This window comes from Rhinolophus ferrumequinum, chromosome 12 (assembly GCF_004115265.2).
Source record: "Rhinolophus ferrumequinum isolate MPI-CBG mRhiFer1 chromosome 12, mRhiFer1_v1.p, whole genome shotgun sequence".
NCBI lineage: Eukaryota > Metazoa > Chordata > Mammalia > Chiroptera > Rhinolophidae > Rhinolophus > Rhinolophus ferrumequinum.
In genome coordinates, this window is record NC_046295.1 from 20,229,074 (window position 1) to 20,373,252 (window position 144,179).

Below are 144,179 nucleotides of genomic sequence, written 5' to 3' on the forward strand. Positions count from 1 at the left end.
AAAACTAATCTTTCATCTTTTCAAAATAACTGTCCTTCCTGAGTATTTCTTGAATCCGCCATCCGTCTCTCTCTGATCCATCCTCCACACTGCTGCCAGAGACCACATAATCCCAGTGGAAACTCTCCAACATCACTTTCAGAATAAAGTTTAAATCCCTAAATTCATCACGCCAAGCCTTAACGATCTGGTCTCTGCCTTTTTGTCTACCACTCCCTCACACATGCCCTTCATTTTACTCCCTTCCACAACTGCAGTGGTTCACCTTTGTCCTAGCTCAGCCCCATATCATGCTTTTCAAGAACACCTCACAGCTACCTTGCTATCGCCGTCTCCTACCACCTTTCAATGTACCATACCTTCTGTCCCAGTCTCCCTAGACCAGCTTTCCTCAAGTATATCATGTATTTCGTTGATATGGTTCCCTTTTCTATTCTTGTTCTTGAAAACCTTGCTCCAAAGCCACCTCCTTTATGAGAGCATCCTTGCAATACTGCTCTAATTTCCCCCGCCGCACACCCATTTGAATGAGCTGCTCCTTCAGCTTTGTCCTCAGGGCATAATTCTCTGTTTAGATCTTATTGCATCTTCACTATATAGTGCCTTTAGTTGTTTGTAATCTTTTCTCGTTGAGATGCATGACCCATACTGTATCTACAAGTATGAGTATTTCATTTCTGTATCCCTTTGCAGGTTCTGCTAAAGTACCTGCCACATAGTATTCATTAAAAATGCCCTGAATAGTGGGGCAGCCAGTTAGCTCAGTTGGTTAGACCATGATCTTTGTAACACCAGGGTTTGCCGGTTCAATACCGAAATGGGCCACTGTGAGCTGCGTCCCCCACAACCAGATTGAAACAACTACTTGACTTGGAGCTGATGGGTCCTGGAAAAGCACACTTAAAATAAATAAAAGTTGAGTGCTCTCGGCGTTTCCCCAGATCTGTCTCTTGCTTCAACAGTGTTTGGACGGAACAGACCCTGGGACGCCCCTTCTTCCAGCCTCCAACCACCTTCCAACCTCTTTTCCAGTCTCAGCCTTCGGAACCAACTCAGCCATCCTCGGCCTCCGAGACCAGCTAACACTTTTTTTTTAGCTTAATTCCTATTGCGGAGCAACCATGAGCTCCCAATCCCAAATTCGTCAGAATTATTCCACCGAGGTGGAGGCCGCCATCAACCGCCTGGTCAACTTGCATCTGCGGGCCTCCTACACCTACCTCTCTCTGGGCTTCTATTTCGACCGTGACGATGTGGCTCTAGAGGGCGTGAGCCACTTCTTCCGCGAGTTGGCCGAGGAGAAGCGCGAGGGCGCGGAACGTCTCTTGAAGATGCAAAACCAGCGTGGTGGTCGCGCCCTCTTCCAGGACCTGCAGAAGCCTTCCCACGATGAGTGGAGTAAAACTCAGGATGCCATGGAAGCTGCCCTGGTCTTGGAGAAGAACCTGAACCAGGCCCTTTTGGATCTGCATGCCATGGGTTCTGCCGGCACAGCAGACCCCCATCTCTGTGACTTCCTGGAGACCCACTTCCTAGACGAGGAGGTGAAACTCATCAAGAAGATGGGCGACCACCTGACTAACCTGCGCAGGCTGGCTAGCTCCCAGGCCGGGCTTGGCGAGTATCTTTTCGAAAGGCTCACCCTCAAGCACGACTAGGAGCATTTGGAGCCCAGAGGCCTTTGAGAGGCCCCTCTGCATCCCCCTGACATTAGGCTTTTGCCTGAGCCTCCCCCTAAAACCAGTAGGCAGCCTTCTAACCACCCCAGAGCCCTCTCCCCTGCTGTGGACCAAATTGAAACAATAAAGCTTTTTGCAGCAAAAAAAATAAAAAAATAAAAAAAAATAAAAATAAATAAATAAAAGTTAAAAAAAAAATGCCCCGAATAGTCTACCTTTTACGAATAAAAGAAATGCCAGGTGATGTTTGTTAAATAATTTGTTTATAGGGTAAGTCAAAGCAACAGGTGATATAACTCTCTTCATTTTAATAAATGAAGTTACATATTTCAGATATGGCTGAAAGAATCTACAATATAGCACCATCCAATATGGTAACCATAGCCACCTGTGGCTATTTAAATTTATATTAATTTTAAAGCTTATTTAAAATTCCATTCCTTAGTCACATTATCCAACTTTCAAGTGCTCAGTACCACATGTGGCTAGGGGCTAGTGCCTAGTGGATGGGTAGCACAGATATAGAACATTTCTATCACTGTAGAAAATTCTATTGGACAGCATTGATCTAGAAAGATTACTGGCACAGATGAGTGAAGTTAAAAAAAAGTTTATTTACCATTAAGAAACCATTCTTGTGAGCACATGAGGATAACACTGATAATACCATCATATAGGAGAATATCTGTGAATGTTTTCCCTTTGGAATATTCAACACTTGGTCAGGAACTCAGGCTTACAGTAGTGAAAGAAGGAAAAAAAGTCATTGCTAAAACAAGCAATTTTAGAAAATTGCTTTGAGGAAAAACCCGGCAATCACAATGTTGTATCTTAAAAGTAACTAATGATTGTCCAAAACAGATCTCTGTAGGCCTTTTGCAAGACACAGTAAAAAATAGGCATATAGAAAGCCTGGGATTGTAAAAAAGTGTTCATTCATTTGTGAGCTTGTATTGTAATTTTCCTGACATGTATGTCAACTTAAAAAGTAAGATATGCCTTTAAATGAGAGAAGGAATTTACCACATGTTTCCAAACATTTGATAAACACATCATTATGCACATTTCTTCTTAGAGTTTACTTTTTAAGAATAAATATTAATGGCCTCAAAAACACTGCTTTAAAGAAGGTAAAGAAAATTGTCTATAAGGACATTATATACAGTGAAAAACAAAAGGATATATATCCTGTATTATTTGTCCTGGATTCCTAAAATGAAAACTTTTCAAGGTATTTGGAGGAGAGAAAACTTTTCAAGGCAAATATTTTGGAGTGTTTAATCAAAAAACTATAGAAAGTCTTTCAATGTGTCATCATTTACCAGTACCAATGAGAATTGGTACTTTTCCCAGTGATAACTCCTGACTCTTTCAGCCTACTCTCTAAATCTAGGTATTCCTCATTGTTTTCTCAGACCCTTCTCTCTTTTCTTTTTAAACTATCTCCCTTGACCCCTAGCCATATCACACAACTCCTAACTCCAATTACCCCTCCAAGGTAATGACTCCCAAATCAACTTTCTTCACCCTGAGCTCTCTGTGTACACAGGGACGATGTGTACAGGCCAGTACAGCTGGTCTAGGGGATCATCTTTGAATAGCCAGGCTCTAGATGAGGGGTTGGCTAACCTTTCTGTAAGGGCAGACGGTAAATATTGTCGGTTATGTGGGCCATTCAGTCTTTGTTCCAATTACTCAACTCTGTCATTGTAGCACGAGAGCAGCCACAGACAATACATCATCGAATGGGCATGGATGTGTTCCAGTAGGATTTTATTTGCAAAAAGAGGTAGCAGGTAACATTTATAGTTTGCCAATCCCTGTTGATCACTGATTTTCAAGCCAGAAGCCCCTTCAGAATCCATTTGGAGAGAAAGAAGGGAATGAGAGGGAGGGAAGAACTGAATATTTTTCTTCCACTCTCTCCAATCAGAGCAATTTAACTTTAATCCATATTGTTTACATAGCTGAGTAAGATTTCATTTGCACAAAGGGCCCAGATGTTTGAAAACCTTTCATCTCTATGTTCTCTAGGGTTCATTCTAGGTATGAATCTGTCACCTCCCTCAATCTAGTCACTGTCTGCTTTGATCCATCTTCTCTGCCAAGGTAGTAACGTAATTGTCCACTTCTGACCATGTCACTTGTCAAACGTCAGTGATTCCCACATGCCATTTTCCAATCTACCGCGTTAATCTCCCACTACTGGCGTCTAACATACTTTATGGATCAGCCACACAGGACTCTATGTATGTATGACAGTCCCCAGAGATGCTTTTACTTCTGTCTTTCTTCATGTTCTCCCCTTGCCCAGGATGCCCTCTCCCTCCAACTCCACCCTTCCACTTGGCTATATCTTCAAATGCTACTTGCTCTGTGGAATCAACTATGATTTCAACACCCAAAAGTAGTTTCCTCTCTGTTCCTGTGTATCTTTTTTTCCATGGGGCTCTTATTTGTCTGGGTCCCAGCTTACCTGCTGGATTAATGTTCCTTATGGGCAGGAAACACATTTTATAGATCCTTCTACTGAGCATAGGCATAGCTAAGTACCATATCCATAACAGCTATCTGAGCTCTTTATTTGGATGGAAACAGAGCATGCATCCTCATCCTACCTGCCCAAATACATCTTCACCTGCCTGCCATCTTTCTTCTTCCCTCACTGTCTGCAGAAGGCCAAAGTTAGAATGCACAGGGGTTTCTCATTGTTCTTAGAAGATAAGAGTACCTGGTTGATGCTTAGGAGCTGAGAGAATGAGATCCAGGTAAACAAGCAGTGAAATGGACATGAGAAAGGAATTGAGAGGGAGAGACAAGTCTAGAAGCCTTGGTGACAGGCAATCAGAAGGCCTTTGGCCCAGGTGGGCAAGGTCTAGGCTGGGGCATTTGCCAGGGTTTTGAGAGACAGTGTCATGCAGGCCTTAGGAAAAGACACACCTATGCTTCACATTTATAGTTCTTTGACTTTGGTAGATTTCTAACCCTCTGAACCTCATCTGCACGTTAAGACTAGATATAGCTTTTGAAATGCTCTGCGGGGTAGAAATGTCTCTGATACAGAGGAGGGGCTCAACAAGTGGTATAATAGGTGGTGAAGGCGGGGAGTGAAGAGGCAAAGGAGATCTGCAAACTAAAGAGAGGAAAAGGTAGTCCTTAAGAGAAATGCCATTAATTGCTTTTTTTTCCCACCTGGGATTTATCCAGCAAATCTCGTTGGCCTCTTTTTTTTTTTTTTTACCATGGCTGAAGTGAGAGTGTAGTGATCTGGCGTGTGCATAGGAGTCACCTGGGGATCTGTCAAAATGCAGATTCTTGTTCAGTGGGTCTGGGCGGGCCTGACATTGGACATTTACGACGTCATGCTGCTGGTCTGTGAGGGGGATGCAGATGCTGCTGGTCCAGGAATCACGCTGTGAGTTGCAAGGCGGTTGTCCATGTAAGCTACTGAGGTAAAGAAAGATGGATGGGTCTGCTGGGCCGTCTGGTCTGCTTCTCTCGCAAGTCCAAAAACACCCGAGCTTTTGAGAAGGATGAGGTCAACTAAGGGAGGTTAAAGTGTGTCGGGGAGAGCAGTACCACGTGGGGCGTTAGGGCCAAAGGGCAGGGAATTTGTAAGTGAAAAAGAGCACTTGAGTTCTTTGGGCCTTATCTGCAGACCATATTTGGACACCAGAAACTGGATTTAAATTCTTCTCAGGGAACTTTAATCTCTTTGGACCTTGCTTGAACTGCTGGAATAGAAAAAGAGTAGTGAAAGGAAGATAACATGTGAGGCTTTTGCAATAAACCATAAATATTTTTATCCCCTCGCCAAGTAGTGTAATGGGTTGGAAAAAGCACCATCACAGTGTCTGTCAACTGAGTGAATTTAGTTAAAACTACCTAGACCATCTGACACAGTTTCTCCAGCAACAAAATGGGAGTAATCACTAAAGCAAATATAGCAAATTATTAATTGTAGAATTTAAGTGGTGATTGTATGCGTGTTCACTGAACAATTCTTTCAACTTTCCCATATGTTTGAAAATCTTCATAATGTTGAAAAAATTATGCTTCCTACCACTCAGAGTTTCCATAAAGTAGAAATGAGAAAAATTAGAACACAGTCGATGTATCTAAATAACAGTAGGTTAGTCTGAACAGTAAAGTATAAATATATATAAAATATCTCAGGAAGGATACTTAAGAAAGTAATCACATTGGTTCCCTCCAGGGAGGGGGAACTTTGTGGCTAGAGGACACAAATGGTAGGGAGACCTTCACTGAGTTCCCTCTTGTAAGTTTTGAAAATCAGATGAAAAGGATGTAATACCTATTCAAAAATAAATATTAAAAAAAACAAACCAAGCATAGAGCCCTCAGAGTCTAACAGCCTGCCTCTTTTCCCAGTAGTATGATAAGTGTTAAGTTCCGGAACTGGCTGTGCACGGCCCTGGGTGAGCCGAGTCAACGTCCAGCTTCATGAAGTGGGACATCGTGGGGCTGGACTGACCTATCAGCAGCCAGCTGGCTCTGTCCCCCTGAGGATGTTTTTAGTTATGAGCCAAGGGACTGCATTTTCCATTCCTGCTTTCCAGACAGGGTTGGGCTCAGGAAAGAACTCAGATGGGAAGCCTAGAAGAATGAGGAGTTCAGAGGTAGACTGGAGGTCTGGCCCATGGCTGCAGGCTTGCATTAAAGGAAGCAGGCAGAGACAGGGAGTGAAGAACTGCGCCTCGTAACTGTGGCATAGTCCTGTGTAAATAATAGTTTACATATACCTTACTTTACAATTTACAAAGTGTTCCTAAACATTGCCTTCTCTGAGCCACACAACTGCCCTAGGAGGTAAATGGGTGTGGATTTTGTCCTATTTGACTGAAGAGGAAACTAAGTGTGATGGGCATGAGATATGCCTTTCAGATATCCTTCCAAATGCACGAAGCAATTGACTGAGGGCCACTGCTGCATTCTGAAGTCCATCGATATAGTCTAGCTAAGGCCATGCTACCCATGGGTTGCTCTCGGCTGGTGGTGGAGTGCAGCCAGGAATATTAAGGTAGGCTAATTCTTTGGAGATGTGGGATGCCTCTGGTATCTTGACTGCTTCCCAACAGCCTTGCTGAACTTGCCTTAGCATATACTGCAGTTGAACCTGCTTCCGCCCAGTTTTTCTTCTTTCCTTCTCTTCTTCACTCCCAGTCACATCACGGTCTGATGGCTCTTCCAACCTCTCCTGGCTCCCTCCGATTTCCTCTTAGAGGCATTTCCTGCAAGTTCAATGCTGTTTTGGCATAAAACATAGGTCTGGGTGATTCCAGGCTGTGCTTCTAATCAATGAACTATGTTGTCTTTCTTTTCACGAACTTCGTTTCAATTTGAGTCACCAGATGGGCACATCCTTTTTCCTATCAGCTTGGTATCATTTTCAGTACTTTATTATTAAAGATATTTATGTGTATGTAATTGTGTCTGGCATTCATAGGCATATAAATGGAAGTTATTTTATCTTGTCAAAAATGTAATTGTGCTTTATTAAATTACATACATTTATAAGATTGCGTTCACAAAGCTTGCCATTTAGTTTATATGCAGGCTTTGAGTTTTCTTTTGTTGTTACTGTTCTTTGTGTAATAATTTGTCCTCTACCATTCTCCAGCTTCACTTTCCCCATTGTCCTTACTAATGCTCTGGGGTTTATAATTAAGCTGGCCAACCTGTTACTGGAGAACGTGTTCTTGGTATCGTCACAGGAAAGAATTCAAGGATGTACCAAGTAAGTCACGCGAACAAAACCAAGCCAGCAGTGGATTTATTAAAGGAAAGGAAAAGAGTACACTCCCAAAATAGCAGGAATGGGCAGGCCAGGAGGAGGGCAACTGCACCGAAGAACAGAGAGGCTTAGAATTTTATTAGAATGAGGACACGAAATGTTCAAGTTTTAGGGGTAGTGTTATAGGCGTTCCCAGGTGGGTCCTTGCTGACCACTCCTTCCCCTCGGGAAGAGAGATTTTTGTCCTTATTTGGCCCTTGTCAGAACTGTCATGGCTACACAGGGGGTGGAGGTTTTTTTGGGCTGCCATGCTAATGATATTATAATTCATTCTAATTAGCTGTAGCTGTACTTTTTAAGAATAATCTCATCTCTTTTCCTTTGTTTCTCGCACTTCCTCCTTCCCTTCCTCCTTCCTCTCTCCTTGTGGCCCTATTCCTTTTGTCTAGGGTAACAAACCTAGAGATTCTAGGAATTTACTTAGGCCAGAAGAAGTAACATTTGCAGGTAACCCTTATAGTCTGGCAGGGAATATCAAAAACCCACAAACGCTAGTCTAAGGAGGACGCAGTTTAAATCTGTTGAATTAGGAGAATGGGGACATCGTAAGCTGTGGACAAGTTACCATTGAACATAGGGTGGGGAGGAGGCAAAGGGATCAGCAGGCTCTTACTTCTAGGTTCTTCCTGGAATTGTCTTGCAGCAACATGGCTGACTGTTAGCCTCAGTTTCCAGGACTCCATCGGGAGTTCATTCTGAATAAGCAGAATTATTTTGTCAGAACAATTAAGTCTTCATTCCTAAAGTATGCTTGCTTGGCTGGGAAAGAAAGCAGAAACCTCTTAGGGGCCAGTATTCTAGGAGTGGTTGACCCTAAAATGATGCATGGAAGAAGAGCTACAGAGTGAGAACAGTGAAGAGGGTTTTGAAGCAACTTGAATAAGCTGTGAAAGCAACCCTCATGGGCAGCAGGCTGAATCATTATAATGCTTACCTCCTGCTCATCTGTCCCTGTGGAAATAGGAAGTGTGGCTGGAGATTGGGAGGAGAGTGCCAAAGCCAGAAAGTACAAAGGAAAGTGGACTTGGTGAAGAAATGAAGAAAATCTCTAAGGAACCGTGTATGTAAGCAGACTGGTGATTTGCAGGAATCGGTCTCCAAGCACGTTTGAATCAGTATCTAGCATAGACTATCGTATCATCTGTGAACATAGACAGTTTTATTCCTTCCTTCCCAATCTGTATGCTTTTTCTTTTCTTTTCTTGTCTTGTCTTATTGCATTAGCTAAAACTTTCAGAACAATGTTGAAAAGGAACGGTGAAAAGGGACATCCTTACCTTACACGTGATCTTAGTGGGAAAGCTTCAAGTTTCCCACATTATGATGCTTTTTGTTTTAAATTTTCTCTGTATGCTTTATGCTTACAGAAATAGGAATACAGGCTCATTAAATATTTTCAAATGTTTTAAGAAACATATAATATGATGTCTACCCCAAATCCCCATTGCCAATTATTTGGTATGTCTCTCAAGATGGTATACTTTGTGAGTTTAAAGCAGACTGTGTTTTAACATGCAATATCTCTAACTCCCTAAAAATTGCATCACGAAGAGATTCCTTGAGTATGTGTACCAAGTTGTGTGTATATTTATGTGTGTGTGTGTGAGAGAGAGAGAGAAAGAGAGAGAGAGAGAGAGAGAGAGAGAGAGAGAGAGAGAGAATGTGATGTAAATATGATGAAATTGCTTCCTTTTCTGGGAAATGCTCTTCAGTTTTTGATTCTTATCTTTCAAAAGAAATTGTGTTATGAATTAGGTAGTCAGGTCATTTCTTTAACATGAATCTGTTAAAGTTTAGTTGAATCCCAGAATGCCCTAATCAAAATTATCCAAAAAGTAGTAAATAAATAAATAAAAATGAAGAACTGGTTATGAGCCATGAACTACATGCGCACTCATCTGTTGGAGAGCTGTTGAGAGAACCTGGTGACTTACGTGTTATTTCTGCCCAAGGATCTCTGAAGTTCTTATGAACACACGAAGGGAAGGAGGCATGTCTTAGATGGCCAGCAAGGATATCCTGGAATGGTGGCTTGAGAATGCCATTGTGAATGAATGTTTGGGAACCTGTAATTTAACCTTGGACCCCCTCTTGGAAGTGAAACCGTGTGCCTTTGGGAATGTACCACCTACCACGCAGTTTCCGAGATTGTAGCTGGAGATGTGTGTTGCTCTGAGAAGGCAGGTGCAGTGGCTCAGCAGGTGGTTAGGAATGGGTCCTGTGATATTACAGCCACCTCTGCTCAGTGGTGTTCCCACACCCACGCCCACACCCACACTTTTACAGAACGTTTGAGAAATAATGTCTCGGTTCATGAATCAGACGTGCAATTTTGAGATTCCCTAACTGGCCTTCTGCAAGCAGCTGTGGGAGGTATTGACTCAGGTACATATGTAAAAGTGCGCAGTTGGATTTTCTAGAACAGGTGAGTTGCACCCATTTACTGGTTGTCTGTAATCAAGCTGCTAGGTAGAAGTTTGTAATGATTGGTGACAACTCTGACTAGTTGTTTAGTTTTTTGAGCATTAAGTACGTGTAATCTAATAAAAATCTTCATTAAAAAATCTTTTTATTCTGTTACAAGCAATGTGTGTTCATTTTAGAGAACAGAGATAAATAATAAGAAAAATGAGCTGTAATCCTTCTACCAAATGATAGTTAGAATTAACATATTGGTATAGTTCCTTTTAAAATCCCTCTACTTTAATAAGCTTTCAATAAATAGATATTTTATAGTTCCATGAGAAAGTTTTTCTTTTATTTCAACTTAGGGATACCTATGGTGTTTGTTTCTTTCTCTTTTTTTTTCTTTGCAGAAATACTTTTTTACTTGTATTTTTCAAAAACATTTGACCATGAATTATTTTTATTCAATCCTAACGGCAACCTTGACAGTTTTAGAGATCTAGATCCTTATCTTCTGGATAAAGACACTGAGAACTATAAGATTTCTTTGTAAAAGTATGAAAATGCATTCTATTAACTACAGATTGAGAAGCAGATATATTAATTTGCTTTGGTTGTTTAAATATACATTTTGTCAAGTGGCATTCTTTTTTACTTACATTTTTGGAAGAAGGTTATGTTTAAAAAAGAGCTTTATACTGATGCACATAGCAAAGTCCTTGGATCTTGATTAGTGATGCTTTAGTTTGATCCTTTGTGGCGTCCAGCGCAACACGGGCAGTGAGGGAGCGAGAAGGGGTGGCTTTGGGTTAAGTTTTTAAGAAAGAAAGAAACAGAGACTTAATGCAGTTAAATCTCAGAAGGCCAGGGTCTCACAGTCCTGAAAGACTGGAGCCCAGATTTGAGCTGACTGGAGGTTTTTATTGGTAAGTATACAAGGGAGTAGTAGTGTTTTTCTGGCACAGTCTGTGGGACTCATTTATCACGTTATAGAAATAACCCAAACCAATTATGTTGATCTTCAAACGGCCGAAGCAGAAAGTCCTTGAGGTGAGGTATGCAACTCCTTTAAGGGACATATGTCACATGTTGAAATTGTTTCACAGAGCTGAGCAGAGAGAGCTTAATCTTATCACTCTAAAGACTTTTCTCCGAATTAGGTGAGAGGGGAAAGCCACAGTCAGCAGCGGCTTTTCCCAGGCAGAGGGAAGGGGAGACAAGGCCCCTTCCCAAATCTTTCTAAGGCAGCTCATCGGGGGTCTCCACAGTTCCACCTGGCTTGAGTTGTCCCCTCCCCGCCCCCCGTGCGGATTCTTACTCGTCATTGGCTGCAAACCCTCTTTTGGAGACTAGATAGAGAGACACAAGGTGTAAAACATTGAGATAAGCAAAGTTCCAAAATGGCACAGTCTCACAGACTTTTCTTTCCTCAAGGAAAGACTCCCGGGGACAGTCTGCTTGGCTGCTGTGTGACAACAATCCTTAAGTGGGCTATAACATTTCTATCCCCTAAATTTCAAACCAGGTTGTTTCTGTATTCCCTCTTTGAGTATTTCTAAGTCTTTTGTCTTCAGAGATATATTCCAATAAAGACTCAGGTTGCTTAGCCTGGAGTCATTTGGGTGACCGGGTAAACAGCCAACCTGGACACATAATTGCAGAATATTTAATATTTATGATATATTGAGTGAAAAAAGTAAGCTATAGAATAGTATTGATAAAATAAATGCACTTTTATAAAAATGTAAGATTAGATACACTGTCTTAGAAAAAATAAAAAATATGGGAATGCTATAATCCAAAGTACCAACAATATACAGTTATGGGTGATGATTACCAGTATTATTTCATTCATGTTGATTTTTTTCTTCAATATGCATATATTACATTTTTCATATATTATTTTTATAATCAAACAAAATGTTATTTTATAGTAAGGTAATAGTCTTTATTGATCAAAAACAAAATGATACTTCAGTAAAGAAAATCCCATTTATTTCCAACCTCCTCTCCCTTCCAATGTCTTTCATTTTCAAAACATTCAGCAAACTAAGTGCTCTATGTGGTTTCCTCTCAACTCTAAGAGGATGGTTTGAGAAGCAAAAATAATGTAAGAGGAGTAGAGTGGGAGGAGGAATAAAAAACCAGAATATACTATATGTATGACATTCGTAATGCAGTTCCATATTACATAGCTACATATGGATTTAGTTATTTGTCTGCATTTCCAACATTATATCTTGTGACCTGTACGGCCAGCCTAAAGCTCCTTAATATAGGGTTAAGGGGAGTGTTTTTGAGTATGTATTCCAACACCTTCTTATTAGTAGTATCTAATCAGAATCTAAGTGATCAATGTAAATGGGGGAAGAGTAGGTAGCTCATTTGTATTTCAATTTCGACAAAATGGTCTTTCCTTTCTTCTTCTCGATAGCAGAAGCCAAACATGAAAATTCCTGGAGTTTGGAAAAGTGACGTTGTTACCTTAGGTGCCATTCTCATCAGCATAACTCTGTGTCACATACCGATTTTTTATTTTTTCATGTCAGTGCTCTAACATTTGAACATCATCAAAGACAGGTTGATTCGTTGTTGTTTTTTTTTTTACACAAATATGTTAAAATGATAACAGGATTACTTAATACCAGTACAGTCTTCTTAAATTTTAGAACATAAACTCTGAAATCTTGATGAATTTCATAACATTTGTATTAGTGTGGCTCTGAATAGCTGCTGAACTTTGGATCACGACATAGCCCTCTGTCTTTACTTAGTGAAGCTTTTTGAATTTTTCTTTAATGAAATATTAAATCAAATGTGGAACTTCTATTAATTGGCTTAGATAAAAACAATGTCTCACAGTGGGAAGAATTGATCCTGACCTTGAGGGTTTTATTCTGCAGCTCAGAGATGGGATAAATCTGGAAATGGCACTGGTCCTGGTCAGTAAAGTCATGTTTCCCCAACTTCCTCAGTTGCTTGTTGAGTCATTAAGGACTGCTAATATTGCCTTTGTCAGAAGGCAGCCTAAGAAAAGAATCTTTGTCAAATCCAATTCCAGAGCTGGAATGTGGATGTTGACAGTGAATATAATAATTAATTCACTCCTGAAACTTTTGGTTTAGTCATCTTCCTAAAATTAACATACTTAAAAACAAAAACTAAATCACTCCTCTCCCACCCCTACTTCCCACCTTGCTCTTGACCAATAGGAGGACTCAGAAAAAAGGAAGGATTAGGTATGTTCACAAAACGAAGCCAGGCCAAAAGGACAGCTTCCAAAGGTCGCTGCCCATAGCTCCTGCCTCCAACAAAACTGCTGAAGCCGCCACCTGAGAAGGCACTTGGCTGAGGACCTGGGCCCCTGGCCACTTTCATGCACACACAAGCATGTAGTGACCTACGTACTGGGTTAAATAATCAGTAGGGTCTCTTTTTGCTCTAAAATTCTAGCGTTCTCATTTGGGCTTTTTGGTGCCAAATTAAAACGACCTGACTAGGATTCTTTTTTTTTCTTTCCCTTTCCTCCGCCTCCATCCCCCACTCCGGTTCAAGCTGTTGTTTCTCAGTCTAGTTGTGTAGGACACAGGTCCCTGGCCCCTGCTGGTGTTATGAGCCTTGCGCTCCCACCGGCTGAGGCAGCTGGTTGCCAGTTGTCGGTGGGCTGCTCACAGCAGCTCGTGATGGCTGCCGGCCATTCACTCTGGCCACCGACCACTCATGGCAGCACTGGGTAGCCCATGGCAGCCCACAGCAGCTTACGCCAACCTCCGGCTGCTTATGGCAGCCCAGCTCCAGGGAGAACTGTTGTTCACAATCTTAGCTGTAGAGGGCGCAGCTCACTGGCACGTGTGGGAATCAAACCAGTGACCTCGGTGTTAGGAGCACGGCGCTCCAACCACCTGAGCCACCGGGCCAGTCCTAGGATTCTTAATTCTTGAGAAAGAGAGCAGAAAAGAAATAAACATGTTATCCACAGGCCTTTGGGAACTGATCAAGCCTTGAGACTGACACATATGTAGCATATGGAAAACCAGGTGTGTGCATGTTTGTCTGTTTGGGCAGACTTGTTTAACTTCACATAGCCTTCTTTTTCATCTACCAAGCACAATCCCTTTCTAGTACCCTAAGGAAATGCCCCTCCCCTTAGGTTTCTTCTGTTTCTTTCTTACTGTTTTATTCCCCCTTGCCCTTTATTTGAACATTCATTTAACAAACACTTACTGGGGACCTTTAGACATTTCTCCCTCAGAGAAAGCATGATACAGCTAAAAGAACTTTGCTTCAAAGGTTGTATGGAGTGGCTGGGTGGCTCAGTTGATTAGAGCGTGAGCTCTGAACAACTGGCCCGGTTCAATTCCCACATGGGCCATTGAGCTGTGCCCTCCACAACTAGATTGAAGACAACAAGTTGCTGCTGAGTTTACAGAGGGGCGGCCGGGATGGCTGAGTTGGTTACAGTGTGAGCTCTCAACAACAAGGTTGCCGGTTCAATTCCCGCATGGGATGGTGGGCTGCGCCCCCTGCAACTAAAGATTGAAAATGGTGGGGCCGGCCCGGTGGCTCAGGCGGTTGGAGCTCCGTGCTCCTAACTCTGAAGGCTGCCGGTTCGATTTCCACATGGGCCAGTGGGCTCTCAATCACAAGGTTGCCAGTTCAATTCCTTGAGTCCTGCAAGGGATGGTGGGCTGTGCCCCCTGCAACTAAGATTGAACACGGCACCTTGAGCTGAGCTGCCGCTGAGCTCCCGAATGGCTCAGGTGGTTGGAGCACATCCTCTCAACCACAAGGTTGCCGGTTTGACTCCCGCAAGGGATGGTGGGCTGCGTCCCCTGCAACTAGTAACGGCAACTGGACATGGAGCTGAGCTGCGCCCTGCACAACTAAGACTGAAAGGACAACAACTTGAAGCTGAATGGCACCCTCTACAACTAAGACTGAAAGGACAACAACTTGACTTGGAAAAAATTCCTGGAAGTACACACCGTTCCCCAATAAAGTCCTGTTCCCCTTCCCCAATAAAATCTTTAAAAAAACACACACACAAACAAACAAACAAAAGAAAATGGCGACTAGACTTGGAGCTAAGCTGTGCCCTCCACAACTAGATTGAAGTACACTGACTTGGAGCTGATGGGCCCTGGAGAAACACACTGTTCCCCAATGTTCCTCAATAAAAATTTATTTAAAAAAAAAAGGTTATAGACCCAACTCTATCATTACAAGCTCGGAAGCCTTGGACAAGAGATTTTTGAGTCAGACACAGAATAGGAATAGCATGTCTTTCCTAGTTTGAATATTTGTAAATTGTTTAAAACATTTTTTCATTAACTTCTAAATGTCCCTAGGAGAGGGGATTTAATAAACTAGTCTTTAGCATTTTGGTTTGAATTCATTTATAAATTGCGTTTGACTTTTCAATTGAGAGCACATGTTTGTTAGGATTGGATTGTGTTGGGAGGATTTTGCAGCAGAGAGACACAAAGTAGACAAAGAACATTAATGCACCTGGGAAAGGAGGGTTCTCTAAGGAGGAGAAAAGGGGCTGAAAGAGTAGGTGAGGGTCCCTCAGGTAATATTTTTGCCCGCTTTGATTTTCCCATGGTCAGGCCCTGATTGTCAGTGACCTGGATACACAGTGGACTATGGCCTCCAGGCAGAGCTGCTTAGGTTACCCAGGACAAAGGCCATTCATCTTGCAAAACAAACTGCCTGCTCTAGCAACCCCCACATCTTATGTTCTTGGGGTTCTTAGGCCTTGAGGTTGGGAATTGACCAGTAAGCTTGAGTTAGAATGTAAATTAATAAGTATAGGTTATAAAGAGCAATTCTTTAAAATTATTATTTTTTTAATTGGGGAATGGTGTTTTTCCACAGCCCGTCAAGTCGTTGTCCTTCAATCTAGTTGTGGAGGGCACAGCTCAACTCTAAGTCCAGTTGCAACCACCATCCCATGTGGGAATTGAACCGGCAACCTTGTTAAGAGCTCATGCTCTAACCTATTGAGCCATCTGGCTGCCCTTAAAGAGCAATTCTTTATGAAACCGATTTCTTGTTGAGTTGTATTTTCTTATACACTGTGGAAAGGCCATGGAGACAGACATCTCAGATTCTGGTTTCAGCTCTGCCAGCTGTGGTGCCTTGGGCAAATCACTCAGCTGCTTTTTCCCTCAGAAGAGTCTGGTGAATGCAGTGTTTGTTAAAATGTAGTTCTTGGTTTACCTGCATCAGAATGACCTGGGCTACTTTTTAAACATTTCTGGACCATTTCCTAAACCAAGTGAATTAGAATCTCTGGAGATGAGGCCCCAGAATCTATTTTTAACAAGTGCCCCAGGCTATTGTCATGTACACAGAGACCCACTGGATGGAGCCATCAATAGGATTCCTTCCTGCTCTAAAATTCCATTAACTCTGATGATCTGAATTTAGTTAGCTTTATTTTTCTACAAACAAAGCAAAATTAAAAGGAGAAAGAGAATGACATTTGCTAATCTACTATTTTGTGTGCTATGTTTGAGGCCTTATATACAATATCTTATTTTTCTGCACAATAATCCTTTGAGGTAGGTATTATCATGGTATGCATAGATTCAAACTTGGGACTCTGTCCAAACTTCTAGTTATAGGATGAATAAGTTTGGGGGTGTAATGTAACTATAGTTAACAAGACTATATTTTATATTTGAAAGTTGTTAAGAGAGTAGATTTAAAAAGTTCTCATCACAAATACACACAAAAATTGTAACTACGTAAGGTGATAGATGCCGTTAACTAACCTCATTGTGGTAATCCTTTTTCAATATATACATATGTAAAATCACTATGTTGTACACCTTGAATTTACACAGCGCTATACAAGTATGTCTATTGTATCTCAATAATGCTGGAAACAAAAAAGTTAGGACTCTGATTTCAAAGTCAATGTTTTTCCCCATAGTATTATATTACAGTAAGAAAGTACGAAATACCTTGTAGTAATTGATAAGCTCTAGTGCAGCACCTTGTCTGTATTCAATAGGTTACTATTTTAGGAACTGTTTCTTCATCCTTGTTGAATCACTGAGTTTCTCCTATTGTGAACATTAATTCCCTGATATGATGATGGCAACGTAGAAACAGTAAACTTCATATTAATTTCTCTTGGCCTTATTTTTCTTATTTAAAATTTATTCTTACTGTAGTTTATGAATTTTAAGGCAATTTAAGTCCTTTGTGTGTGGTGGAGAATAAATTAGATATAAATAACTAACAAAAAGTAAGCTATATTATGAATTCATTTACTAATTGCATTCACTTAAAGAGAATGAAAATACACGAAATTGTGACAGCCCAAGATAATTTCAATTTTTAAAATTTCAAACCTATAACTAGCTCCAAGATGAATGGGAAAACAGATTAGATGAGAAATAGATCTGAAATTTTGTCTGATGTATCTTTTGATTGCTTCTACTTCAGTTACCTACTTCAGATAGAAGATAGAGAAGGGAAGGGTTGATGGCAGGCTACAAGATATGAAGTTCAGTTGGACAGAAGAAGGTTGGTCTGTTTGGAAACTGAGTCAAGATTAAGTCCATGTGAAAGAGGAATTGCCTTTTCCTCTCCTTGGTATTTAGAGGGGAATAAAGGAAGAATGGCAGAGAGTCAAATTTGGGAGAGTGATTTGGAAGGTAGATCAATTGGGTCATCCAAGAGATTCTTCCTGCTGGTGACAAGTTTGCATTGAGTTTGACCTGGTCAAAACAGAATCATCTGGCCTCATGACTCATTACTTTGTGATCCATTATCTCTGTCTTTGGTTCATGAGAAAAGTAGCTTTATCTAATTTCAAGCTCAGGTGAAAAGAAGAAATGAACATAGTAGTATTTCCCCTGTGTTTGGACGGGACTGTCTTAAGACCAGGAAGTAGGAAAAGGCACCTATCTGGTTTGAGATAATGTTTATAGGAAGCTATAAACAATGTCAAGTATTATTGTTTTTTGGATTAAGATAATACAGATGGAAGGAACCCTAGATAACATAACTCCTTCATCTTACAGACACTAGGCCTACGGAAGTCAAGTGTATTTATTACCTAAGAGCACATGCCAAGTAATGATGTAGGGCATAGACTCTAGAGTCAGACGTGCCTGATTTGAGGCCCAGTTCTGCCACTTACTGGTTTGTGGCCTTAAGGCTTTGAAAGACCTCATGGAAGTGAAGATCTGAGTCATACAGAGAGAGGAAAATTTGCCAGACAGTGTAGGGGTTCAGAACAGGCCTCGCCAAAATGTGTCACTTTGGCATGTGAACTATTTTGAGCAAATGTCATAGACTCACAAGAAACTTTTACCTCTCCCTTAAAGAATTTAAATTAGGGGCCTTGCCCATAAAAAGAATGTCACCAGAAATAACTTTTTATGACCTATTTGTAGGGCAGGCAAACTTCTAATTTCTAAACACCTGCTCTTCTTATCATTCTGCAATGACACTTTGAAGCCCCCAAAGCACCGTACCTCAGCCTTATCTCAGAATGCCATGTATACCTCATTTTAACTTTCTGTCCCTGAACCTTTCATGTACGTGTGCTCTCTGACTCGCTCATGTGTGTAGGATTCCCATACATATACATGTAATTAAATGTGGTTATTTTCTCTTGCTAATCTGTCTCATGTCTATTTGATTATTAGACCAACTGAAAGAACCTTGAGGGTAGAGGAAAGTTTCTTTCTTCCCTACAATGGGCAGGCATACAGACAGGGGGAATGAAGGTATGTCTAAAGAGGGAGAGAGATGAGGAGAGAGAGCTGTATGGAGAAGTGGAAGTGGGTGAATATAGCTGGAGCCCACACATAGTGTTTATGGGGAAGGGAAGTAAAGATGAGGGTGTGTGCGGGGGGAAGGAGGAGTTTACTCTGCCTCTGGGAGAGGAAGTGTCTGCCAGATTTTTTCTTCCTATTTCACTATTACTTTATATTAATAATATACCCAAAGAAAGTTGAATTGCTACAAATTCTAGGCAATGTGTCTTTATTTATTTTTTTATTAATTATTTATTTTTGGGTCATAGAATAAGCGTTTATTAAGCATTGGTGGTCTGAGAAGGCAGTGAGTTAACACCTCCAAAAACTGCCTTCTGGGAATGTGTCTTTATCCACAGAGTCCTGAAGGGAAGACTAGGCAGGGCCTGGGGTATTTCTTGGTCCCTTAGCACCCGTTTTACTTCCCCTGTGAGCTGAGCTCTCGTTAGTCCAATGCCCAGCAAGGCTCTCTTGGGCAAAAAGGCTCTGGGTATGTCCAGAAAACAATAGCTACTGGTACCATTTCTATGTACCTGGCATTATTCTAACTGTTGAGTGTATTGATTCATTTAATCTTCACAAAAATCTTATGAAGTAAGCACCACTATTTTTTCTTTGCTCAACTTTTCAAAAGCTTTTTTTTATAGAAGCATAGCATACATATAAAAAACTATATGTAAGTGTACAGTTTAATGAATTTTCACAAAAAGAGCCACACATGTAAGTAGCAACCAGGAAAAATTACCAGCAACTGAACGGCTGCTTGGGGCCCCAGCGAGTCACTAGTCCTCCCCACCCCCCAAAGCAACTACCACTTTTACTTCTGACAGTAGAGTTTAGTTTGTTTTATACAGTATTATTTGTATGCAGCTTCTTTCAGTTACATTACATTGCATATAGTTACGTAAAGGTCTGTTCATTCTCTCATTGCTGTATAATATAATATCCTCAACTTTTATTTTGAAATATTTTAAGCCCCCCCCCAAAGTTGAAGAAGTTTTACAATGAACACCCATATACCCTTTAACTAGAACATGAAGGAATATTATTTCCATTTGATAGATGAGGAAACTAAGCCAGAGAGAAATTAGGTAACTAGCCCAGGTCATGCCCCTGGGATCTAGTCTTGCCTAGCTTGTGGCTTAATCAGTCATAACACTGTGGGGAAATCCCATAATTTCTCTGAGGCTGTTTCTTCATTATTAAAATGGGAGTAACAATCCCCATTCCATTGAGTTTCCAGGCTGTTGTGAGGTTAAAACCTGAGGAATATGTGAAAGTGCTTTGTGAAGAGTAAAAAGTGGTGGTACTCAAAAGGGGTATTGTTTAAAATGCAGGTTCCTGGGTCTCACCCTCTGTAGATCCTGATTTATAAAGTCTGGGGGTAGGAAGCAGGATGTTTAAAAAGCATGCTGGGTGAATCTGATGCACTAGTTCCCATACCAAACTATGAAAAAACACTTCTGTAAAACAATGGTTCCCTAGAGACTATCAGAATCACCTGGAGGACTTGGGTATTACTTTTGCCACCAGCTCCACTTTCTCAGACTCACCAAGATGAGAGAGAATTGCAAGTGCAGAATTTGGTGCGCTTTATTCTCTGTGAGCTGGGAGAATTCGCCCCCCCCAGATTAGTGCCTAGAGCCCTCTTCTTCAAAGAGGTAAGTAATAGAAAAACAAAAGGAAGCTTGCTCATTCCTAAAAAGGACAAGTGACTCACAGATTTAAAACAAAAAGGGAAAAGATGGGGACATTTGTAGGTGAAAGGGCAAGAGTTTTCTGTTGTAAACTAAGAGGTCAGATTAAAGAGAAGTAAAAAAACTACCATCATTACTCAAAATTCCGTACATTCCTGTGTCAGTGAATTAAGGAACGATAGGCACACCAAACTTCTCCTTAGAGCACCAACAAAGCCAGAGCACCAAAAAGAAAACAAGAAAGTAATACTTTGATTGCTTAAAGCAATGAATACAAGGGAAAAAAACAGAACTTTTTATGGACTTCCTAACATTTATTTTATGGTTTAGAATTTTATTTTGAGTTACGTGGGGAGCGGGTAGAAATGCCATAATTTTTCCTTACTGAGGGCCTATAGATGTATTCAGTCGTGTATTTGAAATTCATTTTTAATGGGTCAGTTTGGAACTTTAAATATGATAAACAGTGCATATGTCCATGCGACATTAGTTAAGTATTTGAAGTGAAGGTTTTTGAGGGCTTTCCACAATTCAAACTCCCTATCTTGGCAAACGAAACCGGTCTCCCAGCTCCAGCGCCAGCGCCGTCTCCCCTCGCTGTGCTTTTTGGAGGCGAAAGGAAGGAGCTGGCAGCTGCTCCAGGCACTAGCTCCCCTTCCTACCTCCCCACTGTCCAGTCCAGTTTACCTTCCCGGGAGAGAGAGATCCGGGAGGCCCAGGCCGGTGGCTAAGCCACCTGGAGATTCCCCGCCACTTCCTCGCAGAGAAGTCTACTGAACACTTACCCCGCCCGGGGCGTTTGCACAACGTATTTGCTCAAATAATGAAGTTGCAGTTCCGGAATTTTACACAAGAAAAACTGGGACTCAGATGTTGATGATTTAAGTTTATTTTTCAAAATAAAATGCGTAGCCCACAACTTAAAAAAAAAAAAGACCACTTTGCAAAATAAGCACAGGCAGCTGTCAGCCGGGAGTGATCTGGATTTGTTTTTCGGAGAAAAAATTGAGGGGACCAACCAAAGGTATTCAAAGCCCTTTTGGTAAATTCTGATTCAACTTTAAATTAGAAATATGTATGAGGAATTGACTTTAAAGTCAAAAGAGCAGTGAAACAAATCTCTATAGGTCCGTCGGTTAGAATTTTACAAACCTTTAAAAGTTATTTGTTTGCTAAAAATAAATCTACAATCTGTTCTCCATTTTTAAAAACAGTTCCATTTTGAGAACTGATGGTAATCAGGTTAGTGTTAATTGGTCCGCGCGACTCCTCCACTTTTCTTTTGCAAAAGCTCTAGAGGTAACACGGGCGCCAGCCGCATTTTTGCCACGGGCCTTCAAGGACCCCGAAATCAGGCAGAGCACCCCGACCCCTTCATCCAGACAAAGAGCCCCCACTCCTGGGGGCGGGGCCCCGGTGCGCTGGCAGGCGGTGCGGGGGCAGGCGGTGCGCGGGCAGGCGGTGCGGGGGCAGGCGGTGCGGGGGCAGGCGGTGCGGGGGCAGGCGGTGCGGGGGCAGGCGGTGCGGGGGCAGGCGCCTGGAAGCTGCCGAGCGCGATACTCGAGACCGGCAGCTGGGCGTTTCGGGTCCCGAGCTGCCGGGCGTTTCGGGTCCCGAGCTGCCGGTCACATGTTGCGGAGGGGCGGGGGGCGGAGCAGGGCGGGATATATAGCGGGGGAGGTCGTCCGTCCTACTCTTGAAACGCCCTTGGTGTTGCCGGAGCTGGGCTAGCGCATCTCCCCGGATTCTCGCCTCTTGGGTGCTGTCGGTCGGTGGGTGCTCTCCCCCTCTGTTACCAGCGAGCTGGCCCGGGTACCCCGAGGGGGTCTAGGCTGGAAGGCGGGGGTTTTAGCCCGTGGGGCCTTACCGCCCCTGGGCCCTGTCTGGGAAGGGGCGGTTTCCTGGGCCTGCGCTTTCGACCCTTGCTTTTGTTCCTTGAGTCTTTTCCGCTAGCTGCTCTAGTACCTTTGTAGCTTTTTGGCTTGGTTGCCGGTTAACATTTTCCATTTGTCCCGAAAGGACATTATTTAAAAAGAAATGCATTAGAACAGTCTTAAAGCAGAATTTTATGGGGTACGCAGCGACAGTGGGGCAGTCGATGCTGGCGCTTGACTTCCGCCCTCAGTGCGGTTATTTCTTGTAGAATTGGGACCCTTGGTGGCCAGAGGGTGAACTGATTGGCACGGAGGCAGTGGACAGCGGGATGTGCTGGTTCTTGTAATTTCCCAGCTCTGCTGTTTAGCATTAGGCAGTTTTGCCTGTATGTGGGTCTTTGGAGACACTAAATTAACATTTAAAAATGTTCTGAAATGTTTCTCAATTCCTCGGAACACCTCATTCCTCTGAGCTTAGTCACCACTAAACTGGTTTCACTCTTGACAAGGAAGGAATCAGTTCCCCCTAAAGTACTCCAAGTTGATAGTCCTGACTGTTCAAGATGTCTTCTGCTTGAAATCTCTGTGCAGTTTTAACATGGATTTTAACTTGTTTAGCATTTTTGTGAACAGATATTCCCATTCAAAAGGCATTCCTAGTTTCCTAGTGGAGAAACAAGACAAATATATCAACAATTTTGCTTTTTCCTACAAAGCCTCTTTTCTATTGGAAATGTACACAGGAGCTCTGAAACCTTGCCTCCGAAGGTGTTTGCTTAGGGGAAGAGTGCTCAGAACTTGGGAAGTAGCACAGAAGAGGACACCTCATGTTGATTTTTTCTCTCTAGTAATTTGCTTGGGTTGGGCAATGAATCTGGGGAGCGTCTTATCCCAAAGTCCTGAAATAAATTTCTCTTCCGCAGATTTCTTCTTTCTCCAGGAAGAAAAATGGCACCTGTTGCAGTTGATTCACAACCGGTATGAATTTTAAATTGTGATATCTTGATTCCTTTCCCTCCCCCTGTGTTGAGACATTAACCCTCCCCCTTCCTTGGTTGCAGAGCGTGGTGACTAGGGTCGCCAACTTACCCTTGGTGAGCTCCACGTATGACCTGGTCTCTTCGGCTTACTTCAGTACAAAGGACCAGTTTCCCTACTTGAAGTCTGTGTGTGAGATGGCGGAGAAGGGCGTGAAGACCATCACCTCGGTGGCTGTGATGGGCACTCTGCCCATCATCCAGAAGCTAGAGCCACAAAGTGAGTTCTGATTTCCCCCTTAAGGTTTAGTCCAAGGGACCGGTCAGGAGTGAGCCTGAAGCTGCTTTGAAGAGCATGAATGCCAATGGAATGCCCTGAGCACACAGCGGCAACTTCAGGGAATCCTTAGCTTTTCCAATGGCACATACTGCCTTTGTCTAGAAACTGCCAGGTGACCTTCATTGTTACAGGAGGTCTGCTTCATAGCAATGGTGGATGTTCATGATACTTTTAAAAAATTCCCCAAAGATGCTTTTATGTTGGCATCAGAGATCACAAGAGGAAGATAGTGGGTAAACTGAAATAACTGACTTCCTTGGGCTCAGGCAGTGGACACCGGACTGCTTTTCTTACCAAAAAAAAAAAAAAAAGAGCTATAATTAACATACCATACAATTCACCCATTTAACATGTACTATTCAGTGGTATTTTAGTATATTCAGAGAGTCATGCAGGCGTCACCAAAAATCGACTTTTGGAACATTTTTATCACCCCAGAACACAACCTCATACCAGTTTCTGTTAGGATGATGAAAAAGTTCTGAAAATGATAGTGGTGATAGTTGTGCAACATTGTGAATGAACTTAATGTCATTGAATTGCACACTTAAAAATAATTAAAATAGTGACACTTATGTATATTTTACCACAATTTTTAAAAAACTAGAAAGAAACCTTATGCCCATTAGAAGTCATACCCCTTTTCCTTACCCTCCCCCCCAACTACTAATCTACTTCTTGTCTTTATAGGTTTGCCTATTTTAGACATTTAATATAAACTGAATCATAGAGTATGTGTTCTTTTGTGACTGGCTTCTTTAACCTCGCATGTTTTCAAGGTTCCGCCATGTGGTAGCATCATGTCAATACTCTGTTCCTTTTTATTGTGGAATAATACTACATTGGTGGATAGATCATATTTTATTCATTCATCAGTTGATGGACATTTGGATGCTTTTACCTACCCTGCCGATACGAATAATGAATGCTACTGTGAATATTTGTGTACAAGTTTTTGTGTGGATATACTCAGTTCTTTTGGGTATATACCTAGGAGTGGAATTGCTGGGTCATGTAATAACTTTTCAGCTGTTAACTGCCAGACTTTTCAAAAGTGGCTTATCATTTTACATTCCCACTAGCAGTATATGACGTTTCTTCACATTATGAACATTTTTGAATAAAAATTTAAATCCTCCCAATGGTTATATCATGAGCTTTTTGGAGGATAAGAAACCTTTAGAGTTTTCCAGCTCTGCTACTTCCCAAATGAATTTGGGACTAGTGATTGGCTTGATCATCCTGAGGAGGAAGCTTGGACTAAAATGTAGGCCATGTTAGGGAGATCCAGGGTTCTGTTAGCATACTACTTCCTGGTGATAATGCAAAATATATTGCCATTTACTGAATTAAGTGTAGGTAGGGGTTAAACTAGCATGGAAGTGCTAATTCTGAGGGTTTTTAGATGCCTTATTCCCTGAATGAGGGTTCAGGTGAAGCTTGGCTTCTCTTGGCATCAACTTTAGGGGCCAGTTGATGAGGAAGAATCTTCCCAGCCAGCTTCCTACCTGGCTTATCTCTTCTTTTGCCTGCTGCTCCCCTCACCTTATTTCCCTATCAGTAGAAAAAAGTTGCCTGCATCCTGCCAACCCTCTTCCTGTCTGAGCTAGTGACTAGGCAATACATTGTGAAGATCAACGTTCTTGCTGTTTTTTATAACACTAAATGTATCATAATAGGTATTGGTATTCAGTCTATGTCTACACCGTTAACATTTTCCCCATTTGTAATTCTTTTAGTTGCTGTTGCCAATACCTATGCCTGCAAGGGGCTAGACAGGATCGAGGAGAGACTGCCTATTCTGAATCAGCCAACAAACCAGGTGAGCTTGGGTCAAGAGTGCTGAGGCTTTCCGCCTCACATATTTTCATGTCCTATCTGTTTAGCACAGGTGGTGCATGCCATAAACAGGAAATACTTAATTGTTCCTTCAACCTGGATGTATTTTTGAAAGAGTTGTGGCTACTCCTTCTTGAGTTGTTGTCAGGTTATGTTTAAGAAGCAGAGATGAGCTACCCACCTTTGGACTAGAGTACTTTTAGTCTGATCTCTGTCAATTTGTGGCTTTGCTTCCGCAGAAGAAATTGCTCTCTCAAATGACTGATTCCCACCTGGTACTGGATAAATGCAGAGGTGGTATATAGAACCTTTTCTCACTTGGTATCTGAGAGCACATCCAGTAGGATGGAGAATAGGCATTTCTGCCTATGTGTTGGCCTTCTGGGGCTGTGTTTGGAGCCAGGTGTGTATGGTACCTCTGTCTATGCTCGTAGGCATTCATGAGCTGCTTTCGGTATAAGCATGTCAACATGGAAAATACCATTCTTCTCTGGAGTACTCCTTGTACCTTTCTATAGGTTCATTTTGTTTTTTTTAAAAAAATAAAACCTTGACAAATCCTGTATCTGTTTACCTCATCTGCTCCTCCAACAACCCTCGAGTGGTGGCAGGTAGAGCAAATATACCCAATAAGGAAATTGAGGCTCATCAACTCTTAGTAACTCTCCCTCGGACCTAAAGGTACGCAGGGAAAGGGCCAGGTTTCTTCTTTAACTCTTCAACTATGCTGTCTTAGTTAAGGCCTTAAGTAGGTATTTGTGCAGGGGTTACTCACCAGCCAAGTGATCTGCTTTTCTATTTGTAGGTTGTTGCCAATGCCAGAGGTGCTGTGACTGGGGCGAAGGATGCTGTGACGACGACTGTGACCGGGGCCAAGGATTCTGTGGCCAGCACGATCACGGGGGTGATGGACAAGACCAAAGGAGCGGTGACTGGCAGTGTGGAGAAGACCAAGTCCGTGGTCAATGGAAGCATTAACACAGTTTTGGGGAGTCGGATGGTGCAGCTGATGAGCAATGGAGTAGAAAATGCGCTCACCACATCAGAGCTGCTGGTAGACCAGTATCTCCCTCTCACTGACGAAGAACTGGGTAAGTGGATTTTTACCTTGAAGTAATGTTTTACATCTTAAGGCAATCTTTCAAAACAGCCTCACTGAGAGATACACTTTATGTACCCCAAAATTCACCTGTTTCATCCTAAATGTATAGTTATGCAACCATCACCTCAATCTAGTTTGAGCATTACTCACCCTCTTCATGCCTATATGCCGCCTCCGAAAGAAACCACTAGTATTTTGTCTCTATACATTTTCTTTCTTAAAGCATCCTTAAGTTTCACACTGAATTGTACATAGTAAGTTTTGAAATTTTAGGAGAAATTAGCCTGGAGAAATGTTTCCTACAAATGGATTGTCTTTAATGGGCTGCTCTTATAGAATCATTAAATAGTGGCTACTCTATGCTGGGTGCTGTGTTGCCCAAGAAGCTCACTTTAGTGCGAAGAGACGTATAGACGAACATGTCAGATGCAGTGGTATGTGTTAGGTAGTCAAGCTTCGCAGCACACATGAGCTGTCTCGGGAAAATGAGTGTCTCATTACTAGGTTGGTGGGTAGAATTGACAAAATGAAGATCCAGGTTAGATTTCAGGCGTTGTCACTTATATCTGTGATCCCGTACGGTTTTTGTCTTTTCTAACTTCAGAAAAAGAAGCGAAAAAAGTTGAAGGATTTGATACTGTTCAGAAGCCAAGTTATTATATCAGGCTGGGATCTCTGTCTACCAAGCTCCGCTCACGTGCGTACCAACAGGCTCTCAGCAGGGTGCAAGAAGCTAAGCAAAAAAGCCAAGAGACCATTTCTCAGCTCCATTCTACTGTTAAACTGGTGAGGAAAAATTAATTTATCCAGAGGGATAAGAGTAAATGTAATCATGAAATCCAAGAATTTTACCTTATGAGCAACCCACTAGAAAAATGGGTGAACAGTATACAGCCAGCTCACAGAGAAGGAAATACCCGAAATATATGAAGTGATGTTAATCTTACTCTGAGGGGTCAAATTACAGATGCCTCTCTTGTCCTGTCACGTTGGTGAAGTGTGATGCTCTGGCAATGGTGTCGAGAAAGAGGTTACTTGTGGGCTTCTGGAGGATTCAAGGGATGGTTCTAGGAAAGTTATAAAAACACCTGTGCCTTGAGCAGCTTTACTTTTAGAAATTTATCCTACAGACATACATATTTAGAGTTGCAAAAGACTATAAACAATGCACGTTAACCTAATAAGGAACTAAGTAAATCGATAACCTCACAAAAGACTATTGTGTAGCCATTAAAGATTGCCAAGACATAGAACAGTATGTATTGTGCTGCCATTCAGAGCCAGTTTATTCTGGGAAGGGGAAGTTAGTGGCTGGCAACAGAGAAGAGGAAGTTTGAATTCTTTTCTCTTTTGTAATGTTTTTTTCTATCTGACACATATACATTAAATTTCAGTTGCCTTAACTGCGTTAAATGAGGTAAATTTAGAGCAGTGTCTTAAGAGTTAGCGGCAGTGAAGAACTACAACTACTTGATAGTAAATAACAATGATAACAGGAATTGCTCTCTTTAAACTCTCAGTTACATGATTTACATTATAGATCTGAAAATAGGCTAACGTGAATGCTTCGCTGACGTATTCGTTTGTTTTACTTCAACGTGTTATAGATTGAATTTGCCAGGGAGAATGTGCATAGTGCCAACCAGAAAATTCAGGGTGCTCAGGATAAGCTATACGTCTCCTGGGTGGAGTGGAAGAGAAGTATCGGCTATGACGACACTGATGAATCTCACTGTGCTGAGGTAAGACACCGGGGGCGGAGTCACCCACTACGTGTGGGTGAAGAAGTTTCACCAGACTTGCAGTTTTGCCGTTACTCCTCTTAGAATACTCTTCTCTAGCAAAAGTTTGACTAATACTGTGAACAGAGATTGCTTGGTATGTGACAGAAAAGCAAAAAACTGCAGTAACTTTATCTCTCAAGCTGCATGTTACTGCTAACAGGATACAGCTAAATGAGAAACCTGGGCCTTGCCCTCATGGTGGGTACAGACTAACGGGATATAGGCATTTTTACCGTCATAGTGTTTTGACAGTATAAAAACTGGGGCTCTTACATTGTATAGGGCAGGTACCTAACTTGGTCTTGGAGTGAGGAGAGGTGAGTCAGATGACTTCCTAGGAGAGGTGAGTGCTAAGCTGCGACCAAATGGGAGCATAAACTAGGTGAATGCACAGTAAGGGGACTGATGGTCCAGACCGAAGAAATAGCATGTTCTAGACATAGAAAGTGGTTCATTGGGTTCCAAAAGCTATTAATAGTATGCATATCTATGAACTGTGAGTAATACTGCTGCACTCAGGGTGGTTATGAAGATTTTTAAAAAGTCGAAGAAACCACATAGGTGATGGACACATAACCTGTGTGCTGTAATTGAACTAATTACTACATAGTATTGTTGGCTCCACTGCTAAACTTTTTATTTTTAAACTTTATTTTTAGCACATCGAGTCACGTACTCTTGCTATTGCCCGCAACCTGACTCAGCAGCTCCAGACCACATGCTCTACCCTCCTGTCCAATGTTCAAGGGTTGCCACAGAACATCCAAGATCAGGCCAGTCACTTGGCTGTGATGGCTGGAGACATCTACTCAGTGTTCCGCAATGCCGCCTCCTTTAAGGAAGTGTCGGACAGCGTCCTCACTTCCAGCAAGGGGCAGCTGCAGAAAATGAAGGCGTCTTTAGATGATGTGATGGATTATCTTGTTAACAACACACCCCTCAACTGGCTGGTAGGTCCCTTTTATCCTCCGCTGACTGAGCCTCAGAATACTCAGGACCAAGGTGCAGAGAAGGACACTACCAACCAGGAGGCCCCGCAACCTGAGCACAAACATTAAACCTGTCTCTGTCACCAGTGCGTGGTGCAGCCAGCCAGCTAACACCTTCTGTTAATGTTGAAATTAACCTGCTTGACAACTCTGAATTGGAGCAGCAGCTCGCTAGGAAAGATGTCCTTAACTGTAGTAACTTCCAACTGGATTAAGAGCTTTAAAGTTTTTGGCATTAGCAGATGAGTGAGTTCTGTTGTTTACCTGGCTGGTAAGAAAATGATAGACTGGGCAGAGCCTAGCCAGAATTGAAAAAAGTTCTAGTGCATTTATGGTCTCATTCTCTTGCCTCTGTTGCTGTCTGTCTGTATTGAATAAAAACACCTTCGTGTGAGCTATGTTATGAACTGTTGTCGGCGCCGATTGGGTCTGAGCAGGCATTCTCACAGGTTTGTCTCACAGTGCATGCTTGTATAACTTTAGTTTTTTTTTATTTTTCATAAAGGAATGCTGCCTATGAATTCAATAAAATTCACTGCAGAATAGATCAGTTCTACGCTGTGTGTTCCGTGTGCTTTGTGTGTTGCTTTCATAGAGCTGCTTGGCTTGTGTGACAGGGTTATTAATACACATTCATGAATTCCAATTGGCCTGTTAAGAAATTTTGCAGGGAAATTTGGAACATTGGAAAATTAAACAAGTTAAAAAATGTGCATATAAGAGTTTTACTGGGTGACAGTTGTTGCCTTCATTTGCCCATTTACCGGACTTGAGAGGGGACCTCATGGTTGACTGCCTTGCTGAAAACGAATCAAAGCTGAAAGGAAGCAAAAGAGTGACTATTTGCATCAGTCTCAGGTAAAGGCAGTAGGCATTTCTTGCCCATTTAAACTGTGAACCATGGAATGAGATTGCTCAGTGTCCGGTCTCAGGTGGACTTAACTTACTGTGTTGTCACTTTGGGAGAAAGTCACTAATACTTGGTGAGATATCTTCAGAAAATTGTGAGAATAATTAGAAGTAAAAAGACTGGATCCCCTGTAAAAAAGATCCTTCTTACCTCCTGCCTAGGGTGTTCAGATTAATAGTCTCCTCAAGGTTGGTCAGTTACTTAGGAAATACCATGAGTCTCCTTATAACAAAGCTGCAGGATGTCAAACTTTCAAAAAAACAAATCTTAGAATTTATTAAGTAGGACTACATGCTTCTGTCTATCCCTACTAAACGGTTAGCAAGGTTGCCCTTCAGAAACAGTCTAAATCTAATTTGTCTCTTTCTACCCTGGTTCACCTCTTTCTCTCCATGAAAACAAGGAAGCAGTACATAACTTTATATGCACCTTTGATATGAATGAGTTTATCAAAACTAACTTATAGAACTAAATATTTTCCCCTTGAGGTAACTCCAGGAATCAGTAAACAGGTGAGTTGAATTGGAGGGTAGGGACTCACTGAGATGCTTGTAGTTAAGGAGCGTCTGATTTCTGGGAAGATGGACTGTCACAATTTATAGGCTTCCGAAATGGAGACTATTCACTTGCCTGCCTGCCCCCACTGACGCATTTTCTAGAGCCACAGCCTTTAAATAAATTTTTTCTCTGTCCAAACTGGACAAGGTCCTGCCCCTCTGCCTCAAAACTCCAAGGCTGGTATTTTGTGGTTTATTCTCATTGATTGAAAAATTCATATAGTATAGCTGTACACATGCTTTCTTACCCTGAACACAAACTTGCGTTTCCCCTTCATACCGTGTTTCCCCGAAAATAAGACCTAGCTGGATCATCAGCTCTAGTGGGTCTTTTGAAGCAAAAATTAATATAAGACCCAGTGTTACGCTATATATTATACCCAGTCTTATAGTAAAATAAGACCGGGTCTTACATTAATTTTTGCTCCAAAACACGAATTAGAGCTGATGGTCCAGCTAGGTCTATTTTTAGGGAAACATGGTAGGAGTTCCCCTTCATGATGCCAACTGAATTGCTTGTGAAAAGGAGACATGTTTCAAAGCTTTTCTTTATGAGCAAGACAATGTAAAGGAGACCTCTCTCAGCGTCTAGAATACCACCACTACCCCTTGCTTTTTGCCATGAACTATGCACACTGGTGATGGTTTTGTCTTTGTGTCTCTAGTTTGATTGCCTAAACGCATTTCGTTCTATTGTCAATATGTCTTAAAATTCATGGTGTTCTTGCGTCTTAAATTTTGTGTAAACTGGCAGTTTTACTTTAACAGACTTTTTCCCACGGAGGACAATTTTTTTTAGGAATAAAAGCTAAGCCTAGAACGGTATCAAACTATGGCAGGTTTTTAAACATTTGGTTGTATGAAGCCTGGCAGGTGTTCCTGAGTGTTCAAGGATGTTTTTCCCTCGCGTGTAATAAAATGGACTTTCTGGTTCTGAGGGAAAAAAATCAAAGGAACATGGTATACTAGCCATTAATCTCTTAGCCTTAGTTTTCTCATCTGTCACATAAAATTAGTGATGCCTCAACAGATGGATGTGAAATGTTTGAGGATGGGCAATCTTTCTATTTTACACTCAAAGAATGGGGATACCATCTGTGGGACAGTGATATGTGGTATGTTTAACTTGCCAGTTCAGGTGTGAGTAATACTAAGCCGTGAAAATATATCCACTTTGATAAGACATTATAGGTATTGAAGAACGAATAAAAGGGGAAAAAATGTTTTGCTTGAGATATCTCTTAGAATATCATTTAGCTCATGGACGTATCTAATGAGGGAAGGAAGAAGAAGGAGCAGGATAGATATTTGTGCATATATCTATCAGGTATGAGGAGATAGAAAGGAGGGTCTCTTGCCAGCCTGACCTCCCTGGGCTTATGAACTGGGGACCGGGACAGCTGGGTCTCGGTCCTGATCCAGCTCAAGGAACCCAGCACTGAGGCCTGCATGGGTGATGGTGTTTGTGAGATATCCCTGCTCTGTAAACGAAAGTATTTATTGCTTATGTCTCAAAGAGCTACCTTCATGCTATAGATACCGATTTTCCCAACAGATATCCTGTAATGGTACCACAGTAACCATTTGGTAAGCAAAAGATAACTGAATAATCCTACTGTTGAGTAAGTTTCCAGTCTAACCTGTAGCGACTTAACTTCATCTTAATGATGAAGTAATAGCATCAACTGGAGAAGTAATAGTATTGAACTGTTCATAGAGGAGAAGTCTCTTTAAGCTTGAGGCCAGCTTAGGCCAGAGACATGTTTTATGGTGTCTTTCCTATTCCCCTTACTTACCTTTTGAGATTCTGAGGCCATTCCCCCATGTTTTAGAAGTTGGATTCCTGGAAGAAATTGTGTCAACTGACCCTCACTGGGATAGGCCCAGGTCATTTTTCTTTCCCCCTTTCTTCCGCCTCCCCACCACCTACCCTCCACTTCAAGCCGTTGTTTCTCAGTCTAGTTGTGTAGGACCCAGCTCCCTGGCCCATGCTGGTATTACGAGTCTTGCATAGTCGGTCCCTAGTCGTTGGTCGGCCGCTCACGGCAGCTCTCGCCAGCTGCCGGCTACTCACGATGGCTGCCGGCCACTCACTGGCCACCAGCCGCCTGGGACAGCCGGTGGCAGCCTGCTACAGCACTCAGCAGCCCACAGCAGCTCACGCCAACCTCCGGCTGCTTAGGGCAGCCCAACTCCAGGGAGAGCTGTTGTTCACAATCTTAGCTGTAGAGGGCGCAGCTCACTGGCCCATGTGGGAATCTAACCAGTGATCTGGGCGTTTGAAACACTGAGCTCCAACAACCTGAGGTGGGGGCGGTGATGGGTGGGTGGGGCGACAGGTCATGTTTTTAGGGTTGGTGAGGGGTGAAGCCTTCTTGATCACCATCCAGCTGGGGCTGAGCTGGGAGGCAGCAGAGAGGTACTTGGGTGGAAAACACTGAATAGGAAAATCATACCCTCAGTTGGTGTAGTGGTGAAAGGCAGGCAGCCTTTTGAGTTTGACTGAGATTGCTGATTAATACAATAATCTTTAATTGTTAACATCGTCAGTAAGATGACTAAGTGAAATATCAGGAAGGCAAATGTTTGGAGGAGGTGGGACAGAGTTGCCTGGGATTCTTCCTCCTTGCTTAATTTGCTTAAATGGCCTGCAGATTAGAGAGAAATAGGATATAATGTAATGAGAGGCTTTGAATCTCATAGGAGATCCTTATCTTGATGTAGAATGGATCTTCTTGGTTCTTTAGCTTGGTACTAGTTTTATGAAAGTGCTACTTGAGAGAGCCATGTAAAAGATATTGGAGCCATATCGTAATACGTACATTTTGGGATAACTGAAAAAAATATAGTTGGTTAGAGACAATGTGGATATGTAGGTAGCTACATTATACCGTGTTTCCGGGAAAATAAGACCTAGACCTAATCAGCTCTAATGTGTCTTTTGGAGCAAAAATCAATATAAGCCCCGGTATTATATTATATTATATTGTATTATATTATATTATATTATATTATATTATATTATATTATATTATATTATATTATGTTATACCCAGTCTTATAGTAAAATAAGACCGGGTCTTATACTGATTTTTGCTCCAAAAGATGGATTAGAGCTGATTGTCTGGCTAGGTCTTATTTTCAGGGAAACACGGTATATATGTAGCTGCATTAAAAATGGTTCAATTCAATATTTGAGTCCCTAATAAGGCATGAACTCAGCTCTTCTCAGAAGGTAAACAGCAGAAACCGTCCTTAAGAGCCTCTTATAGTCTTAGAAGAAGTGTGTTGATGAATATTCAAGTATTGTCCCAGTGGAGGGCCCTATTTGTCCCTCACTTTTAATAACCCCAGGCTGCTCATTTTTTCTTTTTTACTTTTAATATGTGCAGCGTATTGTATACCAATTATAACATCAATATAGTTATAAAAGAATTACGCTAAGAAAAGAAACAAAAATAAAAGGAAAAAAATACCAGTTACAACCAGTAAAGCATCATAGTGCCGTCTTGGGATGATGTCAGTTCATTACAGGCTGCTCATTTTTAAATTCCCTACCTTTATTACAAAATTCACCTGCAAAATATGACATTTCAGCATAAGTAATGGTAGGAATGGCAGGGCACAATTTGGATTTTAAGTTTTATTGACCAAAGCAAAACCGAATATTTAGATGATAGATATCTCTTGTGAAGGGGGAAAGAAGGTCTAATGTCTTCTAGAACTTAAGAAAGTAGTAGAGAGTATTATTGACATTTTACAAACGTAATGAATAGATTAAATGGTGCTTTTGTGTAAATATCAGTGATGAAGAAATGGTTACCATTTAAAATGTTTTCATTTCTCTTGGGCATATACCTGAGAGTGGAATTTGCTAGTGGCTCATAGGTTTACTCTATGTTCAATTGTTTGAGGAACTGCCAGACTGTTTTCTGAAGTGGCTACACCATTTACATTCCCACCAGCAGAGTGTGAGGGTTCTGATTTCTACATTATCTTCCCCTCCCCAACACTTGTTATCTGACTTTTTGATTCTAGCCAACTACTTAAATTGTAAATTAATAAGACTAGATGGTGAATAGTGTAAATTAAGCACTTTTACTTTTTCATTGTTTGTTCAGGTTTGAGCAAAGGAAAACTCAGCTAAGGAGGTAGTTAATATATCGGATTGACTCCCTTATACAAAGTGGCCCGAGTGAGCTCTCAGCATGGATAAAACCACATCACCTGTCAGGGAGCCTTCACCTGCCCTCTCTATGTCAGGGATTATTAACTGGGGATACTGATAAAATGAAGATTTGTGGGTTCCACCCCCAGAGAATCTGGTTATTAGGTCTAGAGGTAGTACTGGGCATCCACACTTTTTAAAAGCACTCTCCCACCCCCCCACCCCTCACCCTTCAAAAGCATCATCCCTAGTGATTCTACTGCAAGGGATCCACTGACCACACAGTTTGAGAAGCAAAGGGAACAGGAATCAAATTATTTTAACCTGAAACAAACATAGGTTAGGGTTATCCATAGTCTCCTCTCTTCGAACAAGACCCTCGGTGTGAACTCCATAAAATGTCTTATTTTAAGGGGACCTACTCCTGATGTATCTACTGAAATGAATCAAATACACAAAAGTTAGCACTGACTAGTTGAATGATGTGTGATGGATACCAAGAATCACTTGAGTTTTGTTGTGATCAGTGCTACTCTGCTCCCTAGGCTGCGAGTTCTAAACACTTCCATTGACTTCTTAGCCAAGGACAAAGCATTGGGGTAAAAGAGGGTATTTCTACTTTGGGGCAGGGGATGCATACTCCCTCAAGCTGTACCAAATTGTTCAGTAAAAGGCAGAGTACAGCAGAACCAAGTTGCTACTGACCCTCTAACTTTCAAGCACATCGTAAAGCTGCATATGCATATCCTATTATGGATGGTGAGAGATTTCTGCTAAAATCAAACCCTCAAAGGGGTTAATCTTATGTATTTGGTGTTAGAGCCACTCATTATCCCTTGCATGATCCTTTTATAGCCAAATATACATTGGAATTCTTTTTATACAAACAAACTAAATTTTTAGTTTTTCTTTTCACTTCATTATTTCTTTAATACTTACTCCCTATTTTAAAATAAATCATTGTGCTGATTCTGTGTCATGTTTATCAGCCCTGCATGCACACTCACCTTTACTAACAAGTTAAATTCCCACAGATGGTGTTTTTTACTTCTGTCATAGCCTCACCTATTCAGGGCTCTAGGTCACCACTAGCCTACCTTTATGCAAATTAGAAAAGGGTACCTTATCCTCAACATGTGTAGTGCCACCTTCTGGAAAGTTGTCATAATAAATATGTGAATTAATGAAGTCTATGACAGGTGCCCCCTGTGGTTGTATGGTGAACAACCTGCAAAAGATACAGGGAATCTTATTAGGTTGGTACAAAGGTAATTGTGGTGTTTGCAATTATTTTTAACCTTTTAAACCGCAATTACTTTTGCACCAAAACGATAGCTGGTTGCTTCGTTTTCTTGAAAAGAATGTATTGCTGGTTTCCTGTTCTTTTCAGGGAGGGACTATGATTATCATTAGTTTCATATTAAGCAACTGATTCTGAGTTTGGTACTTACTGGTGGGCATTCTCAGCAAGAGATTTCTATACTCCTTCAGTACTTGTTCATGTCAGTGAAAAAGGGATTTATTTTATATATCTGTTAAATAATATCTCTTCTGCCACATTTCTAAAAAAACTTGCGAAGATAGGCACAACCACTACATTTTAAATTAAACTCACCTTGGGAACTTGATAGACTGCGACTACCTCCTAGCTGCCCCACCCTCCCCTATTTTCTTCACAGCCCCCAAGTAGGCTTTGAATTTAATGGAAATTAGACACTGAATCATTCTGAACATATGGAAGATGAATTATTCATATGGCTCTCGTAAATAATCTCATGGACTAGAGGTGCTGTTTTTGGTGGTGGTGCTGATGATGATGGAAACTTTTCTCCTAACACTCTGAGTGTGGGATCTCCATCCTTTGCAACGAACTCTATTTCAGGCCGATGGTTACCTGGCCTGTAGGTGACTTTGAAGGTGTATGTGTGTGTGTGTGTGTGTGTTGTGGTACTTAAGGAACTAATGAGAATAAAAGCTACTGTGTGAGTACCTTTTACAAGCTAGGCTTATACAAGCTTTATTCTTCACCTGCAACTCAATCAGTTAGGTATTTGCTTACGTGAGAGGTGAGGAAAAAGGTTTAAAAGAGATAAGTGGCAGGGCGGGGATTTAATCCAATGTCTTACTGATGTCAAGGTGTGTGTATTTTTTCTGTTCTAGCATTCTAGGCCTTTGATAGATGGAAACTGTAGCTTGCTTTCTTGTTTTGGGCCCAGAAAATCCCTTTGTTCATATCTTCTTGTTTTTTAGCTTCCTGCTCTATTTTACATTTATTAAAAATAGTGATATTGGATGTTAAAATATACATTTACTAGAAATAGTTCAGAAGACAGAGCTAAGCAAGGTATGCTTTTAACCTAAAAAGGATAAAATTACAATCATTGACTTACCTGGCTGATGCTCTGAATCTATTTGTATAAATATTGCTGACTTTTGTGGCTGTTAGGTCGGATATCATCTTTGCAAAGTGAACATTCATGAATACCTAGAATGCAGTTTGATCTCCCCAAAAGGAAAGCCTTAGGAACAAATGGTGGAAGTTTGCCTCAAACCAAGCAGTCCTTTGAGCACCTGGTTCTTAAGGAAAAGTGCAATAAGGACTACAAACAGCCAGATAAGGGGTCCCAGTGACCAAAGCAAGATTCTCTCTTCTTCTCTATTTTCTTTTTTTTAATATTAAAAAATTGTGGTGAAATATACATAGCATCAAGTTTACCATTTTAGCCATTCTTAAGTATGCAATTTAGTGGTGTTAAGTACATTTGCAGTGTTGTACAGCCATCACCACTATCCATTTCCAGAACTTTATCAGTCATCCCAAGCAATAAACTCCACACCCATTAAACAATAACTACTCATTGCCCTTCCCGCTCTGTTTTTGATGGATTTTTTCAGTTGTTTTGCCTCTATTAAGTAATCAGCTAATTTCCCCCCTCTGCTATCAAGACTGCAGCCTTTTGTAATTTATTATACCTTACTAATTTTCTGCTTCTAATCTGATTTTGGCTAAGAAACATTACTTAGCTTATCAAAATTGTGTGTAAAGTAAGAGTTAATTGAAATTCTTATCCCTAAAAGCCTTTCCTAGGCTTTTAGAAGAGCTAGGACTTTGTGATGGCTATTTCAACTATTAAAAGACCTTTTACTTCCTCAGTTCCAGACATTTCCCAAACAGTCTATATTATTGGAAGTCAGTCTTATGGAAAAGTAGAGTATTATTGTTTTTAAGAGAATAATAGACTAATAGAGAGATGAATAACCAGAAATGCTTTGTATCTAGCATTTTATAAAAGCTTTAGTTTAGTAAGTCCACCATTAGTTTCCTTGTAAAGAGAAGCTCCATTAGTGCTTTTATAATATGAGTGAATTTGGGGAATAAGATTTTTAACACCTTGTCAAAAACCACCACTATGGACAAAGTAAGGTTCACCCACATGCAGTAATTAATGTTTCCATGAGCCCACCTGAACTGACAGCTTAGTTTATTATTATCTGTTTTAATATCCAAGATTTTTCTTTTACAGGTATTTGATTTCACTGCCATTGACTTGACATCTGAGACTGATGAAATTCCAGATATTATAGCTTTGGAAGAAGAGTATGGATCAGGTCATTCACATGCTAATAACCCTGAGCCTCCTCAGGGCAAAATGTTGAACAACAAGAAAATACTCCCTTGGCTGAATACACAATTTGTGCTACAATAAACTTCGTATTTGCTCATGTGTTAATTCCTATGGCTTTCAGGATTAATCTATTGGGGGTTAGTCTATTTTTTGGTTACTCATCTTTATTGAAATGAAATTTTGATCTAAACATTTGTAAGAGATCATAGTTCTGTGTCAATATGTCATTTTATATAATTCTTCAAAGTTTAATCACTGAAATGCCTATAATAAAAGTTGGTCTGTATAATCTTGAATCAGTGTGTGTGTGTGTTTTAATACTGATATATTGAACATTTGTGCGTGTGTGTGTGTGTGTGTGTGTTTGTTTTTTGTTTGTTTTTGGACTCTCAGGATTCACTTTTGCTTCTTCTGGTAACAGCACCTTTGTATCTTTGGGGAGGGAGTGGTCTCAGTGGGTCTGTTGGTCAAAGTTTTTTGCTTTCCCCTAGTGTAGGGGTGGGCGTATGACTGAAAACAGGTCGATGGGAGGAAGCATATCATGATGGGTAAAGGCTTAGACTCTGGGTTCTAATATTGGCTCTGCCACCGACTAGCTGTTTGACCTTAAACAAATTACTTAATTTCTTTGTCCCTCAATTCTCTTATCTGTAAAATGAGGATAATAGTAGGTTTGTCGTGAAGAATCAATTAATTCACATTTGTGAAAAGCTTAGAGCAATGCCTGACACAGAGCAGCATTACTTAAGTATTAGTTTAACCCAGTAGCAATAAGCATCCCTAGTGTCCAGATTGTAGTTTTGAAATACCTTTAGCCACTAGAAGAAATCACAGCTTCTTGAAGAAATGGCTAATTCCAGGTCTAAGGCAGGATATGTAAAATATGAGCCTTAAACTTCTTGTTATTCCAGATAGTAAGGAAACCAATTTGAAAAGGTTCCCATTAACCAAAGACGGGCAATTTGAACTTCAATAAGGATAATAATTTCAATAGATTGAACCCCATCAAGTGTGAACCCCATCAATATCCAAATATATCATTACTTGTGTAAACAACATAATTGGTCACCTTCAGGAGGAGATAGCAAACCAATTCATCATCTTGAAAACTGGTAAACAAAGGGAAAGAATCGAGAATTTATCCTTTCTTGTATCTTTACCAGTAAACAAATAGTAAATGAAGAAAACTTCTCTCATACAAGTACTCCCACTACTCAATGAAAATTAAATGATACCTTGGTCAGTTTGAATTGCTCTAACAAATTACCTTAGATTGAGTGGTTTAAACAACAAAAATTTATTTTTCACAGCTCTGGAGGCTAGAAGTTTGAGATCAGGGTGCTATCACGGTTGGATTTAGGTAAAGTCCCCTTCCAGGTTGCAGAAAGTCAACTTCTCTCTTTGTATCCTCACAAGATGAAAAGAGCAGAGAGATAAAGTGAGCTCTCTTGTGCCTCTTATAAGGGCATTAATCCCATTTATGAGGGTTCCACCCTTAGGACCTCATCTAATCCTAATTACCTCCCACAAGTCCCACCTTTTAATACCATCACATTGAAGAGTAGGGTTTTAACATATGAATTTGGGGGATGGGCACAAACAATCAGACCACAAGTGATAAATTACAATTTCAACATTTTGCAATTCCCAGTGAATTACATGGATCTAGGTATTTAGAATGAATGCCTGTCAATGGCATAAACAGAGATGTTATGTTCTGCCTGATGAAGAGCATACACTAACACCAACCATCAACTAGTCTTGCCACAGGGACCATAACTGAGTCTGATCAATCCTCTGGATCCAGGTGCCAACTTGAAAAATTTGGAGGACAGAGACGGTGGAATATGTTGAACTGTACCATGAAGATGCAATCAGTGAAACCCAGACTATGGGAAACTATTCTGGTTATATAGCCCCATTTCTTCAATGGGTAAATTGTAAGGGAAAAAAAAAGGAGGAGGCATTGAGGAAAACTTGCATATTAAGTTATATTATTAAAAACAAACAAACAAACAAACAAACAACCCAGGAAAGACCAAAAAAAAAAAAAGCCAAGACAAATATAAAAAAGGCAAGACTAAATTACAGTGTGCAGAGGAGCACACTTGGGTGGTAAAACTACAAGACAATGTAAGGAAGCAAATACTATAAAACTGACAATGATGGTTACTTTTTGGCAAAGGAGGGATGACTGGAGTTTTATTTTGTAGACATAAGAAATGTCCAAACCTGTAGAAAATTTTTATGAGTTTATTTGAGCCAAACTGATGGAATTGCTTGGAAGCAAGATCTCAAATCCTCGGGAGAATGACAATTTTGCAGTTTCTTTTATACATCTGGAATTTAAGAGAGAATGCAAGGGAGATTATTACACCAAGGTGGGAGAAAACAAGGGACTAAAAATCTCTATAATTGGATTATAGGATAGTTAAGATTATGTGCTCTCATGAGAGCATGATTATGCTTCAAAGGAGTCTGAAAAAGAGGCACTGCAAGTGTGTTAACCTAGATGCACAAAAACAATGGCCAGGGCTTACTTAAGGCAAAGATAACCTTTCATTAGGGAAGTTACAGGCCTGAGGTGTGACCACCCACCATGACCTGCCCAGTTAGGATTTTCTGATCAGATTACCCTGTGAGGTTACTTTCGGTTAGGTTTGTGCCCATGTTCATCCACAATTTCTTGTTCTGGGTGGTAGTTACAAGGGCATTCACCTATTATGATACAGTAAGCTATTTAAAAGAAGCAATTGGATTGCCTGGGATATAAATCTTGAGTGGAGTGCCACATGGGCCTGCTCTTCCTGAACCTTATTCTTTGGCCTTTCTATTCTTTTTTTTTTTTTGGGAGAAAAGACAAAATTTTATTCACTTATCGTGAAGCACTCAGAAAATTGCAACTCAAAAGGGTATTTAGAATTTGGAGCTCATATACCATCTCTTTTTTTTTTTTTTTTTTTTTTTGGCCTTTCTATTCTTTATTAATGCTACTCAATATCCATCTAATAAAACTCCTCAGAGTCAGTTTTGCTGCTTGCAACCAAGGAATGTTAATTGATACAAGTGGCCTTGACAAGTTCTGTTAGCAGTGAGGTGGGTATAGGTAACTTTTTTTTTTTTGAGAAGTTTTGATGTAATGAGAAATGAAGTGGTAGCTAGAAAGGCATTGGGAATGCCTTCCATTGTTTAAAAACATCAAAGGATTTTTTTAAATGATGGAAGATATTACATACAGCATGTTTGTATACTCATACGGATGGGAAGAATTGATGATGCGGGACAAAGTAGATGACAAATGCTGGAGCAAACTCCTTGAGTAGGAGAAAAGGAGTATTATCCATCGAATAACTGAAAGGACTGGTCTTATGCAGGCACATCTTTATTCACCCAGATTAACAAAAGGGAAGGAAGAATACATGGAAAAAGACATAGGCAGGTTGGTAAATTGTTGATGAAAATTATTTTCTGGAAGCACCTATTAACTAAGAATACAGGACATCATTGAGAGTGAGGAAGGGAAAAGAGGTATTTGAAGTTTAAGGGAGGGAAGAAGATATGTATAATTGTGTGGAGAGTGAGATTTGGGAAGAATAGTAGGAGAAGGTAGGTCTAAGAGCCACTTGAGCTATCATGAATTTTCAGTGACAGCAGGCATCATAATTGTGTTGAAGCTGCTAAGCTGCCGGTGCGGAATAGGCCGAGAACTGGATTTAATCGGGATTTGAATTCTGCCAGATAAATCTAACATAGAGAAAGTGGCCAGGGAGCTGAGAAGAGGTCAAGGAACTGAGACGCCAAGGCACTTACATGGATGTTGAAATTACCGAAAATTGTCCCCGGAGTAATGTTGGAGAGACAGAGAATTAAGTGCTAAATCTTCTCAGAACGAGGTCCAGAAACCCGGAGCTTACACGTGACCTCCACGAGAAAGAGTTGGGGGTGATAGCATCAACTTCAACGGAGCAGGTGGTTTTAGTGAGGCAGTAAGTGCCAGAGGTGGCAATGAGAAATAAGTAGGGTACCACCCCATTTCCAGGCCCTGTTGTACACCGGTTGTGGGAGAGAAAAGAGTCATCAATTGAGATTGAGAGGGCTGCAGGGGAAGCGTAGGCATAGGGGAAAGCCAAATTTCTTAGAGCAAGAAGATGAAAGGAACATTCAGCATTTGAGGAGACAGAAGATTTTAGTAATAACACACCTGAGACTCAGAGATTAGGTGACTAGATATGGGTCACACAGCTAGTGAGAATAACTTAGGATAGAACTCAGTGCTTTTTCTTCTACACGGAGCCACAGTCCACCATCTGCGGTTTTTATCGGACGAATAAGTCTATATGCGCAAAAAGAACTAGAGACCACAAAGCGCCAAGCTGGAGGATCCCTTAAAATACCGCTTGTGATTACACAAGCGTGAATTAGTTCGCTGGTCACGCGGTGCGCTGTGGGTCTTGTAGTTTCCAGGCTTAGGCGTGGCGGGAAGAGACCGAGAGAAGGGCGCATTGCATGGCGGGAGATAGAGTCGTCCCTGGAAGTCGCTCCTCCTCCGGAAGCCAGGCGGCGCGCGCAAACCGCTTTGCCGGAAGCGCGGGAGTCTTGGTTTGTCGTGGTTTTAGGCAGCTGTGCTGTATTACCGTTAGAGGCTCCATTTCCCTGAGACTTTTACGGCCATTTGCGGTGAAATGGCTCCGGGCTAGACAGGAGCAGGCAGTGGCAATGCAGGAGCCGCCGCGACCTCTGGTTGCCCCCAGGGAAGGAGCCTGAGGGCCCTCTGAATCGTTTGGGCCTGTGCGTTTTGCCTTTGCAGTGACACTGCCTACCGCGAAGATGAGCCTGGCCTGGGTCACCTCTTTCGAGAAGGCGCATCTCTGGATGTTTCTGCAGGCGCTTGGCTTCGAGCCAGGCCCGGCGACCATTGCCTGTGGAAAGATTGTATCGCACACGCACCTCGGAGTGTAAGGAGGCCGGGGCCGGCGGGGCGGGGGAGTCTGAGCCCGGACACGCTGGGGTGACCCGCCCATTCGCGGACCTCGCAGGTTGATGAATCAAGGAATCGAGCGGTTACTGTGTGCCAGGCTCTGGCTACAACGCCTCTGCTCCCAGTGGCCGCCAGCCTGGTGGCACAGACTATCAATTATAGAACCGTGCAGGGAGCGGTGTGTAGGGGAGTAGAGTCTCAGTTGGGGCAAAACTGAAGGGCCAGCTTAATCCTGCTTTGGTGGTAGAGCTGCGTGGTCTGGGAAATCGAGGGAGGCATGGCGAATTGGTAGTGGAAGGACGTATAAGCAAACACCTCTAGGGCTCAAGGGAGCCTTTCTGGGTGGTTGCTCTTTAGTTTACGTTTTTTACATTTTGAGTTCGCAGACTGAGGCATGCCACAGTTAGCAAAAAAAACACACAAAAAAACAGAAGGGTATTAAGATGAAAAGTGAAAGCCCCTTCCCTACTTTGTCACTAATGATATATGGTTATGCTCATAAATGTAAATATTTTGTTTATATTTCTGTGTCTTAACTTACTAACTTTAGCCAATATCTCATTTTCCCACTGCAGGCCAAGGGAAATTTGGGATACATAGGCTATCTCCTGTTCTTTATCTTCTTGAATTAATTGTTTTAGTTCTTCTAGTGGCAATGTTTTATATGTGCTTATGCTTTTATTTCATGATGTATGCATCTCAAGTGTTTCTTGATTCCGTACTGTGAAATTTCACAATGAAGGTAGCTATTATTTACAAAATAATTAGCTCACCTACACTTCCCTACCCTCTTCTCCCTTGTCCCTCTTGACTTTTTTTTTAACTGTGTTATGACTGTTTTACTGTCAAGGTTTAGAGCTGTAATTAAATTTTGTTTGGTAACTATTTGTTTAGAAGTTACTACTGATTACATCTAGAAATGCTTAGTCTAGAATTCTAACAATTGACAATCTGTGGATAGCATTTTTCAGGCTATGATTATGTAGTAATAAACATTCCACTTATCGCACATGAGTTAATACCCCAAAGCAGTCTCCTTTTCTCTGTACTGGCAGAGAAGCTTAAAGCTGCTTCAGGCCTCCACTAACAACCGTTCCCATTGCCACTGCCTCCTTTTCTACCGCGTTTTAGCAATCTTGCCTTGCTCTGGTTTATCCAATTGCACTCTGCTTTCTGCCTTTGAAAATTAGTTAAAATCTGTCAAGTTCTGGTGCAGTAATAGCAGTTGTTTTTTTCCCCCCAACATTGTCATTGATGTTTTTACCCCCTATGTCTTTAGAATCATAGGTTATTGGGAAGAATTTACCATTTTGAAACAAATGTCGTCTTTAAAATGCTTTAAGCATACATGTGGCATCAAGTTTATTTTAAAAAACATTTTTTATTCATTTATATTCAAATATGGTAAAATTCATTCTTTTTGGTATGCAGTTTTATGATTTTCTGGTTTCTGTGAGCATGTAGTTTTCTTATATAGTTAAACATACACTTAACATTTGATCCAATTTCATTCCTAGGTATTTGCCCCCAAAATTTGCTTTTTGGAAAAATCATTCTGATTGCCTTACAGAGACTGGATTAGAGGGGGAATCAGGGCTTTGCAGTTACAGTAGAGCTAAACTAATGTGACAGTGGGAATGGAAAGAAAAAGGTGGTCCATTCAATTTGCTTATTCAACAGTTAGTTGAGTACAGTATTGGACCTGAGTATACAGTGGTGAACAGAATAGACATAAACTTTTACCTTATAGAATTTTAGTCTAGGGGGTGAACAGATATCTTCAACAAATACCTTACTGGAAATTAAAATAAGTATCAAAGAGGAGAGAGCAGAATACTATGTGAAAAAGGAACAAATTTGTGAGAGATTAAGGAGGTAAGAGCTAATTTCTGTTTATTGAGGAATAGAAACATTCCAAGGACAAACAGTTGCTTGATAAGCATGGGAACTTTATTTTTTGAAAATATTTTTGTGGGTTTAATAAATTTATTTGTAATTATACTTGACATATAGTATTATATAGTTTTAGGTGTATACTAGTGATTCAACATTTATGTACCTTACAAAGTGATCAACACAATAATTCCAGTACCCGTCTGTCACTATACATAGTTATAGCATGGAACTTTAATCTTAATTTTTTTTCATCTCAAGATAATAGCTTTGTGTGTTCACAGAAGGAATTCCCACATCTATTTGTCATGCATGCCAGTGCCTCACAGCCCCTTTTTAAATTGCCTGACTCCTAACCCAGGTTCTTTTTAGAGTCTGAAAACAAGGGATCACTCAAGTGAGATATTCCGATCATTGTTGAAAATGTATTAAACATGACAATATCTCAGATCCCTATTCTAAATAACAATTTTTATTGTTATTTAGTAAATGTTGGTTGGTATCATCATCTTCATCATGTCATAGGCCATGGTTTTCTCTCTAATTAGCTTTTCCTTTTCTTTTTGTAGATTATTCTCATTGTAATAAAGCAAATTCTACCAGTTTTCTTCTGTTTGGTTTGTATTTTTCAGAATCAGAAAATAAAAGCTTGTGTTTTTCTTAGTTGGTTATAAAAATGTACATGAATGAGAAAAATTAATTTGTCTTGATCTCTTGAAGAGAATGAAAACTATTGATTTGTCAAACTCTTATACAGCTTTTGATAATATTTACTTTTATTAACCATTTTTCCTTTTATTTTCCTGCTTCTATTTCTGTTTAAACCATTAGGAACATGTTTGACAAGCTGAACCGTGATGCCTTTCACATAGTTTCTTATTTTTTATTTCAAATGCTGGACCAGTCTCTCACCAAAGAAGTTTTCAAGTGAGTAAAAGTTATTTAATTTTCTTTTTGTAAGTAGTCATTCTCAAATTTGAAAAGGGACTATGCCCTGATATAAGCCAGAATTTCAACTTTGGCTTTTGAGTATTATTTTGAATGGGTGTTACAAAAATTAGACTTGAGTCTTATACATTTAGTGCTTAACCTTTATAAATCTGAGTGACCTTTTCTTTGGTACTTATCTTAAAAATCACATATCTTAATATCATTGTATGTTTCTTAGGGAAGTTAGATTTTGTTTTATAAAATTAGTTCTTAACATTCTTCATAGTCTTAATTATTGGGCAAAACAGTGAGCTGGTACCAATTTATCTGTACACTCAATTTTGCCTTACTTTTTTTTTTTTTGTTGTTAATTACCCCCTGCCTTACTCCTTTTTTTTATAGGCAGTATTATTTGTTTTGTCTGTTTTTACTTTCTAGGTCTCTGTAAATCCTTATTATTTTTGTTATTGAGATATATATTTATATTTATCTATCTATATATATATAAAAGTGTCAGGTGCTGTAGGCAAAAATCATTTTTATTAAGTTTGGCTTATTGTTATATACTGTTGAAATTAAATAATTTAAGAAGGAGATAAAAATGTGAATACCCACTAGCCTTTGTTCCAAGTTATATTACATGTGATTTGGGTTTCTTTTGTCAAAAAAAGTGTTCAAATTTGTTTTAATATTTATATTGTGCCATTATCCTCTTAATATAGGAGAGTAACAAGTCCATTGTTGAGGGTATTGTTTTTTTTTTGATAATTTATTCTTAATATTTTTGCCTTCAGTTAAAGTTATAGTGACCAGAAGAACAGGTATATTTGAAACATTTACTTTGGAAATCCCTATCATTATGGTATAGGGATTCCTCTGTCCAAATAAAAATAGATTTTCTGATTTTTTCCTCCTTGATTATAAGCAAAATACAGCTCGTTTTAAACAATTCAGAAAATACAGAAAAATGTAAATAAAGAAGTAGAAATCATTCCTAGAACCACCAACCAGAGAATAACACTGTTGACATTCTATCCTTTTAATCTTTTTTCTATGTATACTTAATTTTTCCTATGAACATAGAATTATGTTACGCTGTAAAAATATAAAAACTATGGGGCCCTAAACAAATAACTATGCCTCAGAATGAAAATTTAGACAAAAATGATTATCAGGGGAAAGCAATAAGTCAATTTTGAAGTCTATTATTTTTAACCAAAGCTGAGGCAAAGCTTTTCTTAATAATTTTATAGTTTGTTTATCCACAAAACAATAGCACCCACTGACTATGGTACAGGTCATCTGTAGGAGTCAAAAACTCTCATGCCATTCCTTCTCGTGTGCTCTGCATGTATAACTATTTATGTTTCTCTTTTTTTTCTTCCAGGCTTAACATATTAATTTATTTATACCATCTTTATGTATTAGTCCATTGAATCCATTAAGAGTGTTCTCATCTTTAACTGATTTTTAGTAGTTTTAATAGTGATTGATTCCTTCATTTAGTATATGCATTCATTGATTATTTGCACTAAACTGGACTCAATCCTATAGATATTTATAAAGAAAAAGACCCAATTTCTCATAGGTTTGTGCCTCCCTTTAGTTGAAATCTACGAATGTTAGCCTTGATTCATTTAGCATTATTGTTTTTAGTATAGGAGAGAAATTTGATATTTCTAAATTTGGTTGAATTTGCTTTTTTGTTGATAATTCTAATGGTTTTATTTTTGTTTTTAAGACTTTGTTGGCCTCCATTTGACCAAAAAACTGATGCTGAATTCCGGAAACATTGCTGTGAATGGTTAAAAAAGATTTCTGTAAGTATTTTCTTTCTGGAAGATGCAAACTTGAAGAAGTTAAAAATGTGGCTCAGGCGCATGGAGCGCTGTGCTCCTAACACCCAGGTCACCAGTTCGATTCCCACATAGGCCAGTGAGTTGCCAGGTCGCCAGTTGGATTCCCACATGGGCCGGTGAGCTGTGTCCTCCACAACTAGACTGAGAAACAAGGGCTTGACTGAGAGTTGGTGGGGGGGAGGGGGGAAAGGGGGAAGGGGGTAAAAAAAAAAAAAAGAAATATATATGTATATATATATATATATATATATATGTGTATATATATATATGTATATATATATATAAAAGTTAAAAATGACGATTTTTTTTTCTGGCTTTATTGAGGTATAAAATTAATATAAATTAATAGTATAATTTTTAGAGGTGAAATATTTTTAATACTTTTATGCTAACAGTATAAGCTAGGAAATATTAATTATTAGCATAATACTTTTTGATGGTTTTTTTGTTGGGATTCTATATATTTCTAGGAAACCAGCTTTGCTGGATATATACATTGGAAATAAGTTTTTGAGTTCCTTGGAGTTTATATCATAGTTTTTATTTAAAACAAACTTTGACCATAGATTATTTTAGTTTGTGTCTCAAATAGTATCAATAATTGTGTCTTTATATTGTAATTATTTTTTATAATTATACTGTAATTATTTTGTCCACCAAGAGTTTAGAAAGATCCAAAAATTCAATTTCTGGTTCAGATGGAATAATTCTGATTAATCCTGTCATACTTCAAAAACAGTATGATATAAATACAAAAGTTATGGTTGATAAGGTCTTCAAATTATCTTATTTCCTTTTTCCATAGGCTGAATGTGGAAGTAGCTTTCCTCAGGTTGTTGGTTCACTATTTCTTTCTCCTGGTGGTCCTAAGTTTATTCATCTGATGTATCATTTTGCACGATTTGTTGCAATAAAATATATAAAAACTCATTCTAAAGGTAAGTTAAGCTTATAATAGGAATTTTTGTGTTTGATTCTTAAATTGGTATCATACTTTGCAGTTTATAAATTATCAAGAAATTTTATTAAAGCAATGTAAGATAAAAACATTAATTTACCTCAACAGGCAAATGGTTAATATTCTACTGGAACTGTATTTTGAAATCCTCTCATAATGAACATAAACTATTGAGATTATTTTATTATGTTCTAATATAGGGGTTGAGAAACATTTTCTATATAAGACCAGATAGTAAAAATTTTAAACTTTGTGCACCACACAGGTCTGTCACACATACTTCTGTGTGTGTGCGTGTGTATGTGTTTAATAAATCCCTTTAAAAATGTAGAAAGCATTCCTAGCTTGCTGACCTCAGAAAATCAGCCAACAGGCCATCTTAGCATGCAGGTTATAGTTTGCCTCTAATACATGTATTAAATGTGTTGAATTTGTTTGAGATTTATTTTGGCTACCAGTAATGTGTGGGAATTTTGTTGTTGTTAAAAGTTGGTGTTTTAAAGGGATTTGATATATTTGCTAATTCACAGAAACAAAATACATTTTGGATATTTAAGCTAAGACTTAAAAGAATGCTATTTGTAGCATATTAAATATGTTGTTCTGTTTAATTGGTTTATGCTCAAAAACATGCACAGGAAAATACAGAAAAGTTGATGCATAAACCCCATCATCTTCCAATTTTTAGAGACAACCATTGCTGACATTTTGGTTTATTTTCTTTTAGTGCTTTTTTTTTTTTTTTTTTTTGCGTGTGCATATATTGCCTCTGTACATTTTAATTATTTTGAATAGGTCATCTTTCTCATGATTCAAAAATCTAAACATGAGAAGTCTATCTTCTACCTCTATTCTCTGACTACTTAGTTTCCCTTAGAAGCAACCAATGTAATTGGTAATACAACCAAATGCGTACATATTCTTTTTTTTAAAAACTCTAAATGGTGACATACATCTGGTTTTGAATCTTGTGTTTTTCAAGTAACAATATATATTGAAGATCATTGCATATCAATTCTAGAGCTTCTTCTTGTTTTTCTCTCTTTAGAACTGCAAATTTGAATGGATTTGCTATAATGTATTTAATTAGTCTGCTGCTGCCAAACATTTGGCTTTTTCTCTTAATCTTTTGCTGTAAAAACCGTGCTACATATCTCTTTATGTACGAGGTCTGATAATTAAGTTCGCCAACTCATCCTAGAAAAATTGCTACATACCTCATTGCTGAATATCACTATGATTACCTTCAAAGTATTCCCCTTGGGAAGCTATGCACAACGCCAGGGCCTAGTCCACCCTTCAAAGCAGTTTTGGAACTCTTTTTCTGGAATGACCATCAGAGCTGTCGTCCTATTACCCTTGATGTCCTGAATGTCATCAAAGTGTCTTCCTTTCACTATTTCCTTTATCTTCCGGGTAAAGAAAGAAGTCACTGGGGGTCAGGTCAGGTGAGTAGGGAGGGTGTTTCAATACAGTTATTTGTTTTCTGGCTAAAAACTTCCTCACAGACAGTGCCGTGGGAGCTGGTGCATTGTCGTGATGTAAGAGCCATGAATTGTTGGCAAAAAGTTCAGGTCGTCTAACTTTTTCACACAGCCTTTTCAGCACTTCCAAATAGTCAACTTGGTTAACTGTTTGTCTAGTTGGTACAAATTCATAATGCATTATCCCTCTGATATCAAAAAAGATTAACAACATCATTGCAACAAGTTGGCGAACTTAATTGTCAGACCTCGTATGTTTATTTGTGTGTATGTAATTCCTGAAAGATGATTTCTTGGTCAAAGAAAAGTGCATTTGTAATTTGCTATTATTATCAGATTATTTTCTGTGGAGATTGGACAGTTTATACTCCTATCACCAGTGTATGGAGAGTGTCTGTTTTCCTAGAGGCTACCAACATTGTGTGTGATTTTAGACATTTTTATCTTTTCAGTCTGATAGTTAAAGTGGAATCTCAGGGTAGTTTTAGTTTGTATTTCTCTTATTGTGGTATTTAGTTAGATTGAAAATTGTTCATGTATTTCAGAGCAATTTATATTCTTTTTGTTCTCTATGTTTATATGCTTTGTCCATTTATTCTCTTAAATTACTGGTATTTTCATTTGTAGGAGCTTTTATTTGTTATCCCTTCTTTGTGATATGACATGTAAACCTTTTTTTCTAGTTTTATCTTCTATGCATGAGTTTTAAAAACATACACATGTGATCTTGCTATAAGCATTTGCGTATCTTAAAGTAAATCTTACATAAGCATTTTACCAATTTTTGTATTAATAGATGATCTGTTCCAATTACATGTAACCCAAACTATTTTATATGAAAGCTTTTTGTTTGGATTTAGAGAGTTTATTGTGCATGAGGCTTCAAGTGTGGGTTGTCCTTTTTTTAAAGAAATATTTATTAAATTTATTGGGGTGACTTGTTAATATGATTAGATAAGTTTCAAGTATATAATTCTATAATATATCACCTGTATATTGCATTGTGTGCTCACCACCCAAAGTCAAGTCTCTTTCCATCACCATATATTTGACCTCCTTTAACCTCTTTTACCTCCCCCTACCCCCATCCCTTCTGGTAATCACTATACTGTTGTCTGTGTTAATGAGTTTTTTTGTTTGTTGCTTTTGTTTTATATCCCACATATGAGTGAAATCATATTGTTCTTGTTTTTTTCTTTTTTTCTTTTTCTTTTTTTTTTTTTTTTTCTGTTCAGGAAACATTTTATTGTTGCTCCAAGTTGAAGAATTTTCCCTGACAGAAAATCAATTACTTTCACTTTCAGAAAACCTCCCGCGTAACCCTACTCAGCTTCTGAATCTTGGTTTTTGCAGACATATCAACATATTTCTCTCCAATACGGATAATCATTCCATCCATGATTGATGGCTCAGTCTTAATTTCCAATTTCAGTATCTGATTTTTACTTAGGAAGCTCTGCAGCACTGTTTTTAATTCAGAAAGAGTGACCTCATCTAAAGGAGATGCGGTGGTAACTGAACAAAGTACTTCCCCATGGTGCACGCTCGCTCATTATGGTAGATAAAGCGGAAATGACTCCAGGGGTATTGTTCAGGCGACCATTTTCAGCAAGCAAATCCATCAGGTTGGATGTGAGGGGAGAAAACTTCTCTTTTGCGGTCATGTCATTTAGGCTTTTCAATTTTTTTTTTTTTTAATTTATTAGGGTGACAAGTGTTCGTAAAGTTACATAGATTTCAGGTGTACAATTCTGTATTACATCCTCTATAAATCCCATTGTGTGTTCACCACCCAGAGTCAGTTCTCCTTCCATCACTATATATTTGATCCCCCTTTACCCTCATCTCCCACCCCTCCCCCCTTATCCTCTGGTAACCACTAAACTATTGTCTGTGTCTATGAGTTCTTGTTTCTCATTTGTTTGTCTTGTTCTTTTGTTGTTTTTGGTTTATATACCACATATCAGTGAAATCATATGGTCCTCTGCTTTTTCTGTCTGACTTGTTTCGCTTGGCATTATACTCTCAAGATCCATCCATGTTGTCACAAATGTTCCTATATCATCTTTTCTTACTGCCATTGTGTATATATACCACAACTTCTTTATCCATTCATCTATCGAAGGACATTTTGGTTGTTTCCACGTCTTGGCCACCGTAAACAAAGCTGCAATGAACGTTGCAGCACACGTGTCTTTATGTGTAGACGTTTTCAGATTTTTTGGGTAGATACCCAGGAGAGGGATTGCTGGGTCATATGGTAATTCTATTCGTAATTTTTTGAGGAACCTCCACACTGCCTTCCATAACGGCTGCACCAGTCTGCATTCCCACCAACAGCGTATGAGGGTTCCTTTTTCTCCACAGCCTCTCCAACACTTGTTACTATTTGTCTTGTTGATGATATAGGCTTTTCACTTTAATGGAACACTTTATATAGGGATTCATAATTGAGGCAGCCATTTTGGGTTCCTTCAAGAGTTGTACTACTTTCAACAATTCCTTTTCTACTTGTTCCAGTTTATTCTGCTTAGGCACAGCAGAATACAGAGCAGTGGCATAACGACCTTCGATACCATATATCTGAACAGGTGGCCTCACAAGCTTGGTAAATGGCCTGACCACAGATGTACTGAAGCATCGCACCTGCTGGGAGAACCTGGACACTGCTGGGGCTGCCATCTTCTCCCGGGCGACTGTTCTTGTTTTTTTCCATCTGACTTATTTTGTTTAGCATGATATTCTAAAGATCCATTCATGTTGTCACAAATGGCACTATTTCATCTTTTCTTATGGCCGAGTAATATTCCGTTGTATATATGTACCACATCTTCTTTATCTAATCATCCATCGAATGGGGGCTGTCCTATTTTTGATTTAAAGCAATTCCCGTGAACATGTTCAGTCTCTAGATGACTTCTACATTTAGTGAACTCATACATGTTAAATATTTAGAAATGGTGGTGATTTCTTTGGAGGTAATGCTAGGACCTGGATTAGTAATGTTAAGTGCAGTGTTGGGACCCTGTTTTCCAGAAATTCATCTTTTTTGTGCTGAGCCGTCTAATGGTAGGATTTATTACATTTATTATAAGTAAAAACCTGGACTCTTGACATGTTTGGATGGATTGTTCTCAGTTACATAGCTTTGAACATTGGTAACATAGCCAATAATTACTTGAGGAATGGAGACTGGTTGTATTTGATTGTCCTGTTCTGTCCTGCTTTTTTTAAGATTTTTATTAAAATATAGCTGACATACAATATTATATTAGTTTCAGGTGTATACCGTAATTACTCAACATTTATATACCTAAAAAAGTGATCACTGTAAGTTCAGCAACCATCTGACACTGTACAATGCTATTAGGTTGGTGCAAAAGTAATTGTGGTTTCTGCAATTTTTAACCTTTTAAACTGCAATTACTTTTGCACTAACCTAATATCATAATATTACTATATTCCCCATGCTGTGTATTACATCCCCATGATTTACTTGCTTTGTGCCTGGAAATTTGATCCTCTTATTCTGCTTGTCCTGTTCAGTTCTTACTACTGGGAAGAAAAATAAACTGATGGCAGCAATAGAGGTGATGTGATGTCCTCTCATCTCTTTTAATTGCTTTCCTTCCTTTGTTGTTAAAAGATCTTGTTAAGAAGTTGCTCATATATGATAATATATTTGTTTATGGATATATGAAGCTGTGCTAAGAATTATTTTGCAGAGATGGACTCTAATAGAAGTTTTAATTACGTGAAACAACTTTAGGTAGCCATTTTTAGTTTCCTACTTTAAAAATAGTTATCATCCTTGCTTTTGTTGAAATTATATATTTAAAAAAAAGGAAAGAAATTATTAATAGTTGTATCTTTTTGTGTATGTGGCATGCCAGCTTTTAAGGAGTTGTTAGCTGTATGAGGTAGTTAATCTCTTTAAAAGTTAATTATTTATAAATATATAATAATAAAATCAATTTTTGATATTTATTAGCTTATAAGTCTTAAGTTTTCTATGATCTTATTTGTGTTCCATATAGATTCATCCATACATTTTACAGAGACATTTAATATAAAGCCACAAGATTTGCACAAATGCATTGCCAGGTGCCATGTAGCACGTAACAGATTTTTACGTATTTTACAAAGAGAAGATTTGGTCTCCCGAAAATATCAGGAAAATGCACGGTAAGTAATATTTTGATAGTCAGAAAATGAAAATTCCTTTCTTTATGAAAAATGTCATCAGTATACCTTCAATGGCAATAATTCATGCCTACTTCAAAACTCCTTTGCTGTTATCTTTCCATTTCAAAGCCAGATAACTTCTGAATAAAATATTTTAAACTTTAGGTATATTGTAAATGAAAGTTTAGAAAAAAGGAAAAGATCAGTTCAAAACTTAATTTTTTAGGAGTTTTTTCTTTTTATAACATGGAAATATATTTTAAGGCTGTATAGTGTTCCTTCTGTTTTGTATCCTTTTTTCCTCTTAATATTTCATTCTGTAAATTTTTCCATGTTGCCATTGATAGTGTATTGAATATCTATTAAGCAGATATTCCTTGAAGTAGGTATTCCATAGTTTCTTTAACCATTTCATACTGTTTTATATTTAGATTCATCTATTCAGCAAATTGTTTTTTTTTTTTTGAGTTACTTCTATGTGTTAGATACTGTTTAGGCACTGGTTATACGCATTAAACAAGACAGACAAGGTTCTTACTCTCAAGAAGTAAATTGTGTATGATTTTTTACAATTACTAACAACTACAGTAGGATAATCCTTAAAATGCTGTGTTATCTATTACAAAAGCCACAGAATCCTTTGAAATTGCCTTAAAACTGCACTGTTGCTTAAGTGTCATAGATAACATTTAAATTTACCCCCTACGTATGTGAGACAAGGATAAGAGAGGAGAGTAGTCTTACTAACCTCCAATATTTTTACTCAATGTCAGAGAGTATATGAGCCAAGAAGTCCTGTCCATCTCGATAGCAGCCTTTGTGTGAGATCACTCCTGTAACTCCAAAAGGGAGTGCAGAGTCCTTCAGCTGGCTGCTGGCTGAATTTGGAAGGGCAGTCCTCAGAGGCCTTCAGCAAAGATAGGAAAGGGGGAAATATTAAAATGGCTCTACCATTTAATTGTAATGGAATTACAGAAGGTCCCTGACCTAACGATGGTTAGACTTCAGATTTTTCAACTGTATCATTATGAAAGCCATATACGTTCACTAGAATCTGTACTTCAAATTTTGAATTTCGATCGTTTCCTGGGCTAGCCACATGTGCTATGATACTCTCTCGTGATGCTGGGTGGCGGCAGTGAGCTGCAGCAACCTGTCAGGTGCACGGTCATGAGGGTAAACAGCCGATAACTCTGCAGTGTACCGTGTTGCCAGCATTAGGGATATTGTGTTTGTGCATCCATCATATTTACAAAATGCCCATCTGTGTCTCCTGCTTTGGGGAGAAGAGGGGAAGACAATTGCTTTTAAGATGAAACTCAAGGTAATTGCCCAAGTTAGGCTAACGTAAGTGTTTTGAGCGTGTTTAAGGTGGGCTAGGCTAACCTATGATGTTTGGTAGGTTAGGTATATTAAATGTATTTTCAACTTAATGGTATTTTCAATGTGGAGTAGGTTTATCAGGATGTAACCCCTTGTAAGTCGAGGAGCTTCTGTATAGTTATCATTTTGTGTATTTTCTTGCAGATTGTCAGTTAAACAAGTACGAATTTTGAGATCAGAATATATCGGACATCAAAACCAAATAAAAAAGTAAGTAACTTCTAGAGCCAAAGGTTGCCTTACATATAAGTTTAGCTTCTGCATCTTACAGGTAAGGAAACTGAGAGTTTCAGCAACATTATAAATAATATATCAATAGTTAGATGATAAATGTAGAATATAATTCTGATTTCTTGTCCAGTTCTTCTAATAAATTATTGCTTTGAGCTAGAATTTTATTTTTGTTTTTAATTGGAGTGGTTGTTAGGGGTGGGTTTGCAGATCAGTTAACTGTTTGGATAGTAAATGACCATGTGATTTTTAAAAAATGATTAATGAGATTATTTAATTTTTAACTAGAATGGAACCTTATGATGACCAAAGTAATATACAAGAGAAAATTGAAAAGGTGAGACAACTTTTGAAGGGGGAAATGTCATCTTACTTTTGTAATATGCAATGTTTGCTCTTTGCTTACTTAATTGAACAGTCATTTCTTTTTGTAGCCCTTTTTATTTTTTTAACTCATTATAAATGATAAAGGTATCAACAGGGTACCTCTAAAATGTTTGACTATGTTGGAAAAACTAGCTTATAATACGTGACTAAATATATACAAAAGCAGTTTTAAATACGGTTAATTTAAAGTCTTTCATGCCAGCAAGAAAAGTTCAGCTTGATTGGAACTTAATAGTATTTATTTATGTAAATAAAATACATTAACTGAAGGGAGATGGTAAGTATGGAAGAAAAATGAGAAGTTACTTGAGGCTGGCTTGGTAGTAGAGAGGAATATGGCTGACATAAGTGATCTCAGGCTTTCAGAGCTTGGCTTTCATGTGGGATAGGAGAGTTTTCTTAGGCCTTCTTTGTGTTTAGATGACATCTCAGGCTCTTTGTTCTGATTCTGTGGTCATCAAGCTGCTTTGGGTATTAATATGGCTTCCCAGGCACTTTGCCACTGGAAAAGGTGAGTGCTGTCCTCAGGAAATAATTGTTCATTCAGTGAATTTATTGATCACCTGCCATGTGCCAGGTATTTTTCTTTGTATTAGAGCCGCAGCAATGAAGAAAAATGACAAAGCCACTTTTTTTCACAGAGCTTCCAGATTAGTGAATATGAATATTCCGATTAATGAATGCAGTATCTTTGATTGTACATTTAATCCGTTGGTATGAAACCTATTCAAGTTTTCACAGCAATCTCTCCTGAGTTTGGTTAATGTTGTTCAGTTTCAACTTTGAGCTATTGGCAAGGTAAAATTTCTAGACTTTAAAATTTTGAGAATGAGATCCTGGATCTTTATAAGTTCACCAAAAAATGCTATCCTGTGAGACCTCTAGACTATCTGCCAATGAATCTCCTTTGGGGACAAATTTACCTTACACCATGGGAAGACAGACACCAACGTGGGTATTGTTATCATATTTCCCCACCTCCCTCCCTCTTTTGTAAATTCTGTTGAGGCGTAACATTCAAAAAAGCGCAAAAATCATAAATCTATACCTAGACAAAATTTCACAAAGTGACATCCATGTAACCAGCGTCCAGTTTAGGGAACAATGTTACCAGCATCTCTGAAGCCTCGATCCCCTTTCGTTCACAACCATTTCCCCCAGATAAACACTGACCTCACTTACTACACTAAAGAGTAGTTTTGCCTGCTCTTGAACTATTTATATAAATTGGAATATCTAGAATATATTCTTTTGTGTTTGACTCCTTTCACTCATGCTGTTTTATCCATGCTGTTGTGTTGTATAGTTGTGTGTTCCTTCTCATCGCTGTATGGCATTCTTTTCTATGAATATAGTACAATATACTTTTTACTCTAGGCAGACCTTTGGGTTAACAGTTTTTGGTGCTTTTAAAGAAGCATGGTTTTTCACATTTTAACTTTTTAAAACTTGAATGACTTAAAATTCGTGTGTAGTGTTATTATTTCTCCCTGAGAAATCTTTATTAGATTGCTGGCATGTCAGAATACCAGAAATACTAATTGCATCTTGCTATAGTATAAGGTTTCTTAGATTTGTTTCAAAAATCATAGTGGGCTAGATTCTCCTGAGAAATTCTTTAGTTACAAAGGCCCCTTAGAAGAACTGTCAGTGCTTTTAAACTATTAAAATGCAGTTAGTTAATGTCTCACCAGAAACCAGGAATACTTCATTTATTCTTGGGAGTGAGCATATATTTGTTTTACATTTCTTTATGTACAGATTATGTATAGACTTTAATATTTTGTTTGTCTCTGTTTTCAAAGGTTCGGTCTTTGTGGGCTTCAGTGAATGAAACACTCACGTTTTTGGAAAATGAGAGAGAAGTTGTTAGTTCAGTCCTTAGTCTTGTTAACGAATATACTTTAGATGGAACTAATATTACTATCAATGTTCCAGGGCTCTTACTCGACAAAATTGAGAAACAAATGTGTCAGGTAAGCATTTGATATTAAGGAAGCTTTTGAGAAAACTCCTTTCACATAATTTTATATTGTTTTTCTTACAATGTTTTTCTACTGTTTCTAGAATTTATTTTTGTGAGTATATCTAGTAAAACTTTCATAAAGAGGGGTACTCTTAGGGTGTATATATTTATATCCATCAACTTTTATTAATTATCTGTACCTCGTATGGTATTACATACCGTGTTTTCGCGAAAATAAGACCTAACACGAAAATCAGCCCTAGCATGATTTTTCAGGATGACATCCCTTGAACATAAACCTTAATGCGTCTTTTAGAGCAAACCTTAGTATAAGACCCAGTCTTATTCTCGGGGAAACACAGTATATAGTCTAAAGAGTAGGAAGTTACTTAGAAAGATGGTATGGTACTTAGTTCTTTATAAATTCTCAAATAGAGCAATAATGACCTCCTGATTGCTAAACGTCTTTGTAAAAAGACTATCCTTTCTGGCTTCTCTTTCATCTTGATAGCTATTATGTATTTTAAAGTCTTTTCTTCCTTTAGTTTTTGTGTCTGTCTGCTCTTCTGTGGTTTTTCAGACTGTTGTTCTCAGTTTTTCCACTGGTTCCTTTTTCTTTGTCTGATTTTTAAATGAAAATATTCCCATCTGTCCTTTAGTGCCCCTCTTTGCTTTCCCACATTACAAATTCATTTGTATTTTCTTACCCAATTCCATGGCTTCATCAGCCTCCTATACAATAATATTCTCAAATTGGTATTTCCAGTTTCTCTTCTTCTACATAAACTATATCAAATTATTTTCATTTGCTTGTGGGACATTTCCATCTGAATAGCCCATCCTTTTTTTCTTAGTAAACTTACCATTTATTAAGCATCTACTACAGTGTTTCCCCGAAAATAAGTCCTAGCTGGACGGACAATCATCTCTAATGCGTCTTTTGGAGCAAAAGTTAATTCAAGACCCGGTCTTATTTTACTATAAGACTGGGTATAATGTAATATAGTATAATATAATACCGGGTCTTATATAATATAATATAATATAATATAATATAATATAATATAATATAATATATAATACTGGGTCTTATATAATTAATATAATATAATATAATATAATATAATATAATACAAAATTAATATAATTAATATAATACCGGGTCTTATATTAATTTTTGCTCCAAAAGACGCATTAGAGCTGATTGTCCGGCTAGGTCTTATTTTTGGGGAAACACGATAGTGTATGCCAGGTATTGATTATAGTATAGGAGGTACAAAGATAAAATATTATAACCTTGAAGAACTTTCATTTCAATAGGTAACATGACAGGCACTTCAGGTTCAGAGTACATAAAAGTTGGGATCTGCAAACTCAGATTCCTGTAGGGACTAGGGAGTAATGTATGTAAGTGAAGTATAATTGTGTGTAACAATAGTGTAACAGCTAATTGTGTGTAACAATAGGGATAAAGTAGAAAGTGATGGGGTCTTCGGAGAAATAGTAATTTTTATGTGAAATTTATGATTGTAAAAATATTGGCAACTAATTCAAATGATTTTAAAACACTGGAACTGTACAGGCCATATAAACATGTCTAAGTTTAGATTCAGCCTTTAGGGACAACAATTTGCAATTTTTGTTAAAACATGAATTCATAATCTTTCTCCAAGCCTGCTCTTTCTCCTCATCTTTACTCTGTTTTCTATTTATTTACATTTCTTTTACTCTAGTTTTCAACTTTTTGCATACTATAAAAATGTAGTGCGGCATGTTAATTCTTTCACAATAGGTTTCTTTGGACCAAAATTATTTATATAGTTTTGGGGTAGACATTTGACTTTTTTTACTCTTCTTTAAGGCCATATAAACATGTCTAAGTTTAGATTCAGCCTTTAGGGACAACAATTTGCAATTTTTGTTAAAACATGAATTCATAATCTTTCTCCAAGCCTGCTCTTTCTCCTCATCTTTACTTTGTTTTCTATTTATTTACATTTCTTTTACTCTAGTTTTCAACTTTTTGCATACTATAAAAATGTAGTTCGGCATGTTAATTCTTTCACAATAGGTTTCTTTGGACCAAAATTATTTACATAGTTTTGGGGTAGACATTTGACTTTTTTTACTCTTCTTTAAGGTAACCTTTCAATGATAGTAAAAAACACAAATATATTTATGCAGCAGTTTATTATGTGAAGAACCTACAGTTGACTTTTTTTTTCCCCCTGAATCCTTAGTTGCACATAGGAAATGTTTATGAGGCTGGAAAATTGAACTTCTTAACAGTTATTCAGTTATTAAATGAAGTCTTGAAAGTAATGAAATATGAACATTGTCAAGCTGACCAAGCAAAACTGACAATAGACCTTCGCTTCCTTGAAAAAGAGACCAAATTTCAGAGAGAAAGATTATCGGATCTGAAGCACATGAGGTACCTTAGGAAGATTCTGTTATTTTATTGGGGGAGGAGGAGTAGGACAGTTTTGATAATTTCTCAACACAACTCTTGTGTAGTTAACAACTCTTCAGCTTTGGCAAACAAGCTTTTGGTACTACTTTGAAAATTTTAGTAGTACTCAAAAACCTTATGTCATCAAGTCCTAGAAAGATGCATAAAGTAGAAAGGAAAATTAAGGTAGTTTTCTTTTTGTTTGGAATGTATTATTTGCCCTTAGTGTAATTCTTAATGAAATAATTTTAACTTTTCTGTAGCTTTTCTTTTGTGGGGTCTACTACTAAAACTAGGGTCAGAAAAGTTGTTGATTTGAGCAGAATGACGAGGAGGTATGGGTTGCCTTTAGGAATACACAGCGAGTGGGAGGAGAATTTCTGCTTGAGTTTACAACCAGGAAAAAAATGTTTAAAAGATAAATGGAGTAATAGATGTGTGATTACTTTCTCTGGTCTTAAAAGATAAAAAGGTATTTTAAGTGCTGATTGTTCATTGTGAGAATTTATTCTATTTATATGTACCGTATTGGTTGAACTTTCAGTTATATTTTTCTACAAACTTCTTAAATTTTCAATATTTTAAAAATATATTCATGTTTTGAATAATGTTATTTTTTATGCTATTATAGGCGTAAATTAAAAGAAGATCTTACAACTGTAAGACATTCTATTATTGAAAAACAAGAAGAATGGCATAAAAAGTGGCACGAATTTCTTGGTCTGTCTCCTTTCAGTCTAATTAAAGATTGGACTCCTGTAAGTCATGTGTACTCGCCTTTCGGAGAGTAGTTTAATGTAGGCGATCTCTTGATTTATCATGTTACAGATGACCTAGAAATGCTAGGTCATGTGTGTATGTATTTGTCATCCTTTCATCTGAGCCTAAATTTCAAATGTTTCGTTTCTGTAATTCTTCCATACATATTAGAATATTCATCAAGCTATTCATCACTGTTGTGATTTATAGTTATTATTAGATATAGAGGATTGTATTAAAAAGAAAATCAGTTATTCCTCTTGATGTTCAATACTATTACATTTGAGGCACAGTTGGAGGCCAAAGTAGTTCCCATGTTCCTAATATGGTACTCCGTGTTTTAAAAATAATTATAGGATGATTTATATGCATAGTGATTCTTTGTTAGGGGGGAACATCACCCATTCAGAGATTAACTTAGTATTGTAATTGTGGTAGTGAGTAAAATGTGTATATTTTAAAACTATGAATTCTGTTTTAAGGCTGTGGATCTTTTGCCACCTATGTCTCCCCTTTCATTTGATCCTGCCTCAGAAGAAGCATATGCAAGAAGTATTCTTTTGCAGTATCCTGCTTCACTTCCAGGTTGGTTATGTTTTTCTCTTTTAAACTTCCCTTTCATCAATATTTCTCACTATGATAACTGTTTCTTTATATTCTTTCTTGTTTCTTCCCCCCAGTTATTTTTTTAATGTGGTGAAATGCACATTGTTTCACTCATTGCAAAGTATACAACTCACTGGCATTTAATAAATTCACAAAGTTAAGCAACCATCACCACTATTTCCAGAGTATTTTCATTACCTCAGAAGGAAACCCTGTACCCATTCCATACCCATTAAAAGTCACTCCCCATTTCCACCTCCCCCAGCCTCTGACAGCCAGTAATGTACTTCATGTCACTATGGATTTGATTATTCTGGATGTTTCGTGTAAATGGAGTCATATACCATGATGAGGCTTTTTTTGTCTGGCTTCTTTCACTTGTACAGATTTTCACTTTTGAATATTTTCAACCTTCAAGTTGTAACATGTATCAGTACTTCATTACTTTTTATGAATATGTTCTAGTATATGGTTAAACCATATTTTGTTTATTTATCCTTCGATGGACATTTGGGTTGTTTCCACTATTACGAGTAATAGTGCTATAAACATTCGTTTACAAGTTTTTGTGTAGAAGCCCACAATTTTTTTTAACATGAGAGAACAGTAGTTTATACCTGAATACTTACTACCTGTTTCAACAATTAACACTGCCATATTTCTTTTAATTGCTTATGTTTGTATTTTTGCTAAAACAAGTAAACTCTAGGCATTATAATATTTCACTCTAAATGTTTCAGCATGCATTCCCATAAAAATGACATTTTCCTATTACCATACTATCATACCATAATATCACACCTAAAAAAATGAACAATAATTCTGTCTTATTAAGTAAGCTTCCTCAACTATTATTCCAATATCACACCTAAGAATTAATTTCTCTACAATAGCTAATATTCATTTCATATTCAGTTTGCCCCATAGCCCCGTACTGTGTACAAGAAATTGTTACTAGGTTCGGGAAATGTAAGGTGTCGTGGCAGGACTTAGGAAGAAAAGAGTGAACACTACCAGGAGAAGTGATCAGTTTGGGAGTCAGATGTATGTGGGAAGCATGCTGGTTGGGAAAGATCATAGACCAGAGAGCAAGGCTCAGAACAGGTGCTAGCAGAAGAGTAGAGCATATTGACTACATGGTTTGATGAATGAAAAAGACCTTTAGTAGAGCATTACTTACTATGTAGAATTACTTTGATAGCTCTTGGCATATATGGTTGGCATTGTGTTTTCACTTCAGTTTGGAAAGGGCCTTTGCACTCTTGTCAGATTTAGTTTAGGCCCTGTGAAACAATGAAATCGTCCTCATGTCCATTCAGAGATCTCTGTCTGCCTTGAAAATGGGGCAAATTTGTGTCTGCTTAAGAAGTCCAGTTGGCAGTCTGCTTTTTATAGGTGTTTGATAAGTTCTCCGGAGGTGACCTTTCTTCCGACACTGCATAATTTGTACTCTTGGGATTCCTTTCATTTCCCAAGGGGAGAGCCGTGGTCTGAGCTGGGGAGCAGCAACATTATTTTATATTTTTTTGTTGTAAAACAACTTTTTCCTTTCCTACACCTTACATGTTATGTCTTACTTAAAGTAATTTTCTCTTAAATTGTTTTTTTAAAGTTATATTTCAGAATATAAAAATTACAGGGAATAATATAAATACCTGCTTACTGAACATTTTTTTGACAAATCTTTGCAACATTTGTGTTAGAATTTTTTTTTTAAAGTACAAATGTAGTTAACTGTTGGATATCTGCCTTTCGTTGACCCCATTCTTCCTGCATTTGCTGAGGTAACCACTATCCTGGTAGAATCTTCTGCCTATTCTGATGTGTGTTTATAAAAATTTTACTTTATATGTATGGATCTAACAATACATAGTATTGTTCTGCTATTCTAAAGTTGATGAATAAAATGTCTTTTATCCCCCAAATTGTCCTTTGTAAATGTTTATTTTTGAATCAGGATCCAAGGAGGGTTCATTCATACCATTGGGTTGTTTTATCCTTTTATTAACCTTTAATCTAGAATAATGCCCCTACCCCCTCTTTTTTAATGACAGTGATAGAAATTGTTTTAACAATCATTCATTGTGTGTTTAGATTTACCAGTGCATTTACTGATTTTTTTTTTTTTTTTTTTTGGTCAATATTACTTTTCTTTTTCCTTTTGAGAAGTAAGTATGTTTTAAGTATATCCTTCACTTCTTTTAGCGATGGAGCCTGAAGAGTAGTCTTTAGTCTTTTAGGGAAAATGTCTTTATTTTCACTTAATCCTAAATGGTAATTTGAGTGGATATAGGATTCTAGATGACACTTATTTTTCCTTAGGACTTTGATATAATTGCATTGCTTTCTACCTTCTATTGTATCTGAAACATTTGCTATTGGTCCATCTAATTGTCATTCATTTGTAGGTATGATTGATTGCTTTTAAAATGTTTATTTATTTTTGTGTTATGCAGGTTCATTGAGGTGTGTCAATGTAGATTTGTTTTTATTTAGCCTTTTTTGGATTTGTGTGTACTTATTAAATGTGAAGGCTCATACCTTTCTTCGGTTCTGGAAACTTAGTCACTAAAATCTCTTTTTTAGGTTGGTGCAAAAGTAATTGCGGTTTTTGCAATTTTTAACCTTTTAAACCGCAATTATTTTTGCACCAACCTAATAATATTGCCCTCCTCTCATTCTTTTGACCCTTTCATTCTGTGACTCCTATTGCCGGGGCTTCTAATTCTCTCATCTCATAACGTCGCATGTATACTTATAATCTCTGTAACTCTGGGCTGCATTCTGGGTATTTTCCTTGGATTTCTCTTATGGGTCACTAATTATCTCTTTATATTTAATTTCCTTTTTGATCTGTCCATTTAGTGTTTAGTTTTCATGAATGTACTTTTCATTTGCTTGTTTTTCAGAACTGCTTGTTCTTCACAGTGTCATCTTCTTTCATTATGGGTCCTGTTGTTTCTTTTTTGCCGATCATTTAAAGTGTACTGATTTTTATCTTTGATTTTTTTCTAATATACTCTATGTTTCAGCTATTTCTGGTCCTGTATGCTCTGCCTGGTAGTTTTCATGGTGGTTTGGTTCCCATTAAAATATTTGACTATGATCTCACCATCAGTGGGTCTCTCCACCCCTGGAGGATTTACGTGGCTCTGAATTGTAGAAAGGTTTCTACACAGTGGCCGAGGGTCCCAAGTGTTTTCCTTGAGCTAGGCCAATTATCGTCTTTGGTTTGGGATTCCTACAACAAATAGCCAGTATAAATTTGGATTTCATACCTCTTTTTTAAGAATTTAATTTTATTATTAGTTTCAGGTGTACAAAACAACATAATGATTAGACATTTACACCCCTCACAAAGTGATAACCCCACTAAGTGTACTACCCATCTGACATTATACATAGCTGTTATAATACCATTGACTATATTCCTTATGCTGTACTTTACATCTGTGAATACACGCACGCACGCACACACACACACACACACACACACACACAGTCCCAAAAAAATGTATACATGTTTTAGAAAGGAAAAAACTATTAAAATAGTAATATTCAATATATACTGATAACAAAAGATGAATACAAGTTATGTGCATACATTTTTTGGCACTCCTGGTATATAATATATTTTATATTTATATATATGTATATATACATATGCATAAACATATATTTAATTATAGTTGACATTCAATATTATGTTAGTTTCAGGTGTATAGCACAGTGGTTGGGCATTTATATAATCTATGAAGTTCACACCTCCTTTTGAGTAGGCTAGGTTTTAAATTCCCTCCTTCCCTCCCTCCTTTCCTTTCTTTCCTTCCTTCTAGACAGCAAGCTTCTCTGCTACTTCCCTGGTCCAGTTGGCAGAATTTTTATAATCCTCTTTTCAGGGGCTGAGTGCCTGTACAGTTATCCTGCCCTATGGCAGTCTCTCAGATCTCAGCATGGGTGACTTGAGATGATGTTTCTTGTTACCATGTAGGTATTAAGTCTCCAGTGTTCAGCCCCTGGAGCCTGCCTCATTGAGTCTTCATTTCTCAGTGTGAACTTATCATGCTGATCATGCTTTCCATCTTTGTTTCTGGCATTTGATGATTCATGATTCTTTTTTTTCTTCTGGGCATTCCTTTTTTTTTTACATTTTATTTTGTAGTTGTAGTCTGTTTATGGTAGGAGTCAGTGCCTGCTTCATCTTGGTTTGCTTTGTAGTGGTGAGCTCAGTTTTGTTTTAACCTCCTAAATGCCCTATTACCTCTGTTTCCTGCTTTGCTGTCTTCACATCTTAAGACAGTACTTTAGTTTTTGTCATTTCTTGCCTATAATTGTGTTCTAACCAGCGACTCTTCCTCCAGTGTTCTATCTATTCCGTATTATAAATGGCTCTCAGTGGTCTTTCTGTAATGTAAATATGGTCCTTTTCATCTCCAGGTATAATATACATCAAAGGCTTCCTATCACGTATCACCTTTAGAAGGAAAAAAAAGAGGAAAAAGTTCTAGATGCTTTTTCATTTACTTTACAGACTTTTTTACATACTAGAACAAATGTGCATCAACTCTGCCTGCCACCATCAGACAGTGTTTATAGTTGTACATAATCATTTTAGTTTATGGTTGTCTACTAAGTTTGTGGTCTAGTTGTCTTTGTGCTCATTTTTGGAACGTTTTATAAATCTCAGTAATTACATCATATTTAGTAGCTGCAAAAGCACAGGGTATTGAAAATACTTATAAGGTGCCATACTATTATGATGGTTTGAAAGGAAAACTTTATATATACATTGCTTTATGTATACATTGCATTCTTATATAGTGACACTTTGGACACATGTTTAGTCTTTCAGAAGCTAAGATGTTGAAAGATGAGGAGCCCCTGGTATATCAAACCCTCTGTAATCTAGCCATGCTTTCCTCATTGGTTTCATTTCCTAACATGCTTTCCCTAGATATACCCTCTGCTCCTGCATAGCAGACTTGTACCTTATTCTCTCAGTACTTTCTTTTTTATTTTTTTAAAAGATAGAACTTATGTTTTTAAAAAATTTTTTTATTGAGAAATATTGAGGAACAGTGTGCTTCTCCAGGGCCCATCATCTCCAAGTTGTTGTCCTTCAATCAGGTTGTGGAGGGCGCATCTCAGCTCCAAGTCCAGTCATTGTTTTCAATCTTTATTGTAGGGGGCGCAGCCCACCATCCCATGTGGGAATTGAACTGGCAACCTTGTTGTTAAGAGCTCGCACTCTGACCAGCTGAGCCATCTGGCCGCCCCTCCGGAAGCTCAGCGGCAGCTTGTTGTCTTCAATCTAGTTGTGGAGGGCGCAGTTCACTGGACCATGTGTGAATCGAACCAGCAACCCTGTTGTTCAGAGCGCAGCTCTAACCAACTGAGCCATCAGGCTGCCCTCTCAGTACTTTCTTGCCTCCTTCACGTTCCCTAGTCTGGGCCAGATGCCTTTCTGTCTCCTTGCATTCTGTGCATACTTCTATCCTAATACAGTATACATAATTCTCTACTCATAAGTAGTCTTTTCTACACTAACTCCTTGAAGGCAGGGCTCCATCTTTTATTTTTTCCTCCCGTTATTGGTACAGTAGAGACACAGTTCTTCAATGTGTTGAAGAATAAGTACATGGGCTGACTAATGTCATAGATGCTGGGCTGAAATATGCTAAGAACTATAACTTCTTGGCTTTGCTGGTTTATTTGGTAAGTGCATGATCTGTATACTTAAACATGAAGCGTGGTGATATGATGCGGAGAAATATGGGCTGTCCCTTTTGGAAACTGAGTATGAGCTATCAATCTTTTTAGAAAAGTCTGTTGATATTCTCTATCTCTGTCCTGCCTGTCACTTTACACTTGACAATTGAATCATTGTCTTTTCCTATTAGCATTCATATTCTGATTTTTCTGTTCTTTTTAGAAGTTGTAAAATTTGAAGAGATCCCCAAATATTAGAATGTAAAAACATTATTAAAGTAGTTAATTTTCCTATTCTTTTAGATACATCTAAGCAACATAACCAGGAAAACTATTGCAGAGGAGCCAGTGATATACTAGGAACTGCATATGATCCAGCCAACAGGTAAAACAAATTTGATTTTCTTACTGATTTTTTTCCCCTATATTAATTTTAGTTCCATCTTCAGCCAGTTTCCAAGCTTCTCTACTATGGGATAATCTACAGTTTTCTTCTTTTAACCAGACAGTATTTTTTCACTGTGACTCTACACTTTCTGGAAAGATTCAACATTTCTGATGCATGGCATATTTTTGTTTTCTATATCCAAATGATGGGATTCGTGGGGATCAATTCATTTTTGAAGAAGAAAACATACATGGAAATTATCTAATGCAAGTTTGGGGATTTTTGTGCTTTTGTGTTTGTGAACTTTTTTGAAACCACTTAATAGCTAATGACTAAATCCAAGAGATTAGGGACCTTTGAAATCATCTACTCTGGTAGTCTTCAGTCTATATTCTGTGGCGCCCTCTGGTTCTGTGAATGAATCTAATTTAGCCTGTGGGCAGTCCAACCTTTCCCACTTCAACCTGAGCAGCTTGCTTTTTTGTTTTGTCTATTATCCTATGTTGGTCCTTAAAACTGATGTCAGATTATATAAGCAAAATGTCTAAACTAAATGTATGTAATCCATTTGGGGAAACACTTGTTTTTTTATTGAAATTAAGCATTATTAAGTAGCAATCAAATATAGTCATACTAAACAGATTCCTTTATTGTTTTTTTTCCTGATTACTCTTTGCCTTAAATAGGTATCTTTCAGTCCAACTGCCCCATGTAAATGGGGCACAGATTTGGAAACACAATACTTAGGACAATTCTAAAGGAAAACTTTAAATGAATTGAGGTCTTCTTTATTTGTATACTCTTAATAAGTTGAAACACTCTCACAAGGGTCAAACTTATACAGTAGTATAATCCCCTTATCTGCAGTTTCAGTTACCTGGGGTCAGCCAGGTTCTGAAACTATTAAATGGAAAATTCCAGAAATAAACAATTCATAAGTTTTACATTGTGTGCCATTTTGAGTAGTAGGATGAAATTTTGGGCTGTCCCGCTCTGTCCTGCCCATGACGTTAATTGTCCCTTCATTCAGTGTGTCCACACTGTATATACTGCCCAGTAATTAGTAGCTGTCGTGGTTATCTGATTAACTGTCATAGTATTGCAGCGCTTGCATTCAAGTGACCCTTATTTTATTTAATAATGGCCCCAAACTGCAATAGTAGTGATGCTGGAAGTTCAGATGTGCCAAAGAGAAGCTGTAAAGTGTTTCCTTTAATTGAAAAGGTATGTATGTATAATAACTTACCTGTATATAGAACAGTTTGTATATGGTTTGGTAATGTCTGTGGTTTCAGGCATCCACTGGGGGTCTTGGAACTTTTCCCCTGTGGATAAAGTGGGGACACTACTCTATGTGAAATTGAGCTTTGGTGGTTTCCTCTGCAGTAATTTTCTGGTTCACAGGATGTCAGGACTACTTGTGGAAGAATTATATTTTTATTCTTAGATCTGGACATGATAATTGATTTTCTGAGTACCTAAAGAAATGTAATGAAGCCTTCTGTGAAGATTTGATATTGAAGAAATAGTAAAGTTATTGGACTTGTGTGTTTCCTCCCCTTATCAGAATTGTTCTTAAAGCATGCTGGTAGGGAATAGTTGGTGCTTCCCAGTCGTAATTATGTTTTTGGTCTGTATTCCCATGAGAGAGCAAAGTAAAGTCTTTCACTGGACTAAAGATTGATGGAGTTAGATTAGTGTGTAAATCAGATTATATTTATGGCTCCACTGAACGTCAAGATTCTTTCTTAAAGTAGAATTTTGTACTAAGATGTACGTGTACTATCAGAATTCTACAGGAGCCAGACACAGCCCCTAAGAATTTAATTCAAATGAATTCTCTTACTATGGGAAAAAGAAATTGTATTAAATATATTTTGATTTTCACATTTGTCCTCTTTCAGGCTCCTAGATCTTAAAGATATCTTTTGACAATTTCCTTTATAGGTTGGGAAAGGCAGGTGGGGGAAAGCTTTTGCTGATGAGAGATAAATGCTTAATGGGATATGAAAGATTATTACTGCTTGATAGCAGAAGACAGGTGAAGAGTTGAGTTACTGGGATATGGAAGGAAACTTGGTACTCTGAATTCTTTATTGTCATTGGTATTTCAAAAAAAAAATATTTCATTAGTTATGTGTAATGTGGGTAAACTATAAAGAAATAATACCCTTTTTTTTGCATCTAGTTCAGCTATTATACTAAATATTTTATTTGTATTGGCATTACCTTATGTCATTATTCAATGTAGTTAACTGGCAAATTCATATGTGGGTATGATCAATACAACTATTCAATTAAAAAAACATGGAAAGAATGCAGTTTTTAGAGTAAATGCGTTATTAGCCCTTTCACATGCAGTTGTCTTTCACAGGTACTAAAATATAAGTACTCGTCTCCATAAATCTCATGGCTGGTTTTGGTCGAGTGAGCTGTTGGAAGCTTTATCATACTGAAACCAGAATTCAGTGATTGATGATGCCTTTGCTGTACTCTGTGCATATTACCTTTTTTGCAATGGTTTCTGGAAAGGAGGGTTCCATGATATTTCTAGTGCTGGTGATACAGTTCTTTTTAGATTTTTAACCTCTATAGTTTCTCCTTTACTGCATTTCAACGATAGGGCAGTCTGATCTTGCATGCCTGTCAATGAAACATCCTTAGTTTTATAAATTTAATTCCAACATTATATCTTTCTCTTTCTATAATTATGTCTATTATTTCTGTTATTAGTTTGGTGCAAAAGTAATTGCGGTTTAAAAGGTTAAAAATAACTGCAAAAACCACAGTTACTTTTGCACCAAACTAATAATTGCAGATATATTGTAACAACAGCAGCAAATAAAATGAAAAATTGTTAGCTAAAATTTCTGACAAATCAGTTGTTAGGTTATTTCTTCAAGTTCTTTTTTAGGCATTCTTTATAATCATAAATTTATAGTTCTAGTCAAAGCATGGATATAGTCTAGTGTTATAAGATACAAAATTTTCTAAACATTGACATAGTATACATGCATTTTTTTTTACTGTGTACGTATTTACTTCATATGTGACTAATTATCACTTTTAATGGCTTTTTAACATTTTATTTATTTTTACACTTGGATTTTCCTCAAAGTTTTTACTACTACAAAAAGCATGTCACTTCTTAGGATAAATTCCTACAATGGGATCAACATCCTTTCTTTTGATCTGTTGCAGTACTGGGGTTTCATGGGCCTCAGTTTTGGCATGGTGAGTAGGTGGAGAGTAAAGACTGAGCCGGGCTACTTTCAAGTTGTCTTGGATTGAGATGTTAGCAGTGCTAATTGCATGTTGCCAATTCAGCAATGAGAGAGAAGATTGCCATTTTTCTCTATTATGAGGCTCTGCAGGAATGAATCAAATAGAAAAATTTGGTGGAATCTGCAGAACCTCATCCTCAAGTGACATTTATTCACATGATCAAACTGTCAATCAGTTACAGACATGTATTGCACTACCAAGTACCGGGCACTGTGTTAGCCCCTCGTAATAGCCTTTAGAAAGACATGGTCTTTGTCTTCAAGGAGCTCACCATCTCGTGATGGCATCTTAGTGGCTCTGGTTCCTAGATTGCTGGCCCTGCTTCAGAGGCCTTCTGATCCTTTTAATGTTAAGTTTTTGGAAAAATTAAGATAAAATTGCAGTAGGTAATGAATATTTTCCCTTTGATATCTAGGTTATATCCTGTTGAGGTGAAGCTGCAGCTTGAGCAATTTCAGTGATTTTTGAAATGGTAGGAAGGTAAATGATAATTCCAAGACAGGCATATTTGAAAAAGTTTTAAAAAGCATATTTGCTGTTTTACATAATATCTGCAGGGCTGTTACTTTTGCACTTCTGACTATGAACAGAAAGCAGAGCACTGACCTGGTTGATGGTGAAAATGGTCTTTGGTAATCCTGCCTTTCATGTTACCTAGAATAGGAAAGCTTTTGGCCAGGAGCAGACCCAATCCGTGATTGAATTTGAAAGCTCTTTCACAATGAAGATAAATGGTTCAAGTTATCCTTGTTTTGAAGGCTTTAGAAATTTAATAACGTATTTTGTAATTATAATGAAAGGACGCATAAGGTGTTAATGCTTATTTAAAGGGGCTAGAGAATCTAAGCGATTAAGGAATACTATGTGTAGAATGCAGCAAACTGAAATTGAATAACCTTATGAGTATTGTAAGTGTAATGTATTTGCTATAGAGCAAAATACAGCATAAGAGATACTGATTTTAGACATGAAATATCAAAAGGATCTTAAAAGAAAGTCTCTGCTACAATGAACTGTGATCTGAAGCCTGAGGACATTGTAATAATGTGATTCTAATTAATTGAATTTGTTCTTACCCTGTACTCAAGTTTTGAGTGTTCATCAAGTCATTTAATACCTTGTAAAAAATGCTTTCCACTTAAAGTATATAGCAGGTAAGACAAATATTCATAATTTGGGAGGCTGATACACAAATTGGGCTGAAGTACTGCTCTAATTGTCACCATACCTCCCTAGAATAACCTGCCTTTTGATGACCGGGACGAATTGAGTGAAATCGTAACGGACAGATACGGGGCAGACAATTTCTTCAGAATATTCAGATACATCAAGTGAATAGGATTCTTTCCTACTTGTAACTGGGGTTTGTTACCTTTTTCCTTTTAGCCCTGCTTCTTTCTCATTGCAGCCAGTGTCGTCATCAGATGGAGACAGTATTACACTATTTGAAAAGGTATGTTTTAAAACAATTTTCAATTCTGACGATACTAACTTATGATAAAATATTTTTATTGATTTCCCAATTAAATTTCTATTTTCACATTTCCCATATTTGCACATTATGTACCATTTCTAGTTACACATTCCCTATTGCTTCTAAATGGGAATATTGGAATTATTTAATTGTGCCAGTGAATATATAATTTCACAATAATGTTAATAAACTTTTATAGGTTCATGATAACTCATTAACCTCTCTTGAAGATCAGGCATGATTATTAAGGTTTTAACATTATATGTCTGTCTTTTTCAGGATGTGAAGATGAGAACACCTAGAGAGAAAAATGAAACAATTTCTAAGAAAACACCAGAATTTGAAGTGGAAGACTTTCCATCATTAAATATTGCAAAGAATACAGAGAGTAGTACATTTGCAGGGCCTCTGCCAGTTAAAAAAAGTGATCCATTCCAAAAAGAGCAAGATCACCTGGCAGAAGAGGTTAGGAAAAGACTAACAAGTATACTGAAATATCTATTATTTTCTCTATAGTGTTGTGATTTTAAGTGAAGTACAGTTAATTATTGATTTACTGGGGGTAATTTGAGAAAGGAGATTACAAATAATAAAATCATGGTTAAAGCAAAATTGGTTCTCCCCAAAAGTAGAAATAGATTTTAAATAAACTTATTTAGTTAATAACAATTATATCAGTGGTTTAGAACTCATGTCCCATCCTATAAATATCCATAAATATAAAAATAATACATGTATGATATTTTTGGAATTAACCATTACATCAGTTATTGAATAAGTACACCCAATGATTATACTCTGTTAAAATACTCCGTGAATGTTGTCTGTTGCTTAGCTGAGTTTCCTCCTTTTTTTTGAATATTAGAACAAAGACTGCAGTATCATATTATCACTGAGCGAAGGTTTTTATCCTTCTGCTTTCTAAATATTTTGGAAGTGATTAAGTGCATCATTGTTCATGATCTTGGTTTTCCTAACCGTCCTTGTTCCTTAATGCTATTTACTTTTTATTGGCAAATGACCACATAATACTGCTCTTGCTTAGTGTTACCGAACTCAGTTTACACAAATTAAATGCTCAAGGCACTCTCTAATGTTATTTTTATTATAGTTTCCCACAATTTCACTTAGCATTGTTTGAATTTGGATGGGTAGCCAGAGAATAAATCAGCTACTTTATGTTCCTGAGAGACTGAAAGAAAAATTTGGTTTAGTGCATATTGATTCAGGTATTGGAGTTCCCTCCTTTAACTCGATTCTGAACAAAGTGAGTGAATATTGTCCAAATAAGAGAGCTGGATATTAGTCATTTTTCTTGTTTGTAACTCAAGGAAGTTGGTTCACTTTTCGTGGTCTCTAAATATTTTTAAATCTCTAACGTTAATAGAGATTTAAATAATAATAATAATGTTCTATTATTTCTCTTTATTTCTCTGTATTTACACTAAAGAAAAAATGGTCAGTCTTTTTTTCTTTCTTGGTATGAAAGGAAAGGAACATTTTCTTGGTTAAAAGAGTTTATAGTAGCAGTGGAATGGAATGGGATGGACAAGGAGAGTCTTAAAATCTCATAAAGCTCTGAAAATAAAGTGAAGTTAATCTTCTTTAATTGTGTTATGACCAGGAATATTTAGTGTTTGAATTCTAAGAAGCCCTCTGTTTTCATGGGGGAGATTAAGTGAAAGTCAATTTGATTATGGTTGTACGAAGTTATTTTTTAGGGATTTCGGGGCGCTAGATTTTAATTTACATGTTTTTTCTGGTTTTATTCAGTTAATATAGAGTGCTATTTTCATGTTGTACACTTTGTTTTCTGTATTTTAGAATGTATCTATACCTGGTTCACTAATTTGTATCTGATAATGAGGTTTTTTTCAGGATGCTGGTAATATAAAATAAGCCCTAATGTGTCTTTTGGAGCAAAAATTAATATAAGACCCGGTCTTATTTTCAGGGAAATACGGTAAGGCTTATTTTATATTACGAGTATCCTGAAAAACCATGCTAGGGCTTATTTTTCTGGGTAGGTCTTATTTTCGGGAAAACACGGTATATTGTCAGAATTCATCCTATTTATTAATAGGAATGTTACTGTGCAAATGGATTATAATTGAGAATGTTTTAAAACTAGTCATTTTAGCAGATAGAGAGTTCTCCAGCTCAAAGATGTTGCTGACAGTAGTTTAGGTCACTATGTAGTTAGAACTTCCTCTAAATCTTCCCTAGTATCACACTATTCTTACCTTTTCTCTCCTTTATAATGGGGACATCTTTTAAGATAAGGGAAAAACAGTTTTGTGTTTGATTTCACATTATAGGACAGTACCTAGACGGTCTGTAGGAAATGTCTGGGAGCTACATTCTTGGGTTTATTTTTGTGCCATCTGTTATGGGAACGGCAGCTGACTGTGAAGTGCTTTTTGTTATTGTCAGGGCTTCTGTTGCATTCTACCAATGGGCTTAATTTTTGCTTTACTTTTTCTTTTCTGTTTTAGGTTGCAAGGACAGTTTTATCTGATTCACCACAGCCCTCTATGGGAGAAGAAATAAAATTAGAGGAACTAATTGACTCTCTAGTTGCAAATCCATTCTTAACAAGGAGCCAAATTCCCCGAACTCCAGAAAACTTGAGTAAGTTAATAGTGCTTTCTATCACCTGTTTCCTTGCTTAGGTATTACTATTAGAACCATGGTCTGACAAAGCTCTTTAAAACTCTTTTATATCATGAAGTTTAGTGGCAATGGCTCTTTGTTTGTTTGATGTAAGGGACTTTTATTAACGGATTAAATGCGAGCACTCTTACATGGAAGTCCTCTTCAGCAGCATTATTTTGCCCTGATACTGTACACTTTTGTTTCTGTTGTTTTACTAAGCTTTTTCTTGGAAAATATTTTAGTTGATCACTTTTAAAAAACCCTTTACCTCCACATGTGATCTGTGATCAACATTTATAGAGTATAGAGGCTGTATTCTCTCAGTCAGCAACCAGCAGCACCAGCCCCAAACTGGGCTGAGATCCATTCTACCTCTCCTAAGCTAGTCAGAATGCCCAGTGCTTTTTCCTTATAATGTATAATTTGTGTAGGCACAGTTCTGATATTGTCCTTATGCCAGCACACTATCCTGGTGTAGTGATTAAATACAGTTTCCATTTTGCTGCTAGAAATGACATATTTAAAGTTAGATTGATTCGATTCCCTTTGAACTTAGCCACAGCCTGATAGTGGTCAGTAAACTCCAACCCACCTGGCCTGCCCTGTGTGTTTTTATAAATAAAGTTATATTGAACACAACCTTGCTCATTTGCCAGCATATTTATGGTGGCTTTCATGCTAACAGTGGCAGAGCTGAGTAGTTGTGACAGGCTGGATGGCCTGCAAAGCCTAAAATATTACAACCTGCCCTTTACAGAAAAAGTAAGCTGAACCCTGGTGTAAAAGTATTTTTTTAAAAAATGGAATTTGTATATGGTGTGTGGAAGTATATGTACGTTTCAAAACAGCTTTTGTTATTTGTGATCAGCTGGAGATGGAGTTCTTTGATGTTGTTGGACTTTGGTGGGTTGTGGAGCCTTGCCATCCAGCCAGCATATCTCTGGAACATATACTCAGTCAGGAGCTTTATCTTGAGTACTAGAAAGGAAATGTTTAATTGTATGCTGTGTTTGGGAATATTAGTAAATTGTGTTTTCTGCCCCTTTCATTTAATTTAGTAAGTGATATTAGGAGCTCCTGGAGAAGAGCTGTTGAAATGGAAGATAACAGAAGTACAGAAGCAATTCAGATGGATACTGAACATAGAGAAGTGTTGCCAGAATCTTTACCTGCGTTGCATAATCAAAAAGAATTTAGCATGGCCAGTTTTTTCTCAACAACCTCTGAATCTGATTGTAGCCATTCTCATTTGCCTGAAGAGAAAGTTGTTTCAGATTACCTCAAGTGGGTGCCTCAGAAACATGTGGTGACCAGTCACATAGATGAACCAACAACACAAAATTGGTTAGATTTGTTAAATAAGAAAATAATCTGCAAGCAAGATTCGGAGTATACAGCTTTACATAACAAGCTTTTAGAAACTAGCCAAATAGAGACATTCTCCCCTGCTGTAAGCAATAGGAGAGATGTGATAGGTAGCAGTGAAGGTGAGTGTATTAAAATACCGGACTACTTGCAAACTTCTCACCAAGAACCTTCCATGCATAAAAGTATGTTATGGAACTCTTTTCATATGGCAAGTGGAATTAATTCCAGCAGTTTTAAGGATATTGATTTTGGCATATTACATGAAACTCTTCCGGAAGAAGTTGGTCACTTAAGTCTTAATAGCTCCAGTAGTACAGAGTCCAATTTTAAACTGGAACCAAATACTCCTGCGCACACTGGCATTTTTACAGAAGATGTGGGAGAAAGACAGACTACTCCAAAATCAGACCTCAGGTTACAGGCTATTTGCAGTAGATATGAGGCTCTAAAAAAATCTCTGTCCAAGAAAAGGGAAGAAACTTACCTCTCTAATTCTGAAACACCTGAAGGACACAAACCAGAATTGAGTCCTACTCTACAAAACATGCAAACCGATGATATGTTTAACTTTTTGGACACTCATGACTTGCACATTGACTGTACAAAACCATCTTTACGCATGTCCCTTGGTGAAAGAAAACGGTCTCTTTCACCACTAATTAAGTTTTCTCCAGTAGAACAAAGATTGAGGACCCCAATACCATGTAGTCTTGGAGAACTTCTACCTAATTTAAAAGGTAAGATTAAATAGGCCTGTGCATGTTGACCTGCTAAAGTTTTCTCTCAACTTCTCATAAAAATAGTACTCAGTGAATGCTACATGATCTCTTTTAATATGACAACATAGGCTACTTGTTCTTTCAACTAGGGTGAGAAGAGTGAACCCATCACTTTGACGGGTACTTTTCAGAATCTCTAATGTGTATGTTGTTTATAGTTGGTATGGGACAGGGTTGGAAAACAAAACCAAAAACTCGAAACTTCTTGCTTTTGTAATACAAACTACTGAAAATAAATTTTATCATTCTTCTTGGCTAGTGGAATGTGGTTCTAAAAACATTGAGAATCACTATGTTAAATACCATTTTTGTAATAAGGTAATATCTGTGATGTGCTTTGAAAAATTTGGTGGGAGGTGGGGTGACAAGTTAGGTCAATGTATGTTTCCTAGGGTTGCCGTAATAAAGTACCACAAACTGGGTGGCTTAAAACAACAAATTTATTGTCTCTGGAGACAATAAGTTCTGGAGGCTAGAATCCAACATCAGGATTTTGGCAGAACCATGTTTTCTCTGACTCCACCGGAAGATCCTTCTTGCCTCTTCTAACTTCTGGTAGCCCCAGGTGTTCTTTGGCTTATGGCAGCATAACTGTTCTCTGCCTTCGTCTTCGCATGGCATTCTCCCGTTGAGTATCTGTGCACCTTTTTCTTTTATATAAGGACCCAGTCATGTAGATTAAGTGCCCAATGTACTGCAGAATGACCTCACCTTTACTGATTATATCTGCAGTGACCCCATTTCCAGTAAGGCTACATCCTGAGATCCTGGGGTTAAAACTTCAACATGTCTTTTTTGGGGTACACAGTTCAAACCCATTAACAGTTAATATTAAATAACTATTGAATTATAGATGCTAGATGATACATCATTAGGTTAAATGATAATTCTCTTCACTTTTGTATGTTTGAAAATTTTCATTGTAAAGAGTTAAACTGTTCTTAAAGCATGTTAGAACAGATACAGATTTGGTGATATTCATTATATGTCACTGATTTGCCCATGATAATTAAACACTGGTATATTGAAAAGTATTCAAGGGGGTGGCCGGTTAGCTTAGTTGGCTAGAGCGTGGTGCTGATAACACCAAGATTGTTGGTTGGATCCCCACATGGGTCACTGTGAGCTGTGTCCTCCTTAAAAAAAAAAAAAGGTATTCTAAGAGGGATTATTGATATTCTCTGGAGAATACCTCAGTGAGAATAATGGTAATTTTATCACAAGTATTTGTATGTGAACTTTCTACTTAAAGAAGACTGAAGTTTGTATTATTTGGAATCTGTCCTATTTGTTGTTTTTTGGTAATGTTTGCTTATCCTTTTCTCCTTTTAAAAATCAATTTTGCAGAAGAAGAAATCTTGAATAAGAGCTTTGATGCAAAAGAATCTCCGACTTGAAAAGATGGAGCAGTAGCCCAGTTAATTTGACTATGATGCACTTCATTTGAAGCAAGCTGATTCAAAAACTGATTTGTAATTTAAATACACATTGGAAGTGTAACATTTTCAAGGTCTGAAAAGTCTTAAACAATGCCTTTTAGCTTCCTCTAATGTTTTTAGTTAAGAAGTGCATGTTTGGATTTTCTGTTTGTATGAATATGGTGTTAAAAAGTGGAGTATTTGGAAAGCAACATGAGTTAATATGTAGCCGTTTTGATTTCTTGAATAATCTTGTAAGCATTAAAGGGCAAAGTAGTAGTTTAATTTATTATGTTTTAATTTTAGTTAATTAACAGAAGGATGAGTAGTTTTTGATGTACTTTTATGAAGTGGTTAACATAATAGCCATTGAATACACTGATCTTTCATTTTAGGGAAACATACAACTTTTATTGTTTCTTAATGGAACATTCTGGTACTAACCAAAAAAAGTGAGAAAACTAGTGCCTTGAGATGTGTAGTCAAAATGACAAAGTTTGGGAAAGCTCTGAACAGGCTGAATGATTCAAGTAGGTTGCTCCTGAAAAGTGATATTTGATGGAATAAAGTGCATGTGATAAGTGAAGACGGGAAGAAAGGATTTAGGAAAAGGAAAAAGAAGATGACTAGACACTTTTAAGGAACACTATTGAACTATAAAATCCATTTAGTGGGTTGTATAGCAGAATTATATTTAGTCTAATTTAGACTTTGAGAACTTAATTTAACCCTAGTTTTATATTTTAACAGAAAAAATGTAAATTAATAAATTTATGTCTGTGTTTATTGTTGTTTTCTTGGGGGGGCACTATTTTAGAGGAAAGGAGCTAATTTTGATTATATTACTTTCCTCAGAAACTATCAGCTTCCCACGGCCTACAGAATAGCCTCAAAATAACTTGAGAAAACTGAATTTTGGGTTAAGGGACTTGTTCAGTGTTACACAGCTAAGTCAGTGGTGCAACTAGGGTTTGATCCTATTTTCCTTCCTTAATAAACCACAAGACCCCCTAGAACAGGGGTGTCCAAACTGCGGCCCGCGGGCCATTGTTAATTGGCCCGCAGCAAATTCCAAAAATATATTTAGTTTACTTAAATAAACCAGGTGAGGCAATAGGTACTTCACCTCGAGTGAGTGGCCCGGCTGTTTGGGTATTTTACCGCATATGGCCCAAAACATTGAAAAAAGTTTGGACACCCCTACCCTAGAAATAACTAAAAGGCCAGGACAACAGACTATGGCTGCAGGAGTGGGCCTCCTGTTCATCTTCTAGACTCTGTGGGAGTCAGATGTGAGGCCTCTTGCACAGTATTCTGTCTCACTCAGTCATGGCCGCTGGCCAAGAAACGGGCTTGTCGCTAGCATCCAAATGAGTACATGCCATGGCCCTCTGTGAACCAGGAGAAATGAGCATACACTGGAAGGGTGATAGCACCTACAGTACCCCTCTGTCTAGACCCAACTCTTAACCATCAAAACCTTGTTCATTTGCCAAGAAAGTGGCAAGGAGAAAAGGGGTGAGTTCTGTATGTGGATAGCCTTCATAGTTCATCTTTCTTCATTACTTTTTCTTAAGTTGTTTGTTCAGTCCCGGTTTGAAGGCCAGTCTTTTTGTGAGAAAACACATCAGAAAAAACACATACTTACAATAGAAAAGAAAGGGGAAAAGCCTTTCCTAAGGTGCTATATTCCTTTGTTAACAAAAAAGGGACTCCGCAGGTTAACTGGGAAACTATTCTCTAGTCTGCCTTAAGAAAACTCAGTATCTACGAATCCAAAATGAACATTTTTAGGGAGGAGGTAGGGCTGTCATTAGCATCTACAGAGTGTCAGGGCCATTCCTAGCCACTTTATATAGTTTCATTTAAGTCTTAAGTGTAAGATAGTGATTATTATACCTATTTTACAAATGATACTGAATGAAGCTAGGAAACCTAAATGACTTGTCTAAGTTGGACTCAAGGAATCATCTGGGATACGTCTTAATATAGATGCCATAGGTCTAAAATGGGGATTAGGGATCTGCATTTTAAATATGCTTCCCTGGTAATTATGAGACAATATAAAGCTTAAGAACCACTGCTAGGGGATATTCACATTTAGCCCTAGGTACGGTACCTTAAAGAAGCTGGTACACTAGTGCTGATAAACTATAGAGGTCATCATCTGATAAGGAAGCTCAAGTTCACCAGTAAGTGTGGGAGGCCGTTAATTACTGAGAAACCAAATATCAAAATCTCTGGACACTGCATTTACAAAAATCACATCCTTCTTAAGTGAGTTACACCTGTGATAGGCTGAAAGTTAGGCAGTTTCATGTCCTTATGTCCTTTGCCTGCCAGTAGTATAAACAAAAATATCTCACTTTCTCCTCAACCATTTTATGACCTGTCTTTAGTCTTCCCTATCCAGTATTGCCTGCATACCTGCCTTATGACTTTAAGTGTCTGTCACTTTTTTTAAATTTTAAAAAAATTCCATTAATTCCATTGTCAATTCCAGAACAGAGTTCAAATATAAAGGCGTATGAGGCCCCCTTCATAGATTTCCTCTATTCCCCCTTCCACTACGATCTCCCACTTTCTATTGAAATGCATTGGTGAGCATGGGTCTTTAGAAATCTTAATTCACAATTTTGAAGCTGGAATACTTTAAGTTGGTCTCCCAGCTTATCACAGTTATACCTGTCCCTTAAGGCTGAGGCTCAGAACAAATCTCACTTCAACTTTTAAGTCTTAATTTACCCTTTCCATGTCCATGGGCCTATCCGTACTCGGAAATCCATGGTTTATCTTTTATTCATTTAGTATTTTTCATTTATTGCTTTTATCGTATTTTTTCATGGTTGTAAATGCTCTCGTTACACCAATTACACACACACACACCTATGTAGATGTGTCGGGTGTGTGTCTGCACATAATCCAAGCAAATAAATATTGAAGTATTGGAATTGTTTTCTTTGCCTCTAATGTGATGGAATTAAAGTAATGGTAGAGGGTTACTTTAATACTGTAAATGTACCTTTTTTCTCATTACATTCATAGATTACACAGAATGTACCTTGTTTTATTCACTATTTGTAAAATAAAGTTATGTAAACGGCTTCTATGTCAATTAGAAACTTCAGATAATGCCAAAATGTCCTAGTTATTTTTAGTGTTTAAAGAGGACAAGCATGTAATGTTACTTAACATGAAAAATGTTATCAAATGGAATAAAGAATATTTGAGGTTAAAGAAAAACATATGCAGGTAATTTAACTGAAAACAAAAATACAAGTATTTTGAAACCATTCTTTACCATGATTTCCTTAACCATGATCTCTGAAGTCAAACTTGAAAGAAGAAACGAATTTTTGAGATCTTATAAAAGGAAACCCTATTTTTTCTGAGTATACTAAAATTAAAGGAAATATGTTTAAGGACATTTTCCTCAATGTAAGGCAAGTATTTGCTAAAGTAAAATTCTCTTTTCACATTAATTGCAGATACATAGTTACTCTTTCACCTCATGCACTGTGAATGTCAAGTCTACATCCTAAATTTAAAATATCTGAGTCCTCTGTGGGACTATTTGTAAATATGTTCTACCTACTCCAGTATTGAATAAACATTCAATATACCACCTGGCTCTGGAATTTCCTATATATCAAAAAGAACCATGTCTTGCAAATCATAAAATGATCACAGAAAGTTGTATCAGTAACTTGATCAACAAATTTGTGCGCTTCAGTGATTCAGGTGTTTTGTTACTGCCATTTTAATCACTAGATTTATTAAACGTATTTTAGAAAGTACATCGATACTTCAGAGTTTTTTCATCTGGAGTTTTTATACTAATTGCCAAAGGCCCTAATCAGACGAGTTTAGTAACTTACATCTGGTTAGCTTGTTCTTCATGGGTAGGGATGCTGTCATCCACAACTGCTATTTTAAAGGGTTTAAAAAATATTAACTATAAAGCCTTGGAAATTCTAAAGTTCTATCACATATTTAATGTCTGTTTACAAAGCTGATGTCTCATTTGTAAAAAGAGATAAGAGGAGTTGATCAGGTTACTTGGCTCTAAAACATTGCATTTAAAATAATCTTTTAAGGCAGCTGGAAAGGAACATTTTAGGTCTTCCTGATTTTACTATACCACTGTTCCAATCCAAATTAGGAATCTTAGAATCCTTCCCCCAAAGTAGGTAGTCCAAGAATCTGATTCAATATTATCCAATTTCTAGATAAATACAGACAGGAAAGTGATCTTGTGCAGAGTGAGTGAAACACTGAAGGAAGTCATTTAACTTCCTGGGCTTCAGTTTAGCTCCATCTGTAAAATTACGGGAATTATATCAAGTAATAATGTACACCTAAAAAAACTAGGATTTTATGGTTAAGTTTTCTGTCAGTGGAGTAGGTAGTGGGTTGTGGGGGTGGGCAGAGAAGGGGGCGACACCTGTAATATTGCCTAGGTTCAGCTGCATGATCTTAATTTGGTCATACCAGTTTTCTCATCTATTAAAAGTAATATACCTCATAAATTAGGATTAAATAAGAAAACGCACATCAAGTATTTAAGAATACCTGGCATTTAAGAAGGGCTCAAATATTTAGGCTCCATGTCCAGTAATTTTGGAGGAGGGGGAAAGAATGGCTCAATAGGTAGTAGTGACAGCTGGTAACACTACTACGTGCCACTTACAACTGTTTCCATGCTTTAATTCAATCCTTTTACTAGTCCTATTTGGTAGTGCTATTCTTATCCATGTTTTACAAATGAGTAAACTACCTTTCCCAGTTCACAGGGCTAGTAAGTGAAGAGACTAGAATACTAACTCTGAGCTCAGGTGGTGTACTTCAAAACCCATACTCTTAACCACTCTGCACAGCTGCTATGAAACACTGCTAAGACAATGGGGCCTAAGATCACAAAATCAAATTTACCAGTTAAGCAATACTTGTGCGCAGTCAGGATCTTTAGATTTACATATTAACCACCTTCAAATTATTTCAAATGAGACCATACTGTAAATTGCTAACAGTAAATGTTTATTCATGATTGAAGCCAAGAAGACTTTATAAATGCATTTTAATACCTTGCTGATAAAATAGTAACATTCCATCTTTGCAATCTTGTAAGGAGTACAGGAAGATATTAAAGGCTTTGATGTGTATATCTATTATAACCAGGTAATCAGAACACACACACACCACCTACTTTAGTGTTACACCATACCAACTTTTCAGAAAGGCCATCTCGAAGCTCTACTGGATAGCTGAGTAAATAGCGTCCACGGTTTAAAGGCTGGGGAATAGGGAAGAAAGAGATGGAAGTAATAAGCAGCACACATTTCAAAGCCCACTTTTAAGCACACGACATAATGTATGAATACTAAAAAAACAAAACAAAAAACCGAAAAAAGAGGCAATTCAGCCTTTTCAGAAAGCATTTGGCAATATTCAACGCATGAGGAGGCTGTGCTTGGGCCCATCCACTCTCTCCAGCTTCTCAAAGTGTTTCCTGGCATTGCGAATGTTGATCAGAGTAGCTGCAGACGGGATCGACGGATCGGACATAACAACCATCACGTACGTGTTTGATGTGAAGATGTCGATGAAAGCAGCGAAGTTAGAATTCCTAACTTCCATGCTCTGGAAAGAAGCGGCCAATTTACTGCAGCTCAGCTTGAATTGCTTAATGATGTTGCTGATCTTCTCAAATCGGTGGACGTCACGCTGCTCTTTGCACTGGTAATGAGAAATGACCAAGAAGGTAGCTCTCTCGAACAGCAGAACTTCATCAGCCTCAATAATTTGGGCAAAATTCCTTAGGTTCATCTCCAGCTGCTGAACATTGGGAATCAGCTGATAGACAATACTGGACCAGGCTTTGTAGAGCGTTTCATCCCAGATCGATGTTCGAAAACAAGCGCACTCCAGGGGGCGAGACAAACGCCTCAGATCTTCCTCTCGCTCTTTAAAAATCAGGTCACGCTGATCCTCCTGAACCAGATCCATTTTGTGCACCAGGCAGAAGATTTTGGCATCAGGAGAGTTCTGGAGGATGGCCTCCAGACACGACTGGTAATAATGCATGTCCTTTTCCAGTTCGCGGCTCTCCACGTCAAACACATAAATCAACACCTCGACGTTACGGAAGATGTTGTCTCGCTGGCTAGTGAAGTAATTTTCCATGAAGGTGTCCTGACCGCCACAGTCCCACAGGTTCAGCACCAGGTTGCCCAGAAATCGGACGTGGGAGTGCTCCACATCAATGGTGGCACCCAGGCGCCGAGTGTCACGAGCAATATAATTTGCAAAGATAATCGACCTCATGCTGGTCTTTCCCGACCCGCTCTTCCCCATCAACAGCACCTTTTTCTTCATGGCTGTATTTGGCATCACCCGCCGGAGCCGCTGCGGACTGGGCCTCAGGGCGCGGCCTAACTGCAGCGCGGAGGGAGGGAGGGGCCGGGCGAGGCGGCGGCTCCGCAGGCTGGGCGCGCAGCTGTGCCGTCGGGGAAGCCGAAGGTGCGAGATCGGGGCTTGAAGGCCGCGACTGCGTGACCTCTTCTTCAGAGGAGAGCGCCCTGGGGTAGACGACTGCAACAGCTCGGGAGCACCGCTCGCTTTCCGGAGAATAAGTCGCTGCGCCCTCGCTGCCACCCACTTCCGGCGGCGATCTCGCGAGAACTTCCGCGCTCGGCCGTCACTGCCTACCGAGCTTTAATAAACAGCTCTTTTAATGAAACTGAGCAGGGGCCTCCCGAACGAGAAAATGGAAGGGGAATCCAGGATTCTGTTGCTCTGTTCTCCTATTTCAACTGGGTTTACAGTTGCAAGGTGTACGAATGTCGTGTGGTCCGTTGGGAGAATGCTGCCATCTCGCGGCCAACTCCCGCACCACATCACAACTGACTTTATAGCGGGGAGTGCTTGGGTGGTTTTCGGCCAAGGCAGGAGACAGGTGAAGGGCAGGAAGGCCAACTTCTCAGCGAAATTGGGCCTCACCAAATTTCCTAGTTTACTGATATGAGGGCAGAGCAAATGAAAACTGTACACATGAGGAAAGTGAGATTTTGAGAACTTGAGTGACAGTTCAGTGCTACACAGCTAGATGGTAAATCCCTACTGGGTGATATCCTGATTCTCAGTTACTGTTTTTTCCACTTGGACCCAAGTTCCTTTCTTACACCTGCTTTCCTGGTAATCTCAGACATTAGAATTTATAATCAGCATTCCAAAGCTCGAGGAAACAATATGGAACCCGTGTATTAGCTCAATCCTCACAATGACCCTATGAATAAATAACCTAACCTGGTTTTCAAGTGAATAAATTGAAACTTAGAGGGGTTAAGTAACTTTGCTCCGTTACACATCTCTTAAGTGATGAAATGCAATTTTATGTTAAAAATATAAATAATATATCTTTAAAGTTGTATAATATGATTTGATAATACAGGGTGAAATAATTACTATAGTCAAGCTAATTAATATCTCACATAGTTACCTTTTTTTCTGTGTAGTGAGAACACCTGAAATCCACTCTTAGACAATTTCCAGTGTTCAATGCAGTATTAATTATAGTCATCATGCTGTAGTTTAGATCTCTAGACTTCTCCATCCAATGTAACTGCAACTTTGTACCCTTTGACCAGTATCTCCCCATTTCCCCCACCTCCCTGCTCCTGGTTAACCACCATTCTACTTACTCTCTGCTACTATGTACTCGACGTTTTTAGATTCTACACATAAGTGAGATCATGCAAGCTTTTTGCCTTCTGTCTGGCTTATTTCACAAATAATATTCCATTTGTATATATAAATCATTTTTAATGTAAAAATTTATGATTTTCTGTTTAAAACTTAACACACCTTCAGTTTTATAAGCTACCAAGAAGGTTCTCTAACACCATATTCTACAAGTAGATATCGACATACATTTTAGCTAAAATATATCAGTAGCAGAATTTTTGCTGTCCCATAGATAAGCTGAACATTTTTTATTTTTAGCATTTGATTTATCTAAATTATGATAGTATATATATTGGATTATAGTGATAGTCTTTTTCAGTTTTATTGAGATATAATTGACATATAACATTGTGTTAGTTTTAGGTGTACAACAAAATGATTTGATATATGTATATATTGCCAAATGATTACCACAATAAGTATAACATCCATCACCTCACGTAGTTACAAATTTTTTCTTATGATGAGAACTTTTAAGATTTACTCTTAGCAAATTTCAAATATACAATATTGTTAACTATAGTCCCCACACTGTATATTACATCCTTAGGATTTATTTACCTTTTAAGTGGAAGTTTGTGCCTTTTGACAATCTTCACCCATTTTGCCCACTCTCCAACCTCTGCCTCTGGCAATCACCAATCTATTTTCTCTACCTATGAGTTTGTGTTTTTTTCTTCTTCCAGATGCAATACTCATATGTAAGTGAGATCATACAGTATTTGTTTTTCTCTGTTTGACTTATTTCACTTAGCATAATGCCTTTAAGTTTCAACCATATTGTCGCAAATGGTAGGATTTCCTTTTTTATGGCTGAAAAATTATCTAGCAAGTTTTCTTTATCGATTCATCCATCAGTGGGCACAGATTGTTACTATGTCTTGGTATTGTAAATAATCCTGCAATGAATATGGGTTGCAGATATCTTTTTAAGATAGTGATTTCATTTCCTTTGGATATATATCCAGAAGTGGAATTGCTGGGTAATATGGTAATCCTATTTTTAGTTTTTTAAGGAAATGCTATACTGTTTTCCACAGCGGCTGCACCAGTTTACACTCCCACCGACAGTGCACAAGGATTGCCTTTTCTCCACATCCTCACCAACACTTGTTATCTCTTACCTTTTTGATGATAAGCATTCCAGCAGGTGATATCTCATTGTAGTTTTGATTTGCTTTTCCCTGATAATTAGTGATGAGCATTTTTCCCGCGTACCTGTACGCCATTTGTATGACTTCAAGGGAAAAATGTCTATTCAGTTTCTTTGACCATTTTCTAATCAGATTTTTTTTCTGTTGAGTTGTATGAGTTTTTAAATAAATTGTGGATTAACCCCTTATTAGATAAATAATTTGTAAATATTTGCTCCCATTCATAGGTTGCCTTTTCATTTTGGTGATGGTTTTCTTTTCTGTGAGATGCTTTTTAGGTTAATGTAGTCTCACTTGTTTATTTTTGATTTTGTTGCTTCTCCTTTTGGTGTCATAACCAAAAAAAGCATGTCCAAGACCAATGTCAAGGAGCTTTTCCCCAATGCTTTCTTCTAGGAGTTTTATGGTTTTACGTCTTATGTTCAAGTCTTTAATTTGCTTGAGTTGACTTTTTGTGTAGTAAACACAAAGGTTCAATTTCATTCTTTTCATGTGGTTGTCCAGTTTTTCCAACATCATTTTTTGAAGAGACTATCCTTTTTCCATTGTGTAGTCTTGGCCCTTATAGAAAATTAGTTGATTGTATACACCTGGGTTTATTTATGGACTCTCTGTTCTGTTCCATATGCCAGTACTATACTGTTATGATTACTATAACTTTGCAATATAATTTGAAATTAGGAAGTGTGATGCCTTCAACTCTGTTCTTTCTTAAGTTTGCTTTGCCTATTCAGGACCTTTTGTGGACCCATACGAATTTTAGAGTTATTCTTTCCATTTCTGTGGAAAAACACCATTGGCATTATGATTAGGATTGTATTGAATCGATAGATGGTTTTGGGTAATATGGACATTTAAACAATATTCATTCTTCCAGTCTATGAATACAGGATATAATTCCATTTATTTGTGCCTTCTTCAATTTCTTTCATCATTGATTTATAGCTTTTGGTGTACAGATCTTTCACCTCCTTGTTTAAATTTATTTCTAAGTATTCTTTTTAATGTTATTGTAAATGGGATTTTCTTGATTTCCTTTTCCGATAGGTTGTTATTGGTGTAAAGAAGCACAACTGATTTTTGTATGTTGATTTTGTATCCTGAAACATTACTGAATTTGTTTATTAGTTCTAACAGTTTTTTTTTGGGGGGGGTTAGGGTTTTATATGTGTAGGATCATGTAATCTACACATAGTGATAATTTAACTTTTTCCTTTCTAATTTGGATACCTTTTATTATTTTTGTCTGATTAATCTTGTTAGTACTTCCAGTACTACTGTATTTCCCTCAAAATAAGACCTAACCAGAAAATAAGCCCTAGCATGATTTTTCAGGATGCTCGTAGTATAAGCCCTAAAGCCCCAGTTAAGATCGTCAGCCAGACAAATGCATTTAGTATGTCCATTGCAACACACAATGTATTGAATTATAAAATAATATTAATATATAATTAAATATAAATAAATATTATTGACATTAATACTTAAAATAAATGATAATATAAATTATAATTAAGTGTTTGTTAAATACCCAATCAGGCACCTTTGATGAGAGGTAAATGCTTATGTAAACAGATGAACTCGAGACTTATTGCCAAATGACCAATTGGTGTACAGACACAACGCACGAATAATGTGTGTGCACTTGATGACAAATGGACATGGTTGTGTCTAATATGAATCTTCATAATTCAACACGTCGTGTGTTATAACGATGTACTTAATGCTCTCATGTGAAATAAAGAAACGTTTTCTGAATTTTGGTACGTGAAATTTTTCATCATTCAGGTGGACCATCATTCTTAACTGTCATCATTTTTATTGCCACTCCTGTCTTGTAAGTCTTCAATTAACACTTGATTTAATGGTAGATTTAAAGGGAGTAATATTTTGACCCCCAGACAAGATGAGTGCAAAAAGAAAGCTATTCCGTTGAGTATAAGAAAGGAATCATGGAGGACTCCCGGGGCAAGAATCTTACATCTTTCTGCAAAGAGAAGAAGTTAAATCTTCGAATGGTCTGAAAATGGCAAGCAGAGTACGATAACCTCAGTCAACAGGTGTAAGAAGCACAAATGTGGATCAAGTCAGCAGCCATTATTTCCTGAGCTGGAAGACATCATCTGTGAATGGATTGCTGACAGGAGAGCAAAGGCTTTGGTTGTGCGCAGGGCTGATGATATTCAAGCATTTGCCCTTGCAATGGCACCACAGTTAGAAATATCCCCAGAATTCAAAGCATCACAACACTGGCTGGATGGCTTCCTTCAGTGATATGAGCTGTCTCTAAGAAGATGGACAACACTGTTCAAGCTGGAAGATACTGAAGTCATTAAACATGCACTTGCATTCAAGTGCTTTGTTGATGGCATTGACTTTTCTAAATACCAATTCTCCAACATGATTGCTATGGATGAAACTGCAGTGTTTATGGGCCAAGGATCTCAAACAACAGTTGATCAGAGGGGTGCCTCGTCAATCTACATTCCCTCCAGTGGTTACGAAAGTGCGTGTGTTACCTGTATTTTGGCAGTTCATCTGGATGGAAAGAAAGCCCCACCTCTAATCATCACTAAGGGCAAGAAAGATCAGGTTGAACGTGTTTCAGGTATTTATGTTCTTGAAACCAAAAAAGCCTGGTGCACACAAGTAGTTATAAGGAAGGGGGTCGATTTAATGCTGCCATTTGTTTTGTGAGGTGGCCAAAGAGGTCTGCTAGTCTGAGATACAGGCAGCACTCACCGTGCTAAAGACGTGAAGAACTTCCTTGTAGAGAGAATAGATCAAATAATGATTCCCGCAGGAATGACTGCCTATCTCCAGACTCTTGATACTGCAATAAACAAGCCATTCAAGGATCATTTGCACGTGGAAATCAATTACTACACTGAAAATAGAATGGAGAGAAATCAGCGTGGAAACTTTGTGAAGCCTAGCCTGCAAGAGGTAGTGACTTGGGTGAAGAATTCATGGGATAAAATCACTGACAGCTGTGTTGCCAATGCACTGCGAGCAGGCTACAAGAAAGGCTCATTTAAGGGAGAGCTCTACTGCTGGACATGAGAGATTGGGGCCAATGGTTCTACAGGAAATGGAGTCACAAGAAATTCGAGCTGGAATTTGGGGTTTGGAGAGTTACGATGATGTTCCAGAAGAAGATGACATGACTGTATTTGAATAAATGTAGATTTTTGTACATGAAAAAATGAATAAATGTAGATTGTTGTACATGAATAAATGTAGATTGTTGTACATGAAAAAGTAAGACATCCCCTGAAAATAAGCCCTAATGTATCTTTTGGAGCAAAAATTAATATAAGACCTTGTCTTATTTTCAGGGAAATATGGTATTTTGAATAGAAGTGGCAAGAGTGGGCATCCTTGCCTTCTACTGGATCTTAGAGAAAAAACTTTCAGTTTTTCCCCATGTTAGTTAGCTATGGCTTTTCATAAATGGCCTTTACTGTATTGAGGAAATTTCCTCTTATATGTATTTTAAAAGATTTATCATAAATGGATGTTGAATTTTGTCAAATGCTTTTTCTGTATCTATTGAGATGATTCTGTGGTTTCTACCTTTCGTTCAATTAATGTGTATCACATTGATCGATTTGCGTATGTTTAAACAACCTTGCCTTCCAGGGATAAATCACAGTTGATCAAGGTGTATAATCCTTTTGGTATGTTGTTGAATTTGGTTTACTAGAATTTATTGAGGGCTTTTGTATTTATGTTCATCAGAGACACTGGCCTGTCATTTTCTTTCTTCTTCTACTTCCTCCTCCTCCCCTCCCCTGCTTCTTCTTCTTCTTCCTCCTCTCTTCCTCCTTCTTCTTTTGTGGTATCTTTATCTGGCTTTGTTATCAATATGATGCTGGCCTCATAAAATCAGGTTGAAAGTATTATCTTTACTTCTATTTTTTTGGGAAGATTTTAAGAAGTATTGGTATTAATTCTTTGAATCTTTGGTTAAATTCAGCTGTGAAATCACGTGGTCCTGGGTTTTCCTTTGTTGGGAGTTTTTTGATTACTACTTCAACCTCCTTGTTAGGTATAGGTCTTTTTAGGCTTTCTATTTCTTCTTTATTCAGTCTTGGTAGGTTGTATTTTCCTAGGAGTTTACCCATTTCTTCTAGGTTACCCAATTTATATGTGTGTAATTGTTAATAATGGTCCCTTATGATCCTTTTTATTTCTGAGACATTCATTTTAATGTTTCCTCTTTCATTTTTGATTTTATTTGTCTTCTCTTTTTTTTTCTTAGTTCAGCTAAAGGTTTGTTGATTTTATTTTTTTCAAAAACCAGCTCTTAGTTTTGTTGATTTTTTCTCTCTTCTCTATTTTATTTATTTTTACTGTGATCTTTATTATTTCCTTCTTTCTGTTAACTTTGGGTTTAGTTTATTGTTTTTTCTATTTCCTTGAGGTGTAAAGTTAGGTTGTTTGAGATCTTTATCACTGAAAACTTCTCTTAGTACTGCTTTTGCTGTATCCCATAAGTTTTGGTAAGTTGTGTTTTTGTTTGCCTTAAGGTATTTTTAAATTACATTTTGATTTCCTTTTTGACCTGGTGTTCAAGAGTGTGCTATTGGTTTCCACATACTTGTGAATTTTCATGTTTTCTTGCTGTTATTGATTTCTAGCATCATTCAATTGTAATTGGAAAGATATTTGGTATGATTTTTATCTTCTTAAATTTATTTAGAATTGTTTTGTGGCCTAACATATGATCTAACCTGGAGAATGTTCTGTGTGTATGTGAGAAGAATGTGTATAAATTCTGTTGGGTGATAAATTCTGAGCATGTCTTTTGTATGATTGGGTGATAAATTCTGCATAAGCTGTTGGGTGATAAATTTTGTATATATCCTTTTGGTCTATAGAGTTGTTCAAGTCCTCTGTTTATAGATTTTCTTTTTCACTTTAGAAACTTCCCCTAGTTGTCTAGTGATCGTTGGCTCTCTGCTCCCATTTGAAGTTATTTAAAGCCTGTGGGTAGCACTGGCAGGCTCTGAAGTTCACTGAAGGGTGATCTGGCTGGATCATTTTTTAAGGAAACTTCTGTTGTCTGCATCTTTAGACTTGTTCAGTTTGGTTGGTTTTATTCTCCTAAGATTCTTCTACTGGGCTGGGCTGAATATAAGTCTGATAAACAGCATTCTGTTCATTCTGGGAGAAGAAAGTTAGGGTCCTAATATTCAGTTTATATAAGACTTCACTTAATCCTCCTGTTTTCAGTATGGTAGCCAGTCCTCAATGTCCTTGGTGTTCCCCCAGTTCAGAGACCCTCAATTTTACTCTTTCCTGGGAATAAAAACTGCAAGGCTTAGGTGGGAGTGGAGCCATTGTCTAGTTATATGGAATTGGGGGAGGAGATCTGTGGGTCTAATTGCTTCTTAAACAGATCTTCAAACAATCCTGTTTTTAGTGCCATCTTTATTCCTACTGATACTGCCAATTCTTGAATATTTTGGAGGTTCTGTGGTAAAAATAAGGCTTCTTTCTGGCTTTCCCTGCTGCTGGCTAAGAATTCAGCTTTCTTGCATCAACTAAGTCAGTTACCATTCTTCCTTGTGCTTTTGCAAATTTGATGTTATTATAGCATATCCTGTCTTTACCCTTACACTGTCATCCCATTAGTCTCAGTTTCGTGGATATTTGGAGAGAGAAAGATAAATCCATGTGTTCAATCTGCTACTTTATTTGGAAATGAGAGGAATCTTGACTTAAATTACTCAAAACCGAATAATATTTTGATAACGATATTGAGGGGGACGTTTTGCTAGGTTATTTCTTCTTCTTAAAAAAAAAAGCTTTATTGAACTATAATTTACATACTATAAAATTCATCCATTGTGTATAAGTATGCAATTCCGTCACCACAGCTGTTTTAGAATATTTCTGCCACTTCCAAAAGTTCCCTTGCCTTTGTTTGCTATCAGTCTCTGCTCCCATCTGAGACCCAGGAAGCCACTGTCTGCTTTCTGTCTCTATAGATTTGTCTTTAGAAATTTCATGCAAGTGGAATCATACAAGATATAATTATTTTTTTGTGTTTTACTTCTTTCTCTTAGCATAAGGTTTTTTGAGGTTCATCCATATTGTAGCATGTGTTAGTCCTCCATTTATTTTTATTTCCTTGCTGAATAGTGTTCCATTGTATGACTATACACTATTATATTTTGTTTGTTCATTTACCAGTTGATGGAAATTGAGATTGCTTCCAGTTTTTATGCTATTATAAATTATGCTACCATGAATGTTCATATTAAAAATTTTTGTGTGGACCTATGTTTTCATATCTCTTGGGTAAATACCTAGGTGTTGAATTATTGGGTCATCCGGTAAGTATATGTTGACTTTTTTAAGAAACTACCAAATTATTTTCTAAAGCAGCTATACCGTTTTACATTCCTACTAGCAATGTAGGAGAGTTCCACTTTTTTTCACAACCTTGGCAACAATGTTGGATTATAGCCATTCCAATAGATATGAAGTGGAATCTCATTATGGTTCTAATTTGCATAATGATTATTGATGTCATGCATTGTGTTGGGGATCCTGAAGACCACACCTAGGCGCAATGATTTGTGAGGAGGACTCAGAAGATTCAGCAGGTAGTTCTACTCTTGGCTATGATTTATTACTGTGAAAAGACTCAGAGCAAAAGCAGCAAAGGGAAAAGGCAAATGGGGTGAAGTCTGGAGGAAACTGGGCACAGGCTTCCAAAAGTCCTTTCCCAGGGGTGTCACACAGCATGTGCTTCGTTCTCCCAGCAATAACTTGTGATAACACATGTAAAATGTTGTCTACGAGGAAATCTCATTAGGGATTCATGGCTCAGAGTTTTTATTGGGAGCCGGTCGTATAGGCACCATCTACGTAGCTAACATGTTACCAAAATTCCGGGTTTCCAGAAAGCAAGTAGGTGTTCAGTATAAACCACATTGATTCAACAGTTTAGGCACCGTGAGCCATTATTATAAGGGAATAGTGGGAATGCTGCCACAACCCAAGTTCTTAGCCAAGGGCAATCTTTGCAAGCAAGGCTTTCCAAGGATAGCAGTTTCAGGCTTGCTATATTAACTCCTTTCTGCACAAGCATCTTTTCATGTGCTTATTAGGCATTCATATATTTTCTTTGGTGAAATCTCTTAACATCTCTTGCTCTTCTTTAATTAGATTGGGTTATGAGTTGTAAGAGTTGTTTATTCTGGATACAAGTTCTTTATCAGATAAATGATTTGCAAGTACCGTGTTTCCCCAAAAATAAAACTTAGCCAGACCATCAGCTGTACTGCGTCTTTGGGAGCAAAACTTATATAAGACCCAGTATTATATTATATTATATTATATCATATCATATCATATCATATTATATTATATTTTATACTATATTATATAAGACCTGGACTTATATGATATTAAAATAAGACTGGGTCTTATATTAATTTTTGCTCCAAAAGATATAGTAGAACTGATGGTCTGGCTAGGTCTTATTTTCGGGGAAACACGGTATTTCTCCCAGTCTGTACTTATCTTTTCATTCTCTTAATAGTGTCTTTTGAATAATAAATTATTAATTTTTATGAAGTCTGATATATCTTATTTTTACAGATCATGATTTAGCTGTATATCTAAAATACCTGTCTGGCAGACAGTTATTTGCTTTCTTCTATATGTTTTGTAGTTGTAGGTTTTACATTTAACTCTATCATGCATTTTTAAGTTACTTTTTGTATGAAGCGACGAGAAGGTATAAGTGTTCTTTTTCCCCTGCGTATAGATGTCCAGTCATCTCAGCATCATTGGTTGAAAAGCCCATCCTTTCCTTATTGAGTTGCCTTGTCACCTTTGTTGGAAATCAATTGGCCATAGATGTAAGAGTTTAATTATGGACTCTCCATTCTGTTCCTTGATTTACATATCTATCCTTAGCCAATATCACACTGTCTTGATAACTGTAGCTATAATTTTGGTAAGTTTTGAAATTGGGTGGTTTGAGTCCTCTGTGTTGTTCTTTTTCAGAACTACCTGGTTATTCTAGGTCCTTTGCCTTGAATCCATAAATCAATTTGCGGGAGAAATGCCTTCTTAACAATATTGCATATTTTGATCTATGTACATGGTATATATCTCCATTCATTTAGATCTTAATTTCTCTTGCCAGTGCTTTGTAGCTTTCACTATAAAAGTCTCAGAGTTATAGGGTTAAATTTATTCCTACGTGTTTTATTCATGTTGATGTTATTGTGAATCAAATTGTTTTATTAACTTTTGGATTGCTTGTTGCTAGTATATAGATTCAATTGATTTTTGTAATTAATCTTGTCTCCTGCAGCCTTGCTTGTTTATTATTTCTAGTAGTTTTTTTTTTTTAAATAGAGTTCTTAGAGTTTTCTACCTAAAGGATCAAGTCATCTGCAAATACAGTTTTATTTTTTTCCTTCGCAATCTGGATTTTTTTTTTTTAAGATTTTATTGGGGAAGGGGAACAGGACTTTATTGGGGAACAGTGTGTACTTCCAGGACTTTTTTCCAAGTCAAGTTGTTGTCCTTTCAATCTTAGTTGTGGAAGGTGCCGTTCAGCTTCAAGTTGTTGTCCTTTCTGTCTTAGTTGTGGAGGGTACAGCTCAGCTCCAGGGGGCACAGCCCACCATCCCTTGCGGGAGTCGAACCAGCAACCTTGTGGTTGAGCCATCCAGGAGATAGCTCAATTCAAGGTGCCGTGTTCAATCTTAGTTGCAGGGGGCGGAGCCCACCATCCCTTGTGGGACTCGAGGAATTGAACTGGCAACCTTGTGGTTGAGAGCTCACTGGTCCATGTGGGAATCGAACCGGCAGCCTTCAGAGTTAGGAGCACGGAGCTCCAACTGCCTGAGCCACTGGGCTGGATTTTTTTTTTTTTCTTTTTTCTTTTTTTTTTCAAATTCCACTGATGATTTTTTTCTTTTTTCTTTTTTTTTCAAATTCCACTGGTGATAACCTCCAGTAGGGTGTTGAACAGAAGTGATGTAGTTTGTCTAGGTCTCACATAAAGGGGAAAGGATTCAGTCTTACCACTAAGCATGACAGTAGTTGTAGCTTTTCTGTAAATGCCCTTTATCAGATTGAGAATTCCATTCTTTTCCTGATTTGTTGAGGATTTTTATCAAGAACGAGTATTGGATTTTTGTCAAATGCCTTTTCTGAATCCATTGAGAAGATGAAGTAGTTTTTGTCTTTTATTCTATTGATATGGTGTACGACATTAATTTTCCAATGTTAAAACAGCCTTGTATTCCTAGGATAAACTCCTCTTAGTTATGGCATATAATCCTTTTTATATGTTGCTGGGTTCAGTTTGCTACTATTTTTAAAGGATTTTTACATTTATATTTATGAGAGATATTGGTCTGTAGATTTTGTGTAACAGTTTTGTCTGGTTTTGAAATTCATTCTGGGGAGGTGCTCCTTTCTCCTCTATTTTCTAAAAGAGCACGGATAGGATTCGTATTATTTATTCCTTAAATTTTTGATATAATTCACTGTATCCCCCTATTTTTCCTTCTTGATACTTATAATAGCTTATAGGGATACACTTGGGCCATATTTTGGTCATCTGCTTCTCCCTTTAGGTTAAGTTCTATGAGGGCACTGTCCCCTGTCTCCATCATTCAGTAGAATGCCTGGCTCATTTTAGGGAACCACTAGTTGTTTGTGGCAGAAATAAATGGTTGAATGGTACAGGTCCAATTTGTGTGTTATGATGTACTAGCCTTCTATTGGTACCAGTGAAGTTTAGCAATCTAAATAGTTAAGGATACAGAAAACACAATGTTTTGCTAAAGTGCTTTGGGCTCAGATGAGTAACTATAGATTTTTAATAATGTTCTACAAAGAGTAGATTTTCAGATGGTGTATAGCAATGAGTTTGGGATAGGGTGGGTTACAAGGCCACAGAATAAAAATTGTATAGCTTCACAGAGTGTCAATTTTGTGAAAAGACCTTGGGGAAAAGTCTACATTTACTGAGAAGTAAATGTAAAAATCTTAAGATAAAATACCATTTGTAGTGGTCTCTAAGATCTCCAGCTTACCCGTTTTTTCTTTTGTCCTTTTCTTGTGTGGAAAGGTTTGAAAAGAAAGATGTAGGTCAGTCTGAATCCCACTCTAGTATTTATTAACGATATGAGTTTAACTCCTAGCTTCAGTGTTCTGATTTATAACATGGATATGTTAGATTTATGTAAGTTTTAAGGGAGAGATGAGAGAGCATATGAGAAAGTACGTGGGAATGTTTGATGCATAGCAAGTGACAGTAAATTCTCCATAGGCAAGGACATTTTGGAACAGGGTTCGAGAGGTATTTATATGACTTAGAGTTTGCTGGAACTAACAAAACATGGGCATGAATGTCACAAGGTTGTGTGTGTGTGGGGAGGTTGGCCTGCCTAGCACCAGTTCTACAGAAACACCTGCACTGAGGTAATTTTATCTACACTATCTTCATCTTTCAAGCTCTCCACCCTCTGTTGAAGGCAGGGATGGGAAAAGTTGGGAGTGCCATGGGATGTTGACAAGTCTTGCTATCCACATCCACAAGGGCAGTTTGATTGGGGGTGTGTGTGTGGTCCTCATCAAAGCCTGGGGCATGAGTGGGTCATCCTTCTTCTGGAAGATTCATGGAGAACGTTTAGGTAGCTGATAAGAGAAGGCTGGTGTCCAGCACTGTAGTTTCTCTGCAAGGGGCATGTGATGCTTCCTGTCAACTGCAAGGGATGGCATGCAGGCTTTGCCTTGCCTTCCAATAGCTCCCACCTTTCCATCTTATCCGCCCTCCCCCCCCCCCCCCAGGTTCTATCCTCCCTTTAGCACCCTGACCTCATACCAGGAAGGCAAGGAGCAGCTTCACCCACCTCCCCACTATTCTTAAGAACAATCATAAGCTTTGCAAGTGACAGTAAATTCTGGAACTAACAGATCCACCTTTTTGACTTTCTAGAGCTGGGCTTGGCAAACTTTCTCTGTAAGAGTCATGTAGTAAATATTTTAGTTTTTGTGGGCCAAAAGCAAAATCAGGAATATTTCCACAAATTCTGGACAAAATTCACAACTTTATAAACACCAAAATTTGAATTTTGTATGTTTCATGTAATAGTCTTTTAATTTTTTTAACCATTAAAAAATGTAAAAAACAGTCTTAGCTTGCTGGCAATACAAAAATAGCTGGCCAGTTGAATTTAGCCTGTAGACAATAGTTTGCTGACCTGTTCTGAAGTCTAACGCGGAAGAACTCCCCTTCTCCACCACCCACAAAAAAAACCACCCAAAAACCAAAACCAAAAACTCTGCATAGTAAGTTTCTTGCAGTCCAAGAATCCTCTGACTGACTCAGTGGCATGCAGGGTGGCTGTGGGGACAGAGCCCCTGAGAGCAGTTTCCAGGCCCTTGGCCTCACGTGGAAAGGTGCTGGCTCGGGTAGTAGATGGCTGTTAGCTGTGGCTAGTTGGCCGTCATCTGTAACCAGTGAGCCATTGGTCACTAATATAACTGCTGTGGCTACGCTAGCAGCAAATGGGGGCTAGCAAGAAGATGGGGGCTGAGCCTGCAAGCGGCGGAGTGTGGATTGCGGATTCTGTGGCTCCTGCTTCCTGTGTCTCCAACCCAGCCGCCAGCGAGAATATAGTGGTGTGACTCCCCTACCTATGGTTCCGTGGGTGTTCCTTTTTGGCCTCACCATGTCCTGCGCTCTTATGTGGGGAGCAGGACCAGAGACCCCGCCTGACACCCTGGTGGCATGCACTACCCGAGCCAGCACCTTTTCATGTGAGGCCGAGAGTCTGGAAACTGCTCTCTGGGACTCTGTCCCCACAGTCAGTCATTCACTAAAACTAAGGGTACAGTTACGAAATGTGGGAAAGAAAAACAAGCACGTAGATGATGAGTACTTTAAGCTCCCATTTCCCAGAACCAGGAAGTCATAATGTTTAATTCCACACAATCTACCAGAGCAGTGTCTCCTGTGTTTGCTTCATGATCAGAGTCACTGGACTTCTTGTTGAAACTGGAGTCCCAGGTTAGAGATTTTGATGCAGAAGGCTTCTGGGCAGGGTCTGTAGTGGTTGTCAGGGTCGGGTAACCTGAAGAAATACTATACTAGCGGAAAGCTGGTTGGAGAAGGCCAAGGAATCTCTAAAACTGTGCTTCTCAAAGTGTGGTCTCTGGTGCAGCAGCAGCATTTGGGAACTTGTTAGTCATGCAAATTCTCCACCCCCCCCAGGCCTATTGAATCAGAAACTCCCGGAGTGGGGCACCCTTCTTGTTATTAGTAAGCCAGGTGATTGTGATACACAACTGAAATTTAACCAGTGTCCCACGGCAGCATGACTAGCACCTGGAGAAGTGATTGAGCATCCACCTGTTCTACACAGTCTATGGGTGAGGCAAAAGTTATCGATTTCCTCAAGAAGGATCTGGAAATGGTATTTAGGGCCAGCTTTCGGAGTCAAGGGATGCCTTTCTATAGGAAGGGTCGCCATGGATCCTAGGGATAGAAAATGCCACTCAATATGGTGACAGTGGAGTTTTCAGCCTTTTTGCACCAGTGATCACGGCATATGCTGACTTGCTCACCCACGAGCTTTCCAAAGTCTGCATGTCCTTCACCTTTCTTCAGGTTTCTTCAAGATTCAATGGAGAACCTTTGTCCTGGGCCTGCCAAGTGAGGCGCTGGGAGCTTCCTGATCTCACAAGCAGCCCTGTGACATCACTGCCACCTAGAGGCGCTCCTCCTGGCCCCAGCGATGTCACAGAGCTCCCCCGGGTCCGCGGGCGGCGCTGCTTCCAGGGCCACAAAAGCTGCTCCAAGTGTGCAGTTGGGCCTGCAGAGGCCGGGGCGACGTGCAGCGGGAGGTCACTGGGCTGGCTCGCTGTCCACGCTCCGTGCTGTTCTTCCGCCAGGCAAACTCAAGGAAGGGAACAGACGACCGGACTTTGGGAAAGGGCCACTGAAGTTTTCTCTGGAGTAAAGATACAGAGTACTTGCGAAGGCCCTTGAGACTTGGTGCTCTCCCAGCGCGGCGGGCGACGGCCGGGAATGCTCCGCGTGGACATCCAGGCCTCCAGATGGCCCCGGTGAAGAGCAAGTGCATCTGCGACCTGTGCTCCTGCGGGTAAGGTGGTCACGCCCAGGCGCCTGGATTTTCAGACTTCGGAAAGCTAGGCTGAGACCTAACCCTGTGCTGCTGCATCAGGCAGCATCACGGTCGATTCGTCCCCTTGTCACCCTGTTTTAGGCTGCAGTGGTGTCAACCAGCATTCAGTGTGCCCCGAGGGTAGTCAGTCCCAGCGTAGGTGCCTGTCCCGTTGTTCCTTCACTTCACAGCTGCACAGAGGTTGCAAATGGGCCCAGTCTCCTCCCTGCAGCCCAGAAAGTGTCAGGCAAGGACTGAAAATCCCTGGCTAGATTGGGATGCCTCTTACTGCTTTTGTTGGACTTCTTTTGGAAGAAGATGGGGTGGGGAAGAGGAATCCTTTACTGTAACAGAGTTTCTCACTCAGAAATTATTGCTCTGTCACAGAAGTGTAAGGTATTTGTAAAACTTGTTTTCACGCTGGTATAAAGTTGAAAGAAATTACTTTACACTTTCTTGTCTTGGCCCTGCCAGGTGTCTTTCCTGGCCAGTGGTCCTTAAGGACCATGCTTAGGTGAAGCTCCGCAAAGGAAGGTGGTCTCAGGGAGAAATCTGGGTGTTCATCTCAGTTCTGCAGCTGACTCCCCTCCTGTATCTCACATGACTGAGAGGCTCCTGCCACCTGTTTCCCAGTATATCTGGGAGCTGTTGGCTGGGGTGGGGAGGGCAGCACAGGAGCAGCAGCAGATAAGAGGGTGGGCTCTGGGGTCAGCTCTCCTGGGCTGTTAATTGTGGGAGCTTCGGCAGGCAACTGAACTTCTCCAGGATTCTCTCTAAGCATTAAATGAGAATGTGTGTGAGACTCTTGCTAATGGATCGTGTTTAACATATGTTGGCATCTTGAAATTTGCAAAAAGTGCTTGCCAACTGCAATATGCTAGTTGAATGTAAAAAATGGCACCAGCAGTGAGAAGAATGAAAGGACACCCTAAAAACAGGGTAAATTTTCCATACCATGGAGGCAAAACCTCTAAGGCTCACCCTTTACATTACCCTCTAGCCTCCTCTTGAGGTATTCAGGTAGGATTGGCGTTGGGTTTACTTTGCACTATTGTAGGCATATTGTGATTAAAATCCATGACACAGTTTCTTTGCACTATAGACAATCTAGTTAGGAAGAAAGGGATACTCATTTAAGAGGTGCAAAATGTATAGGGTGAGACGTCTCCCTCCCATCCCTGAAGTTGGGGTACCAGTTTTCTGGATGTCCCTTCTCTGACTCTGTTCCTTCTTCATCTCTGCAAAGGGGCTATCTGCCATCAGAGGCAGAGTCTGTCCTCAGGTCTTTTCTCCTTTCCTTCCTCTTCCTCCTGTGTCTACTCCTCAGCTCTGTGGTTTCAGTCGGCTGCTTCTGGTTTGCTTCTCACATCTATCAGCCTCTTCTTCTTTTTCACTCTCATTTCACTTCTCAAAGTGCTTGTTGATCCATCTGACTACCTCAATTAACCTTAAATTCCACAACCTTGGGGCCGGCCTGGTGGCTCAAGCAGTTAGAGCTCCATGCTCCTAACTCCGAAGGCTGCTGGTTCGATTCCCACATGGGCCAGTGGGCTCTCAATCACAAGGTTGCCAGTTCAATTCCTCGACTCCCGCAAGGGATGGTGGGCAGTGCCCCCTGCAACTAAGATTGAACACAGCACCTTGAGCTGAGCTGCCTCCCAGATGGCTCAGTTGGTTGGAGCGCATCCTCTCAACCACAAGGTTGCCGGTTCGACTCCCGCAAGGGATGGTGGGCTGTGCCCCCTGCAACTAGCAACGGCAACTGGACCTGGAGCTGAGCTGCGCCCTCCACAACTAAGACTGAAAGGACAACAACTTGAAGCTAAACGGTACCCTCCACAACGAAGATTGAAAGGACAACAACTTGACTTGGAGAAAAAGGCCCAGAACTACACACTGTTCCCCAATAAAGTCCTGTTCCCTTCCCCCAATAAAATCTTAAAAAAAAAAAAAATCCACAACCTTCAAACACTCACCGTTTTCCCTTTCTCCCGGTATCTGCCCCTTCAGTGGTGCCAGCGATCTTCCATTTGCCCTGGGCTTAAAGATTGGAATCATCTCTTATCTTCCCCCGTTCCTAACATTTAATCTTTTCCAAAGTCTGGCCCCCTTCTCCTGTGCAATCTTTTATTAAGTAGTACCTTCCTTTTCTCCCTGCATTATTCCCTCCCTGGGTATCTTATTTTATGTTTAGAAACTGGTCCTAATGTACCTTTCTGATTTTCTCTCCCATGATTCCCTCACGTAAAACCACTGCTCGAATCGGGTTGGGCCTCCTGGGATCCCCTGAGCAGACCTTATGACCTCCCACCTCTGTTCCTTACGCTTGCTCCCTTTCTCTAAAATGCCCATGTCCCCTCCTCCTGCTGCATGACCTTTTCAGGTCCTGTTTCAGTAGCGAGTCCCCCATCAACCCAGCTCTGTAGTTCCCCATCAGAGGGGCGCCCACTCCCTGGGTTCTTGGATTTATTTATGCGTCTGCATACCTTATTGTTCCTATTTGATGTATACTCCTGGGAAGCAGAGCCTATATTTTCTATTTCAAGTGTGTATGCTGTATAATGCTAACACATTATTCTCCGTATAGCAGTCAAAACATCTTTTTGCATCAATCAATATTTTTGTTTGTTTGTGAAGGTGATATGCTGGGATTAGAGAGGCAAGATCTATAGCTGTGGTGTCCAGTAGGGTAGCCACTAATCCTAGGTGGCAATTTAATCTAAATTAATTAAAATTACATAAAATTAAAATGCTAATTCCTCAGCCACACTCAAATGCTCAAAGTGTGTAGTGGCTACTCTACTGGACAGGGCAGATAGGGAACATTTCCATCATTGCAGAAAGTCCCATTGGACTACAGGGATTTAGAGTCTCATTATTTGGGAGTCTTCCTCCTCCTCACCCCAATCAAATCTGCTCAGAAGTGTGTTGGAAGGGAGTGAGAGGAAATTTATTGGTGTTCTCTAAGCTCTAGAAGTCAATGATTTTGGGCTTTTTCCAGCCTGAGGTTATGGGAAAATGATGAGAAATCTGGAGGAAAAGCATGTGTGAAAAAGTACTCTACTTGTCAGAGGAGAGAGCCCTGCAGTGGGAAAGAGGGAGATTGGGGTTTCTGAGTGAGTCACGTGATCTATGGGCTTCAGTTCCTCCAATGTTTTCAATCAGGAAACTGTGGAAGCTCTTGGGGCTGCCAGGGAGGGAGGGAAGCCCACATCACTCCTTCCTCTCTCCCACTGCATCTTCCTCCTAAGGCTCTCTTTGAGCAAAGAGTTCTTTAATGTCATTTCAACTTTAATTTTGAAGAGTTTGTTGGTGTTAGTGGGGAGGCTTGGGATGGATGCACGGAGAGCTGGATGGGAAGGCTTCCTTCTGTAGGAGCAGCTGTCAGAGGCTCAGGGATTGGGCCGCGCTCTAGGAGCGAGTTCTTACTTTGGCCACAAGATGGCAGCCTTTCCCAATCAACTCTCTTAAGCCTGTCCCACCTAAAGGAAAAACAAAACCTTGGCGTCCTGGATTTTCCTTTAGTTTAATTTTTTATAGAGTTACCTTATTAAATTTTCTAAAATGAGCAATTAGAGTTTAGGGCCCAGCAGAGCTCAGGAAGTGGTATACCTTGAGGAGATCACAGATTACAAAGTGAAGGTGTTTCAATATCTAAATCTAAAGATTCCAACCACTCATAAAACTTTTTAATGAGCTTTGCTGGTTTTAAAAGCCAGACATATTTTACTGTATCAGGCTCAAGGCTCTCCCTCCACGACACTCCACTTGACAATCAAAATCTGGCAATTGAAATTATCATAAAATGCTGTAATATTCTCTTTTTAATACAATCAATGCCAATAAGCAAAAATATGCATGAGTTGTAGAAATACAGTAAAATGAGCAGTTTAAAAAAAAAATCAAACTGACATTTAATTATCTTGACAACTACATTGGGGGGGGGTTTGAGTGGAGTGACCCTACTTTTGTATATGAGAGAATAGTATTTCCAATCACATTTGAATACCCCTAGCACTTCCTGTTATTGAAAAGTGCCACCCTTCACAATTTTCAGTAGTATACCACTTTACATTTCTGTAGTGTCTTGAAAAATGTTAAAGCACGTTCTCATATATTATTATCTTACTGGGGGGTCCCTCAATGTGGGGAAGCATTGCTTAGTTTGGAAATCTGATTCCTTAATCTTAGCTTCCATTTTGCCCTGGGGATGTTTTCTGTTTACTGAGCTGTTCCTGTACCAAATTACTAAATTTGAAATGGGTAGAGGGGTTGCTAGAGAGTTGTCGATAAAACAAAAATGTTAATCAGCTTTATAAAGCTGAAAGGGACCTGAGTGGTCTTTAATTCTTTTAATTTTACAGATAAGGAAATTAAAGTATTGAGATTCATTTTAATATACAGGAACACATTTTGTTGAGGCACAATTTAGAATAGTCAAATTTTATTCATCTCCTACTGTGTATCTATCAGACACAGATGTTACAATTCATAGTCTGTGGTCTATTTTCAAGTCATGCTGGGCCATTTTAAACTACAGTACAATAGGAACGTTCCTGTCCACTCAATAAATATTATCTCATGTGTAAAGAAATAGGTGTAATTCTAACAGCCTTTTAGTAAGGTAATATAAATTGCAAATCTCTCTTCTGAGATTAAAATGTAGTTACACTTCTTTTTCTGAAATTCTTGTAAAAAAATTATAGTTAATCAAAGGATTGATATAGCTTACTTTTTATATCTGATTATTTTATGGCTTGCAGTGCACGATTTTAAAGACTGTGCAATCTTGCAGGAAATTCCAGGACTGGGTAATGTATCATGAAATATTTATGTAGCATTGGTAGTATGTGCAGCATTTCATAAAAAAAGGTAGTCCCATAGAGGACTTGCAAATTGCTGAAAAGGATGTGGATTTGGCCCCTTCACAGAGCTTGGGGAGGAAGGTGAGCTCAGGGGCAGCCGTGTATCTGCAACTTAAATCAGTTATGTTAACCAGGGAGGAACTTGTTATTTTAATTTTGGAAAATATTTTCTTCACATCGATGGAAATTTCCTTAACCTTAGATTTTATTTTCTTAGAGTCTCTGTTACAAATTAAGAGGAAGGAAAAAAAATCGAGGAATTGGTTTGATATTACATGTTTCAAGAAGAATTCTTGTTTTTCATTTAAATAAAATTGACTTCATAAATTCTGATTAAGAAAAAAAAAAAAACCCAGCTTTTAATAGATGCTTGCTGGTGACTTTTTGTCTTTGGCAGATTCCAGATAGAGAAGCCAAGGGAGAAGGGAACCTTTTTCACTTTAAAATTGAATTATATTTATTGTAGAATTTATGCACTTGTCATGTTGTTACATTCTATGCTCTTTAAAAATTATGGCATACTTGTGATGTCAGAATTAATGTTTACTTGTTCATATATACCTTTCATCTTATAAAATGAGAATAAGTCAGTGTGTATAATTAAATTTCAGATATTATGAAATTACAGAGTACAACTTACAGCAGTAGTAATTCAAATTACAGCGGTTAAAATAATCTACTCAATCTTATAGCCTACACATTGTTTAGTTTAGAATACCCCTGCTCTAATTCCATCCTGTTGTGGGGAGTTTTAAACATCACTCCCTCTATTGATATTAAAATATTTTAGACTGACCTTCAAGTGATTAGTAGTTTATTTGGGCAGATGACATATCTCATGGGGGAAAAGTACCTATGCTTCAGATGAATGAGACTGATAAAATAAGTGATGTCGGATTTCAGGCGAGATCACTTTGGGAGGGGGTCGCAGAGAAAGCTATAGAACGGGGAAATGATGTGGTTGGTTGGGGTGATTTGGAAAGGGAGTGCTAGAGTCAGACTGCCCGCTTTCAAATACTGGCTCTGCCGCTTTTTAACCGTGGGAGTTTGTGAAAATCATTTACTCTTTCTGAGAACTAGAGATAATAACAATACCTTATTGTTAGGATAGGCGTGAGGATTACGTGGGAGAAGAGCACAGACCTGGCTCCTAGAGGTGAGCACTGAAGGGAGAGATTATGTTGGGGGCAGGGTTGTCAATACCAGCTTCAGGGGCCCGGTGGTCTTAGAGACATGGAGACATCACAGCCATGTGAGTGCTTGAGCGGGAAGAGGGAGATCGTGTCAGAGGCTCCAAGGAGGCAAATTATACAGGGCCCCTTCAATGCCTCAGAATGTGAACTCTGAATTTGAGCGGGAGAATCACATAGATAAAACAGTCTTCTCCCCCAAAAAACTATGTACTCAAAAAGAGCAGCATTCCTTTTTCTTCTTTTTTTTTTTTCTGCTAAACTAAATACACAATATCTGAAGTAGGCCAACTTTAAGTCTGTTATTCAATTAGAACTTCTGAATAGATTTGTAGTTCGCTTCATGTTTTCTTAAAGGTCTCGCATTTCCATTCTATTCTTGTCATTTTTCTTACTTTCTTACTTTAATCGACAAATAATTCATCACGAGAGGCTGCCGAGTATAGGAATTGGCACAGCCAGACCACCTGGGTTCAAATCCCAGCCTTTCCACTCATCACTTATGTGATGCTGAACCACATTATAGCAGAGAACTTCTGTGTGCCTCAGTGTCCTTATCTGTAAAATGGAGATAATAGTACAGCACCTCACAGGGTTGTTGTGAGGACGGAGTCAATAGTAAGTAAGCAAATAGAACAATGCCTGGCATGCATGGTAAGGCATAGATAAATGGTAGGAAGATGCCCGTCTGTTCTCAGCAGCGACGTCCTAGGAGTGGACGAGATCTCTGCTCTCAGGGAGAGCTTGCACTTCAGGGAAGTGTGTTAGTTTAGTTTATTAACTAATTATATAACAGATAATTAAAACAGGGTGATTTGCTTAAGTACTTGGGGGACTTGATTCCATTTGGAGGGTAGGAACGGTCTGTAAAGATTTCATCTGCTCTTCACACATCTGGGAGGCCCTCTGCCCTCTCAGAGATGTCTACACTTGAGTCCAGCCATGATTATACCTCCCAAGTTCAGACTGACATTAACAAATATTCCGGCTAAGTTTCTGTTCAGTTTAGAGCTTTCCAAGTCTTAAAAACAACGATTAAAGCGTCCTTATTGCCTAGCATACTCTACCGTTCTGCTCTGTCGTCTTCTTCAGTGGCTCATTCAAAGTAACTCGGAAGCATCCATGATTGTTTCTCTAAAACGAGAGGACAGTGTTGCTGGTGGCTGTCAAACATCTCCATGTATTTTGGATTGCACAGCATGCCAAAGCCCCTCATTCTAATGTTAACAAACTGAGTTTGTAATGTAAGGAATACGTTTAATTTCTGCCTGTGCTGGTCAGTTACTTAATTTTAGAAACATTATCCTTTATGTGATGATTATTTTTAAAAGTCAAAACATTTCCCCTGAACTATCCATTTTCTCCTTCAAGTACAATGTATTTCAACTCTGTTCTTCAAATAAAGAAAGTCTGTGTAATATCTGTGAACAAGAGCTCAAAATGAAAAGCAAAGAGTTAATTGAATCCGTTGTTCTTCTATCCTGCTTCAAGTGGGGAAAGTCAGGGAAAGAACATGGGACAGTGAGGTAGGACATTTGAATTCTAGTCTTGGTTCTGATTAATTATAAGCTTTGAGAAAACTTGTTCGGGTTCTTTAACATCTCTGGACTTTTTACAAATTAGTAATTGTGACTTGTCTGTTTGATAATAGCCATTCTGACAGGTGTCATGTGGTATCTCATTGTGGGTTTGAATTGTGTTTCCCTGATGATTAGTGACATTGAATGTTTTTTCATATACCTGTGTCTGTTCAAGTCCTTGGACTATTTTTAAATCAGATTAATTCTTTTGGCTGTTGAGTTATAGGAGTTCCTTATATATTTTGGAGATAAATGGAACCTGATAAATAAAGCTTATCAGATATATGGTTTGCAAATATTTTATCACATTCTGTAGGTTGCCTTTATACACTGTTGGTGGGAATGTAAAATGGTACAGCCACTATGGAAAACAGTATGGTCGTTTCTCAAAAACTTAAAAATAGAACTGCCTTATAACTCAGCAATTCCACTTCCGTGTATTTATCCAAAAGAATTGATGTCAGAATCGCAAAGCAATATTAGCATTCTCGTATTCATTGCAGCACTATCCACAATAGCCAAGATAGATAAATGGATAAAGAAAATATGGTATGTACATATGATGGAATATGTTCAGTTCTAAAAAAGAAGGAAATTCTGCAAAATGCAACATCATGGATGAACCTTAATGATATTATGCAAAGTAAAATAAGCCAGTCACAGAAAGACAAATACTACATGATTCTACTTACCTGAATTATCTAACAGTCAAATTCATAGAATCAACAAATGGAATGGTGGTTGCCAGGGGCTGAGTGGAGGGGGAAATGGGGAAAAAAAAAATCAACAAACAAAGTTTCAGTTGTACAAGATGAATACGTTCTAGAGCTCTGCTGTACAGTATTGCACCTATAGTCAACAATATACTATTGTACACAGAAAATTGTAAGAGGGTAGAGCTCATGTTAAGTGTTCTTATAACAATACAATTAAAATAAAGAAATTAATCATCAGACAATGAGGTGGTCCCTATCCTATATGATGGTGTTTTCCTAGACCCGGAGAATTTGCATCTTAGGGTTCTGAAGATGTTTCCAGAGTTGTTCTTGAACCTCTGCTGGTGACTTTAGAGAATTGAGGGAAAAGTGGAGATGTGTCACAGAGCTGAAAATGGACCGATGTTTTTTTCTGACTTTTCCACAAATTACTGAAGGCTAGTTAGAATGAATGAATGTCTTTCTCAGGCTTCATGGACTCTTTGGGGCCTTGTCTGATTCAGTTTCCTCTCGGCACTCTGACTTCCTCTGCACATTGGCCATGTGTGGCTGCCGCAGTGCTAGCTTTACACCACTTCTCATTTCAGGTCACCAAAGAGACTAAGTAGAGTTCAGTGCACTATTTCCAAATTTCCAGGAGAAGAGGGCTGATGGGGCCAGCCTGTGACGTGGTTACTCTGGCATCCAGGGTTCCTCCCCAGGGTCCAATTGCTGAGCTCGGGGGCTGTGGGGTTGCACAATACAAACTGGAAGCCTGGGGGAGGGGCCTGTTTTGTGTAATAGAGGTATGGATAAGAAAAAATGATTATAAGAGGAAATGATTGACTTCTTGACTCTTTCAAAATATCCTTGTAGATAAAGTTGGTGAAAGATGGATTGGATGATAGTATAATTAAGTAGGTTCCCAGCTCATCGAACAAGGAGGCCCAGAGAGTGTGTCGATTGATGGCTTTTTGCCTACTTGGAATAATATCACTAGCACATGCTACAGGACTCCATCATTAGCCTTGTCTTGGTCAGCATTTTTATCAAAACTTGGATGAAAACATAGACATCACCCTTATCACATGTACTGAAAACACAAAATGGGAAGAATATAGCAAATGTGATAGATGATAGAATCAAGATTCAAAGTTATCTTTGACAGGCTGGAATGTTGGGCCCAAAACCAAGTTGAAACTTAACAAGAGTAGTAAGCATGAAGTTCTACATTTGGGATGAAAAATTAATTATATACATTCATAACGGGAGAGGTTTGTCTTGGCCATAGTTTGTGAAAAGTTCTTTGGGTTTTACTTAACCACAGTTTAATGTGATCTGATGGTATATTGTTGTTCCTAAGAAGCATTAACTCCGTTTTAGGCTGAATGGAAGGAGGGTGTCCAGGTCAGCAGATATAATTACCTCATTGGATTTGGCTTGGTCAGATGACAACTGAAGAATGTTTTTTCATTTGGACACTTCATTTTGAAAGGATACCAGCAAGTGACCAGGAGAGCCAGGTTATGGGGAACGCATTCTGGAAATGAACAAACTTGAACTTGATAAGATCAGGGATGGATAGATGCTCAACTCTATTGGAAAGGCCATAGTCTGCAGTGGAAGGCCTGTACTTGTTCTGGGTTAGTCACAGGGTAGAATGAAAACCAATGAAGGTCACTTTGTGAAAACTGATTTGGGGTCAAAAAAATAAAGAAGAATTTGGTAGCAGTTAGAAGCATAGAGACTTGAAGAGGACTGCCTCTGGTCCTTGAGTGGGGTGTGTACCTGGCAGGATGCTGTGGGAAGGATTCCTGCATTGGACAGGAGGTTTGATAAAATGATCTCGAGGGTCCCTTTCAACACTGAAAATCCAGATTTCTGGAAAGGGAGAAGAACATTTATTTTAATATGATGATTGAACTTAAAGACGACTACAGAGCAAACAACTATGGGTGCATGTGATAGGAAGAATAAGCTGAGACCCATATGTGCCTGAACAGCTAAGGAAGTTAAAAGGGTTCTTAAGACATTTATATTTAACACATAAAGCACATGTGCAGGCTATAGCCTCCTGCCTGTGTCCACCGCTCCTACTGACCTGCTTTTCCTTTGATAACCTTCAGCATCCTTTGATAACCTTCAGGTAGTGTACAAAAAAGCACCCGTCACTTCCACAACTTTCCCTGATTATGTCTACATGTAGCAGTTCCTAACTGTTTAGCAGGGTTTTTTTGTGAGCTAGCCTGGGACTTCCGCCACCATGTGAAGCAATGCTTTTGTGAGGAATATATTTCAAGCTTCCAATAATCCGTGTGTGGACTTTTGAAACCTGTTCCATTGCAAGGCTGGCATGTTTCTCTCTTTCCTTATGATGTCCCACTTCACACCATCTCGGAGCCTTTTCTCCACTGGGCTCTGGGCTTGGAAGCCCTCCTTGCTCCTTGCGCCAATGATGGCATTCCTGAAATCCTGATGCATCCATGAATCAAGCCTTTTCATTTCTCCCCCACTGCTCCATCTAGAAATGGATTTTATTAAGGTGCTTTCTTCCCCAAAAGGATTTTAAAGAATCTTACATAATTTCACAATAAGCAACAAAAACATGGTGAGATAGTTCCGTGTCTTCTATAGTGCACTTTGTGTCTGATCTGAGTTGTCATCGTGTGTGGACTTAGGGTTTCTGTGTGGCCACCCTTAGCTTCTCAAGCTTCTAATTCCTGCATAAGAAGATGTCGGAACTAGGGGTGGAGATACATATCTATACCTATATATAGATACATACAGAGGGTGCCAAAAAAATGTATACACATTTTAAGAAAGGAAAAATCCCTATTAATATATACTGACAACAAAAGATGAACACAAGTCACGTTTGACTTCTGCAATGACAAGAGGTGCTCAAAGTGGTTACCATCAGCGTCCAGACACTTCTGATTACGGTGAACTACTGCTTGAGCAACGTTGACCAGAGTGTTAACATCTCTTAAAATGTGTATACATTTTTTTGGGCACTTCTGGTAAATGCAGATGTATCTATCTATCTATCCATATATATCTAAATATACACACAAATATAGACATATATATTTAAATTTTTTTTTCAGTCACAGTTGACATTCAATTTTATTTTACATTAGTTTCAGGTGAACTGGACACAGCCCTAGCCCTGCCACTGTCCCTGCCTGTGGAATAAATTCTTCACTCTTACACCACTTAAAAATTTTCTTTCTGCATTACTTGTTCTACATTAAAATTTCCAGATGGGAGCTTCTGATTGGCCAGGACTTGGTCACATGCCTCACTATAGAATTGGGGATTGGGAAGGGTGGGAACTACCTCTCACAAAGTGAATATGGTTGGAAATCACTCAAACAAGAGAAGGGCTTCAGATGTTTGGCAGCTAAAAAAAAAAAAGGCTAAAAATTCATGCTTAGATTTCTATATTAATTTATGAAAAGTCTGGACTTAGGTTAGAGCGGGGTTTTTCAACTGTGGCACACGCTGTCGTTTTTGTTGTGGGGGCCTGTCCTGTGCATGATAGGATGTTTAGCGGCAGTCCTAGACTCTGACCACTAGATGCTGGTGGCACCCACCCAGGTGTGACAATAAAAAAATGTTTCCAGATACTGCCAACTGTCCCCTGGGGGGCAAAATTGCCTCTGGTTGAGAATCACTGGGCTTTCTCAAATCACAGATTATGATTTGATAGCCTTGCAACAATGGCTTTATCACAGGAATGAATCTTACAGTATTGTTTTTGAAGAGGAACGAAGCTTTCTGCACAAGGTGCCCTTCCCCTGCCTGGGAGGGTCTAAAATGCCAGTGTTTTCAGACTTAAGTGTACTGACCAATCGGCTGGAGAGCTGTTTGAAATATGCAAATTCCTAGGCTCTTCCTCCGTATAGTTTGATTCTGTGGGTCTGAGGTCCAGGAATCTGCAAGTTTTAACAATTAACCCTGGTGATTCGATGCAGGTGGGCCAGGGACCACACTTGAAGAAACACGTGGCTACTTCGTTGAGTATTGACCTCAAACACAAAAGGCATACATTTCTTCCAGGAGAAGAGACACGGTTTTAAGGCTTTCAAATGTTTCCAGTTGATTAAAAAGAAGCAAAGATGCGGTCTGTTCTTAGGAGTTTTTTGGCCAGGGTTGTTTGGAACCAGTCTTGACATATGATGCCGGCTCTCATCACCCTCCATCACCATCAGTGAGAAGTGTCTTCTGTTTTGAGCTCTGACTTGCCTCTCAATTCTCCTTAGAAAGGACCTTTCACTATACCCCTCCCCACCCCCAATATTAGTCAAACCCCGCAGGAAAGTTTTAATGTTTTCCAGGTCTCACTGGTCTGCTTTGTGGTCTTGTTCACTGACTCCCTAACCCTGACAGGAGCAGAGAACATCTCTCAGCATCACTGGCTTTACTTCCCCAGTGGAGCCTCCATGTTGGGAGGTCCCACATTCTAGTCATGTGTGGGGCGGAGAAGACATCTGGTCATACCTGCTACAAAGCTGGGGTACTCCTGAGCCCCCCTCTATGCTCTTCTATCAGAAAGCCTTAAATCTGAGCAAGGAGACTCCATTCAGTGACAAAGCATCTTGTAGTTTTCTGCCATGTTTGGTGGGGGGGCTTACTTGAGCTACTTGGTTCTGCTTTTAATCCTGCTCTAGCTGGGACTAGTCACAATGCCATATCCGACAGCAATTTTTCTAAAGCTCGGAACCTGTGGCTTTGATACAAAGCCTTTGGTAGTAGTCCACTGATCAAAAGATAAATTTCACACTTCTTCAAGCCCTCATCTTACCTTTCCAGCCAGCATGCACTCTGTATTCCAGTCTCCCCAAACTATGCCGATACCACGTATCTAACAATTCTCTGTATGCAAACTATATTAACACCCCGCATTCCAGGCTCACCAGACTATTCTATAGGCTAATATGCAACACCCAGTTTACAAATTGGGTGCCTGCCAAATACTTTTCTGAAAAATGGAATTGGTTGCTCACATTATGCAAAATCTGATTTTAAAAAAGTGTGGGCTTCCGGTTTCTTTTGAAAAACCAAAAGATGTGACAGAACTGTGCCCATTCCCAAATGGTGACTGTCAGTTCTTACCCTGAGATGCTGCTTCTTCTCTCCGTAGTGTCCCTGGATGAAGGTATGGGGAAATACCATGAATCTTTACCTTTCTATTTCCCACAAGAGGGCATTATAATCTCTCAGAAAGTAAAAGGGCCTGGAATTGCAAAAGCTGAAAGCTTGATTTTGCTACTGAGGTGCAAAAGTGTCTTAGGGCCCACCTGTTTTGCGTGCTGAAGGGTGTGCAGCATGCTGTGTGCTGTTATTATTCACACGTTCACAAACTCCTTTCATTTGGCCTGGTTCCCCTCCGGGATCTTAATTCAATTCATCTGAAAGCCAGTTTGAGAGAAATGCACACAAATAAGAGGGGCCCCTGGAGCCACCTTCGGCCTAGGTGGAGGTTGTGGAACTTTGACAGAGGCCTGATGAGGCAAGCCTGTTTCCAGGGAATTGCCCGAACGGCGGAAACAACCTCACAGCCTTGCATTCCTTGGTGGTGCTTCTTGTTGGCACAGAATCTTGTATTTTGTCAGCACCCTGAGAGCAGAGCAGTCTCCCTTGGCGTGCCTTAGCACTAACCAGGCCAGTGGAGATTGATGTGTTAATCAAAATGCCTGTTTGTTAATTTAGAATGAGATGTACCTACGGAGGGGGCCTAGAAACTTATTTTTTGCTGGCTAGAGTGTACTTTCCTAAAGAAAACGAACAGTCGAAGCCAAAATATAATCATCAGTTTGCTTGTCTGGGTTCTGAGCAAGGGGAACGCGACGAGTTGCACTTGTGGAGGTGCTGTTGGCACGTTCTGGTGCCCACTCTGCTGTAAGGGGCTGGGCGGGTGGAGCACCTCTGCCAGGCCTGGGGGTGGGGGCAACAATACTGTGGTGTCTTGCTGTATTTGCCTCTCGTACTGTCTGTGCGCCCCTTCTCCCCATGGTCCATGCCAGATTTATAAATCAATAGATGATAACACCGCAAATCAGGTTACATTCACATGTAGCGTTTTTTCTGCTTTAGGTCCTGTTTACATTTTGTCTATTACAGATGATTTAATCCTTTAGGCCTAAGGATTTGGGAGGGTTAGGGGTGAGGTTCCTTAGCACCTCCAAGTGAGCCTGAAGAGATCTCAAAGGTTTAAGAAAATAAACTATGTCGTATCTCTCATATGGTGACTAAGTATAGGTGAGTGAAAATAAAGTTTCCAAATCTTTGTTGGTTTACGTCTCTTTGCTTGCCTTTGGTTAAAACAACGAAGCAACTCATCTTTGCCTCAATTTTTCTCTTTTTCATTTTTAAGAAATTGATCCTTAACGTTGGTATGATTTGAAATGGTTTAATAAGAGTGTGCAAATACGGAAAAGGAGAAGAGGAAGAGATCGAGCATAAAAGACATAATTGGGTCTTGGGTTTTTAAAAAACTGCCTTTGGTTGTTAAAAAATCTTGTAAATTATTTTTTTCTGTATCAGTTTGGCTTGACTAACCTATCCATATTCCATTAGCTAAAGCTAATAATGAATTAAATATCTATACATATAAGCCTGTGAATCCTGCTTTTAAATTTTTTCATTTATTTATTGTTTTAAGGAGGATGCAGCTTACACTGGCCCATGCGGGCATCGAACCGGCAACCTGGGTGTTATCAGCACCACGTTCTAATCAACTGAGCTAAGCGGCCACCCTGTGTGAATCCTGTTTTTGACTTTTGCACTAATTTGTCTACAGTTAGAGAGGATGTTGACTGAGTCTTGGGTCTTTTAATCTAAGACTTAGCTCTGAGGGCATAAAAAAAACATGTGTGCTTATTAGGGAGAATTTTGGATAATTTTTATTCATGTATTCTGGTTGAGGGGAAATCACCCTGTGCTTCAGGGAACATCTTCTTTTAGTCATGTTTTACTGTTAAAATCACCCATGGCCCTGGGGTTCCCAGTGCGAAGTGAGAAGTGAGATGGGACAGTGTGGTGACACTGCCTATTCCTGCCTCTCCCTTCACAGAGTGGTCATGGGCTCAAAGTCCTCATTGGGTGGTTTTATAGGATTTTGAGAAATAGGATAGTTAAAAAATGAGTTATTTGGTACTGAAGTCAGCTTGTATTTAAATGCCTTTTTAATGATCTGAACTTTGCTTATGGTACTATTAGGATAAGTAGAAGACTTAATTCCTACTTTTAAGGAGTTTTAAAAATCTATGCAATGGGTGCGTGTACATAAAACAATTAGTTATCAATACAGAATACCGTAGCGTGGTGAATAGGTAAAAGACATTCTGGAGTTAGACTGACCTGCATTTTTTTTTTTAAACCTTTCTGAGCTTTATTTCCTTAATATGTGAAATGAGGATATTGTAAAGGTTATATGAAATAATGTATGTACTCAGCCTTGAGCCTGGCATGTGGTTAAATAGTCAATGTTTGGTGGATTAGCATAATAATTGGGTCTGATAAAAGGTTCCCTGTACAGCTTTATTGAGAAAGGAAGGGTGTTCCATGTTTACTGCTCATGTGAATCACGTTGAAGGAAAATTTTCTAAAATACTATATACCTTCTTGATTTCTTTAATAAACTTTTTTTCTGAAAGCAGGAATATGGACCCACTGATCCTGTGTTCTTAAAAATCAGTGTGTCTGCTGTTCCGGAAAGTCAGAGCAGAACAATATATGTAAAGAAATAAAGAAAAGAGCATGAAGCGTAGGACTAATAAGTAAGGGCTCTGGGAGAACTTCAGCGTCTGGGGTGCTTAGAAGCCTTTTGCTCCCACCTTCTTGGCCATGTTCTAAAACATGGGGGTTTCCAGCAGTATGGAACCTGGTTACGTGGGGTGTTTGTTTAGTAGGACCAGAGGCGTAAAGCCCCTGGATCATCTTTATTTCCCATCAGAAGTGAGCTTGATGGAAAGACTAAGTCATAAGCAGATAGGAAATGTGGGTTCCGGCCCTAATAATGAGGCCACGATCCTGCGCCAGGGCTGCCTGTCCTCAGAAGGCGGCCCCTGCTGCCTGAGAAGGTCTTCTGTCACTGAAGCACTTTAGACCCTCCTGGGAAGAGTAAGGTGCAAAACGAGTGAAAATGAACTTACTATGTCTCAACTTCATATACTTTCTTTTTTTAAGTTAAAAATGTTTATTTGTTAAAAAAAAAAAAAAAAACAACCTCTAATGGATTTGTGCCTCTTTAGAGAGTGACTATTCTCTTTTGAGGTGATGGAAATTGCATGAGTGTAGGAAAATCTGACTGGCTTTGGTAATGAAAGAGTGTGAGAAAGTCGGGATTTCTCACAGCTGTTTTAGTAGGCAGAGTGCTTCCACTTGGGGAATAACACCACAAGAAATCTCAATTTTCCCTGATGTTTGTTCCATTTCATTCTGTGTATTCCTCTTCTCACAGATTTAAAAACCAAATTACTTCTATTACTTCACAGTTTCCACCTGGGGTCTCAGGAGTTTGCACAGAGCCAAAAAAGCATCTGCAGTCCCTTTCCCCTTTTGTCACATCTTATAACTGGGGGCTTCTTTTTGAGCTGTTTATGTCATCATCACTATATCTCTGGGTATTCCTAGTGGAGTTTTTAGTTTCAACTGAAGTTGTAATCTCAGAAGTGGCGGCACTCGCCATGCTTACAAACCAACATCATCCTGGAGAGTTCTCTGCTGTGACAGTTTGGGGTGACTTAATTTTGAAACTCTCTTTTTACCTTTCCCATCTCTTCTGGGATTTATTTTCTTTATTTTTTAAATTTGGCAGATTTTTCTTCTTTCACATGTAAAGATTATTATTCCTCCCCTGCCCCGATACAGAAAATAGCTGATCGTGTCAGCATCAGTCTTTTATTCTCTGACAATGGAGAAGGAAAATTACAGGCAATAAAGAGATTCAATTCTGTCTGCCGATGCTGGATGGACTAATTACAGTGCAGCATCGTTGTTTATTTGAAGGCAAAATATGGATTTTTGTTTGGAAATAACAGTTTGCTGCATATATGAATGAGTTTGGCCATTTTGACTAAATTGACCCATCAATTAATTGGATGATGAATTGCTTTCAATTTGGGGATTAATAAATTTTGGGTGCTGTGATCAGCATTTGTCTCGCTGAGTTGCTAAGTTGCATGTATGCTGAAAAATGCTCCCAGAAAACTGGCCTATCCTTGAAAAAAGTTCCTGTAGTGGCTGGGGCACCCTTTCTGCTCCCTTCAGATTTTGTCCTGTTTTTACCCTGTGACACTGCAGGCAGGCTGAGTGGGGTTGGCGTGACTGCCTTGGCAGGAGGTGAAAGGTCAACTTGGCGGCCTCTGAGAGGTCAATTGTGAGATCCAGGAAAATGTCTCCCAGCTCCTTGTTTTGGTCCTAGTATCTATTCCACTTCCTGGCTCTCTCCTTTCCCATCTCTCAAGCGTTCAGTGTCCTGTATCTGGCCAAAGACCCCCATTCAAATCTCAGTCCTGTCTGCTCCTTGTGTCACAGGCTTCTCAATTACCCTTCCTTCCTGACTTCAAAACTCCCTTCTGCTATTTGCAAGTTGTATTTTAATTGTTTGATAACTGATTTTGTTGTATTCCCAAACACTAGGACAGTGGCACATAGTAGGCTCTCAATAAACATTTTTTTCCAAATTTTTTTATTGAATAAATTTGATGTGTAATAAATTTGTCATGTCAAGCATTTGAATGCATAAGTGAACAATAATTTTAGTCTATTGCTGGAAAATAATCTGACCAAACTAATCTATATTAAAATACAAATGACTTCCTCAAATCTTTCATCAATATTATTTCAAAGTGTTATAGGGAATTTAGGCTTGAATTTGCAGCATTTGTACCACTAATTTATTGTTTATTGCAGCAAGAAATTTTTTTGAAGGTAACACAAGTTCACGGTTAAAAACTTCAAATAGCCCTCCAGTTCCCTTTACCAAAGACAACTTCTGTTTTGGCTTTCTTATCTATCTTTTCTGAGAGATTCTATAAACAAACAAGAAAGTGTTTATATATTACAGCCCACTTAAATGATATGAGACATAATATGCCCATTTTCTTCCCACTGTTAATGTAAGGTCCTGACCAAATGAACTGTCTGTCTCTTCCCCCTCAGCTTTCCCCAAGTAGGACTTATATTTGTCTTAAAAAAAAAACACAAACCCATTCAGAATTGTGTTTAAGATTATCTTTTATTTCTTTATACCACTGTAGTATTTAGGGTAAGGTTTGACTGCATATATCAGAAAACTTAAAATAACAGTGGCTTACACAAGATAAACGTTTTTTTCACCTGAGAGAAGTCCAGGGCTGGTAGGGCAGCTCCCAGTGTCACCAGGCTCTTTCTGTCTTGCTGATGTGCCCTTTCTGGTGCTTTGCCTCATGTTCCAAGATGGCAGTTTAACCTCCAGTCATTACACCCGTATTCCAGGCAGCAGGAAGGAGTGGTCTCTCCTGTCCCCCACATCATGTACATCCTTTATGGAGACCTCACAGAAATATCGTGTAAGACTTTCTGGCTGGCCCCGCTATAAACTGAGGATTCTATTACCACAGAAGAAGGGGACTATAGATGCTATATTGGGTTAGGTAGCTAGCATTTTCTCCCACAATTACTCAACTCTTCAAATATGGTAACCTCCTCTCCCCCAACCATTTGATTTGTGAAAGTAAAGGTCAGTTCAATCTGAGAATGGCCATGTTATTGAACAGTTTTAAAAAAATAACTGAGTGTAGTATTAGCTCAATGGAAAATCTATTGTGGTTTGACATTGCAGTTTTGCCTTTTCTGAGTTGGTCATTTAGACCAGGGATTGGCAGTGTTTTTCTGTAAAGCACCAGGTAGTAAATATTTCAGGCTGTGCAGGCCATATCCTCTGTCTGGTACCTGAGTAGCTCTGCTTTGTAGTGCAAAAGCAGACGCAGACAATATATAAAAGAATGAACATGGCTATGTTCCAATGAAACTTTATTATCACACTGAAATTTAAATTACGTATGCTTTTCATGTGTCACGAAATATTACTCATCTTAATTTTTTCAACTATTTTAAAATGTAAAAATCATTCTTAGCTTACAAGCTATACAAAAACAGGTGGGAAGGTAAACTTGGATCAAGGGCCATAGTTTGCTGACTCCTAATTTAGATCGTGATTGTAGAAATGATAAGCTCTAAGAAAAGAAAGTAATGTTTTGCTGTTCTATTGAAGTTGGTCAACTAGGGTGAGACTCCAGAAAGGGACAGTGGGAAGGAGAATCTAAAAGTGTTTAGAACTGACTAAGTTTTAAGGCCACCTTCTAAAATTCTTAAAAATATGTTAAGAAAATGTCTATATTTTTTTAGAGAGGCATTATTTTTTAATATGATAAAAATATAACATAAAATTGACCATTTTAACCAATTTTTCAGTGTACAGCTTAGTGACATTAAGTGCATTCATGATATGTGCAACCATTACCACTATCCATTTCCAGAACTTATTATTCATTTATTTTTAAATTAAATTTTATTGGGGTAACAATTATTAGTAATGCTACATAGATTTCAGGTGTACAATTCTGTATTACATCATCTATAAATCCTATTGTGTGTTCACCACCCAGAGTCAGTTCTCCTTCCATCACCATATATTGGATCCTCTTTACCCTCATCTACCACCCTCCTTCCACCTTACCCTCTGGTAACCACTACACTATTGTCTATGTCTATGAGTTTTTGTTCCTTTGTTTGTCTTGTTCTTTTGTTGTTTTCAGTTTTATATACCACATATCAATGAAATCATGTGGTTCTCTACTTTTTCTGTCTGACTTATTTCGCTTAGCGTTATAATCTCAAGATCCATCCATGTTGTCACAAACGGTCCTATTCCATCTTTTCTTACTGCCGAATAGTATTCCACTGTGTATATATACCACAATTTCTTTATCCATTCATCTACCGAAGGACATTTTGGTAATTTCCATGTCTTGGCCATTGTAAGTAAAGATGCAGTGAACATTGGAGCACACATATCTTTATGGATATAAATGTTTTCAGATTTTTTGGATAGATGCCCAGGAGAGGGATTCCTGGGTCATATGGTAATTCTATCTGTAATTTTTTGAGGAATCTCCACACTGCCTTCCGTAGCGGCTGCACCAGTCTGCATTCCCACCAACAGTGTATGAGGGTTCCTTTTTCTCCACAGCCTCTCCAACACTTGTTACTATTTGTCTTGTTGATGATCGCCATTCTGACTGGGGTGAGGTGATATCTCATTGTGGTTTTTATTTGCATTTCTCTGATGATTAGTGATGTTGAGCACTTTTTCATATGTCTATTTGCCATTTGTATGTATGGAGAAATGTCTCTTCAGTTCCTCTGCCCATTTTTCAATTGGGTTGTTTGTTTTTTTGTCGTTGAGTTGTATGAGTTCCTTGTATATTTTGGATATTAGCCCCTTATTGGAGGCATTGTTTGCAAAAATCTTCTCCCATTCAGTTGGTTGCCTCTTTATTTTATCGATGGTTTCTTTTGCTGTGCAGAAGCTTTTAAGTTTGATATAGTCCCATTCATTTATTTTTGCTTTTGCTTTTTTTTCCCCTTGCCTTTGGAGTCAAATACATAAAATGCTCTTTGAACCCAAGGTCCATAAGTTTAGTACCTATGTTTTCTTCTATGCGGTTTATTGTTTCAGATCTTATGCTTAGGTCTTTGATCCATTTTGAATTACTTTTGGTACATGGTGACAGATAGCAGTCCAGTTTCATTCTTTTGCACATGGCTTTCCAATTCTCCCAGCACCATTTATTGAAGAGGCTGTCTTTTCTTTATGTTTTTGGGTTCTTTGTCAAAAATTATCTGTCCATATTTATGTGGGTTTATTTCTGGGTTTTCAGTTCTATTCCACTGGTGTGTGTGTGTCTGTTTTTCTGCCAATACCATGCTGTTTTGATTATTGTTTCCCTGTAGTACAAGATAAAGTCAGGGAGTGTGATAACTCCAGCATTGTTCTTTTTTCTTAGGATTGCTTTAGATATTCGGGGTCTTTTGTGGTACTATACAAATTAGATGATTTTTTTGTTCTATTTCTTTAAAAAATGCCATTGGGATTTTGATGGGGATTGTATTAAATCTGTACATTGCTTTCGGTAATATGGCCGTTTTAACTATGTTGATTCTTCCAATCCATGAGCACGGAATGTCTTTCCATTTCTTTGTGTTTTCTTCAATTTCTTTCAAAAATGTCTTACAGTTTTCAGCATATAGGTCTTTCACATCCTTGGTTAAGTTTATTCCTAGGTATTTTATTCTTTTTGTTGCAATTGCAACAGAAACTTTTGTTTTTTAATTTCTTTTTCTGAGATTTCATTGTTAGTGTACAGGAATGTAATGGACGTTTGTACGTTGATTTTGTAGCTGGCAACTTTACTATATTTGTTTATTGTTTCTAATAGCTTTTTGGTGGAGTCTTTACGGTTTTCTATATATAGCATCATGTCATCTGCAAAGAGTGACAATTTAACTTCTTCATTCCCAATTTGGATGCCTTTTATTTCTTTCTCTTGCCTGATTGCTCTGGCGAGGACTTTCAACACTATGTTGAAAAGCAGAGGTGATAGGAGACAGTCCTGTCGTGTTCCTGAACGTAGAGCAAAGGTCTTCAGTTTTTCACCATTAATTATGATATTAGCTGAGGGTTTGTCCTATATGGCCTGTATTATGTTAAGGTATGTTCCTTCTGCACCTATTTTATTAAGTGTTTTAATCATAAATGGATGTTGTATCTTGCCAAATGCTTTTTCTGCATCAATTGATATAACCACATGATTTTTGTCCTGTATTTTGTTTATGTGATGTATCACATTGATGGATTTGCGTGTGTTGAACCATCCTTGTACCCTTGGGATGAACCCCACTTGGTCGTGATGAATAATCTTTTTAATGCATTGTTGCATTCGATTTGCTAGAATTTTGTTTAGGATTTTTGCATCTGTATTCATCAGAGATATTGGTCTGTAGTTTTCTTTTTTTGTGTTATCCTTACCAGGTTTTGGTATCAGGGTAATGATGGCTTCATTAAATGAATTAGGGAATATTGTCTCTTTTTCAATTTTTTGGAAGAGTTTGAGTAGGATAGGTATTAGATCCTCTTTGAAGGTTTGGTGGAATTCACTAGTGAAGCCATCTGGTCCCGGACTTTTGCTTTTGGGAAGGTTTTGGATGATTGATTCAATTTCCTTACTGGTGTGATTGGTCTATTTAGATTTTCCAATTCTTCATGATTCAGCCTAGGAAGGCTATATGTTTCTAAGAACTTGTCCATTTCTTCTAGGTTATTGAATTTGGTGGCATATAGTCCTTCATAGTATTCTTGGATGAGCCTTTGTATTTCTGTGGCATCCGTGATAACTTCCCCTCTTTCATTTCTTATTTTGTTTATTAGTGTTTTTTCTCTTTTTATCTTAGTGAGTCTAGCCAAGGGTTTGTCAATTTTACTAATCTTTTCAAAGAACTAGCTCTTTGTCATATTAATTGTTTCTATTGTCTTTTTGTTCTCTATTTCATTTAGTTCTGCTCTGATTTTTATTATTTCCTTTCTTCTGCTGACCTTGGGTTTCATTTTTTTCTTCTTTTTCTAGTTCTTTAAGGTGTAACATGAAGTTATTTATCTGGGATTTTTCTTGTTTCTTGAGATAGGCCTGTAACGATATAAATTTTCCTCTTACAACTGCTTTCGCTGCATCCCAAATATTTGGTAGGATGTATTTTCATTCTCATTTGTTTCTATGTATCTTTGGTCTCTCCTCTTATTTCTTCTTTGACTTAGTTGCTCATTAAAAGTATGTTGTTTAATCTCCACATATTTGTGGTTTTTCCTGCTTTCATTTTGTAGTTGATATCCAATTTCAAAGCCTTGTGATCAGAGAATATGCTTGGTATGATTTCAATATTAAATTTGCTGAGGCTAGTTTTACGTCCCAATATATGGTCTACCCTGAGAATGTTCCATGAACACTAGAAAAAAATGTATAGTCTGATGTTCTAAGATGAATGCTCTATAAATGTCAATTATGTCCATTTAATCTAATGTGTCATTTAGGGCTGCTATTTCTTTATTTTCTGTTTGGACGATCTATCCATAACTGTCAGTGATGTACTTAGGTCTCCTAGTACAATTGTGTTTTGGTCAATTTCTCCCTTTAGTTCTCTTAGTAGTTGCTTGGTATATCTTGGTGTTCCCTGATTGGGGGCATAAATATTGATGACTGTTATGTCTTCTTGTTGTATAGTCCCCTTTATCATTATGAAATGTCCATCTTTGTCTCCTGTTACCTTTTTTATCCTGAAGTGTGTTTCATCTGATATCAGTATGACTACACCCGGTTTTCTCTGGATACCATTTGCTTGGAGTGTCAATTTCCACCCTTTCACTTTGAATCTATGTTTGTTCTTGTAGCTGAAATGTGTCTCTTGGAGGCAGCATATGGTTGGGTTTAGTTTTTTGATCCAATCTGCTACTCCGTGCCTTTTTATTGGTGAGTTCAGTCCATTTACATTTAGGGTGACTATTGATATGTGAGGATTTCCTATCATTCTATCTTTGGTTTTCTGGTAAGACTGTGTCTCTATTGTTTCTTTGCCTTTTTGTTGTTGTCTATTATTTCTGTGTGGTGGTATTCTATGATTTTTTCCTCTGTTTCTTCTTTTATTACAGTATATATTTCAGTTCTGGATTTCTTTTTGAGTGGTTACTGTTAAGTTTATGTAAAAGAAAGTTTCATATTTAGAGTATTCCATTTTCTTCAGCATGGTTACTTTCTCCATTCTCATATTTTGGTTCAGGTCTTTACTCTCCCCCCTCTTATGTTTTGGTTCTCACAAATTATCCCTATTAATGCTGGTTGAATAGCCTCCTTCAGTATTTCTTGTAGTGCAGGTTATATGTTAGAAAATTCCTTCAGTTTCTGAAAGTCTGTAAAGGTCTTTATTCCTCCTTCATATCTAAAGGATATCTTTGCTGGATATATTATTCTTGGCTCATAATTTCTCTCTTTCAATAGTTTGAATATTTGGTTCCATTCCCTCTGGCTTGTAGAGTTTCTGCTGAAAAATCTCATGATAATCTAATGGGCTTTCCTTTGTAGGTTACCGTCTTCTTTTCCCTGGCTGCCTTGAGGATTCTTTCTTTGTCATTAATTTTTGACAGCTTCAATACAATGTGCCTTGGAGAAGGCTTGTTGGGGTTGAGGTAATTAGGTGTTCTATTTGCTTCTTGAATTGGAGGATCCAGTTCTTTCCACAAGTTTGGGATGTTCTCGTTGACTATTTGTTTGAATATATTCTCTGTTCCCTTCTCTCTTCTCCTTGTGGTATGCCCTATTATTCTTATATTGCTCTTTCTGATGGAGTCAGAAACTTCTTGTAGAGTTCTTTCATTTCTTTTAAGTTTCAAGTCTCTTTCTTCTTCCATCTGTGTCATTTCCAGATTTCTATCTTCGACGTCACCGATTCTTTCCTCCATCTGGTTAACTCTACTACCTAAGATGGCTATTTCATTCTTCATTTCTTTTATTGAGTTCTTAATCTCCAGAAATTCTATTTGGTTCCTTTTTAAAATTTCAATCTCTTTGGTAAAATGTTCATTTTGTTCTTTGATTGTGTTTCTGAGTTCATTAAACTGGCTGTCTGTGTTTTCGTGCATCTCGTTGAGTTTTTTCAGAACTGCAATCTTGAATTCTCTGTCATTTAAGTCACACGTAGTTCCATATCTTTAAGTTCATTTTCTGGAGACTTTTCATTTTCTTTCTGAACTGCCTTGTTACCTTGGTTATTCATGGCAGTTAATAATTTATTATTTCTCTTCTTAGACATCTACAGGAGTGGGTTCTGTAACAGGTTGATAGAAAGAGGTCTTTCTTTTGTTTTCCAGTAGGTGTTGGTAGAATGTATTATTTTCTCTCCGACTGCAGCCTTTTATTCTCTCTCACAGTGCAGTGTTATGTTTTCTCTGCACTATTCCAGCTTCTCACACAATGGGGGGATTCCCTGGAAGGTGGACTTCTCCTCTGTGAACAGTTTGCCTGGGTCATAGGGCACTGCCTCTGTGGGGGGTTGTGGAGAGCTTCTGAAGTTCCAAAGCTCTTCCTGCACCAGATTCGGAGCCTGTGTGTTTCAGCAGCTCTGTTTACTCCTGCAGGGATCCGCTCAGATAGGTGGGGTCAGGGGCGGGGTGTGTTGTGAGAGGTGGCGCAGAGCAATGGCAGGGACCACCACCACAGCCAGTCCTGCTTCCACGGCTCCCTCCCCTGCCACAACTAGTTGGGCTGCGAGACCATGTCTGCGGGCCACAGTTCTCAGAACTGCAAATATTCTGTTCTTTCGATCTGACCCTGCTATGTTCTGCTTCTAGCACTGGGCAGATGGGCACGGGGTGAGCTCTGGGAGGGTAGGGAGGGGGCGGTTAGTCTCAGTGCCTAAGGCTTCCGTTCTCTGCTCAGCAGTGAGGGCTTAAACCACCGTTTTCTGCCTTCTTCCCTCAGTCTTTGCTCCGAGATCTCTGCTGTGAACGTTGGGTTCAGCCATTTTATATGCGTCCCCTCAGCCCTGTGGGCCATAATCGGAGCCCTAGCAATCCAAGTTCTTCCCTGTCCTGCAGCTGTGGTAGTTCCGGGATGCAGCAAGTTCAGAGCACTGAGCTAGGTCTGCATCCTGCCTCCGTGTGGCCCCGTCTCTGCACTTCTCCCTTCCCTCCTCCCCCGCTGGCGCAATTTGCCCACCTTTAGATGATTTCAGTAGTGCGCCTCTTAGTCTTGTCTGTCTGCTGTGCAGGGAGTCTTTTGTGGAGTTATAGTTGTTCAATTTATTATAAATTCCAGGGGAGATTTCAAGCGGCTGACCTCACACCACCATTTTTATGACATCCTCCATTTCTAGAACTTTTTCATCATCCCAAACAGAAACTCTGTACCCATTAAACACTAACTCCCCATTATGCCATCTCCACCAGCCCCTGGTAACTGCTGTTACATTTTTAATCTCTATGAATTTGCATATTCTAGGTACTATGAAAGTGAAATCATACAATATTTGTCTTTTTTTATCTGTGTTATTTCACTTAGCATAATATCTTCAGGGTTCATCCATGTTGTCACATGCATCAGAATTTCATTCCTTTTTAAAGCTGAATAATACTCTTCTGTATGTATAATACCACATTTTGTTTATCCATTCATCTGTTGATGGACATTGTGTTGTTTCCACCTTTGGGCTATAGTGAATAATGCTGCTATGGACATTGGTGTGCAAGTATCTGTTTGAGTCTGTGCTTTCAATTTTTTTGTGAGCATATGATAAGTCTATGTTTAACTTTTAAAGGAACATCCGTACTATTTTCCATAGAGGCTGCACTGTTTTATAGTCCCACTAGCAATGCACGAAGATGCCAATTTCTCTATATCCTCACCAGCACTTGTTACTAAAACAATTTTTTTTTCTTTTGTAGTAACCATTCTAATGGTTGTGAAGCGTTCCCTCATTGTGGTTTAGGTTTGCATTTCCCTAATTACAAGTGATGTTGAGCACCTTTTCATGTGCTTATTGGCCATTTGTATATCTCCTTTGCAGAACATCTATTCGACTCCTTTGCCCATTTTTAAATCGCAGGGTTTTTGTTGTTTTTAAGTTGTAGGAATTCTTTATATATTTTGAATATTAGTCCCTTCTCAGATATTTGATTTGCAAATATTTTCTCCCATTCTGTGGGTTGTCTCTTTATTCTCTTGATAGTATATATAGTTTGATGTACATATACTTTGCACAAGTTTCAATTTTGATGAAGTCTAGTTTATGTATTTTTCTTTTGTTGCCTGTGTTTTTGTAACCAAGAAGTCATTGCCAAATCCAGTGTTACAAAGCTTTCCCCTGCTTTCTTCTAAGAGTTTTATAATTTTTGTTCTTACATTTAGGTCTTGTCTCATTTTTAGTTAATTTTTATGTATGGTATAAGGTAAAGGTCCAATTTAATTCTTTTGCACGTGGATATCCAGTTTTCTTAGCACCATTTGTTGAAAAGACTATGCCAATGGTCTTGATACTCCTTTGAAAATCATTTGACCAGTATGATTTCTTTCTGAGCTTTCTATTCTAGTCCACTGGTCTATATGTCTGTTCTTATGCCAGTACCACACTGCTTTAATTACTGTAGTTTTGTAGTAAGTTTTGAAACCAGGAAGTGTTTCCAACTTTGTTCTTCTTTTTCAAGATTATTTTGACTGGAGTCCCTTAAGATTCCATATGAATTTCAGGATGGATTTTTCTATTTCTGCAAAAAGTACTAAGCATTTTTAATAGGGATTCATTTGAATCTGCAGATTGCTTTGGCTAGTATTGCCATCTTAACAATATTTAGTTTTCCAGCCCACGATCACGAGATGTCTTTCCATTTATTTGTGTCTTCTTTAGTTTCCTTCAGAATTTTTTTTTAGCTTTTAGTGTACAAGTCTTTTGCTACCTTTGTTAAATTTATTCCTAAGTATTTTATTCTTTTTGATACTGTTGTAAATGAGATTGTTTTCTTAACTTTCTTTTGGATTATTCATTGTTAGTGTACAGACATACATCTAATTTTTGTGTGTTAATTTTTGTACCCTGCAACTGTGCTGAGTTTATTAACTCTAACAGTGAAAAAAATTTTTTTTAGGGTTTTCACATATGAGATTGTCATCTGCAAACAGAAATGATTTTACCTCTTCTTTTCCAATTTGGATAACTTTTCTTTTTTTTTTTTCTTGACTAATTCCTCTGGCTAGGACTTTCAATACTACATTGAAAAGAAGTGGTGAAAGTAAACATCCTTGTCTTTTCCCTGCTCTTAGGGGTAAAGCTTTCAGTCTTTTATCATTCAGTATGATGTTTGCTGTTAGTTTTTCACATATAGTCTTCATCATGTTGTGAAATTTCCTTTTATTCCTAGTTTGAGTGTTTTGTTTTTTTTAAATCAAGAAAGGATGTTGAATTTTGTCAAATGCTTCTTCTGTAAAGATGCATATTAAAGCATACAACAAGGGTGATTTCTGAGGTTTACTTTAAAATACTTCAGCAAAGGAAAAAGGATTTGATGAAGCAAGTGTGGCAAAATCTGGATAATTGGAGAATGGATGATGTTTTGGAGATTTATTACACTATCATCTCTAATTTGAGTATGTTTGGAAATTTCCATTATAAACATTTAAAGGAAAAACTTTCATTAAAATACTCCTTATTCAAACATTACTGTTTGAATGCTCTTATTATTAAAATATCTTTCTGATTTTAAAATCACTTTTTAAAACTTCTTTCACTATTTCCACTCAGTTTTAAGGAATATTGTGATCTTTTGCAACATCTCACTTTTTGCTTTTGCTTTTTCCCAAGATAGAAAAAGAATCTGTTTATGTTCTTTCTGTTTGAGAATCTCATTCTTGCCTAAAGTGCTCTTCTCTCCTCTAGAAGTTGGTAGATTTTTGTGAATTCTTGGGTTTTTAGTATGAATGTGCAATCGTTTCTAAACCTGAATTACTTGAGGGAGCTTTGAAAACATGTAGAACTGTAGACAGATTCATCAGGCCAGGGGTAGGAGTTGGTCCCCAGAAGTGATTGGGATGAAGCCAGATTTGGGAATCTCTAAATATGCAAAGATTCAGAGAGGGCTCAGCAGTAACATCCCTTTGTGCTCCTTCCTCCCAACCTGGAGAACATCCAGCTTTAGGGGAAGAGGGCAGGATTTGGAACCAGAAGTTTCGGTCTAGTCAGAAGACCTAGGTGACTTGGTTAAATAGGTAACTTCACCCTCAGAAAACTGGGAGACTGAACTAACTACAAAAGTTTGACAATTAAGTTTGCAAACTTGTTGCAATGATTTTGCTAACCTTTTTTCATATCAGAGGGTTTATTCATTATGATTTTGTACCACCTGGACAGTTAACCAAGTTGACTATTTGGAAGTGCTGAAAAGACTGCGTGAAAAAGTTAGATGACCTGAACTTTTCGTCAACAATTCATGGCTCTTGCGTCATGTTGAAGTACCAACTCACATGGCACTGTCTGTGAGGGAGTTTTTAGCCAGTAAACAAATAACTGTATTGGAACACCCTTCTTATTCACCTGATCTGGCCCCCAAAGACTTCTTTCTTTACCTGAAGATAAAGGAAATATTGAAAGGGAAGATATTTTGATGACATTCAGGACATCAAGGGTAATACGCTGACAGCTCTGATGGCCATTCCAGAAAAAGAATTCCAAAATTGCTTTGAAGGGTGGACTAGGTGCTGGCGTCGTGCATAGCTTCCCAAGGGGAGTACTTTGAAGGTGACCATAGTGATATTCAGCAATGAGGTATGTAGCACTTTTTCTAGGATGAGCTCGCGAATTTAATGGTCAGACCTTGCATACCACTGGTGAGCTCCCTGAATTAGTTAGTCATTACATGATGAGACTTTGGCTGATGCCAGCTTCAGCCTGGGAGAGAGATATTGGTCACTAAAAGTGAGGGGATTAATGTGGACTAATCCTGTATACCGAAGGAGAAGGTATTTGTTTATCTGTATTAGGTTGATTAATTTTTTTAGGTAACTGCTCAAGGGAAATAACAGTAAACTCCAAAGGATTTTTTTCTTTTTTGGGAGGGGGAGGTCAGAGTAGGGAGAGAAGCTTGCTTTGTTAGTTTATTTTTATGCTTTTTATTTTAATCAGTGTATGGAGTAGAAACGTGGCAGTCTATAGTTACTTTCTACATTTCAAACAGAAAAACTCGATCTCTTCTTGGATGGCCTGCTGGAACCACAACCTTGACGTATTTAATAAAACGAAGCATCATACAATGAGCTTTTCTTTTGAGGCCTTCAGGAATGTTCAGATATGCCTTGTTAGCTCACTCCAGCCAAACGGGAGGTCAGGAGATGCTGGCAGCCTGTTGGATCCTGAGGCCCCAGGCACTGTGAGATTAGCCCCAGATCACATTCAGGGCTGAGTGTACAACTGCTAGCAGATTCCAGTCTTCTAAAAATCCAGGGGTCTGAGAGACTTCGGTTCAGCCTTTCCTTTTACAAATGACAGAACTGAGGGTCCAAAAGGGATGGCTTAGCCAGAGCCAGAGCCCTCTCATATGTAGCCCAGGCTCTGTTAGGGTGGCAGCACCTTCAAAACAGAACATTCTTCCTTGCCGGAAGCCACATCTTTCAGTGGTGACACCTAAAGGCAGTCCCCGTGGTCTTTTGCTTGTTTTGGAGAGATGCAGCGTGACTGCTTTTGTTGTTACAGCACTGGGTGGTCTGCCAGTGAGCACGTATAAATAACAACTAATAAATAATTTTACAGCAGAGGTCCTAAATCTTTCCAGATAGCTCACTGGTGCGTGGCTGTCAAACACCAGACAGATCCTAAGAAAACAGTAACTTTAACCCATCCATCTTTTATGTACATGGCACATTGTTGTCATAAAATTTTCCTAAGGTTTTAATGGCTTAAGGGAAAAAATGTGCATGTAAAAAACGTGTACACAAACCCACCCACATGTGCATAGCTACCCTAGCAAGCCACGTGATCCCTTCTATTTTTAGAAATCACCTATTTTATACCTTTCTGACTTTTTCTTCTGTGTTGGCTATAGTAAACTCTTTTATTTTCTACTGCAGTGAATTTGAGCGGATTTCATATTTTTGGAATAAAATCCTCTGATTTTGCATGCCTGACTGTCAGAAATGCTAAGATGAATTGGTTTTACTCATTTTGTAGTTTTCTACCTCTTAAGGGCCCAAGTCCTGTCCTATCTAAGACCTTTGGGTTTTCAGCTGAGTTGGGGTTAGGATTCTGGCCTTGTCCCTGTCCTGCGGGAGACCCTGCTCGCTGTGCCATTTGTCGTGCGAGGCGGCCTGTGGGGTCTCTAGTCCCGCTCCCCACATAAGAACACAGGATATGGAGAGGCCAAAAAGGAACACCCACGGAGCCATAGGTAGGGGAGTCACACCACTATAGTCTCACTGGAGGCTGGAGCCACACGACCTGCAACCTGTTGTCCGCTTCTCTGCCAACTGACCCGACTCCCCTTGACTCTCTAACCAGTGGAGCTGCGGCAGTTATATCAGGGGCTAATTGGCTCACTGGTTACAGCTGACCGGTCAATCAGCCACAGCTGACAGCCATCTACTACCCGAGCCAGCACCTCTCCACGTGAGAGCCTGGAAACTGCTCTCTGGGACTCTGTCCCCACAGTCCCTTTCCCTGAAATGTCCCAAGTTTCAGCTTCTTCACCTGCAAATTGGCCGTAATACCGGTTGCCCAGGGTTACTGTAAGGCTTGAGAGCGGTAGCTTCCATGAGAACCCCAGCATAGCCCTCCACATAGAGCTCTCAGTAGGCATTGGTTCTCTTTGCCTTTTATCTTTATGTCTTGTCCCCCCTTCTGTTGAAATTGTGTCCATAGCAAAGCCTATGCTCTCCTGAAGCCATCCTGACTTGGAATAAAAGTCACACACTCTATTTTCATAGTGCACTTACGTTGCACCTCTCCCATGCAGTCTTTGATGTAAAGTCTTTCTCTATGATGATTACAGGGGACCTCTCTGTGCACCCCGTTCCCCTCCCCAACCTGGCTGATATACTGCACAGAAGGCTGAGGACAGAGGCTGCAGCTGACTGTGTCCTGCATTTCCTTTGGAACATTAGTGCACGCTGCACACACAGCAGGTGTGATCAGAGACAAACCCGAACAGATGTTTGGGGTGGTTTTTACAACAAATCAGTAGAGTAAAACATACTCACGAGGTGGTTGCCGTTTCTCTCATCCTTGCTGCTTCCAGCTGCCCAGCTCTCTCTCCAGGCTCTTTCACTTGGACAGCATCTGCTCTGTCACCTGAGCATCTTGGCCTCCCTGAGGAGGTCAGGTTTATCGAGTACTAGTTAATTGGAGCCAGCCTGACCAAAAAGCTGCGTGTTATGGATGGAAGGTGTCTCCCAAAAGACGCTGAAGCCCTCACTTCCATACTGCAGAATGTGGCCTTATTTGGAAATAGGGTTTTTAGACAGGTAATCATGGTCCCATGAGGTGATTAGGGTGGGCCCTAATACAACGTGGCTGGTGTCCTTATTAAAAGAGGCGATTTGGACACGGAGGCAGATATGTACAGAGGGAAGACGATGTGTAGGCCCAGAGAGAACTAAATCTGCAAGCCAAGGGATGCCCCAGGCTGCTAGGAACTAGGACAGAGGCATGGAACAGAGTCTCCCTCAAGCCCTCAGAAGGAACCTACCCTGCCAACCCCTTGATTTGGGACTTCTGGCCTGCAGAACTGTGAGACAATGCACTTCTGTTGTTCAAGCCACCCAGTTGGTGGTACTGTGTTATGGCAGCCCTAGGAAACTAATGCACTGTGTGAAGCAGGCAAGTTTAATTACTCTTTTCAGCCTTATTTCCATATCTGTAGAATGGGATGATGTGATAAATCGTATCTATCGCATAGGGTTCTTCTGAGGATTAAATAGTGATGACATTTTGGGAAGTTCTTGATTAATGGGGTCTCTTTAACTCTGGGCCTCCCTCAGCCCTGGATCACTTTTATTTTTTATTTATATTTAATTTTTATTTAAAAAATATTGTTTTATTGGGTAACAGTGTGTTTTTTCCAGGACCCATCAGCTCCAAGTCAAGTCGTTGTCCTTCAATCTAGTTGTGGAGGGTGTAGCTTAGATCCACGTCCAGTTGCCATTTTCAATCTAGTTGCAGGGGGTGCAGCCCACCATCCCATGCGAGAATCGAACCGGCAACCCTGTTATTAAGAGCTCCCGCTTTAACCAACTGAGCTAACCAACTGCCCAGCCCTGGATCACTTTTAAACTTAGCAGCCCCTTGGTGCATTTCTCCAGAAGCTGTTCAACCAGGTTCTAGTTTTAGTAGCCAAGAGATCTAGAAGCCTTAGTGTAAAAGAAAATCCTATTTTCCCATAGGAATCTAGTTTGACTAAAGTTCTCATTTCCTGACCAGTGCTCAGCAAAAAATAATTTGTAAAACCATCCATCCTACCAGGTTAGAATGTGTTCACAGGCTGAGGCCTCCCGCCTCTCAGGTAACCGTTTTAACTGGGAGCCTTTGTTATATATACCCTGTGAGTACCCATTGATTTCCTTACTTTTAAAAGCTTGCCATCACAGGCGACAGGAAGTGGTAGGGCCTAGTTTATTTGGTAGATGTTAGAAGAAAAATGAAACTCTATGAATTAAATCCATGCATCTTGCTTGGGTGTAGGAGATCGGTGGCATCTAGAATCGGATTCTGGGCTTCACTCTGACACTTGTAGCTGTGTGGCCTTGGGCCAGTTACTTAGTCTTTCTGAGCATCTGCTTTCTCCTCTGCAAAACTAAGGTGATGATACCTGCCCAGGTGGCTGTTTTAAGGTTTAAGTAAGATAACTTAGGTGAAGAGACACCTTTTCCGTGTACATACTCAAAAAAATTCCTTTCCTCCCATCGCTCCCATTTCTCAACTGTTACAGTCCATGGCTGAAATGTTGGCCAATCAACCATGATGAGGAGGTTCCTTTGGGATAGGGAAGAGCTTATTGTGCCCTTCAAGGTGTCCTTTGTAGAAAGCTGCCCACCAGCTGCTTGCTGAGAACCTTTGAGTGACATAGTTCAGATTCAAAGCTTCATTTCAACATGGTCCGAAGTGAATCTGATATTCTACTTGTAGTTCTTTTGGTAATTTTATAACTTCTGAGTTGTTTATTTAAAAAAAGTCTGAAAGTACTAAACAACTGAAGAATGAGATATCATGAGATGGGTGTGTTTCCGTGAGTGTGTGCACGTGCGCACACATGCGTGATGGCTAAAAAAGTAAATTTTCCTATAGCTAGTGTTCTTTAATTATGAATTGGTCATCTCTATAAATTAAATGTATATTTTTGAAGTTCTCTAAGATAAATCTGCATTAATAACTATGGCTATTTGAGCACTTAGGGTTCAGATAACATCAATAACCTAAAAATCTTAAGCTCTTTATAAACATCAATGCAGACTGTGTTAATATCCATATAAAACAGGATTTCAGTTTGAGCTTAATTGAATTAGTCGTTTGGTATTGGATGAGGAGTCTGCTCCAGTTTCACTTAAAAAGCATTGAAGTAGGGAAAGAAAGAGGCATAGAATGTTATGTTTTGGCATCATTTTATTTGTTTTATTAACTTTCTAGTCTCAAAGCCGTTCTCAGATGATTCCATTAAAAGGAGGTGGGATATTTGCCATTTTCCATGAAAGTAATGATAGATGATGGAGGAGAGAGATTATTCATGCCTTATTATAATCAATATAACTTCATTCTATAACTGCTTTTTGTGTACTTTAAGTCAAACGATCTTATTTCCTTTTAAAAATAAAAAACTTCTAAGTTCCATAGAGGCAAGTTCAAAACAGAGAAAATTTCCCAAGGTTTTTATACTTTCCCCTGATTAATAATTATTTTCACAAACTAGGTTCAGGTGGGATCCTGGTTTGAGTAGCTATATGATCTGCAAAGCAGTGTAAAGCGAGTCATCATAAAGTGAACCATATTTCCCTGTAGGAGTCTAGTTTTAATTTTATTCCTGAAAAAAGTGCTCAGCAGCATATAAATCATAAATATGCCCATTAATATGTTATGAAAGTAAAGATGCAGCGATATATATCGTGTAATAAATAATCGCATTATACTCCTAGTTACATACAATGGACACGCGTGTAGTACACACATTGATTATCCAGAGGCCCCAGTGCTTTATAAAATATACATTCAGCACATAAAATGTACAGCTCTGCCGTGATTTAATATATATGAAAGAATTAATAAACTGTAGAGTGCTAGACAGATAAAAGCTAACATTTTATTAGCCTTGTTCGTATAGTGTAACATATATATGTGCAATAAAACATTCCTAAATGTCTAGTTAGGAACATTTTTGCTCTCCTTAGAATTTAGAAGGACATTTGGGCATTTGGGTGACTCATGAGCTCAGATATGTGGAGATGTTTGAATGGATGCATTTTCGGGGGTAAATATTTCTTTATGATTATATGCTTTGTTTCAAAATGTTTTTACTTGCATTTTGGAATGTGATCCTCATAATCACCTTTAAAAGAAGATACTATTATCCCCATTTTGAAGAAGAGAACACTGATGCTCATAGAAGATATATGGCACCTTCAAAGTCACTTTGTCACTAGGAAGTTGCAGAACCCGAACTAAAGCCTGTTTTTTTCTGACTCCTCATTTTGTGCTCTTTGAAATGCATCATAAGGACCAGACATTTCCCCCTGTAGTAAGCAGATGCTATCCAAATTATTTCAGAAATCTTAGAGCAGTGTTTCAAGTTGGGTCACTCTCAAAGGGAACCATTACAGTGTCCGACTGAGGCCTCACAGAAGAGTCCAGCTGTGAAGGTTTAAGAGATGAGACTATTGAGTCCTTGCTCTTTCTTCACTCCTCCCACCGCTTGCTCTTCCTTCACTCTTCTCACCACCACCAAGAGCATTACTGACTACAGGTGGTCAAGGTAGTCTGGGCAAGTGGGCTACCTGAGGAGGACACATGGAGAGGGGGATTTGCCTTAGTGTATTAGGTAATACTAGTCAGTGCTGCAGTAACAAATAAACCCTCAAGTCTCATGAGTTACAACAAAGATTTATCAATCATACAAAGTCAGAGGCGCTTCTTTGTGTAGTGACCAAGGACAGGACTGCTGCCATCCTGCAACTCCACCATGTTGGAGTGCCTGTTTTCCAGGTATGAGCAAGAGGGGGAGAAAACATGTGTCTGCCTCTGTGTTAAGGGACGATTGAATGTACTGCTGACTCTTTCTGAAATTCCTCAGGTCTCATGATCAGCTGTTGTTCTCTGCGCCTAGATTATTGGCTTCTGCAGCAATAGAATCATAACACTGTCTTCTGTAATACCCTGGTTAATCACCTTGCCTGACCATCCTTGACAATCATCTTGGCGCCTTTTTGTTTGTTTATTAAACACATGTGGAGTGTTTGTGTGCAAGGCATTGGGTTGGAAAGTTGATTCAAAGCAGCATTTGTTCCAAAGAATCACTTGAATTGTGTTTTACCCAGTAGTCATAACTTTTGCATCAGCACCACTGTTAGTCCGTATGAAGCCTTTGTGCACATTTTAAACAGGCACCCCTGCCGTGCATTTTACTTCCATCCGTCAGAAAATTATCATGCTGAGTTTATTAGAACAATATCCTTCACTACTGTCTCCTGAAAACATTTCAAAATAAATATACAAATCAGCAATGTCTCTGAAGCAAACAGTGCCCCTTTTAGATGTGTCACCCTTTCTCCCTTGCACAGTACACAACCTGCTCAACCCTGTGTGCAGCCTTGTTCCCTTTGCTTCCTACTATTGATTCTTTCTGAAATTCTTCAACTATTCCCAGGTAAAAATCTTTCCAATCTTTATAAACATGGTGGAGTATTCTTTTTTGGAAAAGATGATTTCAGTTCTGTTAAGCCACAGGAAAAAAGGTCAAATTTCTTTTCATAGGTCAAATTTCTATCCCATTTCCTGAGGTATATATCATCCATCTTTGTCTAATTTGTTCTTTTCCCCCTTTATTAAAATGCTTTTTATTTTTATTACAATTATTCTGGTGATATTGGTTAGTAAAATTATATAGGTTTCAAGTGTACATTGCTATAATACATCATCTCTATATTGCATTGTGTTCACCACCCAGAGTCAGTTCTTCCTTCACCATATATTTGATTCCCTTTACCTTTTTCTACTACCGCCTCCCCTTACCTTTGGTAACCACTAAAGTGTTATTTGCGTCTGTGAGTTTTTGTTTCTTTGTGGTGTTTGTTGCTTTCAGTTTTATACCCCACATATGAGTGAAGCCATATGGTTCTCAACTTTTTCTGTCTGACTTCTTTTGCTTAGCATGATAATCTCAAGATCCATCCATGTTGTTGCAAATGGCAGTACTTCATCTTTTGTTATGGCTGAGCAATATTTCATTGTATGTATGTACCACATCTTCTTGATCTAATCATCTATCTAAGGACACTGGTTGTTTCCATGTCTTTGTCACCGTAAATAATGCTGCAATGAACACAGGGGTACATATATCTTCCTCCCCCTTTTTCTGCTTCCCCCCCCCCCACTCCAGTTGAAGCCATTGTTTCTCAGTCTAGTTGTGTAGGACACAGCTCCCTGGCCCATGCTGGTATTGTGGGCCTTTAACTACCCCCTCCCCGGCTGAGGCAGTCAGTCGCCAGTTGTCGGTCGGCCACTCACAGCAGCTCACGGCGGCTCTCGCTGGCTGCCAGCCACTCACACTGGCCACCAGCCGCTCATGGCAGCACATGGTAGCCCACCGCAGCACACAGTAGCCCACGGCAGCTTATGCCAACCTCGGGCTGCTCACCGCAGCCCACCTCCAGGGAGAGCAGTTGTTTACAATCTTAGCTGTAGAGCTGTAGAGGGTGCAGCTCACTGGCCCACGTGGTAATTGCACCAGCGACCTTGGCGTTAGGAGCACTGAGCTCCAACCACCTGAGCCACTGGGCTGGCCCCTTTTTTTCTTAATTTAAAAAAGTTACTGTAATTTATTCTTGAGTTTATTGGGGGGATGGGGGAGTCATTCGCACCTAAAGTGATACTGAGTCTATGAACTTTTAAACAGATAAGTTTTAGAACAGAGATGAGTATTCTACGGAGGTAGTCACCATAAGTATGGCCAACTTTCTATAAATATGTAAGAGAGATTTGTAAGGTCAAAAGTACAAAAAAGGGCAACACTATGGCTCTACCTATCTGTGAATTATGTTCTAAGGGGCCTCTTTTTCATTATATGCACTTCTCTATTAGCGTGTTTTGTTTCTGTCCATGTGCTTCTTTTCTCATTTTCTGACATTTTCTCAACTCATTCACCTTTCTTTCCTTTAATTTGCCCCTAAGATAAAAATATCCCACATTTTGGACATACAAGTATTCTGGATAAAGAATGCATGGAAAAATGCAAATATTCTGGATAAGGATGAAAATTCTCTCTCTCTAATTGGCCAGTGACACACAGGAAAAAGTTCTCTACTTCTCATCAGGTAATAAAGAACCACTTACAGGACTAAGACGAGTCTGAGAAGGGCCATTTACTGTCCCACTCCTTAGAGACACGCATTACATAGAACACTGTCCCTTACCATAGTCCAGTCGGAGACGGGTTTTGGAGGAACCATGATGGGCCTTGGTGTCCACTGGCTGGAACTGGTCACTAAGTGCTGGTCCAGGAGGTTCCACCTTCCTCCTGAACATTTCTTGTCCATGTCCAGGGCCTGGAACCGGGAGCTTGGCTTCATCAGTGACATATATCTTTACGGATAAATGTTTGCAGGTGTTTTTTAGTAGATATCCAGGAGAGGGATTGCTTGGTCATATGGTAATTCTATCCTAATTGTTTGAAGAAGCTCCATACTATTTTTCATAATGGTTGTGCCAATTTTTATTCCCACCAGCAGTGTATGTGGGTTTCTTTATCTCCATAACCTCTCCAACACTTGTTATTACTTGTCTTGTTGATGATAGCCATTCTAACAGGTGTGAGGCGGTAGCTCACTGTAGTTTTGATTGGCATTTTCCTAGTAGCTAGTGAAGTTGAGCATTTTTCGATATATCTGTTGGCCATTTGTATGTCTTCTTGGGAGAAGAGTCTGTTCAGGTCCTCTGCCCATTTTTTAATTGGATTGTGTTTTTTGTTGTGTTTAATTGGATTGTGTTTGAGTTGTACGAGTTATTTATATATTTTGGATATTAGCCCCTTATCAGAAGTGTTGTTTGCAAATATCTTCTCCCATTCGGTGGGCTGCCTCTATTTTATTAATGGTTTCTTTTGCTGTGCAGAGGCTTTTCAGTTTGACATAGTCCCGTTCATTTAGTTTTGTTGTTACTTCCCTTGCCTTTTAGGTCACATTCGTAAAATCCTCCCTGAATGCAAGGTCCATAAATTTAGTACCTATGCTTTCTTTTATGCAATTTATTGTTTCAGGTCTTCTGTTTAGGTCTTGATCCATTTTGAGTTAATTTTTGTATATGGTGACAGATATCAGTCTAATTTCATTCTTTTGCACATGGCTTCCCAATTTTCCCAGCACCATTTATTGAAGAGGCTTTCTTTTCTCCATTGTATGTTTTTGAATTCTTTGTCAAAAATTATCTGCCCACACATAGGTGGGTTTATTTCTGAATTCTCAGTTCTATTCTGTTGGTCTGTCTTTTTTTGTAGGTTTGGGAAGTTCTCACTGACTATTTGTTTAAATAGACTCTCTGTGTCTTTCTCCCTCTCTTCTCCTTTTGATATACCGATTATTCTTATATTGCTCTTTCTTATGGAGTCAGGTAGTTCTTGTACAGTTCTTTCATTTATGTTAACTCTCATGTCTCTTTTCCAGATGTGTCATTTCCAGATTTCTATCTTTGATATCACTATGTCCTTCCTCCATCTGGTCAGCTCTATTTCCTAAGTTTGCTATTTCATTCTTTATCTCTTTTATTGAGTTCTTTAGCTCCAGAATTTCTATTTTTTTTTCCTAATTTCAATCTCTTTGGTAAAGTATTCATTTTGTTCATTGATTTTATTTCTGAGTTCATTAAACTGCCCATCTGAATTTTCTTGTATCTTGTTTAATTTTTGCAGAACTGCAATCTTGAATTCTCTGTCATTTAAGTCACATACTTCCATATATTTAAGTTTATTTTCTGGAGATTTTAAATTTTATTTCTGAGCTGTCTTATTACCTTGATTATTCGTGGCAATTGATGAATTATTTCTCTTCCTTGGCATTTGCCTGAGTGAATTCTGCAGCAGGTTGATATGAAGAGGTCTTTCTTTTGTTTCTCAGTAGGTAGCTCTGGAGTGTTTTATTATCTCTTGCTCTGTTCTGGCTTCTCCTGGTGGAAGATTTCCTGGGGAGGTGGGCATATCCTTTGTGACCAGATTACTATGGTCTCAGGGCACCATCCCTGTGGGAGGATGTGGTGTGTTCTGAGCCTCTGAAATCTCAGTGCTGCCCCTGCAGCCAGACACAGAGCTGTGCACCTCAGTATCTCTGGGTGCCCCTACTGGGATCATCCACAAAGGTGGGGGTGGGGTGGGCTGCAGGAGGCCGCTGGTGTGTTTGTGTCTTTGATTTCCTCTGAGTAATGGTGACTACCAGACCACAGCTGCCTCGCCCATATATCTCTTCCCTTGTTACTGGAATTAGCCTCAGTATGTGTCTGACACTCAGGAATGGTCTCTCTAGTTCTCAGGGTTGTGGATATTCTGCTCTTTAATCTGACACCACTACAGTTTTTTATGGGACCTGCTGCTAACCCTGGGAGGGTGTAGGGTACATGAACTCTGGGAGGTTGTGGGTAGAGGGCTAGCCTCCATGGCTTTGTTTTCTGCCAGGCAGTGAGGGCTATTAGATCACAGTTATAGCACCTCTGTATTCAGGTCTTTGCCCCAAGGTCTTTGCCCATCGATTTCTTGGTTCAGGCGTATTATATGCTGATCACTCAGGCAGGATTGTTGGAGTCACAGAGAGTGCACCTGAAGTCTCAGTCCTCTCCTCTTCCCTCTCCTGGGACCACAGTGATCTCTGGGCTGTGTCCAACAGCCCCCTTCTCTGCACTTTTCCCTTCCCTCCTCCCCTGTTTGCCACAATTCGCCTACCTTCAGAGGGCTCGATTCGCAGATCTCTCGGACATGTTGTGTAGGGAATCCTTTGTTGAATTATAGCTGTTCACATTGTTGGAACTTCAAGGGAGGGGTCAAGAAGGACCCCTCATACCACCATGTTTCTGACCTCCTCTAGTCCGATTTGTTTTAAAATTATATCTACCTCCATCCATTGTTGGGGCCTCTGTTCTCTAACCATTTGTTACATTTTGAAAATATGGAGTCACCCCAGTACAATAGTTCCTTTATTCAAAAACCTCTTACTCAAATAGGACCTTAATGGAATATCCTCAGAGTGATAAATTCCTGCCCAGAGGCTAAAAATTATTGCCATTATTAGGAAAATAGATTTTCTGTTTGCCAGCATTTGAAATAGACCAATCCAACAGTCAATGCTATTATTCGTTAAATGAACAAATGAATGGATACATTGTGAAGGACAGTTAGTCTTAACTGTAAACCAATTGCTTTTTTTTTTTAAACTGATTTTATGACTGCATGTTATCACAGAAGGACCCAAAGCCCATTACTGTTTTTTTGAGTTAAGGACCCTTGCTAAAAATGAAGGAGCAATCATGTGTGAAGAAACGATAGTATGTTTAAAAAAATTCCAGGACTGGTCTAATTGCACTTTGATTACTCTCTCTAGGGAGTAATTCTTATTCCTTGGTTGGAAACCACGAGCAAGTCTGACCATTTGGTTTTGTGAAAATAAACTTAGTTTAATTTATTGACACGTTATACATACCTGCCAAATATTCTCATGCTTTTTCCCTGACATGTGTCTTGCCTGATGGAGTCACTGTAATACAGCCTATGTGTTTTTAAAGAAATTATGTTTTGCTAAGGAATGTATCAAAATTGTTAAACCACGTTGCACCTTGTTCTCATTAGTCTTTGGAATGCAGCTGCCGGAACAGAAAGGGCAGGGGAGACAGAGACAGAAAGTGGTGGATACTCTCACCTCTTCTCCTTATAGGAGGCCTCTGGGCCCCATTTTGAGCTGCAGGGTCTCAGTCCTTCAGGCAGCTGTGCCAGGAGGTACAGTCAGGGAGCCTCATAACCCAAGCCCATTGCTGCTCTGTTTAGCTGACAAAATGAATCTCACTCCTCTGTGAAATCCAGCTACCATCGCCCTACTGTATGTAATTAAATTTCCAACATCCGGGTTTCCACTGGAAATGCTAAAGGGAGGCCTGCCTGGGCCCATTAACAGCAGAAAACACTGAAGAATGTGCAGATGTTCCAAGTCCTGACAATTCTACTTGCTAACATCTCTTGTCAGTCCTTGCTCTCCACTCCTGATACCCCTGCCTGCTTCAGGAT

The 144,179-nt window shown here is 38.8% G+C and overlaps 5 protein-coding genes and 1 non-coding gene across 7 annotated transcripts; 4 read left to right on the forward strand and 2 right to left on the reverse strand.

The window, feature by feature from the left end:
- The first annotated feature begins 932 nt into the window (after window positions 1-932).
- On the forward strand, window positions 933-1,804 carry LOC117031625 (ferritin light chain-like). Its single transcript, XM_033122121.1, has one exon. It carries the CDS (start codon window positions 1,122-1,124, stop codon window positions 1,656-1,658), a length of 537 nt encoding a protein of 178 aa, XP_032978012.1. The 5' UTR covers window positions 933-1,121; the 3' UTR covers window positions 1,659-1,804.
- Window positions 1,805-22,039: 20,235 nt separating this feature from the next.
- Window positions 22,040-38,803, forward strand: PLIN2 (perilipin 2). Of its 2 annotated transcripts, XM_033123152.1 has the most exons (9): window positions 22,040-22,149; window positions 23,175-23,229; window positions 23,313-23,508; window positions 25,308-25,390; window positions 26,213-26,498; window positions 27,114-27,295; window positions 28,117-28,251; window positions 28,953-29,243; window positions 38,442-38,803. In XM_033123152.1, exons 2-9 carry the CDS (start codon window positions 23,200-23,202, stop codon window positions 38,622-38,624), a joined length of 1,386 nt encoding a protein of 461 aa, XP_032979043.1. In that variant the 5' UTR covers window positions 22,040-22,149; window positions 23,175-23,199; the 3' UTR covers window positions 38,625-38,803. The 2 variants fall into 2 exon arrangements, with proteins under 2 accessions (XP_032979043.1, XP_032979044.1); XM_033123153.1 differs by lacking the exon at window positions 38,442-38,803 and having other exon boundaries at window positions 28,953-29,836.
- A 4,313-nt stretch (window positions 38,804-43,116) lies between these two features.
- HAUS6 (HAUS augmin like complex subunit 6) lies at window positions 43,117-84,574 on the forward strand. Its single transcript, XM_033122713.1, has 17 exons — window positions 43,117-43,498; window positions 46,246-46,341; window positions 48,086-48,164; window positions 49,009-49,141; window positions 54,683-54,830; window positions 56,358-56,423; window positions 56,733-56,781; window positions 58,637-58,807; window positions 61,038-61,231; window positions 61,881-62,007; window positions 62,491-62,593; window positions 68,627-68,708; window positions 73,383-73,449; window positions 73,750-73,935; window positions 75,966-76,101; window positions 77,184-78,230; window positions 79,620-84,574. Exons 1-17 carry the CDS (start codon window positions 43,371-43,373, stop codon window positions 79,667-79,669), a joined length of 2,862 nt encoding a protein of 953 aa, XP_032978604.1. The 5' UTR covers window positions 43,117-43,370; the 3' UTR covers window positions 79,670-84,574.
- On the reverse strand, window positions 51,874-53,361 carry LOC117031868 (ATP synthase subunit O, mitochondrial-like). Its single transcript, XM_033122715.1, is given in 3 exon segments — window positions 51,874-52,191; window positions 52,193-52,319; window positions 53,032-53,361. Coding segments are annotated over 3 exon segments (669 nt in total). The 5' UTR covers window positions 53,328-53,361; the 3' UTR covers window positions 51,874-51,945.
- LOC117032607 (small Cajal body-specific RNA 8) lies at window positions 73,172-73,302 on the forward strand. The gene has a single exon (XR_004424782.1). It is a non-coding gene; the product is annotated as a small Cajal body-specific RNA 8 (non-coding RNA).
- Window positions 84,575-84,714: 140 nt separating the features above from the next.
- On the reverse strand, window positions 84,715-86,487 carry RRAGA (Ras related GTP binding A). The gene has a single exon (XM_033122714.1). It carries the CDS (start codon window positions 86,078-86,080, stop codon window positions 85,139-85,141), a length of 942 nt encoding a protein of 313 aa, XP_032978605.1. The 5' UTR covers window positions 86,081-86,487; the 3' UTR covers window positions 84,715-85,138.
- Between the last annotated feature and the right edge of the window lie 57,692 nt (window positions 86,488-144,179).

Coding starts and splice junctions, on each gene's coding strand:
- LOC117031625 (XM_033122121.1), top strand. CDS start 1,122: ATGAGCTCCCAATCCCAAATTCGTCAGAATTATTCCACCGAGGTGGAG.
- PLIN2 (XM_033123152.1), top strand. CDS start 23,200: ATGGCACCTGTTGCAGTTGATTCACAACCG. Junction 23,509..25,307: donor CCAGAAGCTAGAGCCACAAA/GTGAGTTCTGAT, acceptor TAATTCTTTTAG/TTGCTGTTGCCAATACCTAT. Junction 25,391..26,212: donor TGAATCAGCCAACAAACCAG/GTGAGCTTGGGT, acceptor TTCTATTTGTAG/GTTGTTGCCAATGCCAGAGG.
- HAUS6 (XM_033122713.1), top strand. CDS start 43,371: ATGAGCCTGGCCTGGGTCACCTCTTTCGAGAAGGCGCATCTCTGGATG. Junction 68,709..73,382: donor GCATATGATCCAGCCAACAG/GTAAAACAAATT, acceptor TTTTCCTTTTAG/CCCTGCTTCTTTCTCATTGC. Junction 73,450..73,749: donor GTATTACACTATTTGAAAAG/GTATGTTTTAAA, acceptor TGTCTTTTTCAG/GATGTGAAGATGAGAACACC.
- RRAGA (XM_033122714.1), bottom strand. CDS start 86,080: ATGCCAAATACAGCCATGAAGAAAAAGGTGCTGTTGATGGGGAAGAGC.